Genomic DNA, 144179 nt, shown 5'->3' on the forward strand with positions numbered 1-144179 from the left:
GATTTGGTTTAGTTTGTTGGGGTTTTTGTTGTTGTTGTTGTTGTTTGGGGTTTTTTTTTGTAATTAATAATCTAACGACTTCATTAGTAACAGTTTCTCCCCTTTAGTATACACCCTATTCCTACCATTCCCTGGAACAAATAGTTGCTTGGAAATGACATAACTGATTTATTCTTCTGAAAGAAGCTATTTCTTTTTACATTTTGATTATTTTTAATTTTAGTAGATCTCTAATGTGTCTGGAAAGCAATGTAGAACTCATAAATTTTGCTGTTGTTTTTTTCTAAAATCTCTGAAACACGTGTTTCCACCAGTCTAGCGAACACACTGGATGGACAAGAAGGAGATCATGCAAACATAGCTATATTAATGTGTCCTTAAAAAAATATCACTGTAATATACATCTTAGCAGAGTCTTAAAATGTGTGGGAAACCTAAGTGTCACAGAGCTTTCTAACACATTCACAGGCAGAATCTGGCCCATGGATGTGGGGCTTAATTGTTTTCAAAGTACCCTATAGAGCAAATACATTGTGGAGACAACTTTATTTCATCCTTGTGAACAGTAATGTAGCTTCAACAGGTTGCACATTTTATCAACAGAAAAATGGAAAACTCCTCAATATCTGTTTGGACTTCAAATCCTTTAACTCCTCTACATCACCGTATCGTACTCATTTTGAAGTAGTCTTTGCTTATTTAAGTCCAGCTGCTTCCTAATTCCAAATGTCATTTAAACAAGTAATCCTAGCTCTCTGATAACTTCACTATTTGCCCTTTTAGTAAACGTTTTTTCTTATTCTGGCATGTGAACACTTGCACTCTCACCTGCAGTTCACATCAGCTCCTGGTGCTTCAGAAAGCTACTGCTCTGCTATGAGGAGCGTGATTGTAAAAATTTCTATCATTTATTAGTAGTAGTGGACCTATGTCCACCCCCAGTCAACCTCGAAATTGATATTCTTCATCTGATCTGCATAGGTCATCTGGCAGGTCACCGCCTGTGTTACATTAAACCACTGTTTTTCCACTAACCTGGCTACCAAGGTTAACTGGAAATGTGGCAGGCAAAAGACAGAAGCTGGACACATGCGCATATTATTTGCTTTAGAAAGTAGCAGAGATTTCTCTATGCCAAGCATAAAGAGCATCTGAATAAATGATTTCGACTCAGTCAAAATAATGTTAGATTTAAGAGTTTTTATTCTGAATGTCAAAACTCTTGAGAGCCCCGAAATGCAAACTCATCATGAAATAAATTGTTTCCTTGAAAGGAAAAGAAAAAAGAGATCTGTTTTTCTCACTGCAAAGACTTGAGAGAAGAGTTTTATATATTTAACTGCTAATATGCCATCTGCCTTAGCTGCTCCTTTGAGCCTAGTTCTTCTAATTGTATCTTTAACAGATGACAAAAAACCTACATTCCTCTTGGGCACTGTAAAATAATAACAATTAGAACATGAATAATAATAATTAATGAAGCACACATGGCACAGAAAGTCTGCAGTCTGAAAAGGCTGCTCATTCTGCAGTGCCTGCATGCATTTTGTCATAGGAGATAACTTTAACAGGCATTACCTTGGATGCCTGGAGCTGTGGCCAGCAGCCACCAGGTTGTGATGGGAATAAATGATACAATGCAGCAAACACTATGTTACGTACCACTTTCTGCTTTTCAGTTGCTGTCAGTAAGAAATATTAGTGGGTGGACTACCAAAGAGAGTACTGTGCAAGACGTTTTTTAAACATAAAACTTGTTCAAAGTTTGTTACTCTTTTTTTCAACATCAAAAGCCAAAGTGAAAAATCAGTTTATTGCAATTCTTAGCTGTGTTCCAGTTAATCTTTTTGCAGTTCTGCTAGTTTGAAGCAGCCTATTACTTCACATACTTGGCAATGAAAGTATCAGCCTTATGTAATAGATCTAAGAAAATTTCTGCTGGGAAAAATTTGATGTCACTTTCCCCAGCTGTAACATGTACTGAAAGAACTGGGGTTATGAACTCCAGTGATCTTTCAGTCTCTAGGTTACCATATAAATGGTACACCATATAAATTAGAATAAGCCTTAGGCTTCTTAGACATATACTGGTGGGCTGATCCAACTTGCTCATTACTATGGATCTACTCTTGTAATGATTCAGTATCATCTATATAAGCTGTGAGTGCAACCAAGGACCAGGATGAGTTCAGTGTTCTGAACAGAAACAACAACAACAAAAAGTGGTATTGACTCCTTACAGTGTAATGGAACCGAACATCTGCAGCAATACAGCATGATGGTTTAACTTTACTTCAGTCATATGCTAAGACACAGGAAATCGATATGCACCTTTTCTAAAGACTTTTCTGAGTCGTCAGAAAAGCTTTAAAAGATTTTGTTTCTTGATTTGTAGTTTTACTTTGATAATTTCAGAGTGTCCAGAAATAATTTTCTGGGGAAAAAGTTAAAACTAGCATGACAGCTGCTGGGATAGTGAGCAAGAATATGCATATCTTGTTATTAACTTTATGTAACAACTGATGTGTTCATAAATTCTGTCCCTTATTGATGTTTTCCATTTTAGCCACAGCTGCTCTGTGAAAATACTGTTTTTCTTTTCCATGACAGAACTGCAGCTGTGCCACAAAAGGCATTTTGACATTTTAGTGCTTTACCCTGCTTTTGGCATAACCACCCTTTTAGGATACAGAATTTTCTTCTGCGTGAAATTTGAAGCATGACTGTAAAAAAATTAGTTTACCGCAAGATTGAAGATATTAATTGTCCTAACTTTCCTGATACATGGCTTATGTTCAGTCTTGCAGAAAGATTCACAGATGGAAATAATTTAAAAATATTTGAGTATGAAGCTGCATGTCCGTTTAATCTCCTCTTAATTAAGAAGTTAATTAAAATGTAAGCAGACATGAGGTTAGAAACAACTATTCAAGAAAATACTATATTGATGAAGGAAATTTAAAATCATAGAATGATAGGATGGCTTTGGTTGGAAGAGACCTTAAAAATCATCTAGTTCCAAAACCCTATCATGGGCAGGGTTGTCAGTAACTAAATCAGGCACTAGATCAGCCCAGAACTCCATCCAACCTCATCTGAACACCTCCAGGGTGGGGACGTCCACAGCCTCTGGGCAACACGCTCCAGTGTCTTACCCCCCTCTCAGTAAAAAATGTTTCCCAGACATCTGATCTATATCTCCCATATTTTAGTTTAAAGCCATTCTTCCTCATTCTATCACTATTAGACAACACAAAAAGTTCATTTATCTCCTGTATATAAGCTCCCTTTGAATACTGGAAGGCCTCAGTGAGGTCTCTCCAGAACCTTCTCTTCTCCAGGATGAACAAGGTCAGCTCCCTCAGCCTGTCTTTATAGGAGTGCTCCAGCCCTCTGATTATCTTCATGGCCCTCCTCCGGACCAACTCCAACAGCTCCACATCTTTCCTGAGCTAGAGGAATCAGACCTGGACGCAGTACTGTAGATGGAGCCTCACAAGCGTGGAGTAGAGAGCCAAGCCCTCTCCATGCTGGCTATTCCTCTGTATGCATACCTCTATAACATCAATGCTATTACTCCATCGTAGAAGGTTACCAGACTGGTGAGATATGAAATGCCCTAAATCATTTTGTATCTGCCTTAACACATTTTCCAGGAGGATCTGTGCCATGATCTTTCCAGGCACAGAAATAAGTCTTACTTGCCTGTAGTTCCTGGGATCTTCCTTATGCATATCTTAAAAACGGGAGTTATGTTTCCCTTTTTCCAGTTATGGGGGATTTTGCTCAACAGCCAAGACTTTTCAAATATGATGGAGAGTAGCGTGGCAACCACCATAGTCAGCTCCTTCAAGACCCTAGGATGCATGTTTCTAGGCCCCATGTACTTGCACACATTCAGACTCATTGAGGCAGTTTCAGACTTACAGTGAGAGGGATTTTTCTCCCACAGAATTTCACCTAGAATTTCAGGAATGTGAGGTTCAGGGACATAAGAGACATGAGAATCCTGGCTGCCAGTCAAGACTGAGGCAAAGAACTAATTGAGTTACCTCAGTCTTCTCCATATCTGTTGCAGTCAGTTTTCCCTTCTTGTTTATCAGAGGGCATACATTCCCCTTGTCTCCTCTGTCTCCTCCAACTAATGTATCTGCACAAACCTTTGCTATTTTTTACATTCCTTGCTGAGTACAGTTTTACCTATGCCTTGTCTTTCCTGATTCCAGCCCTGCATGTCCAGACAGCATCCATATATTCTTCCAAGGACACAAATCCTTGTTTCCAATGCCTGTACGCATACTTCTTGTCCTTCAGTTTGAACAGCAAGTCCTTGCTCAGACATGTTGATTTCCTGCTTCCTCTGCTTGTTTTCCTGTACAGGGGGACAGAGAGCTCTTGTTCTACTAGGTCAGATCAAGTCAAATACAACTGCAAAAGTGCTTCCAGAATACTGATACCCACAATTTCCTCAGCTGGCATAAAATAAATAAATAAATAAATAAATAAATAAATAAAAGAACATTCAGGTCTTATGGTCAAATGCTTTTTCCTCGTGGCTTTCGTTTTTCTTGCTGAGTATAATCTAATATGAGAGTGAAGCCCAGAAAGATGATGATTATCTGCTCACTAAGCCTACTCAGCAACTTTTGTCTTTTGCCTGATGCAAATGACTTACTTACACATGACTTTGAAACACTGGAAAATGCATGTTGTGTATTCTCTTTTGTATTTAAAATAACCTTTAAAATATGTTGCAACAAAATGTAAATCACAGAATTCCTTTCATTTCTTATCAAAGACAGTGAAAGTGATCAATTAAGCCTCATGGTTTTTATTACAGATCCCTTGATTTGCTAATAAAGTGGAACTTGCAGTATGAATATAGATAAATTAGAGACATGAAATTTGTTTATAGACATCTTTATGATGCAAATTCTTGTTGTCACATTCATAAAGTCATGAGAGCTACATAGTAATATGATTTTCATTCAGACTCAGGATTTGCAATGAATTTCTATTCTTTTAAAGTTCTTACTGTTCTTGTCTAAGATTTTCCTACTTACATAAAAATCTAAGCAATCTGTATCTGCACTTTTTGTTATTAAGCAAAAAATCTTTGCATTTAGTAGAAACATTTAGCCCCCTTTTTTGTTAAGTGATCATAATTCAATACTATGATTACTAGTATTAAATCAATTGTTTCTGAAGTCTTACTTGTATGAAGATTGTGGCATGTGCTTTAGGCAAGTTGTTGCTGAATGCCATAATAGAACATTTGTTTTCAATATAACTTTCTATTTGCCATTCTCAATGTCCCCATTTTATACGGAGAAGAAAGTATGTCTGCTTGCGCCCAACTTAACAACTAAATTTCACATAAAACCTAGATAGAAGTTCTTTGGAGATCATGAAAACATTGTAAGCACGATACCTATGTTAAAATGTCTAGGAGCTCACTTCACTCTCTGTGGTTGAATCACAATAAAGTACAGTATATCTAAAGCATGAATATTTATCTTGCTCTCTTCAAGTAACAAAATGAGGGCCATTTCACTTGGCTTTATGGCAATATTGCTTTATATGGCAATATTCCCTTTTTCATCGGGGTCATTATAAAATGGCTCCCATGGGCAGCAATAATGAATAACTAGTTGGTGAAAAAATTAGAGTAAAGAACCCAAATATCTTCTTCCAGGAACATCCACACTAGTGGCTGGCCTGGGTAAATAAAGAGAATCTGTGAAAACAGGTGAGGAATCCAAGTGGCCAGTTAGGACAATCAATTTGATCATATATTTAATGCCTGCATGCTGACTGGAGGAAACAAATCTTACTGAAGAGAATCAACTTACAGAAACAAGAGGAAAAACAGGCATTTTTTACTGAGGGAAGCAAAGAAAGCATGATATGATAAGGACACGGGGCTCATTGGTTTCAAGACAAGCCGTATATACATTGTAACGGGAAAAAATGAGGCTTTCTCATCAGTTGGACAGACTAGAAGGAGATGGTGAGTATATTATACCAAAAAAAAAAAAAAAGAAAAAAAAGTGCAAAAGTGCCAGATGTCATCTTGGAACAGAACTGTGAAACCGTAGTCATACAAGCAGTGCCCTAATTTTAGTGACTACCTGTCTTGCCCTTTAAGGGCTTGTCAGAGCAGCCCTGTTGTCAGCTGTTGTCAAGTGGATCTTGCTATGCCCTGGCAATACAGAGGTGAGAGTGAGCTCCCTGAGGGCTAAACTGATTCTGAGTCCTTAAAGACTGGTTCAGCTACAGTTCTGCTGCTAAATAATGAACACAAAAAAAAATACAGAAATCTTTCATTTTTTTCTTTGTTTTTTTTGAGCGTTTTTTTGTTTTAATTTGTGACTATTTTTTTTCCTATGCATAGTAGTTAGAATAAATTTCTGTTTGACTGTGCTTTATATACCAGATCTATTACCTAACCTATTATTAGGTCCTGTATTAATGAAAATTCCATTTCAAATGGATGTACAGCATTGTAGCTTTGTTTAAGTCGTTAACTACAGGTGATATCTTTCATGAAATCGATCTGATGTGTACAGCTGGTAACAAACTGTCTGAACCTTTACTTGTATTCTTTTTCCAACTGTTTCATTAACTAAAGCAGAACAAATATACATATGTATTGCAGAAGTCCTCTAGGCTATTGCCCTATTGTTTTTTTAATCTTATTTTTAAAGGTCAAAACATTCTGCAATGCAGTATACATGAGAGAAATGAAACATTATTAATGCCCTTCAAAGGTTGGAAGCATTTTACCTCTGCCATCTGGGAAGAACAAATGTTGACAGCCAGCGTCACGAGCAGATTTTACTCTGAAGTTTTAATGCCAGCCAGGCAAGGTGTGACGACATCTGCCCTGTTTCCTATTCTTTTGCCCAGTGAGGCTGCAGAGGGACCGTTGTCCTCCCCAGTGAGGCTGAGGCATTTCCCCTCTGCTCTGTGTGGCCTGAGGCATCTCTAAACAGGCTGCAGCCTACCACCGGCCAGAGCTGGCCTCGTGTCTCCTCAGCTGACTTCATTAAGAAAAGGAAGGGTCTCGCCAGGACAAAGCAGACAAACAGAAGAATGAGAGGTCAAATATCTACAGTGGAGCACCTGAGGTCTGAAGTCCCCTGGCAAATGGTAACAGGGTGGCAGCGAAAACAAATTATGGGTTTAAGAATAAACATAAGCTAATTTGCTCTAGATTGCAGGACAAGGCAGGATCAAACAGTATAATTTACAATGCTAATTAGTCATGGTAGGACATGTTACTGTTTCTATCGCTTCAGATTTTTGCATCCAGGTACAGAAGAAGATTTTTAAACTTCCAGGAATGTTTCCTCATGCCTTTCTGCAGCAGAAAGAGGCCACATCCTGACAGTGAGGTAAAGGTGCTCTTCAGCGTAGGACAAGTTGAAAGCAAGTATTTATGGAGTAATATAAAGCAACTGAGAGGGATTACTGAGAAAATATGAGTACTTTCACGTTAGTCAGCACTAAGCTCAAAGACTACATATTTTGATAGCACCTCTGAAGGATGTTGCATATTGAAAATATGCACAGATGTGTATTAACACCTACCTACATTTATTCCTGTGTCAATTTATACAAGGATCTGTTTTGAAGGGCTAAAATCTGTTTTTTTTTCAGTGAAAGACAATCCTCTGAAAGTGCCCAAGCACCTCTCTTTATTGGCAATATACAGAAGAGACCTGGCATTACAGAACTGTTGTGGTTTAACCTTGTAGTCAGCTCAGCACCACACCGCCATTCATTCACTCACTCAGCTCCATTCCCAGCGGGATGTTGGAGAGCACTGGAAAAATAAAAAACAAAGTAAAACTTGTCAGTTGAGATAAAAACTATTAAGATAGAAAAGGAAAGGAAAAATAATACAATATGCATGTATATTTACAAAGTGAATGATGCACAATGTAATTTCTTATCAGCCACTGACCAGTGCCTAACCAGTTGCCAAACATGAGCTGCCTACTCCTCCCCACCCTCCCTCACCCAATTCTTCAGTTTTATAGCTTCTTCACATGACATATGTGCTATGGTATATCCCTTTGTCTACTTTTGGTCAGCTGTCCTGGTTCTGTCCTCTCCCAGCTCTTGTGCTCCCACAGTTCCCTCACTGGAATTATATGAGAAACTGAGAAATTGACATGTCCTTGGCGCTGTGCAACACTGCTCAACAACTACTAAAACACTGATTTAGCAGGAAGTTTTTCACTCAGATAGTGGTGAGACACTGGAACAGGTTGCCCAAGGAGGTTGTGGATGCCCCATCCCTGGAGGCATTCAAGGCCAGGCTGGATGTGGCTCTAGGCAGCCTGGTCTGGTGGTTGGTGACCCTGCACATAGCAGGGAGTTGAAACTAGATGATCTTTGAGGTCCTTTTTAACCCAGGCCATTCTATGATTCTATGATTTTTTATCATTGTTTTTCTCCTAAAGCCAAAACACAGCACTATACCAGATGCCATGAAGAAAATCAACTCTGTCCCAGATGAAACCAGGACAAGTGCTTACAACATTCTCAAAAAAAAAAGTCTATATTCCAGGTCACCATAAAGAGTCTTGCCAAGTACTTTGTACACAATTTCACGAGGAAAGGATCAGAGGTTTATTAATATGTACATGGAAATTGGATGGATTCTTGCTTTTGTTACCATTTTAATCACATTTCTTTAAAGACCTTAAAAAGAATAAAGATTTAAATTCTCCCTGCTAATAAAACAAACAAATAAACAAGTCTTGTAACTTCATTTTAGGAAGCATATTTGGAAAGCTAGCTTTCAATCTAAGGAAAAAAAAAAAAAAAAGGGTTTATATCCAACAAAGCAAATATTGGAGTCTGGAAAATAAAATAAAATAAACAACAACAACAGCAACAGCAAAATAAAAAAAAAAAGAATTAGAAGATTATGTCACTGAAGATCTCTGACAAATATCTATTAAGAAATTATAATTTTTACAACAATGATTTTGTCTTAAATATAGTTCTACATCTAGCAATCAAGCTTTATGATCATATTTCTTCAAAGTTTGCCACTAAGTGATCCTCAAGTGGATCAGAGTCCTACATAAATCCAGCAAATGGGCATGAAGTGATGAATTCTCTGTTACTGATGGAGTCTTACTTAATGTGTTTTAATGTCCATCAGCACAGGGAACAACTCTGGTTTCAATATCGAGTTTGTCCGGAATGACTGGAATTCTGGTCAAAGGCTTTACTGAAGAAAAATATATCTTTTTCCCTCTAAATTAACCAGGAGAAACAAAATTAGGAAAACATCTATTTTTTATCTGCAAGTAGTTGGAGTACTGCTCTGAAGCAGTTGGGCATTGTAGCAAGACAGAAGGATTTTGGACGTGAGTGGTATTCATGGGTAGTGTGGCCTTCTGTCAGGATAAGTGTGAATCTCCCCCACCAAATGCTGCCCATGAAATTCTCTCCTTTGCTCTCCACACACTGCAGCGATCAGAAGTGACAAAATAAGTTGTGTCACCTCTACACAAGTGAAGATAAAATGTCCTCATGCTGAATTGTGTCAAAGACAGCAAACAGATTTTGACTGATCTGTATTCTGTCTTCATTCTTAAAGATGAAAGAAAAGAAAAAGCCCAGATATTAGCAATTTTGATTAGCAACACTTAAAAAAAACCTCACCTGATCTCCTAGATACAAGATGCTTTTTGCTAAGAATAGAAAGATACCTTATTTTTAACAGATCATTCAGGGCTTGAATTGCACTCAAATGACTCTGATATCTGAGTATTAAAAGCAAAACAAAATAAAACAAAGAAAAAAAAAAACAAAAAACAAAAAACAAAAAACCCAACCCTTAGTCTCATAAGTGATTTCTTTGAGGAGTTGCCATTTCTCTGAAATTCATTCTTTTGGAACAAATCCGTATTTTGCAAGCAATTATATGGTTGATTTGCTTAGGTTAAAATCCACTCCACTTTTTTTTTGAGGGAAAAAAGAAAAGTAATACTTCTTTTTATATTATTATTCAGGCAGGTTCCTAAAGTGGAGAGAAGATTATAGAAGAACCAAGAAACTGCAAAGTGGGATCAGAATATAGATTGTTCAGAAATCCTCATGTTTGGCATTTGCACAGATTTTATAATCCTTGCTTAAAAACGTCTGCTACATACTAACATTCCATTGTTTCAGGTAAATGGGCCATTCAGTCTTCACACAGGAGGGCTTTATAGTCAGAGAGATGTTTTGAAACACACACGCAATTGCCCCCCCAACCCTCAAAGAAAAACAGCAGAACGGCTTGCTGTCTTCCAGTTCCATCATCAACCTCATTTTTTACTGACTGAAACTGTATTTTTGTAGAACTCTTTTTTCTTTTTTTTCTTTTTTTTCTTTTTTTTTTTTTTTTTTTAACATTAGTTTTAAAGGCAATATTAAGCCCTGTCTTTGTAATATTATAGCTGTGTCTGTACTAGCAAATTAACCAATGTAATAGCTCAGATTTGGGTATTTTGACTTGATCATCTGTTGATAGAGAAGTCTTGGCAGGCTCTTGAATTAAGAAAACAATGTTTTGGAGGTTCAGAAATGAATGCATGCAAGGATCCATTCCCAGTACTTATTTTGCCTGCCACCATTCTGTTTTGGAGACTAACAAAGCTTAATTGAATGGACACAGACCATTTCATGCCAGCTGGCCTTGCTGCCAGAGACTAGGTTTCAGCATGTTTAATTGATTGCTTAGACTAGCAAATTTGTTAGACTATATCAGTGAAAAGATTAAGACTATCATCTGAGTAAAATATTTCCTGGCTGAGGATACAAAAAAAAAAAAAAAAAAAAAAAAAAAAAAAGTACAACCCACATAAGAATGACTTTCTTAAGATTGGTTTTCTTTTCGGTGTGTCAATAACAGATTGAACCTCGTCAGACCTTTACAAAGAGTCTTGTTGAAGTAAAGATGTCCCTATTAAGAAGAAAAGTCTTTGAAAAAGCTAGGACATCTGAAAAGAGTAACAGACTCTGAATTCTTATCCTCAACATGTGAATTAATGGAAGACTTCTAAAAATAAAAATTCCTCCTTCACATCTCTATTTTACCATGACAGATCTTAAACATAAGTATAAGACAATGAAAAAATTCATAGTATATGTGATGCACAGAAACATAGAAAGCATGTCTGTCTCTGTCCCCATGTCCCACAAAAGGCGTCCTTCTGTGCAGAGGGACTCATCTGGAACAAGGCAGCCTGTGTGGATCCCTGGCAGAAACTCTCACAAGCCCAGAACTTCTGTGCTCTATGGGGTTGCCCAGCCAGAAGCACAGGCCTTAACTCTGTGTTGTGGAAGATGGACTAAGGAAAGCAGTACACATACATAGTTTTCTTCCAGTCAAACATACAAAAGGATCTTCTACACTTGGATAAAGGCCTTGTAGAGCCATTTCTTCCTGTTCAGTACTTGCTCTCACTTTGAGTAGAAATAAGCAGTTAGCAACAAAACGCTAACATATTGGCTTCTTCCGTACTGCTGAGAATTGTCACAATATTAGCTCCCATTCTAACACTTCACTTTGTTTATCTACACTGAGAGGAAACAGCTCATCCTTCAGGAAATAACCACACAAAGTTAACTGCTAAGGTTGAGACATGAATAAGATCGCTTTTCAGCAAGGGAATTATGCAGTCTGTTTTTGCAAAAAATAAATAAATAAATAAATAAATAATAATAATAATAAAAAAATATATATATATTATAAAGACAGTTAAGCACTCAACCAGTTCTTTTCTCTATATAAATACATCTATTAAAAATATACACAAAGCCTCTCTGTATTGTATATATACATGCAGTATAGATGGATATGTATAATACATACAAAATACACAATTAGTGTGTGATGTTAACATGCAATTATATGTTTTTATATATATGCATGCATATTGGTTCAAGAAAAGTTCAAGACTAGATATATTGGTTCAAGTTCAAGAAAACTAGATATTTTGGGAGGTACTCATATTTACAGGATATTTTCCAGAAAAAAAAGCCAAGAGCAACTGAGATAAAAAATTTTGCCACAGTCATACAAGTTCACTTTGAAATTATAAGATAACAAGTAAGATGTAGGAATTTTATATTGCTTCTCCACAATTTCTTTTCTTTCTTCTCTTACATGACATAGACTAGCTACACACCTTTAAAATTATTTCCATGTTTTTCACTGTACATATATTTGAGGGAAAAAAATCTAAATAAAAATATCCTGATATATTTTGTTTCCATGTATGTATTCCATAATGTTACAGTTGTATTTACATATATTACAATATATGTGTTACCCTTATGTTGCTAACAAATTGCTCACATGAATGTCAGCTGAATTTGGCTTCAGAAAATCATTTATTTCCACAAAAATGCACATTAAAACCTATAGTTTTCATTATGTATTTAGGTTATAACATGCTGCAGTTAATAATTTTAGTATTTTGTATTTTAATTTTAGTACTTGTATTTGGTTCCTGTTCCAGAACAGTAATTTCTCAAACAGATAGAGACACAGAAGTGAAAACCATTAGCTCTATAAACAAACCAAATGTATCACAATAAGGTTTAAATTCCTCTCACCCCCAAGGGATTATGAAACAACACATGAAACACCTAAATCAAATGTGTGAAAATAAATAATCTAATCATGCCTTGGTTAACTTGCTAACATTTACGATACAAAAGAATAATGTGTCGTACTTAAACTGGTGGATTAATGGTTGACACTGTAACCAGCTAAACTCAACTGATTGATTTACCAGTGTTTTACAACCTTTACTGCTTTACTCCTCTAGTGGATTGGTGAAAAAAGATAATTTAGCAAGTTTCTGAGAGCCAGAATGCAGCTTAGAAGACTTTATAAAGGAAGGATTAAATATTTCCCTTTATATATTTACATGTATATGACACGTATGTGCCAGAAACTGAAATCAGATTAAAAAAACCCACAGACATATAATTAATGAATATATATCATGTATTGATGTATTGTAATACTACTTCATATGTACCTGGGTGGTTTCAAAATATTTTAGGATTTATAATCCCTCCTTGTAATAAACATTTCTTCAGATGGAATGTGAAAATTACAGATTTAAGAGAAAAAAAAAACACATTTTACAAAACAACAAAATAAAAAACAAACAGAAAAAATACCCCAATAAAACATGAAAAATAAGCTTTAGAAAGTGAACAACAGCAATAACAAAATCTGGATTAAAAAAAAAACAAAAAAAAAACAACAAAAAAAAAACAACTATTTTTTTTTCCTGAAAAACTGGAAACCTTTCTGACACTCCTGAATCCCAGTATTCCAACTCTGAAAATGTCAATTAATGTGAAGAGTGAAGATGACAACTGTAGTCTGATGTTACTATATTTAACTATTTCTCAGAGAAGGATAATAAATGAAATATCATTTACTGCTGAGTTGCTGGAAGGTATTCAGTGATTGATGGCAATTTCCATTTGCCATGTTCCCAGCTGGACCCTAGCAGAAGCACTGAATCTGATAGGAAGAGAGGAAGGCAGTCCAGCCATTATACTGAAGAGAATTATAGTCTTCATTATTTTCTTCTCAAAGTTTAAGCCACTATGCACAAAGACAAACTGCTATGTGCACAGCACAGAATATTAAATATAGAAAAACTGCCTGGAAGAGTTTTGTGATGAAATGTATGACTGCAAAGTGTGGGGATACAGTCTTGGAAGGGGAAATATGAACAAATATTTGCCATCACATCAGAAGTATGCAAGCACACAGTCCATATTGTAGAAGGAGAAGGAGCTGTTGTAAGCCACACTGTTGCTTACAGTTGATTCTAGGAAATGCAACATCTGTAATCGTTTGCTGATCTGCAAAGACAAGCTAGATGATGAGGGAGAAACAATAGTTGGACTCTATGAGCGATTACTTATTTCAAATTAATATATAGACATATTCATAGAGAGCAAGAGGGCTTGTTGCACAAGATTTTCACCAGAGCATCAAACAGGAGTTAGTTGGATTACATGGGGTAAGTTAGAATAAAAAATAGTATACAATTCTCCTTGTTTTACCTTTTTTACTACCTAAATTCAACTACAGGCTCCTCCACAGTCTAGATGAAATTTACAGACATCACTGAGATTTGTGCTTGATGCTGCCAAATGGAAAATCTGTGTAAGTGATCAGACTTTGTGTCTTGCTAGCATGCTCTTCTATGTGTCATCAAGACTAGTACTGCTTATAGCCCTTCTATCCTTTGTCCCTTCTGGAACTTCCCTACACAGATAATTCTCTTTATTCTTCATTCAGACCAGTCTTAATTTTCCTTTGACAATTGTGTATGTTAACCTGTATTGTTTAAAGAATCCTTTACCATTTTTTAGATGTATCCTCAGACATAGAAGTGGTGTAAAAAAGTTTGCTCAGTTACTAGAAGACAAGCTGCAGTTGTGAACTGGTGTTGGCTGCTTCACTCTGTTCTTTCAATGGTTTGAATGGTTGAAACATCAGCTGATGATGAATTAAAACTGATGGTTTTTTTAGCTTGTTCTGAGTTCTTTGCTTCAATATTTATAGCTAAAATAAAGGAACCATAATCTAAAACAATTTCAGGTATGTGATCCCCACCCTTCTGGCACAGTAGTGACTATTCAGTAAATTACTCTTAAACCCAAATATTTGTGGAATGACATGCACAACAACTGAGAATGAATTTTAAAAACTACAGACATAATATTTCTTACTTGTCTAACTTTAAAACAGCCTCTAGATTCATTTCAGATATTGTCTACCATTCCTCTTCACCCAAAATCTTCTCTGAGAAGGAGCTAAAAGGAACTTTTATCTTAACAACTTTGACATGAAACTCACCTTTACTGTAATTTCATAATTTACCAAATTGGTCAAGAAAAAAATATAAAAGCTTAGCAAGCAGTATCTATAGAGTTGTTCAGGCTGGGTTTCACTGACAGAGCTGTTCATGATGTATAATTTATATACTTTGTTCAAAAATCTATATAAGAGCCAGAGGTTATCTGGCAAAGCATCTGATGAGCTTGTTTTATATTAAGAGCTGCCAGAGCAGCAACCACTGAATGCTGTAATTGATGTGCTACATTCTTAGAACTTACAAAATAATGCTCTACTTCTAAATGTCCCTGCAATTTTCTTGCCCCGTTTCTTTAGCACTGATCATCCATCTCTGTACTTAATCATATCAGGATTAATCTGTGGTCCACATTTATCTGATTAAACTACCTCTATTTTCATATCTTGCTTACCTGTAACTCTCTTACCTATCTTTTTTTTTAGACTTGGCTTCCACACACTCATTTTTTACAGAAAGTGCCTTTAAAAACGTAATATAGAGACCAACAAATCATGAGAACTGTGAGTATAGTTTTAAAGTCTAAACCCCTCATCACTTTGGTAATGCGGTTGGCCTTTGAAGCTTTATTAGGCCTGAGACACAAAGTCTGATCACTTACACAGATTTTCCATTTGGCAGCAATAGGCTGTTAACACATCATTGTAACAGTTACTTAAAAAACTTGTGTTTTATTGGCTTAAACACTTTTCAACATTTTAGAAGTGAGAGAGCAAGAGTATAATTACAAGTTTAAAGGAGCTCAGCTATTTTTTACTGAATATTTTTTTCTCTATCTGATGACTTGTTCTTGTATTAATAACTTAGACCAACATCACCTGATTCTTTTTTAAAGTATTTAAATGACAGACTTAAAGAAGCGTTTGAATTACAAAAGGTTGACTCGTGTTCTAGCAAAGAAAAGCAAGCAAGTATTTAAAATGGAATATATCCACTGTATAACAATCAAGGTTAGCACATATATTAGGATGAGTGAAAGGTTAAAACATATAAAATAGTCTTTTAAAATCTCTTGGATAAATCTATTCTCGACATTTAAAAAAGTATGCTTAAAAAAGAAGGAAAATAGGCTTAATATATAAGACAATCTGAGAAAAAGAAGTTAGCCACAAAAAGATCCAGTAGTTACTAATTATAATTAGTGGTGTCATTAATCATAATTGCACCAGAGCTGGTGGAGTTATGCTCACTATGCTCTGGATTCCTTTTGTAGAACCCTCTTTACTCTATTTCTCTCCATCTTAAGAGCTCACCTTTCCCAACTTCTTGTTACATAAACCTTCTCACTGTGTCCTGCACACGATGGACTGAATTCCTCGACATCAGCAACTGAAAGTTTCTGCTCTTCTAAGAAACAGAAAATAAGATCAAGACAAAAAAGGCTGCAACTCCTTCATACTTCACAAAAACATTTCCAAGCATTTGTGTTTTTCATCTCCTTCGTTTTCATGAATAGACAGAGTCTATTCTGCATGCATCGATAACATTAAAGGATATCTACTTCATGCCATTAACATAATAACCATTTAAGATCCAAAGTGAGATGAAAGATTCTATATGGAACTCCGCTGTGTTATGAAACCAAACAACACTAATGAAGGAGAAATTAAAGTGCAAGATGCTTTTTCTATCATGAGTATCTCACACAATACTTTGTGAAGGGTCAAAATTTCAGCATTCTTTTTGTGACAAGCAACAGATTACAAACCCATCAATATTCTCAAATATTACTCACCTTTCATTACTGGACTTTCTTTCTGAAAGAAGTATGTCTCACAAACACTCATCTGTGTTTACCATACTGATAAAACAGTTGCGACCGATACTCCAATACTGAAGGATAAAGGTCCAAAGAATCTTTAAATCCCTTGCTTAACCCAACAAGCAGAATTGTCTTTATGTCTTGCATACATAAATCAAACTCATGTGCCAAAATAAGATCATATGTGAAAATATACCTGTCAGTAATAGTGTTATACTGGGTGAGACTGCACACATGTGATAAGGGGCATTTTAAATGTATATGCTTCAAAATAAACAAAAAAATTTAGCAATTGTAAATCTCGAAAGTTTTTTCCTATAAGTGGCAGTGGGGAAACCAGTTAAGCCTCAGTTCTATATATCAGGGTCAATGACCCAATATAAAATCGTTTTTGCCTTACTGTAGTTTTGTTGAAAGGATATCATGGTCTATAATGAATGCTTCAGGAATGAAAATAAGCAATGACATGGATATGACTAACTGAACCTACAACAAATTATAGAGTGTGTAAATACTTTGTGAAAAGTACAGATCTTAAAATGTCGTCACTATAGACATGGAAATTGTATACTTCTACAGAATTTGTGTAAAAGTCTTGTTATTTCTTTAAAACTGCTGGATTTAAACATTCCCTAGACAGTAATATCTCTGTACAAAACTTTATTGAAAGTGCAGCGTGGCTCAATCCTCATGTCATAATATTCTATTAGTAACATGAATGAAAAATTTGAAAGCAAACAAATCATTTTCTTCCCTAGTATTTTACTCATGCTGCATTTTTTTTTTTCCAAATTGCAAGCTATCTAGATGGTCTTGCCATCTTGTTTAAGAAAGCACCAGACTTTTGGAAATATGGTTTCCCTTAAGTTCACCTTGCAGAATCAACATTAGAAGTGATATAATCAATCTTATCAGTATCACATAATTCTGCTTTGAAAGGCAAGTCAATACTTACTATTGAATACGTTGTACTGCTCAGTAGTACTCAGAGAAATCTTCTAGTCCAAATAGTGCATGAGGGTAATAGCCTATCAAGTTCCCATGGATACTCACAATGCATGAAGTCCCAGAGGTCAAAGGGTAACGAGAAATCAGAGTCATCAACCTGAAGACTAAGGTTTCTGCATCTGTGAGCAAGTTCCCAAGAAAAACTGTGGTGCATGAGTAGGAGGAGGTCACAAGGTCATGAGAATTTGGGGTTTACCTGCACAGTGAAGTATACCTCTAAGGTCCACCAACACATTCAAGTGCATGTAACTAGATTAGCCCTTGTTACAGGGGCTCATATGATTAGATTAACCCTTCAGCAACATTAGGATGTCAACAAAGACTACAGACCAATCTTGCTGAGAAATGCTATCTCTCTTGAGGAGTAGCAAATCTAATGTCATTCATACAGTCACACTTCTCTAAAACAGATAATTTTTACTACATACATAAAGCGCTTTTCAAAAAAATGCATACAATACAAATTTCAGCATCACACAATAATGCAAGCATGTTATACATTTGAAAGAAAAGGAAAACACATAAAAATAAAAATCTTTCATAAAGCAGCTGCCTTTTCTTCTCCCCATAAACAATTTACTTCATCAACTTTTCATATAGAAAGTGTAACTAAACTGCCTGGAAATATTCCCAAGCATTAAAAACTAATTTGAAAAAAACAAATGATTCAGGTTAGAGAGTTCAAGTTTCCCCCACTATGGCAAAGAGGATCTACACATTCATGTATTTATTCTTAGTTCCAGGAGCACTGCATCCAGCACTGAAGGCCTCAGCAGAAGCAATCCATAGATTTATTGGAACAGGTCGAGAGGAGGGCCACAAGTAGAGGACTGAAGCACCTCTCCTCTGAAGAAAAGCTGAAAAAAGTTGGAGCTATTCAGCTTACAGAGGGCTGGGCTTCAATGGAACCTACAGCTGTTTTCCAGTATTAAAAGGGAGCATACAGGAAAGATGTACATTTTATAAGGGTGTGCAGGACAAGGGGTAACTGTTTTAAACTGAAAAGGGTAGGTTTCATAGAATCATAGAATCCTCAGGGTTGGAAGAGACCTTTAGAGGTCATCTAGTCCAGCTCTCTGGATTCAATTCTGCAACAAGTTCTTTGTCTATCAAAGAGTTAATGTGTCAAATCCATATGTTTCCATTTTGGAAAGAAGGATGTTGTGAGGTACTGTGTCAAATGCCTTACTGAAGTCCACATAAATGACATCAGTGGCTCTTCCCTTGTCCATGGATGCAGTTATTTCATCACAGAAATCCACAAGGCTGATCAAGCAGGGTTTGCCCTTGGTGAAGCCATGCCTGTTCTACCGTATCACCTCCCTGCCTTCCATCTGCCTTAGCATAGCTTCCAGGAAGATATGCTCCATGATCTTTTCTGGCACAGAGGTGAGACTGACAAGTTGGTAGTTCGCGGAGTCATTCTTTTTATCCATCATAAAAATGGCTGTGTTGTTGCCTTTTTTCCAGTCATCAGGAACTTCACCTGATTGCTATGAGTTTTCAAATATTTGAGAGTGCCTTTGCGACTACAACAGTTAATTCCCTCAGGATTCTAGGATGCATCTCATCGGGACACATAGACATGTAGACATTCAGGTTCCTCAGGTGTTCATGAACCCGATTAGATTAGATTACTTATCAGTAAGAAATTATTTTTGACAAGGGTGATGAGGCACTAGAACAGCTTGTCCAGAAAAGCTGTGGATACCCCATCCTTGGAGGTTGAAAATTAGGAAAAGAACAGAGAAAACACATAACAGTGCAAGAGGTCTTTCACTATTTGACTTTGATTCTGAATTGCTGTTTTTTATTATAATAATCATTCTTATTAACACAGATAGTAAAATTATTTTTGTGAAAGAATTTGGAGAAAAAAAAAGCACATATAGATAGATTTAAGGTAAAAATATATATATATACATATATCTCAAGCATATAACAGGCAGACATTCCTAAGCTGTAAGAATATGCTTTTCCCTAAAATAAAATATTTTCTTTTTGGATCAATCAAAATATGCACTTATTTTTCTTGTCTCTCTCAGTTTCTGAATGTCTTTTACACCATATTAAAAAACAACGTACACTTCAGGTTTCAAGACTGTATTCCAAATTAGAAGTGAACTGTTTCTGCTACAGCTATTGAACACGAAGAAGAAATATCTTGTTTGATACAGTAATTAAACATGGGAGGAGAATAAGACTGTAAGATCATGATAGGCTTGGCAGACATCAATCACATTTATATCTCAAGTGATCTCTTGGTCAAATTAAGCTTTTATTTACCAACATAGTTAATTTTATATTGAACAAAAATTATGTTAAGGATACGTCCATTTGAATTTAAATTGACCAAAAGCCTTGTCACATGAAAGCCAACTCAAGGGAAAGTGTGCCCTGATTGCAGATATTTTTAACCTATTGTATTTTAGATCCTTTACAATTTCACTTGATTCACTAACAAAATCAGGGAAGGTCCAAATATTCTTTAAAAAACAAAATTCTAGAACTTCATAGCATTTCTTATTTTCGTAGAAATAGGCTCAAGGCATGCTAATGATAAATTTAAAAAAAAATCCTACAATTCATATATCTTCTAAAGTTAATAATGACCATTAACTTAGCTAGAAGTTAAATTCTCTGCTCTCATATATGCATGATGTGTTTTTGACACTAAGATTATTGATTAATTCACTCTTCTGAGAAATACGTCAGGAAGTTGAAAATGAATAAAATGAAAATTAAAACACTCTTGCAAATTCATTTCCTTGTGTGAAATATGTTCACAAGCTAGACAACTGTAAGATTCAAAAATAAGGATTCCTTTTCATTTCAAACTCAAGCATGACAAATACAACTATTTTTCTTATTTTCATATTTTTAGATCCAACAAATGCTGTCTATGAGTTAGGACTGCCAAAACGTCTGCCTGTAGTCATCACTAAGCTTTAACTCCTCCCTGAAGAGAAAGTCTTACAGAAAATTATATTTGAAATACGACACCATTCATGCAATGCGACTGTTGTACATCCTGTTTTTTGAATATCCTATGCCTAAACCATAACCACAAACTAACCACGTTCTTCTATGGCTGTCCCTCACTGTCTGAGGAAATAACTGCAGTTTAATATATAACATCAAATCATAGACATCGAAACACACTCACAATTTGCCTGTCATAAGCCAGCTCTTACCTTGTGAAAACTGTCACAAATTGATAGTACAACAAATCTTTCCTTACAAGAAAAATATTGTAATTTTTTTTTGCAGTTTAGTAAGTTTTAAGAAAGAGTTTTGGAACGTGATCATAGTTCAGTTTTGCTCCTAAAGTAGGCCCTTAAGGCCAAGAAAGGATCATATATACAAGGAAAGAGAGAAATGTCGTTTTTTTCCTATGAGGTAGTTAGAGATGCTTTAAAGAGGAAGGACTACATGTCATATCAAAGTACGAAATTCTTTTGCAATATACACGTTAACTTTACAAGGTAATTTTTCTTTTGTTGTGCATGAGGCTGAATAAAGCAATCACTGCTACCCTGAAATCTGGAGTTACCTTCTGTTGTGGTTCTTGGACCACTTATCAGGGGTTGGCTTGATATGAATATCTATAATTCCTTCTCTCATCGGGACTTAAGTATAAAATAGCATCTTTCTCTAAGATACCTGTAACAGTCATGTATCAGAGAGTTCCTTACATTATCTACTTCCTGACTAGGAAGAAGGAATTTCCATTTTTGTCAAGAGCACGTGTGATCCTGGGGCATGGAGCATCTCCTGTATGAGAAAAGGTTGAGAGATCTGGGACTGATCAGCCAGGAGAAGAGAAAACTGAATGGGGATCTCATCACTGTTTATAAATACCTTAAGTATGGGAGTCAAATGGATAGGCCCAGGCTCTTTTCAGTGGTGGGAAGCAACAGGATAATGTGCAGTGAGAAAAAACTGGAATACAGGAAGTTCCATACAAATATGAGAAGGAATTTCTTTATTGTGAGGGTGACAGATCACAGAAAATGACTGCCCAGAGAGATTGTGAGGTCTCTTTTTCTGGACATATTCAAAACCCACATCAATGCTTTCCTGTGCAACCGGCTGTAGGGAACCTGCTTTAACAGAGGGTGGGACCAGATGATCCCCAGAGGTTTCTTTAACTCCCTCCTATGTTCTGTGATTCTGTGATTCTTTGATCCTCCAAGTTTTATTACATACTGAAAACCTCTTCTGTTGTCAGCTTACAAAAGTAACATCAAGATTTTTGGTTAAAATGTTCTGTATATTTTAAATGTTCTTTATAAAAAATGTTCTTTGCTTTCAGCCAAGTTGCTAGACAGTTTTGTAATATGAAATGGAGACAGAGCGGTGTAGTTTGGCTTGTGCCATCACTTCATGCAGTCCAATGTAACAAGGGACTCAGTATTTTGATTTGTTGAAGGCAAACAGAGTCCCTTTGCCAACTTTGTCTGCTTTGAATTCTCAGAAAAAAAATGAAATAAAGAAATAGGAGTTATTAAATCCCCACCTCAGGAATGAAGGCTGCAAGTAGAAGAATGGCAGATCTAAGGATCTAAATAGTTTGTGGGACTAGTGTCAAGGTACAGTAGTTACTTGAACTGCCATATAACAAACACTACAGAAAATCAGTGTTCTGCTGTTCTAATGTTGGGTTCCATAGAAATTGATATAGTAAGAAATTACAAAATAATATGTTTGAAATAACAACAGTGAAATCCACAACTCAAGTTTGACTGAGAAAAGGTGTTTTTTCTAAAGGATAAGGTCTTTCTGTGGGGTGGGACTGAATACACTGATCTGAAAGCATGGCAGTATTAAGGATTTTTTATAGCTGACTAGTAAACACAAGGTTTAAAAATTGAACTGAGTTTTGTCTTCTAAAATCACTGTTCTAGGTACAGATCATGATAGATTAACATCTAGGGATAATAATATACTTTGTACTGGAAAATTACATTCATAACTGTATTTGAACTTGTAAGATGAGGGCAAGAAATGCACATATTTAGCTCTACATCAAGATAATAGACATTTTGTAGCTGACCCTGTCATTACAATATGATTTTCTAATGTGAGCTTTCAGATTCCTCTTACATTAAATAATAAAAGAATTACTCTGTAACTGGTTGATCCAATAATTTTTTCTGAACTGTATATCTTTTAAAGAAATGTCATTGTGCAGTAGTTTCAGAAATATATTAAGTGACTACAATTATAAGCAAAAGCTATTATTAATACGATTCGTATTTTCTATCTTCATTTCACTGCACTGTTCTTTAGTGTGCTTTTGTCAGCTGTTTGTTACAGAAGGGGAAGAGGTGAGCTGGAGGCCTTAAAAAGGATAAAAATGGAAATACTTAATGAAAATATTATTTTACTATTATTTTTAATCTTCTGTTCCATCCCATTGTCCACAAAATTCTGTGTTATCTTGTAACCTCTCTATGAACAAAGAAATGATTGTCATGTAACACTCATAAATAGCTTCAAATTGTGGTAAATGTGGAAAATGTATTTTAAGCCAAGACTTAAAGTACAAATTCTTGAGATTCAGCCTGAATGCCAAAGCCCTGACCTTTAACACCTCCTAGTCTGAAAGAGAAACTATAACAAATATGTGTCAAGAGGTGATGACTCTTCTCTCTGTCATCTTAGAAACTTACCAGTATCTGTGTCCTTCTAAGCATAAGCATTATTACAACAATGAGAAGTGATGTCCAGATGAAGTAAGCAAATCTTTAACTAATTAAGAATTAAGCTGTTTCATACCATTCTCTGTTTGGTTACCTTTCATTTCGTGAATGCTATCAAGATCTTATCCTTCCTCAGTTTTCTCATTTTGGAAATAGTACTTCAGAAAGAGTACTACTTTGATCATTGTAGCTTTTACAAATATGAAACATACCAGTTGCTCTGTTAAGCATAAAAGATAATTCTGCTTTCAAACTAAATGGCTATTACCAGATTATGAATGACTAAGTGAAGACGTACTTAACACATGTATGTACAACCTCTGTAAGAAAACTCCACAAGTGACTTAAAAATTGGAAACTTAAGAGCATTATGAAATTTTTTTAAATAAGTGCAAATCTGAAAAAGATAATGTCCATATATTAGTGTGGATAATCTATTTTCCTTGTTGTAGGGATATTATGAAACCAGAGTATTATGCCATTTCTAAAAGCAATATAGTGCCAATATTATTTTATTGTTGTTGTCGAAGGAGAAGAAAATAGTAAAAAAAATCTTGTTTTTTTCTCCACAATGCAAAGAAAGTGTTATTGAAACACTAATGCAGGAAAAATATAGTTAGTAAATTCTAATGGCATGTCATACACTTTTGAAAAAACTAGAGATAGGTACCTGATGCGAGTACAAAATGGTTATTGCAATGCAAAGAATTTATCATAAAGCACAGAATATCAGGAGCGTGATGTCAAATCCTTGCTTTAAGACTGCAAAGAAGCAGTCAGCAAACCAATAGCACTTATAAGCAGTTTACTGATAAATCCTGGAAATACAATGACCTCTCTTCAGCCAAGCCTCTAATCTGTGATTATTGTACTATCAAAGTAAGTCTTCCATTTTCCAAATGGCATAACTGGATGCAAACAAATTTGCAAAGAAGACTGAATCCATTTTGCAAGAATAACACCCTGTTATCAGAAATCACACCACAACTAGACTTTATAAGTCATTATAATTTGACTAGTAATGGGAGAAAAGTACAGAGAATGTATTTTTAGGAGTAAAAGGAAGTAAAATAACATGCAATTGCATGGAACTACTGTCAATCATGCAGATAGCACTATAGCTATACTACTATACTTGTGGAACCTGGATAGCCTTTTCCTTTTGAGTGGTTAGTGAATCCATTTAATCATCTTTTTCCTCCCAGTGACAGCTCTCAATTCTGATAATCTTACCTTATTTTTGCTGAAAGTTGCAGGTTTTTTTTGTCAGCTTCTAAGGTGAAAGATCTTCTATAAATGACAAGCAAAGAGAATCGTTGAGACATTGTTGATGAGTAAATAAAATTTCTAAAAGGTCATTTAATCATCATATTTTGTTTGTATGCCTAATCATATGTACATACTTTTGTTTTTTTATGAGCTCACTTCTACAGCTACTGATTGTTTTTTCCTACGGAAAGTCCATATTTTATCTGTGAAAAAGAAGTTACAACAATTGATCTGCACTCATATCTGCAAAATCTTACAGACTATTTTAAATTAAATTAATATAATTTAATGAATTATATCGAATGACAACTTATTCAACAGCACTGTCAGAAATGTGCATAACACTTTACATTTTATATTGAAATGATTGGTCAGTCTTCTGATTTTTTCTTGCTCTCTAGAAAATAATACAAATGTAATAATACCTATACAATTATAGTGATTCTGTCTGTAGACTAATTAGAATTACCCAGTTAATAAAGATGCTTGGAATGCTGATAGGATATAATTCAAAAATTCTTTTTCTATACTACAGAAATTATCATTTATATTTTAATTCTCATTTTAACGTTATTATCTCAGTCCTCCTCATCAGTATGAGTATGTATGAGAATACTGAAGAATGTCCTTCAGAACACAATTAAAATCTTCTTTCAATGTGCCTTCTAGAGAAAAAAAAGAATCATTAATGTTATTCAAAGTAAATACATCAGGAAAAAATTACTTCGAGGAAAAAAGAAGTTCAAACTTTACAATCATGTCATTATGTCATAAAATGTAGTCGGACAAACTGGCCGAAAACAATCTCACCAGCATTCGTTGCTCCTTTTCTTTGTATTGCAGTGCCCCCAGCAGGTGTAAAGCAGCCTCTGTTCCACCATAGCACTTTTTTTTTTTTAGTTCTTGGAGAGGAGCATTCCATCATGCGGAGAGCAAGACTTCAAAAAACTCTGCTAATTCTAAAACACTGTTTGAAGAACAGACCAAACATAAAAAAAACTAGAAAATGGAAATATGGAAAAACAAAATTTATCTCGCTGTATTTTAAAAGGAGAAGGTGATATTCATAAGACACAGGAAGAAGAAAAATAAAACAACAGAAAAACAACAACAAAGTAACACCTCACAGAGGCTAGTGAAAACTTGTGTCCTGACTTTTACTCTTTATGTCTCAAGAGTTTTAATCTGGCGAGGAATATAATGCTTCTCTAATGCAATTTAAATCAAAACACTGGCCTCAGTCTTAAATTATCTCTAAGGTGCTATTATTTTTTCTTGTATAACTAGAAGAGAAAAAGATAAATGAATTGCCTCAGGATAATGTGTGTTACACAGAATTTATACAACACCAATGTATGTTAAGCATGGAATTAGATGGCTGACTTTATGTTATTGCATTTCAATGCATATTTTGACAATATATCTATGATCATTCATTTTTGGTAGGATTGAGATAACAAGCTACAGAGCAGACAATTAAAAAGGCTGAGGAAAAGATGTAGACTTCTGAAACCTAGATGGGGTCTTGATGTCACTCAACGTAAGTTGTGCTGGCATGGTGAAAGTGATTATTACCTATCCTAATTACATAATAAACAGAAGGATTTTTGGAAATTTTTCACAGCCTAGTAGCTTCATTAAGCATATTGAAAAGAGACAAAGAAAGGAGATTTCATGATTGTTGGTAGGTAACGTTTTTTAGTTAAGTGGCATGTTTCCTAATTTGTTAAACTCTGGGAGAGTGCTAAGCAGAAACTCCACAAAATAATTACAGCATAATCGTGACAGAAATGACACAGCTCAGGCAGGAAAGAATGGATAGAGTGTTTTCTCCATTTCTGTAGAACATTCACTGTCTCAACACAGGCATATAAGATGCTTCCATCTCAGACTGTAAGCATGGTCTTTTGCTCACCTTTCATCCACTAGTTTGAAATACGATGGTTAAATCTATTAAATTAATGACTTTCTGCTGTTGACTACATCTGCTCAAAGATGTTTCTATGTAAATACTGACTAAACTAAATTAGGAGAAATTCTGCTGCAACTGAACTTATATATTCATTATAGATTACAAAAATAAATAAGCAACATTCCAAAATACTTCTATACAAGCATTCTCTGCTAATTTTAAATTGATCTCATCTTCAGTGGCATTGCAATATCATTTTGGAAGAGCTAAAGAGGGAATTCTAGTTCTAGAGCTTTGATTAAGAACTTCCATTATAGCTGTTGTAATTGGCTAATTAGTAGTGACTGATAAGTTGGCCAAATGCTACTTTTTTGCACAGTTGATATATTTCAGGTTTTGTTACTGAAATTAAAGTACATTCATAAAATTAGGCCACAAAAATTTCATTAAGAAAATGTATTTGTAGCTCAACTTCAGATTTAGAGATGTCAATTTATGAAATGAGGGGTTATAGTGCAGCTATGGTGGCTATACATATACACATATATAGAGAGACAGAAATACACAAATAAATACACATACACTCATATATATCTGGCCACGTCCTTCATTTTTGAACGATCTGATAACTATACTAGGTTTTAGCTCTATCTCAAGAATTAAAACGTTCATGTGGAGTTTGATTTTCCTTAACCCTTCTGACAATGTCGGATTCTCTCAGGATGTATGCTGCAGAAATAGAATAGTATAAGCTTTAGGAAAGGCAAGACAATTGTCATATGTCAGTACTTTCCTTAACTTATGCCTTGATCTAAAGTCACCTGCTTTATCTTCTTTTCTATTTTTCCTATTTCTACCAACCTTTTATGCCAGTTATCTTGCTGATTACTACCTCAAACAATATTTCTTCTTGTCATTAATGGACAAGTGTCTGTTAAAACTGAAAGAAGCTAGGTCTTAACTTAAGAACACAGATGGGAATAACAATAGATCAATATATTTTCAGTGTTCAACAGCTCTATACTCAGGTGGACCAATGAGGAGTGGTGCTCCCCAGGGGTTCGTTTTGGGCCCAGTGCTCTTCAACATCTTTATCACAGAATCACAGAATCACAGAATCATAGAATCACTCAGGTTGGAAAAGACCTTAAAGATCATCGAGTCCTAACCATACTACCCTAACCCTAACAGCCCTCCACTGAATCATGTCCCTGAGCACCACATCCAAACAGTTTTTAAACACATCCAGGGATGGTGACTCAATCACCTCCCTGGGGAACCTATTCCAGTGTTTAACAACCCTTTCTGTAAAGAAATGTTTCCTTTTATCCAACCTAAACTTACCCTGGCACAACTTCAGGCCATTTCTTCTTGTCTTGCCACTTGTCACCAGGGAGAAGAGACCAATCCCACTCTTGCTGTAAGCACTTTTCAGATATTCGAAGAGCAATAAAGTCTCCCCTCAGCCTCCTTTTCCCCAGACTAAACAGCTCCATTTCCTTCAGTCTCTCCTCATAGGGCATATTCTACAAGCCTTTCACAAGCCTTGTTGCCCTTCTTTGGATCTGCTGCAGCACCTCAGTGTCCCTTCTGCACTGAGGTACCCAAAACTGAGCACAGTACTCAAGCTGAGGCCTCACCACTACCTCACCAATGCTTCATCAGTGCCAAGTACAGGGGCTGGTTTACTTCCCTAGTTCTGCTCACCACATCATTCCTGATACAAGCCAGGATGCTGTTGGCCTTCTTGGCCACCTGGGCACACTGCTGGTTCATATTCAGCTGACTGTCCATCAGTACACCAGTGATGGTGTACCTACGACACAGATTGCGGGATCAAGTGCACTCTCAGAAATTTGCTGGTGACATTAAGCTGAGTGGTACAGTTGATGCAGTAGAAGGAAGTCATTGCCATCCAAAAGGAACTGGACAAGTTTGAAAAGTGAGCCCACTGAAACATAATGAGGCTCAAGAAGACCAAGCACAGTGTTGCACACGTGTCATAGCAATTCCAGATATATGTACAGACTGGAAGAAAAATACATTGAGAGCAGTCCTTTAGAAAAAGACTTGGGAGTCCTGGTGGACAAAAAGTTGGACATTAGCCACCAGTGTGCACTTACAGCCTAAAAGGCCAACTGTATCCAACATTAAGAGAGGAATAGCCAGTAAGGTCAGGAAGGTGATTATTCTCCTCCACCTGTACCTGTATCCATGTGGAGTACAGTATCCAGGTCTGGGGCACGGGGTACAAGATATGGAGCTGATGAAGTGGGCCCAAAGGAGGGCCATGAAGAAGATCAGAGGGCTGGCACATCTCTCTTATGAAGAAAGTTTGAAGGAGTTGAGTTTGTTCAGCCTCGAGAGGAGAAAGCTCTGGGGAGACCTCATTGTGGCCTTCCAGCACTTAAAAGGAGGGAGGGAAACCAACTTTTTACACAGTCTGATAGCAACAGAACAAGGAGAAATGGTTTTAAACTAAACAAGGTGAGATTTAGATTAAATGTTAGGAGGAAAATCTTTACTCAGACAATAGTGAGACACTGAATTAGGATGCTCAGAGTTGTGGATGCTTCATCCCTGGAAGTACTTATGTCCCAGTTAGATGAAGTCCTGGGCAGCCTGACTTAGTGGGTGGTGATGCTGATCATAGTAGGGGAGCTGGAAATAGATGATGCTTCTAATCCAAGCTCTTCTATGATTCAATAATCTTTCTTTAGGCTCTCTCAACTGGTCATTTCCTATACATACTCAGGACACAAAGTTTTGTTGTTATGGGATTAAATTACAAACAATAATAATGATTTGTAGCATGCATTCGCCTTTAGAGATCAAAGAAAGGCTGCATTAAAAGAGGAGTGGACAGCAGGGAGAGGGATGTGATTGTCCCTTTTGGCTCTTGTTAAGCCCCATCTGGATTTTTAAGTCTTGTTAAGCCCCATCTAGGCTTGAGGCCTCCAGCACAAGAAGGACGTGGAGCTCTTGGAAGAGGTTGGAGCACCTCCCCTATGAAGGAAGGTTGAGGAAACTGAGGCTTTTTTAGCTTGGAGAAAACCTCTTTGTGGCCTTCCACAACTGTTTACAAGCAGCTGTTTACAAGGATGGATTGTGATAGGACAAGGGGGAATGGTTTTAAACTGAGACAAGGGTTAGATATTAGGAGGAAGTTTTTCATTCAGAGGGTGGTGACGCACTGGAACAGGTTGCCAAAAGAGGTTGTGGATACCCCATCCCTGGTAGCATTCAAGGCTAGGCTGGACATGGCTCTGGGTAGCCTGGTCTAGTGGTTGGCAGCCCTGGGAATCGCAAGGGGGTTGAAACATTTTCAACCCAGGCCATTCTATGATTCTATGATTCTATGACATCAGCAATCACATTTGATGTTCAGAGATGAGAGGATAATATTGTGATATGCAACAGCAAAGGATTCTAATGTGCCATCAAGGCCAAGTTCTGTTAAGTTCTAATGCATTTTGTGAAAATGACTAGAAAACGTTTCATTTAAATGCGGTGTATGAAGAAGATCAGAGGTATGGAGCACATTCCTTACAAAGACAGGCTGAGGTAGCTGGGCTTGTTCAGTCTGTAGAAGAGAAGACTGCAAGATCTCATTGCAGCCTTCCAGCATTTAAAAGGGGATTACAAAACAAACTCTTTACTCGGGAAGATAGTAACAGGACAAGAGGAATGGTTTTAATCTCAAGGAGGGAAGGTTTAGGTTAGTTGTCAGGGGAAGTTCTTCATAGACAGAGTGGTGAGTGCTGGAACAGGCTGCCCTGACAGGTTACACTTGCTCCATCCCTGAGGGGCTCAAAACCAGGGTGGATGGGGCCCTGGGCAGCTTGGGCCAGATCTGGAAGTTGATGGCCCTTCCTGTAGCAGGGAGGTTGGAACTTGATCCTTTGGGTCCTTTCCAACCCAAGTCATTCTATGATTCTATATGTGCTGTTTTCTTGCATAAAAACAGCTCAAAGGCTGTGTTGTTTCACTAGAAGAAATATGCTCACGTGCATTTCTACATTCATGATAAACCTAAGAAAAAATGTAGCATAGCAAGTTGTTCTACTTCTCACATGTCTCCCTGGAGAAAACAACAATATTTGGATGAATTCAGCCTGAAGGCACCTATTTGTCTTTTCTGACTGATAGTGCTGAAAATTAACCAAGCATTCAAAAAGATATTTCATTCTAGCTTTACAAATATTGAACATTGAGATTTGTCAGCTCAAAGATAATAACTAGAGCAAGTAGGACTCTTGGTCCAGAACAATGAAGTAGACTGTATCACTTTCTTAAAAGTTAGAAATCTCGTTTCCATATTGTCATTTGCTTGGTTTAACTTGAAGTTTAATCTATTTTTAATCAAAATGCTTAGGAAGAGGAAACTGGAACTTCAACAGAGGTTATACAGAGACTTTAAGAGGACCTGTTGAGATATCTTTTGGGTTGCATTTTTTTAAATTAAATCATATTATACTTATATTACAGTATAAGATCCAAGCTACCTCAGTCTTAGAATTGTTATGTAATCAAGCCATTCACTGACATAAAAAACTGAAATAACTGATGTAATTTTTGCTCTTGGTTGGTGTTCTTTTTAAGAGGGGCTTTTTTGTGTACATATATATTAAATGTTAAGAAGTGAATCAAAATTCTGTTCTGCTTCAAATTTAAGTTTTCGTTTTTGTCTGAAACTTTTACAGAGTCATCAAAGTTCTTCAATTCTAAATCACAGAAATTAGGCAGGCAGAGATCAGTTGTACAGAAAAGGGAAATATAATAGGCTAAAACTGTAGAAAGATTTGAAGATATTCGCACTTCACAGTTCGAGCCAAGCATATGCAAATTTTTTCATCTTGTATAACTCATAATTACAAGATAAGAATTATTTCCTCTTGGATTCACCTTATTTGAGAGCATAAATACCCAGAACCTGTCAAAACATAATCTGTCAATCTTAATTTAAAATTCAACAAATCAGACTTTAAAGGATGATTAAATGCTTTTGTAGTAAATGCCTGAAGCAAAATGTACTAAAATTGCTTTTAGTAAAAAAGTAATATACAAGAAGAAGAATATATGAACTTGTACGCTGTGTAGCCCAGGGCCTATGTGGTCGCATGGTGGATTGATGACACTTTTTGGTCTGACAGTTTGCGCTTCACAAACTCCTAGTCATGTCTTAAGATGAATTGTCATAACTAAGGATTCTCTCATTTAAAAAGTTAGTCCAAACGAAAATATGAGTCAAGACAAGTATGGGTGTGTAAACAAACAGCATCTGAAAAAGTTAATTATTTTTAAAGATTCATCTGATTTCTATCAATATATTATATTTGTTGTTTTATAAAGGATGCCATGTCATGCCTTTTTCTGTGAACATCCCACCCAGTGCAAGTGCTGTCTTTCCTTTCTGAGAGATTGGAGAGCATCCCTGTGGAAGGGGATCTGGGGATTTTGGATGATGGCAAGTTGAACAGCCAGCAGTATGCCCTGGCAGTCAAAAGGCCAACCGTGCCTGGCATGCATGGAGCCCAGCGCTTCCAGAGGGAGAGGGGAGAGATTGTCTCACTCTACTTTGAGCTGTGCAGCCTCTCCTTGAGTACTATGTGCAAGTTTGGGCACCACAATATAAGAACATAAAGCTATTAGAGAGTGTCCAAAGTAGGGCTACAAAGATGGTGAAGGATCTAAAGGGCATGACATATCATGAGTGGCTGAGGTTCCTTGGTTCATTCAGCACAGAGGAGACTCAGGGGAGGTCTCATAGTGGTCTACAGCTTCTTGTGAGGAAAGCTGGAGTTCAAGGAATGTTTGGGCAATGCACTTGAAATAAGGTTTAATATTTAGGCAGTTCTGAAGAGCTAGGATTTGGACACAGTGATCTTTGTGGATCCCTTCCAACTTGGTATATTCTATGAGTCTATGATTCTAACCTCATGCTTCAGAGAGACTGCAAGGATAAGAAACTATTTTTCTGCTCAGATTCTTTAAGGTCAGTTACCACTCCTGAAAGCACTGAACTCAATTAAATGTAACCAAGGGTGTTTTTTTTGCAGCCTACCCACTGCAAAAGTGCAAAGACTGACCAATGTATAATTTCAAAGTTATAATTCTATTATTTATCAAATAAACTAAACCTTATATTGCTCAAAGAAACAGAATGCTTCAAAAAGACTTTAACATGAATTTGAAGGTTGCATATCCATTAAAATATCACAATTTGTACTTTTTCTCTGCCAGCCACGCTGACTAATCAAGAGAAAATAAAAATGCAACTCCCTTCTTTAGGTTTTATGAATTTCCATGTTGTCGGAGGGAAGCACAGGAAGCCCATCTTCCAAATTCAGGAAAAGTACATTCATTTATTCTCCTCATAAAATAAGCATATATCAAGATTTTCTCCGGGGTAGAATTAATTTTATTTTTAGAGGCTTTTATGATGCTGTGTTTCGGATTTTTGGTGAAAATAGTTGTGATAGCACACTAATGGTTTTAGTTGTTGAAGAAAAGTGCTTTCACAAAGGCAAAGACTTTTCTGCTCATTCTGCCCTGCCTGTGAGCAGGCTGGGGGTGCACAAGCAGATAGGATCAAGCCAGGGTAGTTGACCCAGACTGACCAAAGGGCTATGCTGTACCACACGGCATTATGCTCAGCAATAAAAGCTGGGGTAAAGAAGGGGGAAGGAGAGGGCATTCAAAGTTTCCCAAGAAACCATTATGCATGATGAGATTCTGCCCTGGAAATAGCTGAACACCTGCCTGCTGATGGGAAGTACTGAACAAATTCCTTATTTTGTTTTGCTTGTGCACAGAACTTCTGCTTTACTAGTAAACTGGTAAGCTGTTTTTATTTCAGCCCACAAGTTCCCAGACTTTTACTTTTCCAGTTCTCTCTATCTTACTGGGGGAGAGTGAGCAAGTGGCTGCATGTTAACTTAGCTACCAGCCAGGGTTACAATACAAAAGCATGTAAGCTGAAGTCTCTTTTAAAAATAAGCAAAAAATCATTCTTTTATCACATTCTCTAGACTCCATATTTAAGATGTTCACCAGGGTCTCTAACGTTGAGTTGTCGTTTATCTTCCAGTAATCATTTTAGTCTACAATTTGTATTTCTCACAAGGATCAGGATCACAGAGATTTCCAAGTATTTTAAAACTAAGAGGACTTGCACTTGAGACAAAGGAGACTTTGTTTGTTTCACCACAAACAATTCCAGCCAAAAGAAATGCTGTCCAGTAGGGACAAAGAAAAAGCTTAAAATCAAATATTTCTGCTGAAAGTTTTATACATTCAATTTAGTATTATTATTCCAGTTCAACAAGTGTTCAGAGATATCTATTCAAAGCTTCATTAATTACAAAATAATGAATTTAAAATTCGATTTTAACAAATTAATGAATTAACTGAATATTTAAGGATTATTTTTGTCATTAAAAGATGATAAGAAATAGCATAAAATACTGTTTTTGAAATTATATTCTGTTCTGGAAGGTTATTACTAAACCAGTTTGACTTTTTGTTTCCAAAGACGTAATATTTTCAAACAGAAACTTGATAAAAGTAATTGGTTGGAAAACACACTACTATCAAATATGAAAACATATAAGCAATGAGTGAGTGTCACAAGCTCAGAGCAAAATATCACAGTATTGAGATACATTCAGAGCACTGTCAACACCAATGCACTACGCATTGATGCCAAATGTCAGCATGGACCGATTACAGCATTTAAGTCTGGTCATAAAATAGCAAAGTAGATTGGAAGAATTGTGTTATTTTTAAGTGTGTTTGTAAGAAAAAGCTTTTTTTTTTTTTTTTTTTGGTTCAAATGTTCAAATTTCACCTGTAAGGCTGTATGAATGAATATAAGTCATTTTTGTTGTTCCAAAAGGGCTCTGTTCTTCCACAGACTTCCCAGTACTGATAAGCCCTGCCAGTTGAGAATGAGACAGGTAGACTCCTTGCTCTTGAGCAGAACTTCTTGCACAGGTTTTGGATTCCCGGGAAAGAAAGTTAGGAAATCACCATTTGATGGCTGCTTTGCTGTTTGCTGCCACATATTATCTGGGTTCAGCAAGATGTGACACTTTTCCTCCTCTGCAGTGGAAAACATTGTAAGGTTGCTTATGCAAGGGGTTTGTGCAAATACTCCTGAGGCTATACAGCAAGAGAATATAATCAGACAAGACTGCCATACAAGTACACGAGGATTTTTCAACAAATTGTTTCTAGCTATAGCAGCAGAAGTCATTCAGATGAAAAATTCTTTAAAAATTCTTACTTCTGGGATGGCTTTTCTACAATAAGAGAAAGGCCTTCCTCCAGAGTACTTAGACAATAATTTTCCTTCTAAGGCCAGTTCTGTACCATGTGGAACAGATTTTATCTCAGATGAGCTTTTCACGAGTTAGATAGTTCACAATAGGTATATTTCTACAGCTTCTTTTGGAGCTAAGCTATTTAAATGCCTACAGAATGTGATTCATGTATCACAAAAAAAAAAAAAAGAAATTACTGGATGTGGGAAACAAGATGGGAATCTTTATGTCTAGGATTCTCATCTTAAAAGCATTAGCACTAAAAACAGGTTAATTGATGTAAGCAAAGAGCTCTTTCACATTTTTCACTCAGGCCTCATTTAAGGCTTTACCTTCACTACATGCCACAGTTGTAAGTTTCCCCTTGTTTCAGGATATCTTTAGGTTAAAAAAAAAAGCAACATTAAATAGCATTTAATCAAAATCTCTGCTTTGTCAGGGCAAAATTCTGATCTCCTTGTAGATGATGTTATCAGAATAGCCTCAATATTTTCACATTTACCTCTCAAGAAAGATTCAGCAGATCTGCCAGAAGAGGTTACTTATAGATAAAGAATGTCTTTCTCAAAGTACATCAACAAATAACTTTCTCCCTGCAGTCTAGTACTGTCTCAGGCAGAAAAGGAGGCATCTAACTTACATGTTAGTGTTGGTACAGTTATATAGTATCTTTAGATCATGTGCTTTCCAAGTATGCCTAATTACATAGAGAACAAAACGCTTCAGCTGCTAAATGTCATTTGTGAGCACTTTAGGGCTGTGCTTACCCAACATATACTGTGTGCATGGAAAGACGATGCTGTGTTTTCACAGAGTAGGAAGACAGAAGACAATGGACAGTACAGAGATCAAACATGGCCCCAAACAAGCTTAAATGGTCACTTACATCCTTACTACTTTCAAATCCTTTTCAGATTTTTACAAAGATGAAATTCCTGCCGAAGTGTAGAAAACAAAATATTATCTGTTCTTTCTACCTTTTTATTAACAGTACCTGAAAACAAAGATGAGCGTGCTTTAATAGGTTTTAAGACCTCCGTTTTAACATCCAAACACTGTTTATGCCTATAAGCTTCACTATGACCATTTTAATTCTGAATCACTAGCTACAAAGAATTAATGATGTATAACTAATCCACATCATATTCACACCATTAGCTTATTTAGATAAAATTTCTTTGCCTTTCCTGCATGGAAGTCAGCGTAATAAAGACTAATAAACAGATACAAAGCATATTACAAAAAAATGGTTTACCAATTAGCTTAATCAGTCTCAGAAAGAAAAAAATGCTGTCAGAAACAACTCTATTTCTAGAAATGTTGTATACAGGATGATGTGGATTTATGTGAAAGCTTTTTATATAAAGAAATATAATGTAACTTACCTGCTTTGCATGCCTTCAATTCATACAACTTGTGAAACAAAAAGAAGATGAGAGAAAATAATGGGATGATGAAATAAAGGGTTAAAAGGATAGAGATGTCAAGATAATGTGAAAAGAAGATGAAAAATACAACTTCTGGAAACTGTACAAGCAATAGGTTATGTAATAGAGGGGACACATAAAAAGTACAAAGATTTCAAAATCATTTCCAATTACATAAATCTACTTTTTTTTTTTTTTTTTTTTTTTTTTTTTTTTCCCAAGAGTGGTACAGAACTGGGAAACAAATGAGATAACAAAGTAAAAATTAAATAATTTAGATATTAAAGAAGATGAAAGATGCAAACTACCTAACTAGTATTGCTGTCGGTACACAAACCTCATGATCCTCTACTGCATCTGAGTCAGTCATATTTAATAGAAAAAACGACAACAACAAAAATACTTACAGAAGGTTTTGCAAAGGAAGTGGTGGTGAGAAACTTGAGCATGTCAGCTGTGAAGCCAAGCACAGGCATCTTTAAATAGAGTCTAAGGAAGTTAAATGAGACAAATTATAAGCAGACAAAGTGATTTTACAACAATGTGCCATTCCCACCTATGGTGTCCAATTTTTGGAGTCTATTTTCTATTTAATGGATGACTTCAGATTTTACTCTCTGGTTTCCAGACAGTAATCCATCTCACCTCAGAATTACAAATGATGGTGGACACAGCATTTGGCACCTGAGTGTACACTGTTGTGAGGATAGAGGTTCATTTTGACAAACCAAAGGCATTTACTTCCGAAATGGTTTCTGAGATCTTCCCCAATGTCAATATAGAAAAAATAAGCAGTTATAGGGAATTATTATTCTAATATACTTAAAATTATACTGTGAGTTATAATGAATTTACTGTGAGTTATAATGAATTCCTTTCCAGTAATGTATATTTCTGCTTCCTGAACAGTGTGGCAGATCAGAATAACTAGCTCAAATATCCATGTCCAGAATTTAGCCTAAGCCTACTTTCCTGGATGAACCCCACCCAAGATGTCAAAGTAATGACTACTTATAAGAAAACACAAAAAAATCCATCTGGGCCTTCTATGAAATATACAGACTTATAACACAATATCAAACAACACATATATTTTTATGTTAAAAATAAAAAATCTTTATATCTTGAAGAGCAAAGACCAACAACAATTCTAGACCGCTGAATAAAAATCTTCATTGTTATATCAGTCTTCTGTTTCAGTTATAATCAAAATTGGGAAACAAGAAAAAAAAAGAAAAGAAAAGAAAAAAAAAAAAAAAAAAAAAAAAGCCCACTACCTCTGTTCTGACTACTAGTTTCAGAAAATATTGCTATATTTTATTCAACTTGTTATAAGATGTACAGGATTTTTTGAAACAAATGTCAAAGATCTGTTTTACATTATTTGATTGATAAAGATTTCTTGCTGGTTTTGTTTTTTTTATCTGTGCTTTCAAATTAACCACCTGGCAATGTTATGGAATGATAGAATCATTAAACACCTTGGGTTGGGAAATTAATGATTATCCAGTTCCAAATCCCTCGCTATGGGCAAGGACATTTTACTCTAGCCCAGGTTGCCCAGGGCCTCATCCAACTTGGCCTTGAATGCTTGCAAAGATTTGGCATCCACACCTTCTCTGGGCTACCTTTTCCTGTGCCTCCACTTTCAGTGAATATTTTATTCCTTATATCTAATCTAAACTTACTCTTTTTTCACTTTAAATCTATTATCCCTTGTCCTCTCACTACATTCCCTGAGTCAGGCCATGTTTAGGTACTGGAAGGTCACTGTAAGGTCTCCCCAGGGCCTTCTCTTCACTAGACTGAATAATCTCAGCTCCTTCAGCCTCTCTTTATAGGTGAGGTACTCCATCCTTCTGAATCTATCTTCTTTATTATTTAGAAAATATTTGCATTTCAGAATTCCGTTTAACTCCTTCATCAGATCAAAGAAACTAAGAAAATGGGAACTGGAAAAAGTAAATATAATTTAGGTTGATAATATTATCTATAAAGACAAGACAAACTGCAGTGCCACCTACTGTTTAGACTTCAAGAATAGAAATTCTTAACAGCTGATGGGGTAGGAGTAATTTTCTAGCTTATATCTAGCCATCTTCCTCTCGTATTGTCCAGACAATTAGTAACCTACAATGATCTTGCTTTGTGTGTGTGTTTATTTTTTCCTCTTAACCTTCATATGTTACAGATATACATGTATGTATGAGCCTGCTATAAAAATTTCTTGAGATTGCCACCATAAAACAGCCATTAAGCTTATGAAGACACCATCCTAAGAAGTTGTAAGTGCTACATACTTTGCATCACTTGTAAAATGATTAAAGTACTCCAGAAATATATAAGTCCTTAAGCATAGGATATGTACTAGTTGATTAAGCTATCTGACAGTTGGTGCTCTAAATCAAGCAGCTTACATGTCTGAAAGAAGAGGCTATTCAGAGGATTGCTTCATCTTAACAGATGATATGAACAGATATAGTTTACTGTAAAGGAACATCAATGTTATACATGCATTGAAGACATGAATGAAATTGGGGGCAGGGAGGAGGGACAGAATGAATACGGCTTAGACAGAAATAATTATCAATCCTTTTGAACAGCCTCCTCTGGAACATCTGCTGTGTGTGACAAAGGAAATCAAAGATGAGTTCTACAGGCTATCTGCCACTGAAGACAAATTTTCTAGTCTAAAAAGGTCAGTTGTATACTACAAAGGACAAGCAAACTGTTATCTTACTTTTTCTATCAGTGACATGATGATAACCAAATAACTGAAAATGTCTTTTTAATCTTGCAATTAGATAAGAATGTAAATATGTAACGACAAAAACTAAACTCTCAGAGACTGTTGGAAGATACAAAGCTGCTAAAACGCTGACCTAGTAAACCTTGTAGGAAGAATGCGTGATTTACATAACGTTAATCTAAACAGATGAGGCGTTTGGAAATAGAGGAAGAACTATCTTCTCTTTGATACTGAAAAGTAACTTGAACATGTTATCTTTGGACTAGATAGCATGAATCAACCCAGGGGAAATCTTACACTCAGTCTTTCTGCTAGCTGGTGTTGCTCAGTTTTAATTAAAAGAATCTTCCAGATAAAGCACAGACAGGAGAATAAAAATGAAGTGTACGTTGCCTATTTAGCTTCAATGAAGTCAATCAAAGTGACAATGAAGTGATAAACTGCAGGCAGAACTCTGCACAGAGAGAAATGAAGATAAAAATAAGACTGAGCAAATACGAACATGCAAAAACTAGTGTTATGTATTCCTTTTAAATGAGATCTTATCATTTTATTTAAGAAGCCTTAATAGAATATCAGTTACTTTTCACAATATTTATTGTTGGTTTAATTAATTATGCTGATCAGAGCACCACTTGCAACTCAAATCAACTATAAGCTGGTCAAAGTGCAAGCTATATTGTAGGAGGTTATTAGGCTATTTTGGATGTGACTAAACTCAATAAAAATCATTCAGGCTTGAACTGAACTTCTGCTAAGATTTGGCATAGTTAACTAACAATTTCATACTAGCTATATACTACATTACATACTACTTTTTTTTGTTCAGAAAGGCTGAAACCACAACTTCAGTATCTAATAATTTTCTTGGCTAAAATCAACTCAATAGGACAATTGTCTCATATCATGTATTTTTTTTGTTCTGTTGTATCTGTGGGGGGCAAGTTACAAGTGTATGTCTTGAAAAATCTGGCCTATGCAATGGAATCCTGGAATTTAATGTTCCAGCTTCTTAAAATAGACTTATATTAATAGAATATGACACAGAAAAAAAAGACTATAAACATCTGAAAGGAGGCACCACAGGGGCTTTCTCCCATTTACTCAGATTTCTACGGAAAAGATTTTTTAACCAGTCAAGGCTTTAGATTTAAAAGATGACAAATTTGAGCTTTCTAGGATTTGTACAAACTAATAGTGTCTGCACATCTGTCAATGATATTTTTTGTCTGCTTATATACTGTTGAGACACTTGGCTTCTAAAACTCAGAGACACTCAGCTTACAATCAGAAGAACAGTTAGGCAGTAATTAATATCACTAGGCTGTGATAGTTACTATTGTAACCAAAGTTGTTTTCTACATTTCCCGCTCTGAGAAATGATCTTCCCATGATGTTTGCTCCACTTTTTCAGCACACCTTGGAAGGATTCCAATCATTATTCAGTGTTCTTCCGGATCTGGTTTCACCTTGTCTTTTAACAAAGACAAATTTTAACAAAGACAACAAAAAACACTTTATTTTTTCAATTTCTAATAACTATTTAATAATTCTGTATAAAACATTGTCTTGACCAGATCTTTGGTAACTACAATTTCATAAAACTGGCTATAATTATCACAGATGGTTTCAATATCACGTGTTGAACTTTTGCCTTCTCAAAGTCTTCCACTACTGTTCTGTGATGAGCTTCAACATCTATCTTCAGCTTCTTTAACTCCCTCCTCCTCTCACAGTTCCCTTGCAGCCAGAAATTTCCATCGTAATTCTTCCTCCCTCCCTCATAAAGTTACCAGCCTCACTCCAAAACAGACTGTTTTTAACCCAAAAGCATCCCTGTTCTTTGGAGTTTTTTTTTTTTTTTTTTTAAATGTATTTGTACATTTGTTTTATATATGAACTTCTTTCTCCTGTCATCATTCTTCTCTGAGCCACTGTTTAGAAAGCTTAACTGTGTACAACTTGATTCTGCAAGCAGAATACACCCAGCTTAAATATACAAATAAACTATGTATTGGTTATAATAGAAAAAAAAAAAAAAAACCAGAAAAAAAATGCTATTACAGTAAATATTAATATACTTACCTCTTTCACCATAAAAATTAATTATCTCCTCTTTTTCAATGAAGAATCATTGCTAGCAAAGTAGACAGTTCTAAGGAGAAGGATCACTTCTTGCAGATCCCTGGAGCACAGTCTGTTTTTTGTCTGTCATTTCTGGCACTCTATGTCTTCTTTTTATCTTATACCTGTCCATATCAGTGCTTTTCCTTTTCTCATTTGTCTGCAATTTTAGCTCTTTTATCTCACAAGAATCTACAGACTTTCTAATGGCATTTTTTTTTTTTTTTCCTCCACACAAACACTACAAAATCTGAATGGTTCAGATTTTGAACCATGGTTGTGAATGAATATTATCCATGAGCCTTAGTACACAGTCCTAGGGAGAGAGTTACAGTCCTTTGAAACAGTTTCTGGATGTGAGGAAATCGTTAGTTACAATTGGCTACCATTAAAACTTATAGGTTATACATCAGTGACTAGTGTTTTTACTCTTAGCTCATAAGAAAATCTTACCCTTTTCCTTACTAGTTTTGCAGCCGATTTTCCTTTTTTTTCCTTTAGATGTTAAAATTGCATTTTCTTGAAGTTTTCAATCCATGTATCACCATTTGGATCTAGGCCAGTCTGAAGTAACATTGCAAAACACTGTGTTAAATTCTTCACTGACATCCACCCAAAATAAGAATCTCGCACCTTCTCCAGGAAAATGTACTATGCTGAGTTCATAAAAAAGAGCTATTCAACAGAATACATAATTTCAAAATCCATATAATTCTGAATAATGCATGGAACAACTTTGTCAGTAATAAGGCTTTCAAATTAAGTTTTACTCTCAACTGATTTTCTTTCTGTACCTTTTCATTTCTATGTAGGACTCAAACTGTGAAATAAGCATTCACATTCTTACTAGTAGAGACACATAACAGTAGTCCCACCACTAATCAACTTACTCATGCTAACCAAAAATGTAACAATATAAAACCATATTCTCAAGAGCTTCTTTTGCTGCTGTAGCTTGGCCTGCTAAGGGAACCTTCAAGTAAGCTGTAATTTAAACATACTGGTGCTTCAAAATACCTGTACTGTCAAACACCACATTGCAGAGCCAATGAAATTTTTATAGAACCCATGCCTTTATATAACTCAGGACTCACATAAGGTTTTTTGTTTTTTTTTTGTTTTTGTTTTTTTTTTTTTGGTGTACTTTAGTCTTAAGTAAATGGCAGAGTATTACAAAGAACAGCAACAGTCAAAGGAACAAATAACAAAAGGCATGTATAGTGCTATAAAATGTTGAATAAGGGTGAATTTAACTAAGCATCAACAAAGGGCAGTTAAGTGAGACTCTGACACTCTGAATGTAAGGGTCCAATCTACTCTAGTTACAGAAAACAGAAATAGAAAGGATGGAGTTTAAATGGGGAGCTGAAGAAGTCTTATTTTTACTCTCTCTTAAAAAGTCAAAAGAGACGCAACTGCTGCTACATTTGAGACAGACAGGTCTCCTTAACTCATGGAAATAATTATTACTTGTTCCTCCTATGCTTGGAACTGATTAAAGGTTTAATTCTCACCAATTCAGTAAACTTAATCTACATCACTAACTTTCCAGTTCATTAATAGATTAGACATGGAACAGAAATTTCAGTTCAATTATTTAGAATTAATCTGTACACATCTGGACAGTTGAGAATGAAAAGGGTCATCCTGCTTTTTAGTGACATTTGTACTTGTCAAAGCTGTCATCCAAAGTATCACTTCAGATGTAAACATGGTCTCTTAATGTCTGCTACAAATTAGAACTTTCTCTGTATTTAAAGCAAGATGTTTTTTTCAGTACCAGGCCTCATCTGGTTTCCTCATCTGTAGGCTCACCCTGTCAGCAGGAGGAAAGAGTGCAGAATGGTAAAAAGAGAAGAGAAACCATAAGATGGTTTGGTTGCTGAAATGCAAGACAATCCCAGGGTCCTGTTTTGCAATGATTTCTTTGTGTGTGCGTGTATGTGGAAATGTGCTGCAAGTCAATTGCTGTTGTTGCTGCTTCCTCTTCTTGTTCGTACAAAAATATCTGAGTAAATTTCAGTTTAACATAAATTCCCAAAACAATAAATCATAGCACAGTCTGTGAAGCTTTGAAGACCTATTCCTTAATAAAAGGCAAATAAAATAATGCTTTATGCACAAAGTCTTTAGCATAACTTCTGTCAATTCCATGGAATGTGGTCCTTTTTAAATATTCTTTTACAGATCAACATTCATGTGAAAACGCCATATATCCATCTTCTGGTGAAAATTGGACATTTTCACTTAGGAATGTCTGTGTTGTTCTAATGAGAAGGATAATTAGTGCCACTGATTATTTTAATTATCTTCCTCCTTCCACAGAAGCAGAATTTAAATTTATATCTTGAGAATGCACACTAGCTATCTCACAGAAAAAGGAATCCAAAGTGACTGATTAGATTCACAGCAAGCAGTTCCAAGGACTCTAATAAACAAGAAGATACACTTTCAGAGAGGTTTTCTAAATGTTGCTTTGCAAGCTTGTGTCATACTGAATACATCTTTTTCTCACACAGAAGAGCAGCACGCAAATTGATGTCTTCCAATGTCCACGCTCATGGCCGTGTGTCTGTCCTAATACCTAATGGTCTGATAATATCTGGTAGCTCCTGATAATTACATACATACATCACACAAGCTGCTATTTTCCTGTGATTTACTTCTCAAATGACACTTTTTCTCCCTGTCAAAATTCTGCTGATCTATCTTCATTATAAGTTGACAAGGGCGACAGCGGGTTATGTCATAACGGTGTCTGTAGCCTCCACACAAGAAAATATGCACTCTATATGATGATCCCATGGAGAAACCACCTTGTAAATTTTTATTTTCCTATCTGCTACTTAAGAAAAGGCAATTAAGCCACTGCAAATCTGAGTATCTGAGTCTGTTGGAAAGGAATGAGGGTGAAAACGGTCAGTTTAAAGAACGTATGCCTATTATGTGCATGTTCTGTTTCTGTTCTGGACGAAGCAGCGCCGACAGCGGTACCCCCGGAAAAGGCGCGCCACAGCGCGGCGCCTCTCCCGCCAGCACACGCAGCACAGGGGCGGTGGCGCGGGGCCGTTGCCATGGTTACCACCCGTTCGCCCGCCCGACCGCGCGGGGGGGCTCGGAAGTCTCGCGAGTTTTGGCGCGGGAGGAGGCCGCGGCGGGGGCGGGTACGGGGTGGTTTTCAGGTGCTGTTCGGGCTGCCTGGGAGCACCGGGGGGGGCGCGGGATTAGGGAGAAGTGGGGCTCCCTGGGAGCCGATCTGAGGGGTGGGGGGGGCGACGCTGCTGTGTGGCTGGCTGGCGGGCGGGAAACCAGGAAAAATGAGGAGTTTAGTTTACGATTGGGAACGAGGCGGTCTGTTGAAACACCGGCCTTCTGTCTCAAGTCTGCAAGCTTAAACGTCTTAGCGACTGTTCTCAGCGTTATGGTCGCGTGCGTTGCCGCCTGGCTTACTGTTTTTATTCCGTTTAAAAATTATATCTCACTGTTTCGGCGTTGCTTAGCTTGTTCATAGCGCGTTTTTACTGAGCGTGCGTGGAGAGTGCAGCAAACAAACTGCGTTGTGTGCCTCGTCTTACAGCACACGGGGTGACGTGAAAGGAAAACATGAAACTCACGGAGTGGGATTACGTTTGAAGCTGCTTGTTTAGCCCTGAGTTCCTGCCCCCTCAGGGCTGCGGTGTTCCATTTTGCCCAGGTAGACAAAGCAGTAGGCTGGTATATTTTTCGTGCCATGTCCATACAACAGTCAAAGTCTTAATGGATGTAAGCCAGACTTTGAGGTTGGGGTGTGTGTAACACTTCAGATACGCAGCCCTGAAAATTACAAGGCTAAACAGCATGCCTGAGCAATTCTTACTGGGCTCTGACATCACTGCCTGTCTTTTTTTTTTTTTTTTTTTTTTTTTTTTTGTGAACAACAGGTTTGAAGTCACTAGAACAGTCCTTACACTTTTTTTCAGCTGAAGCAGAATGAATGACATGTTCACGTTAATTATAAGGAAGGTTACGTTTGTTTGGTTCTCTGTGTTTGTAATTTTAGCTCTTCCTGTTTTTGAAATGAACTATTATTTTCATGGTGGTGGACAGCACAGTGCTAGATGGATGCAGAGAGAGAGAGAAGGAGCTACTGAGAAAAGGTTCTTACTGCAGCTATTTCAGTCTTACAAATGATCTTGTAAGACAGCTGTGTTTTAGATTGTGATCCCTGGAAAGCTAAAGCTGTGAGGGGAGCCTTATTACAGGATCAGAGTGTACAGCCACCTTTCAATTGCATGTGTGTGCATTGTTTATTTATTTAAATTTCTTCATATTTTTAAACAGGTTACCTTGAAGAAAATTCTACGGTGCAGTTTTATGGTGTCCAAGCAGCTCATCTATTGATACTTAGTAAATCTGTAGTAAAACATCATCTGAGCTTGCCATCATCTGGATCCAGAGGTTACTTTCAAGAAAATGTGGACTGCCAGAAGTCTCTGTACTGCACCAATACAATTACTTGAGTTGAAAGAAGGCAGATTGTGCAGTTCCATTCTTCTGAAAAACCAGCAGTTCTGGACTGGAATTCTAAACTGTTGTACCCTAAGAGCACCATATGGCAGAGCTAAATGCCAGGTAAGTATTTATTTCCATAGTGTTCTAGGTAGATGTGATAAGCATCAATATACGGTGTTGGTTTCTCTTTCTTAATAACCTATTTGCCTAAGTGTTTTTTCTAATCACAGGTATCTTTTGATGCCAGTAAGAGGCATCTCTATGATACGAAGATGCCTTTCATAAGTAAAGGTGAAGCTGCAGGCAGCAAGAAGTTTCAGGAGAATCAGTGTTTTAGTATGATTTTTCTGTGTGTGTGTGTGTCCTGTAGTTCTAAGCAGAGAAAGAGAAAATTTAACTTGTTTCAAGTTATTTTCTAGGCAGTACAAAATGATAACTGACAGAACTAATAAGTGGTGAAAGTCATTTAGTGAATAATAGGAGCAGAGTTCTCTGGAAAATTGTCTTTACTAATTCAGTATTCTGCAGAAGGCAAAAAACTGTGCTGTCTGTGCTTACCAGATTGGGAAGAGTAGATAAAAATGCATGAATTTGGTTATTAAAGAAATATGTGGATATAAACAGAGCAGTGGGAAGAGACACAAAATTAAGGCTTGTCTTAGAGTCTTGACCATTCCAAATTGTAATGTTTATCTTTTTCTAGATGTCTAATTAATTTAATCTTTAAAATATATATTACAACATATAGCTTATAAGTAGTCAAACTTTCAAATAGTTTAATAAAGGCTAAAGTATTATGGAAAATCCTTTCAGGTGGTTATGACTATTTTAATAGAATTTATAGGTCTATATAAGGATTGAAACTGGATCATCACTGTTGTCCCTTTTAACCCAGGCCATCCTATGATTCTATGATAAACAAGCTTTTTTTTTTTTTTTTTTTTTTTTTTTTTTTTTTTTTTTTTTCCCCTTATATGTATTCTTTATTTTGCTTTTAAATGGTTATGTTTGATTGTAATGTTTTAGGTTTCCAAGATGAATGAAAACCAGTCAGTAATAGATAATGCAGTTGCTATTAGTGCAGAAGGAAGTAAAAGAACTTCTGGAAATAGTCCCATTGGAGAATATGATGGAAAACAACACACATTAGAAGGTATTGAAACTTTTTTCATTATCTTAAGAAGCGAGCTTTTCCTGGCTTTTCTAGACATCTTGTGTTAATGATCAAAATGATCTAAATCATGAACTTGACAGTCTGAAATCATGTGTTTTGTTTAATTTCTTATTTTAAGGGAATTATATGCAACTTCTATAGCTTGTAGGCACTAGTACAGTTTTCCTAAGAATCTTAATGTCTACTTAGATTATGTATCAATTTTTAAAATTATTATGTTTCTTTTTTTCCATCTGTTCAAACTTATACAGTAACTTATTCATTGTTGCTGGATATATGCAAAACTTAGTTTTGCCATTCTCCTGGCAACACTGTAACTCTAATGAAGAGTACAGTTTGCTGAACTGGCTATCATTTTGTATGAGCCCATTTTTGGCTGAGAAAACAATCTATTGAGTATTTACTGAAGGCTAATGTCATGTGGTGCTAGCGAGCACTTTTTTTTCCTTTTTATATAAATGAAAAAGTATTGAACATGTGAGTGGTGATTTTTAATTTGGCTGAATTTAAGATTATCATGTCCCTTAGTAGTTACAAATATGACCTTTATTTTAACAGTGCTGCTTAGCTGAATAGTTCTTTCCATACCTTTGCTTGCTTTCTCATTCCTAATAACAAATTTTCAAATGTCCCGATATGCGTCATACATAATAACTCAAAGTACTTCTGTGCTTTAGGGTGCTTAGTCATTCTCATTCTATGTATATTTAATTTTTGTTTCAAAAGGCTTTCTAGTCAGTTGCTTAGGGCATTTGCAGCTTTTGTTTAGAAACAGGCTGACAAGGACGTAGTTATGACTGGTTAAGGCACTGAGATCATAAAATGTTTATATAATTAGATTGCTCAGGAAACAAAAGTATGAAAAATTATTTCATGTTTATACCAACTAGGAAAACAGTAATCACGAAAAGTTATGTTGTAACATAACACAATTCTTCAGTACAAGCTCCTTATGTGGCTTTCCTGAGATACAGGTGATTGAGGTGCAACTGGGTATAGAGATGATTCCCTTCCAAATATTTTTCTCGTCACCAATTTTTTTTTTGCAGATGTGAGAATCCTTTAAAAAACAAATCCATGTGGTTATACTTATTCCTGAATGCTTTTGCATTACCTGTGGAGCTGGGAGTTCAAGCAGCCCCAGTGTCCAAAATTCTTATATTTATCTGCACTTACATTATTTTTTTTTTTCTTGTAGGCAATAGAACTATGCCTCTCCCTTTAGCCAGTTAAAATGCTTTGAAATATGTCATTCATGTAAGATGAAAATGTTTTTGGACAGCAGTAGCAAGAATACTTGCTTTGTCCAGTGCAAGTAGTATTTCTACAGTGAATACACCATCCAGAGCTATGCTGAAAAGCATTTGCGCATCTTGTAAGTTGCACCGAATTATTCTTATTGGCTGTTATTCTTAACAGCTTAGCCATATGATAATTTTTTAGTTAATATCTTGCAAAGAGCAAGAACTTCCGTTAAACAATCAAAGAATATTCTGAAGTCTTGCATGTCATACCACTTTTAAGACAACAAGATTTCTGCTATTTACCCAGGTGAAGAAATGGTCTATGTTCAGATGTGACAGTGTTCTCATTTGTGGTGCTCTGTTAGAAACTGGCAGGGAATAGTCATATTATACACTTGATTACATTTCTCCATATGTCTCTTGAGAATTGTTATAACCCTGCTGTTCCTTTTGATCAAAGAGCAGTGATTCACCAGATCATAAAAGGAAAAGAATGTTTGAATCATACTGTCTTTCAAATGTGCCATTCTAACTTGCAAATCAAGTACTGCCATGAAAAATTTGTAAGAATCAAAACAAATGAGACAGTTTATATTCATACAAAGGTGGGTATGTTGGTTTCCCTTCTCTGATTTTACAGGACATTCATCTAGTGCTGTTTCATCTCTTTCTCTTACAGAATACTTTACAAGGTGAAACAACGTAGCTTAACTACATCTGTCAAGCAGATAGTCTCTTACAGAACGGTGACTTTTATTCATCTGAGTCATATTTGTAGGATAACTGTTTTCTTACAGGTTTCTTGTTGTGGTTTGATTTGTTTCTGTGTATGCATACACAACTGTTCTGTGGTGTTCATGCTTGTTAACGGATATGGAAATGTTCCATATGTGAATGGGGATAAGGCATGGTTAATAAGTTGATAAACTACCTTATCATAGTGTGGTTTAGCAGAATGAATTGTCTTATAAAACAGTAAATGATATGCCCTGATGCCATGAGATCTCTTTTGCAACAGAAATAGTTATCCTTCCGTTTAGGCAGAGGGACCCATTAATGGTCTGATTTTAAACATGGTATATGTAAAGCAGTAATGTAGCATGTCTTCTTCTCTTGTGGTTTAGAAAGCTGCTGTTTTCCCATTACTTTAATTTCTGAGCTGAAGAGGCAACTTAAATTAAAATCTGTTGCTATATGTATGTGAAGCTTCATCAGTACTGACACTGTATTGTCTCTAAGTGGTTTCTAAAAGGAAAATTTCATCATCTATGCCACCACAGACCAGAACAATCAGGTGTACTCCTGAGTGTACTGATGTATTCAGTCCCATTCTTACTGATTTGTATCGAGATACAACAATTTTGTATTTTAATTCAGCATGGACAGTGTCTGTGTATCTGTGCAATATAATGGAGAATATCTTGCTCTCATTTTTGTAGTCATTTTCAGAAGAGCTAATAGAATATATAGCTTTGTATATATGTGGTTTATTTAAAATAAACCACCTCTATCAATCTGAATTCTGTGCTTTTTTTTTTTCTGTACTTGACACCTTCAGATTGCATTCATGCTTTTATGAGCAAACTTTTGCTTTGTATTTATATTTTGCCTCAGTGTTTTTATATTTTTTAACAGTAATGTGTTTGCCTGTTTCCTTTCTAAATAAGGAATGACTTTATATAGGAATTTATCTTTTACTAAATACTAGTACTAGTAAGTAAATGAGTTCCAGAGATGAAAGACAAAAATTATTTCCCTAGAGAATTCTACTAGATTCAAGGTTGTATGCATAATGGAAGCATGATGATATTTAGTGTTTCAGCATCCGTTGACACCTGTATTTCTTTGATGAGATGGATGAAAACGTGCAGATATGTTATATATAGAAACATACTTTTATGTCTTGATTGAAGAAGGAATTTGTGCTAAGGAGCGTTTTAGAATGATTGCTCTCAGTTTTGGAGATGCTAAACTCAAGCAGCTAATTGATATATTGGTTAATCAAAAGTGCTTACTACTCTGAAGTAAACAGTTTTTTAACATAGATATTATATATACGTTATGTATTCTTTCCCAAAAACACAGTTGTAAGTTGTAAGACAAAAGTAACTGATCCTCTTCCTGACTGCATAACTTTATTTCCACAGGAAAAATGAAACATGTCAATCTGTCATTCGCATCGTGTGGGTTTCTGGGTATTTACCACTTGGGGGCAGCAGCTGCTCTTTACAGGCATGGTAAGAAGTTACTGAAAGTTGTGAAAGACTTTGCAGGAGCTTCTGCGGGATCCCTGGCTGCCACTGTCTTATTAGCAGTACCAGAAAATATAGAGGTAAATTTATGAACTCATAGGTGTAGGACATAATCATCTTCAAAGATTATTTTAAAATATTTAAGTTTAAAAATTTTTGATTTTTAGAGGTAATGATAGAGGTATCCTTAATTTTTGACCTTCACCTTGCTTTTTGTAAAGGAACAGGACTCATGTATATGTTTTCATCAGCAAAATCTGTGAAGCGTGGACAAAAAACCAAGTATTTGTGCAAATGATGGTGCTCAGTTTATGGTATAAAATTACGTGGACTGTGTATTTAAGCTGTGCAATTACAAACTTAGTGTCTGAATGTTGAGTTACATGCAACCCGGTGTGTCAAAATATATCTGTGTTTTACTTACTCATTGTACATTACGAAGTTGATCATTTTTTTTCTTGTCTGTAGGCAGACTGTTAAGCAGATGTGTAGCACTGTTCCTTTGTGGAAAGATATGTAAATGATGAATGACTCTGTCCTTATAGCCAGAGCACCACACACAGGCTCTAATTTTCACAGGCTCCTTACCGTTTGTTCTTGATTAAACAACTTCAGATAGGACATGCTTTAGACTCAGTACAATTTAGAACTTAATAGCAATAGCTGCACTGTATGCCAGGGGAGAATTAACCCTCACAAACTTTTATTCTAGCATGTCACGTAGTTGTTAGTCCTGCTGTAAGGCCTTTGATACAGTCTCCCACAACATTCTTGCCACTAAATTGAAGGGATATGTTTGATGGTTGGACAAAGAATTGATTAAATAGATGCATCCAGACAGTTACACAGTTAAGTGTCTAAATGGAAAACAGTAATGAGTGCTGTCCCTTATGGGTCTGTATTGGGACCACTTCTTCTTAACATCTTTATCAGTGTCATAGATGGTGGGATTAAGAGCCCAGCTAGCAAGTTTGACACTGAGATGAAGTGGTGTAGTTGTTACATAGAGACAAGGGGCTGATGGAATGCATCTTTTAGAGAAGGACATTGTGATACTGGTGGATGAAGTTGACATGAGCCAGTATGTGTGCATGCAGCCCTGAAAACCAGGTGTGTTTCAGGCACACATAAAAAGAAGTGTGGCCAGGAGGGAGATGATTTAGTCTCCTGCTCTCATGAGACCCCACCTGGAGTACTGTATCTAGATCTGGGATCCCCAGTACAAGAGAGATTGGGACCAGTTAGAACAGATTCAGAGGAGGGCCGCAGTAAATATCACTATATCTAGAACACCCGGCTGTGAAGAAAGGCTGAGAGAGTTGAAGTTGTTCAGTCTGGAAAAAAAAGAAGGTTCCAGAGAGACCTCATTACAGCCTTTCTGTGCTTAAGGATGGCTTATAAGGAAGACAAAGAAAACTTTTTATCAAGGCCAGAGCAAGAGGATGCAGTAGTAAGTTAAAAGGGAAGAGATTTAGACTGGATGAAAGAAAGAAAATCTTCGCTATGAGGTTGATGAGCCTTTCTGAGAAAACACTGTTTTCTTTTTCTAGTTTTGTTTTGCTTGTTTTAAGGCTTAGTTTTTGCTCAGTTTAAGGCTGCTTTTCCTGATGTGCCCTTAATGGCTTTCCTTTAATGTACTTAGAGGAGTAGGCCTTGCTGAAATGTTAGTAGTCCTTTTAATATTTTTAATTATCATAAACGACATTTTTGAGAATGAGGGAGAAGATTGTTAGATAACTTTTTTTTTTTTCCTAAGTCCCCTTATGGTTCAGTCTAATGAACAGTAGGTAAATTTCTCCAGCCCTCTGTAAATACTTCAACATCTTTTGATTTGAATAGTGTCAGCTCAGATCACATGTTGCTACTGAACTCTTTGTTTTGCTATGATACAAGCATAACTTGCAGTTGGCTGTACTTCTGTTTTTTCTGTCTCTTAATAGCCAGCTCTTCTCTGGCTTCTTTTTACCTCCACCCCTGCAAATGGTTTCTTTATATGACTCAATATTAGCATAGTTCCATTCTGTTGTCAAGATAACACTGTATGTTACTTGTTCAGGTGTAGTCTGTCGTTTCTAATTAATAGTTCAGTTTCAGTTTCGCTTGGTGTAATACTTACCTCTGCTCCTGATTTCTTGTATGGTAAGCACAGCAGCTAGTTTTTTCGTTTTTTTTTTTTTAAGCCCAAGAAAAATGTTTTTAATTTTTTTCTAGGCAAAACATTTGTTTCTAATCTGATTCAACGTAAAATATGTTTTTAAGTCAAAATACGAGAGGAGTTTTTGATTCTGGGAATTAAGCTTATATCATGTTGGATTTTGCCTTGACAGTATCATTTTGGCATAAACTGAAGAATGTGTGATGAACTTTTTACCCCTTCTCATTTTCTTAATAACTTTTAAGTCACTCTATTACATTGCTTAACTCTAAATTGAGAACTCTCTGGGAGTTAGTCAGAAATATTTCCTAATTCTTAGGGCATTTAAATAAGGACAGTGTTGTATAGTGAATAGAAAATACTTTATATTTTATTTTTATTGAAATTTCTACAAAATGTTCATATCTAGATAATTATTACATTAATGAACAGCATTTGTAATTGTTGAAATATCCACAAATATAACTCTGACATCAGGTAGATTTTCTTTTCTTTTTTTTGGAATGATGGCTGTGTTAGATAAGCTATAACTAGGACTTGCTCAATCTTCTGTTCTCAAACCTCTAATACAAACTTTTATGAACTAGAAGAAAATGTAATTTTGAAGATTTCTTGTCTTGACTACTGTTAAGATGTAACAGCTTGCAAATGCATTTCTGTAATATCTTGGGTTTTTGTCACTGTTGAAAAGGCATGGGAATTCAGAGTAGTAAGGACAGATTTTCATACATATGATGGCTTATAGAATTACATATGAGTACCTATTTCTTTCAGTAGTATGTGATCATGTTAGATGTCAAGTTTACTTAAATCAATAGAAGTAGTTACCATTTCTAAACATGTTCTCAGTCACTATTTGAAATTTAGATGCCCTGTTTAAAGCTTCTGACACTAAAAATTATAAATAATTCATAGTTTCAAGGACATGTGCCTTCTGACAGCAAGACTGAGAGTCTAGGAATATGATCTGTTCTTAGCATTTAGATGGAAAGTAGTTTTGTGTTATTCACTTAGAATGTTGTCCAACTCCTTTTTACTCTTATTTCCCTGTCACTTCAGTTACTTTATTAAGGCACTTCAGTTACTTTATTAATTAAATTTATTAATTAATAATCCTAATTATGAGATGCTTCTATAATCTGTAGCAGTTTGGGGATTTCTTCTGTCCCCTTAGAGAGAGGCCAAGGTGCTGAAGGTTTGAATCACTGTCTGAATATGCTTCTTTCTTGTGGATTTACTACAGAAGCCTTGGAGTAAACTGAAGGCCTGTGGCATGTAACTGGTTTTATATATTTGAATTGGATTCAATGGTGAATGAAATGCTGCCTAGAGTAGAAGTGAAAATTTAACCTATGTGTAATGAATTAGTGGCCATTGCTTTAAGAGATGTGGAAGTCTTAATTTTTGCTAGTATTTTTGATAGATTTACTAGTAGAGCATTTAGAAAGTGGGTGCAAGATCTTAATTTCTGCATTTTATGGGTTTATGAGTTATGGTGCACGCTTCAAGCTATTTGTTTCACAGTAACTAAAACTAAGCATTTAAGCTTATGTAAGAGAGCTTTTCTGGCTGTAGAATCTACAGCCCGGTTTTCTGGTCTTTTTTTGTTCATTTGTCTTCCATCAGTTGTAGTAAACATAGTATTTCATTCGTTAAATGTATGTCAATAATTTTTGTTTTTTATCAAGGAGAAATTATGATGTTTTTAATGCTTACAGCTCTCTTAAGATACTAATGTCTGGTTTTAATACAAAAGTAGTCTTTAACTCCTTTTACTTTCTTAGTGTTTACCTACTTTAAAAGGTGCTTGGAATACAAATCTTCATTTCTGGTAACGGTATGATCCAGAGAACTGTTTATTGAGCAATAGTAATACCTAGAAAAGTAGCCTTGAACTTTTCTTGTCTGACAGAATAGTATGTTTGGGAGGTTTGGCTTTTTTTTTTTTTTTTTTTTTTTTTTTTTTTTTTTTTTCCATTTAAATATGTTTGTTATTAATGAATTAGGGATCTTGTTACATATGTTCTCTTACAAATTAGTTTGTGTGACAGGATCAGCAGTTTATTAAATATATCTTGATGCAAACCACTCACACGTGGGAAAATATCTTAGTTTGGCCTTGTAGGTTGTTCTTGATTAATGTGTTAGCTGTTAGTATGGTCTGGATACCACAGTTGAACTTACTTTCTATAAAGAAAACTATGATGAAAGCATCTTTAATGGTGAATATTTTAATTTTCAGAAATGTCAGCAGTTTACCTATGAATTTGCAGAAGAAGTCAGAAAATTGGACTTTGGTGCAGTAACTCCTGGTTACGATTTTATGAAAAGACTTAGGTACCTGTCTCAAAGCATCTATTAAATCATTTCTGTGTGATGCTCTCTAAATAAAAATGGAGAGTAAAACATATGGTTTTTTTCGTACTGTGAAGAGCTTTATCCCTCAGTGTAGTTGTAAGATTTTTACATGTGAATAATACTCAGTGCTTTCTTTATTCTAGGGAAGGCATAGAATCTATTCTTCCTTCTAATGCTCATGAGATAGCTGAGAATCGGCTCTATGTGTCTGTTACTAATGTGAGAAATGGGAAAAATTACTTGTTTTCAAATTTTGCCTCCAGGGAGGATCTCATTAAGGTAATGATTTTGCATAGCTTTAAATAAAAGTATATTATTTTCTTCAGTGCGTAAGAGTGTTATTATTAGGTGTATAATAAATATTTTAATCAAATAGTCACTGATATTACAGTGCTGCTATTTAGGTAAACAACAAGCAGAATTTGATTCTGGAGATTTTGCTAAAATTTAATCTGTGTCTTTCATTTGTTTCAGAAGTATTACATTGTAGGCAAGGCCTTTTAAAAAATAACAGGATAACTGTCAATTACCATTTAATGGTTGGCTGTTTTGTAGAGGAGAATAATATAAATAATCCTCAAGTTCTCTAACAATTCTGTGAATCTTTTTGTATCTCTTGATTCACTGATAGTTCAATCACAAGAGGGAGTGAACAAAAGGAATTCCTGTCTTGAAAATAAATCCCAGTACTTTGTGGGCAATAGACATAATGCCATATTAAGTATCACACATAAACTATATTTTAACCATTATAGCATATCTTTTATGGCCCATCTCTTCTCTTTTGAATGCTGTTTTAAAAATCTAGATCAGGATTGTAAACATAAACGGGTTTATGAAATGGTAGGAGGAATTCATGTGCACGTAAAGGAAATGTTCCTTCTAATAATTGGTTGTATTGTAGTGCAGGATATAGCAGGGAAAAAAAAGAGGAGGAAATATAATAAGTAGGAAGTGTTAAGGAAGAATTCCTTTTTTTTAACATTTTTTCTGGATGCTTTGAGGGTTGGGGGACATTATTTTACTGTTTTATCAGGGAAAGGGCCTGTTTCTAAGGAAATGTTTCCATTTTTCAAAAGTAGAAGACAAAACCTTTATGTTTAAGCTCAGATAAACATGTGGTTCTTTAGATCACTAGGAATAGAAATAGGCAAGAAAAAGTGTGAGGTAAAGCCTTAATTCAAATTTGTATGGAATGAAGAAAGGTTTAACACTGAAAGTAGCTTAATTTGTTGTAAAAATGAATACAATTCTAGAGAGACAAAAAAAAACCACAAAACAAAACAACCACAAAATAACAAACTTGGATGTTTTTTCCATAATCTCTATGAATTATTTGCTTGTTTGGACCTGATGGCCTTTTGCCATTTTGCTGCTTGCGTTTCTCATTCACCCTCATGCATGTGGGCCAGATTTACCTGTACTGAAATATTTGACACATCTGACATATCTAGCTATATACAGATCCCATATCTAGGTAGCTCATTGGGTTCACAAACATATACATAGATGCACATGCACAGATTCATAGATATTGTTAGGAATGGATAGAAAGGTATATGAATGTGCATACCATATTTCTGTACATACGAGGTGTCCTTGTCTAAAATAAATCTCAGAACTGCTCTAGACAGCAGCTTGTAGAAGAACAAGTAGCAATTTGTTAATACATGAATATAATGTATTGAACTAATGAATGATGTGCATAAATGAATTTCCAGACTATTTATAATGTTCTGGATATGTGCAGGAAAATATTTATTGGTTCAGAGTTGCCTTTTCTTCACTCTTCTCCAGTTCTTCTTCTTTCTTTTATCTAGGTCCTGCTAGCAAGTAGTTTTATACCAGTATATGCTGGAATGAAGCCAGTCGAGTATAAAGGAGAGGTAAAGTTTCACTGTGTTTAACTATTTTTTTTTTTTCCAATAACATCCTTCATTTATGATATAATTGCCTGATCTCAGAGATGTCAAGTGGGAATTGCAGTTTAGTTCCAGTAACTTTTTTTTCCTATATGAATATAATAACATTTCAAGAATAATTTTGTTTTGGTTTGTAATTATTAGAACAACAAAAAAAATCTTTCTAAAAAGTGTTACTACTTCCTTTTCGTTCATCATACACATCCAAATTCTGCATTTAGCATATCTTTCATCCGCGCGCGCGCGCACACACACACACACACAAAACACAAAAACAACACTAGTCATTCTAACATTCATATCTAACAGTTGTATTTCTGTTTAGGGACTTTGAGTTCCTTTCTGATGTCAGAAGGCTTCTCAGTTTTAGAGCTTAAGGGGCACACATGGATGTTTGTCGTTCATTCTGACACTACTCAAAGGGAAGGGAGTGTATTTGTTAAACTTCCTACATTATTCTTTCAATTAACAAATTGAAAAGCTGGATCAGAGATCTGTCTAAATTGACTGAAAAAACATTTTACTGGGTGCACACTGCTATTAGCATTTGCCAAAGTTTTGTGGTATTTACTAAAATACCTGCAGCCTCTTAGTGAACAGTTCTCATTCCTGCCTGGTTTTAATGTTTTGCATTCAGAAGTTAAGTCAATGATTTATCAGGACAGCTAGTTCTGTTATTTAAAAGCTGCTTGTCCTTACCAAACCCTCTTCTACACTCACATCAGATGTATCAAAGATACTTGAGAAGGAGAAAGAGATTGCTTTTACTTTTATTTGTTGGAATGGATTAATTCGGGATGCCCGACTTTTCTCACAAAGTCTACTTGTGGCTTGGGATTTATTTATTTATCTATCTATTTATCTATCTATCTATTTATTTATTTGAAATGACTATTTCAAATGTAAGTGGAAGTGACTACTAGTCCAAAACTTGGCTTTTGTTAAAACAAACTTTTACTGAAAGTAGCGGGACACCTTTCTTGTGTATGATGGGCAAAACCTGCTCCAAGTAAAATTACCTTATTTTGAGTTGAGTTAATGTCCCCTGAATGCTGGGAAGATTGACCTTTGAACTGAATAGATGTCCCCTGGTGATTGAGTGACTATACGTGATGATGAAGCTGTAGTTTGAGTCACTGTAGTTCTTACAGGATGCCTTTGTAAAAGTTACCTACTGGTAATGAGTAGGTTCCATTACGTCCAGCCTCCATTCTTAACTTCTGTGTTTGTCTTGGTTTTCATTGCACATTATTTTAGAACATTTTCTGTCTTTGGACTGTAATTACGTAATAAAGGAACTTATTCAGAAGTTATGTGGAATTTGCTTCATCAGCTATGAAGCATTTTTGATGAATTGGTTAATAGAATTGCAGGAAGCTGGAGCATTGCATCTGTTTGTTTTCACGTGGAAATATTCTGGTTTTAACTGTAACACGAAAGACTTTGGAGCCAAAATATTTTTGATAGAGAAATAAAAGTATTTTGATAGAGATTTCTATCTCTAGATACTCTGATAAAGTTTCTCCCAAGTTGAAAGAAAAGGAAATGCTACAGAGAGCATCATTCAGGAAGTACGTAATTTACACAAGATAGTGCTTAACAAAAGGTATTGCCTTTGCCTCACTAATGTTTTCAAATTTTCAAAGAACTCTTTAACTTGTATTAAGGGGAGAGGGAGGAAAAAATAAATAATCAGAATTTTTAAGCTGAGAAGATCTTAAAGGGTGTAAAAAGACTAAGCTAGACTTGTGAAAGGGGTTAATAAAGTCTTGTATTATGATATCTTAGATTCGGCTTAGATAGGAATTTCACAGTTCTCGTTGTAGAAATCAGAATTAAAAAAACAAAAAACAAAAAAAAAAAACTTCAAAATTTTCAAAATTCAGGGATTATTGTATATAAATCAGCTATCTATGGCCAAAAATAAAAAGAAGCTCAAGAATAGATTAAAACTGATAGACGTTTCAAGGTGCATCTCAACTTTACTCACAGTAAAGTAGTACAGTAGTACTACTGTAATGGAGTTTGAGAAATCTGAAAGGTAGCTTTAGATGGCTTTTTTTTTACCTTGTCCTCTAAGGCAAAATAATCTCCATACTTGTGTAATTTTTTGTGGAAAATGAAGGAATTCAGTCGAGAGTCAAGCTCTTAAAGCTGATTATGAACTAATAGGATAAGAAGGGTCATATTTATATTGAATATATACATATATCTGTAGCTTACATTTTAAGCTAAGGAGCATAAAAGAAATTTGAAATGTCAGATTTAATCCAAGAAAGTGAAGAAGTGCACGGGTGTGTGAATAAAATAAACAACAACCTGATTCTTGCTGTATCTCCATATGATAAGGTCTTAAGTCCATCAGGTATCAGAAGACACGGAAGTTGACAATGGAATAAGGCGCTACTGACAATAAAATCATCTGATTGCATGAACTCTAACATGGCACTGGGGAAAAATCTGTACCTATGGAATTAAGAGGGGACTTGCTTTAAGTGAGAGTGAAGGGTACAGCTAAGAGCAGTCTATACAATTAAATCATGAACCTCATTGATTTGAAGGGCTTCCAAAGGCCAGACATTGTAACCTGAAATTACACTTTCTATATAGCAGTTGTTACACAGAATGCAAGTATCTTTCCAATAGTAGGAAGGCAGTTTAATTTGTATACCATAAACAACTTACCAGTAGCGTATTTTTTTTTTTTACTGGGGATGGCTTTTTTGCTGCTTTTGTGACTAAATTCCTGTAGCATTTTCATAAATTTTGTGAGAAAACTTTCATTATTTTAGCAATTTTATTGTGGTCATGATACCAGGTAGACTGAACTCCTGTAGAAGACTTGATTTGTCTGCTCCCTCTCAAGTACTGTGTGTCCAGCTCCTTTCCACCTTAATCAACTACTTTCCAGCTGTTGCTGTTTAGTGTTGCAGTTTTTTCAGTGTGCAAGAAAACAAGACATCGCAGTAGGAGAGATGAAGTTACATTTGTTTTAGTTGATGCAGGCATTTTCCCCTTCACATGGACATTTCCCAGCTCCTACTTTGCAACAGATTAAAGCTTATACATATATATGCTGTGTGGAGTGGTTCAGGTGTATCGGTAATGATCTTACATTTTCCTTTGTCCCAGAGAGTTTAAAAATATCCATTTTTTTCTCAACAGGCATTTTGTTAATAGATCAACTAAACAAGACTTACTCACGTGATTAAAAATATTTAAGTGTCTGGGAAGCTTATGAATATGTTTCAGCATTGTCAAATGCTCATAAACTGAATGCTATATGCATTGTCTGTTCATAGATTTTAATGCCTGTTATACTTCAAGTTGCTTATTCATTGAGAGGAAAACTTTTAGATTTCTCCAAGAGTGCTGTAGAAGAGGTAGGGACAGAAAAGATAAGCATTCAGTTATTATTATATTGTTCTTAAGCTATTTTGAAAATTTTATTTTGCAGTAGAAGTGGGTTGATGGTGGCATTACCAATGGCCTCCCTATCTTGCCTTTTGGACGTACGATTACAATTTCTCCTTTCAGTGGTCGATTAGATATCTGTCCACAAGATAAAGGACGTGTGGATCTGTATGTTAAATTTGCAAAACAAGATATAATGGTGAGTTGCTTGCTTATTTACTAATTTCAGAAGAGGAAAAGGTAGTTGAGCAGTTTGTACTTATTTTAAGTGTTTATTTTTTGTGTATAATTCTTTCTTATGTAATGTTTTTTGCATTTTCTGTTTTGCATACAAAAAGTAAGCTTTTCCTTAGACACAAAAGAAAGAAAAATCTAGTAAAAATTTTGCCAGAAATGTTGAAAGGCTTGTATCTAGTGCAGAATAGAGCAACTGAGTTGTAGGCTGTTCAATCTGCATAATCTAGACTTGCTATAATATCAGCTACTCCTCTAAAATACTGGAGAGAAACTATCTCATCTGTTCATATTTGTTAAGTCAGCTGCTCTGAGTTTAAAATATATATATATATATATATAAATTCTATATTTGAAATTATATCCAATGACTTGACACTTCATTGCTCAATTGAGCTCGTGTTAAGATTTTAAAACCTGTGACTGCAACATTTTTCCAGAAATTTTGTTAGATGTTATAGAAATGTTTATGTAGGCCAAGGCTGATTTTTATGACCTTTTCATTGTTAACATTTCTGTTCAGGCTTTTTCTCACAAACTTATAATATATTGCATCCTTTGTTATGATGGAAGAAAATACTGAACAGCAGCAGATCTACCACTGTTGCCCAAGAAACTTTATTAGAAAGGAAAATAAAACCAAACTGGTTAGCAACAGTTGCTATACTTTTTAAGTCTCACTTAAACTGTGCTTAATATGTTTTCTTAAATTGGGTGAAATTAATGATCTTTAATGTTCTAAATTGGGCCAATTTCTAAATCTTTGTAGTCTTTCACAGCATTGTAGTACTTGGTAAATAATCATAAAGAATGAGATTATTTATCTTACTGAAAATAAATGTGTAACTTTCTTTGTATTTTTTTATTATTGCTTATGTCCAATATTTAGTTCATCTACAGGAAGAAAATGAGTTGATGAGTGGAATAATTTTGAGAGTAAATTGCAGAATTGTCTTGCTTCTGTGGTCATCCAAATGCAGACTTACGTAAAATCTCAGGCAACATTTTAGACTATTATTTTTGAAATATCTTTGGCTTTTAGAGCTGCAAAAATGTGAAATAAATAGAGTACATGACTAAAATAGCATTATTTGCACTAGGAAGTGGTAAAAATATTTTCTTGCAGAAGTATACGTGTCAGCTGCTACTGTCTGAGGCAGTTACTAGTGTGTTTCTGCACTTAAACATTTCAGAAACTCTGGGCAGTTTCACAGTCAGCTTGTCTTAGAGGTTGTGAATTTATTGGTGCATACACAGACTATTTGTATAAGTTTGCCTTGATTTTCAGCAGTGTGCCTGAATATGTGATTTACTAGCATAGACAGTTTGAAAATATGCTAACCTAAACATATGACAGAACATATAACAATACTGTCAAGTCTGAGATAGGTTGCTTTCATAAATCAATTTCTAGCACTTCTCTCTTTTGCAGTTGTCTTTGGCCAACCTAGTAAGACTTAATCAAGCTATGTTCCCACCAAACCAGGAGAAAATGGAATCACTGTACCAAAATGGATTTGATGACGCTGTACATTTTTTACTAAAAGAAAACTGGTTTGAATAGGCAGAACATAAAAAATAAAACCTGATGGCTTTCAAAACACAGCTATAGACATTCTAACTCAAATCTAAGAGGTTGTTATCACAATTTCTGTTTATTGAAATAAAAAGTCCCATTTGGAATTGCATCATCCTCTGCCAGGAAAATATCAGCTCCATTCAGAAGACCTGTATAAACTTGTCTGATTGAGAACTGTACTTGGCTAGTATTTGGCTTGTTTGAGAACATTCAAGTTTTGATCTGTTTTGCTTCAGAACTGGACTTCAAAATGGCAATTGTAAAAGCTTCTGTTACCATAATTATACAAATTTGGAAGACTTTTCCAATGTTATTTGAGAGACTAATCAGTGTTGTATCTGTATTCCTCGCTTAATATAGCAGTTGTGCATGCTCATAGAGTGCAGTATTGCTAATCCAGTTTAGTACTTAAAGCATTTTGAAGGATCTGAACTCTTAGCTCTAGCAACAAGAAATAAAACATCTGCACTTTTACCTTTGATACATTTATTTTCTTGAACATTAAAGTTTTTTTGCTTCTCAGTGAATGCACTTTCTCAATTAGAAATACTATTTCAAACTTTTGTAACAGAATTGTGATGTTTTGTTTACTAAAAATATCTTGTACAGTGGAGTAGTTATTTTTACTGTGTTTTCTTCTGCTGCTAAAATTGAATGAACTTATTTTCTTGAAACTTCTGTGAAGAACTTATTTTTAAGTTTCTCAGAATGCTTTATTCATAAAATAAATGTTTTATTACAACCTGATAAAGTGCCTGGATATAAGTTCTTTTACCATTCACCTCGCAGCGATTTCCTTAAATGCAAGTTCAAAAATTTTAGTCTTAATGCCTAAATTCTAAAATCAACAACTACTTAAAAGCAAAGCATTTGTTTCTTAAGTGTACTTTTTAAGATAAATTCTTAATGTTTACAAAAATTTGAGATTGAATTATGCGTAGCACTCCTCCAAAATAATTGAAAATCTAGGGAAGTGAGTATTACAGTTACATTATACATATTTTGTAGCTGTTTGAAGGCCTCTTAGTGTAAACAACATATTCATATGTAGATGATATCAGGGTAGGATTCATGTGGTAGGACTGAATTCTGTTGCTGTTTATGCTAGAAAAAATAATAATGCTTTGCATCAATGTTTTTAGAGGCATGAGGTTCTGTATTGCAGTGAAAATAGAATATGATTTCCAGATACGTAGGACTCCAGATATGTAGGACAGCATTTCTACAGGTAGAGCTGAAATGCTTTGATGCTACAAAGACACTTGTGCCTTGCTTGCCTTCATTCTTACTTACACAGAGGAGAACTTTTAATATAGATAGAAATAGTGAATAATGCTATTAAAAGATTGTTGCAAACTGATTTGCTATAGCCTAAAATTGTAATTCAATTTCAATACTTATTTTGGTACTATGGCAGAATCTCCTTTTCCATGTAGCATTCTGACAGCTTGGAGCTACTCATGAGCATTTAGAAATAGCAGAACCAGCGCTGCAGCTTCCTGAGCAGTTGTGGAGCTACGTATATTCAGCAAATCTGTACAAAGCTTGTTTACCTGCATGCCATTCTGTAAGAGCTGTCTGTTAATATTATTAAACATAAAGCTTGTTTCTTGATAACTTGTGTTGCTTTTGAGCATTGTGTGTCACAGTTTGATATGCTCTTTAGTTTATTAAAACCTGGCTTCTTTCTGTATGTATTAATACAGGAATATAAGCCATATCCTATACACTGAGCTTTAAGTGCCCCAGGCAGTGTTCAGTTCTTCAGAAACTGACCTTCAGATGTTTATGATAACATAATGTTCTTCAGCAGGAATAAAATCATAGCAATGCAAAGGAAAGATCTAGAAGTGCTTATTATTATAGTACAAATATTTATTTATTAATTTATCTTGGGATGTAAAAGTTCAATGAGAAAAGCAAGAGTCAGAGACTTTCCAGGTAGTGGCATTTTATAAAAGATAGCAAAAAAGAAAAGTGGTACAATCTTGTTGTCTTAAGGCTGCTAAATTGAACATAGTGTAGCATAGTAGAGCACATTCAGAAATGTTTCATTCTCAGCCAACAATGTTTGAATCTTTGAAATAAAATGTTTATTGATCAGTTAACAGAAGCATTTGCTGTTTTAAATCAGAATAGTTGTAATCTCTTTGTTTCATAGAGGAAACCATCTACTGTGCAGACTTTGTGATGTCACCCATTTTATTTCCTCCTTACTCAAACTGTACCACCTTTAAAACTTCAGGTGGTGTGTTAAGAGAATCTTCTTTTCCAAATAACGTAGTACTTTTACAATAGTGACATACCTTATAAAAGCCAAATTAATTTTCTTCTGTATTTTCTCCAACATTGTGTGAATTGATCATAATTGTCTTCTATTTATTTTCATGAAACTCAAATCTTTTAATATCTCTAACAAAATAATAATTTCTGTTGCAAAAATAATCAGAATTACACAAATGTGAATATTGCTTCCATTTTTGTGGAATGTGCACAGAGTTTGCCACTACACAAAGGAGAGGTAACCTGGATTTGTTTGCAAAAGCTACTTCTATGTTAGAAAGACTAAGGTACCTTCAGATCCATTTGATCTGAAAATCTTAAATTATAATTTATAAATTAAAATCTTAAATTATAATATTATTTATATAATAAATAATTAAATCTTAAATAATCTCAAATTTAACAGCAAACAGTCTGATCCCTTTCAAATAATTTCTTACCTATCTCTTCATCTGCAGTAGTGCCATGTTTTCCCACTTCCCTGCCCTAGCTCTCTTAGTTGTGCATAAATATTGCTGATTGTGTTCCTAACCTAATCCTTTTTTTGTTTTTTTTTTTGTCTCTCCTGTGTATGGTCTTACCGGACAATGACTTGTATGCATCTTTATTCATTAAATATGTTCTGTTTCAAAGGGAAACATCTAATAAAATGAGAACCTCTTAAGCTTTGTTTTCTGTTATCAGCAGTTATGTTTTCAAGAAGTGAATATTAGCTTTTCTATGTGAAGCCAATTTACTTTAGTTTGTTTGTATGTGTGTGTGTGTGAGTGTGTGGCTTTTGCTTTGTTTTAAACCACATTGCAAGTTCTGCAGTTTCTGGCTAATTTTGCAGACTAATAGCTAGATTTTTCTGTTAGTGCATCATAAATCTGTTGTAGTAAGAAAGGGTTCTGACCACTTTATTAACATTTTTCACAAAGACCTAAGGTAATAAGAAGTTATCTTTCTCCTCTTTAAAATAATGCTCTAAAGAAGCATAAATCCTAAGTTCTTAAACAGATTATGTTCATTTTCTGTTAGAGGTGTTTCAACTGAAGTCCTTGTATGGCTGAAAGCATAATTTGTGCTTGCTAGAATTTCACTTTCTGTTAGACTTACTATGTAAGTAGGCTGTTTAACTTTTTAAGTTTTTAGTGTCTTAAGCAGTTGAAGGAAATCAAACTTGCCAAAACTTGTATCTATTTTCTGCCTTCATGCTGCTGATACGTGGTTGCTGTCAAGATACAGACTTACTGCAGAGAGTCCACTGCAGACACACAAAGATCATTAAAGGACTGGGACATCCTTCTTGTGTGGTGAGGCAGAGATTTATGGATTTGTTTAGCTCAGCAAGAAAAATGCTTATGAGGATCTTAGATGAGTATAAATAGGTGATGGGAAGGAATGATAAAGATGAATCCAAGCTCTGCTCAGTGTTGATCAGTGTCGTGACATGGCAATGGGCACAAGCTGGAATACGGCAGGTTCTTTCTGACCATCAGAAAGCACGTCTGTGCTGTGTGGATGCTGGAACACTGACAGAGGCTAGAGTTCCCCAGAGAGATTGTGGAGTCTCCTATGGAGATCTTCAGAAGTCGCTTGGGTATGGACCTGGGCAACCTGCTCTTAGGAGGCTCTAATTGAGCAGAGGTTGGACTAACTGAGCTATTGAGATTTCCTCTAAGCAATAGTTCTCTGATTCTGTAATTTACTGTACGATCAGAATTGCATATAAATGTTAACGTTACTTACACTACTATATGTGTGTTAAAAAAGTATAAATTAGAAAATGTAATTTTTCATATACCTGCTACTAAAAATTTCTTGTGTTCTAAACTGGATTCAGCCCTGCTGACAAAAAATTTGCTGACTGCTACATAGAAAATAATGATTTGGGTTTTTTACTGTCCTTATGCTGTTGGTGTTAGATAGTAGCACATATGCCCTATTATTTGTTTTCAGACAAAACTTTGGAATGTTTAACCTTTCTGACTTGAACATTAACTCCAACTTATTAGGAAACATTACATAGAAAATACCTCTGGTGTTTCTAAGAAGCATGTGAAAAAGTGTAAAAACCGTGTTGACAATTTTGAAGGACCATTGATCTGAAATGGAAGCAGTGCTGTAAAGTGGAAAGAAAACAGTCCTATTCTAGTATACCTGTTATCTGAATGAGATGTCTTGAAAGGCATTTGCCCTGTGGTTATGTCTGCTAGATTAAGAATGAACCAAAATGCAAGATATGGAAAGTTCCATTGAATGCATTAACGTTTTTGTGCTTCTTGAAGGTAACTCTGGTTCACTGACTTCTGCCTTCATATGACTGCATCTTCCTTTAAGGTCGATTTCACACCTCATAAAGGATCTTCTGTAAAGCTACATCTTAAGATATATAAAAGATCCCTTAATATTTAAGGTAATTAAAAACATAAAAATAAAATTAAAAAAAACTTTAAATAGAAGAGGCTGGTCATGTTTTATAATCAACAATTATTTTTTTTTTTTTAAAGATTTTTAAAATAGGAAGTCTGAGGTGCATCTGAGAAGCTAGTTTCTCTGGAAATTTACATATTTTCATCCCAAATTAGAGTTTAAATTTCCGAATCTGGAAACCTGAATATCTATGACTGAAAATGCACTCAGAACCCAGTTTGAGTAGAGGAGAGTGAGGGAGACCATTATTTAGTTCCTGCTATCAAATTTAAGAAATTTTTTTGATTTTTTCATGACTTCATGACTGCTCTACGCCTCTCCAAATGCACAAGCATTGTTTGTCTGTCCTGGAAGTAATACTTAACTGTCTCTAAGTGAATCAGAAGTACTTTCAAGAAAACGAGTCAAATATCAGTTTTTAAAACTGTTTTAATTAGTATTTTTACTTGCAGAACAGGCAAATGTTTTAGAAGAATGCAGTACTGATAAAGCTTTACTGATAAAGCTCTACTGATAAAGCTGAACTTCACTAGCAATGTGCATCCACATCATAATGTACAGTCTTGAATATTAACTATGACTTATTGCCCCCTTGAGTAAAAAAGAGCTTACTCTTTGTTTTATATTCATAGTGTATAAGGCTGTAATCTCTGGCATTTTAGCCTATGAACATTTTCCTTTCATAATTATATTTTCAGTGTTAAAAAAAAAAAAAACAAATCTTGATACACAGTACTTAGCTTGTAATATTTAATCATTTGTGGAAAAAAGAAAAATTCAGTTACTCAAATAGAGTTTGTTAAAGTATTAACTTCTCTCAAGTCACATGTACATAACTATTCCAAGGCACAACTTTCTCTGAGCACTTAATTATCATGCAAATTATGGTAAGCTCTTTCTATGAAGTTTAATTCTATTGTTGCTGTTTACATGGACTCTAAAAGCATCCTAAGTACTTTAAAACAACTTTTAAAGATATTTTTAATCCAAATAGCTTACACTGTGTTAGATATGCCAGAAGGAGAACAACAAAGTCAAGCTCTTCATCAGTAATTATTATGTTTTCTTCAGAAATTGTAACTATTAAAAACATATTCAGTATTTTCATTCTTTTGAGAGAGGCATGTACAAATGTGCATTATACCAGTAGCATAGCTGGCTACACAGCCAAAAGTAGAAGTAGTTGCAGGGATGTATAAATATGAGGGCAGGATAAGGAGCTGGAAATAAGGTCAGGCAGTACATCAGGAGAAACTCCTCTATGACAAAATCTTTTTTTAAAATTTATCTCAGCAACAGACAGGTACTGTAGTACAGAATTTGCTGTTGCTTTGATGAAGCAAAGAAGCTGTCTTAACTCAGATAAAAACAAAATTCTACATGTCCTTGAGTTTGAAATGGAAAAAGAAATATATCAGCATACATGATCAGCTTTCTTGGCATTGAAATATTAATATATTAACAGCTCTATCACTGTTTTTGTGGTAGCTGTGCACTCTAAATATCATTGCATTTGTAGCTGCATAGAGAATTGATTTCATTAGTTTTGAAGTAAATACATGAATAGATGAAAACATCTTGAACAAAGAAGATTCCAAGTTCACAGAATGACTTGTGTGTATGTTTCTTCTGTATCCTGAAGGAGTACACATCATTCACGTGCTCATAGCATTACAGTTACAACTGTGAGGCTTGTTTTTCATATCACTTTCCTCTCAATGTGACTGAAAGTTCTTATTAGTGACATATCTTCATATTCTTGGTTAGACCCATTATTAACAGGTTTGGGTGGCTTCTCATAAATCCATTCACTTGGCAGGGTAGTGCTGCTATCTGTATTTCTTGTATCGTTCTTCCACTTTTTACAGCAGTGATGAATCTGTTGCAATATTCCAAAAAATATATTGTTAAGCTATTAATTTTTTTTTTTTCCACTAGATACCTCATTTTTCAGAGAATATATTCCTTACGTCACTAAGATAGTGATGAGTATTTATTCTGAATTGTTCGTAAGGTTGCATATCACAGTCTCAATAAAACACTGAAGAACCTGCTGGAGGGGAGCTCTGCAGAGAGGGACCTGGGTGTCCTGGTGGATGACAGGTTGGCCATGAGCCAGCAGTGTGCCCTTGTGGCCAAAAAGGCCAATGGCTTACTCGGGTGCATTAAAAAGAGTGTGTCCAGCAGGTCGAGGGAGGTAATCCTCCCCCTCTACTCTGCCCTGGTAAGACCTCATCTGGAGTACTGCGTCCAGTTCTGGGCTCCCCAGTACAAAAAAGACAGGGATCTCTTGGAAAGAGTCCAGCGGAGGGCCACAAAGATGGTGAAGGGCCTGGAGCATCTCCCCTATGAGGAAAGGCTGAGTGAACTGGGTCTGTTCAGCCTTGAGAAAAGGAGACTGAGAGGGGACCTGATCCAGGTCTATAAATATCTAAGGTGTGGGGGGCAGAATGGCGAGGCCAGACTGTTTTCAGTGGTGAGTGGAGACAGGACAAGGGGAAACGGCCAGAAACTGCAGCATAGGAAGTTCCGCACAAATGTGCGCAAGAACTTCTTTACAGTGAGGTGACGGAGCACTGGAACAGGCTGCCCAGGGAGGTGGTGGAGTCTCCTTCTCTGGAGATGTTCAAGACCTGCCTGGATGCCTACCTGTGCGACCTGCTGTAGGGAACCTGCTTTGGCAGGGGGGTTGGACTTGATGATCTCTGGAGGTCCCTTCCAACCCCTACAGTTCTGTGATTTTTACAGGTAGTGGCATAAGGGTAATTCTCACTGTATTCAAGAAGTAGAATGTGAGTCTGACTTTATATCAGTGATTTCATTTAATATTTCTTCAATGCATGGTACTATCTTTTAAGGTGCGTAAAAGCTTTTATTTTATTTAAACAAACAACTTGGTTAGGGTGAAAGAGGTTTGTGTTTTTTTTTTAAATTCGTCCTGTATTCCTATGTGGCTTAAGTGATCATTCTGGAGAGTTGATGGGATAGATATCTTCTTTTGGGGAGAATCCATAACTGACAGCTCTAATGGCTTCCACATAAAATATGTACAATTTTCATGCATGTTACATGGGAATAGCACATTGTTATGCCCTAGTCTTGATTTTGAAGCACAGAAAGAGAGTTTGACAAAAGTGAGGAGAAATACAAGAGAAATTTAAGCTAAGAAAAGACAAGTGTGACTTCTTCCTGAGATAGCAGCTCCTTCCAGAAGGTACCTGAAGTGCTCAGCCAACCCTGACACACCAAATTTAAGTAGTGGCCTAGAAGTGTCAAAAAGCCAAGGGACTTTTGAGTGATCTAGTACCTCTTTCATTATTTCACACTCTGATTTTGACACTATACACATTTTCATGGTATGGCACATTTGTCATTTAGTGAAGAAATGACCTGTAAGAAGTTATAGACTCCCTGACTTCAAAAATGTCAGTGTCTTTCTCTTTAGCTGCTGTGCTGCCTTGACCCTGGCCAGCAGCCAAACACTCATGAAGCTGCTCACTCCCCTCCCCCTCCCCAGCAGGATGGGAAAGGACAAGAAGAACAAAAATGAGAAATCTCCCGGGTCAATGCAAGGGCATTGTTAGGTGAAGGAATGAGGAAGAAAATAAACAACCAAAAAGTCCTAAATGAAGCAAGGGAAATCACTCACCACCTCCCTCCAGCTGACCAATGCAAAGCCAGTCAGAGAGCAATGGTCATCTTTTTAGCCAACAAAAACCCTTTGTTCTTCCTCTACCCCTGATTCTCTTGATGAACACAATGTTATGTGGTGTAACATCCCCTTTGGTCAGCTGTGGCCAGTCATCCTGGTTGTATTCACTCCCAGCCACTTGATCATCCTCAGCCACCAATTTAAGGAAGCAGACTGAGAAATGGAAAATAACTTGATGATGCCATGCAAATGCTGTTCAGTATATTGGTATGCTATCAATACCTTTAACCACAAATCCAAAACATAGCACTGTATAAACTCAATTCTTCATTGAGTTTTTTCAGTGAAAGTCATCCCTGCCAGACCTGGTATATTTTGCTACTACTGATTGTACTCACAGTGACTCATTTTAGGAAAGATTTATTTGGCTGTTTTTGCATATTCAGATGCAGAAGTGCATTTTGACAGACTTTACTGCTATTGTATCTTAGCAAATTTTGTTTGTTTACTGCCTGAATTGTGTGAACATTTCTGATTTTGATGTGGCTTTGAAGTAACAACACTTAACAACTTGTTTCTAAGGAAAACAAATCCCGTACTTTACTTGACCCAGAAGGGCAATCAGATACCATAAGTGTCTGTAGGTCTTGTAACTTGTCAATGGTGCTGAATCTTTTAATAACGAAATCAGCAGAGAGGGAGCTGTTGCTATAACTCTAGTTTCAGTAACACTTAAATGGCCCTTTTAACTGTACAAGCTGAGAACCTGTTAAATTAGTTACCTATTGCCTCTTGGTCCAATTTAGCCTGCATCTCTTAACTTCTAAGGAACTCTAAAATATTGGTTTTTGATGGGAGAGGTTACTGGTGATGAACAAGGAACTTTTTAGGTCTCTTAAGTTACTATCTTATATGTTTGCAATTAAGGACCTTGTAATAATAAGTAGAGCCCATTTTAGTACTGTCCATGCCTTCAGAGACTGAGATTCTAATTTGCATCATGTTTTGGCACAGCTCAGCTTCATTTCCTTCCAAATGGTTTCCTTCACATAAAGTGTATTCCTAAATATGACCAAAATGGAACTATTATTTGAAACCTATCTTTTTAGTTTTTGGATCCATAAGAAGAGGTTGATTAAAATGATATGAGATAGGGAAGAGATCCACAACTAGGAAAGAGAAAAGATTTCTGAAGTATCGTGGGAAGTATAAGAAATCACTCTGGGCTTAGACAATTTTGTATCAAAAAATATTTTCTTCTCTTGGAAAGTATTTTCTAGTTGTCAAAGCTGGCTAAGGAAACGTCAGGTGGGACCCATCCCAACTGGTGGGTGGGAGAAGGCATAAAGCCCTGGCATAACTGTTTGGTGGCTGAAACACGTGTAAAATAACCAGACATTAATGTATGCCTGGTGGAGCACATGAAATTAGGAGCTGGAGCCCAAAAGTATGGAGGAAGCAGGATGTGTTTTGAACTGCAAATCATTTAAGAAATTATTTTTTTCTAAATTATCTTTCATTTCCAGGTGAAAATAAAAACTTGGTAACATTCAGCAGCATCAAGAATAGCTTCTTCAGCAAGCTTTGAAAATGGTAGCTTTTACTTTTCTAAGTATCTCCACTGCCAGAGCTTTCTTTTATGGTCATATCCTCAAATATCCAAATACAGGAGATTCTACCTCTAAATCTTTGGTTAACAGAAAAGAGACAGACTTTTTACTTTGCCATAGCTGCATGACCATCTTTCTTTCATTTACTCATAGTGTCTTTCCATTAAAAGATGCCACCCATCTTTAGGTCTGTAGTATTTATTTCTGAAGTTGTTACTTACACCAAAAGCTATGATAACTGTGGTGACAAAGAGAGTGTATCCGAGAAGAAGGAACCAACACCACCAGGTGGGTTCTGATCTTACACAGTTTTTGCACGTGAAATCTGAAATGAAGAGGAAGAAAATTAAGTATTTGAAAAATTAGGAAGTAGTTGCTTTTCTGATATGATTTAATCTGAAGGATTAGTGAAGATTGACTAGTCAGCACAGTTGTCTTTATCACATTTTATTTCTCTTTTTTTCTGGACTGAAAGGTTATACTTCTCATGAAGGAACTATTGTCTTCTTTCTACTTCAGTGATGAATTTTTTAAACTGCTCTGAGCTAATTGTAAAATGAATAGTAAACAAATTTCACAGGTGATAGATCCAAAAACATCTTTATTATATTGCACATACTTAAGTTATGATAAAAAATATGTTTTGGGTTTTTTTAATAAATAAATTAAACATATGGTATGGTATATAAAATCAGAAGGAATCATTGACAGCTGTTTTTCTTTAGGGATTCAGAAGAACTGCATTGGGAAATTATTATATATAAAGTGAAATCTAGTAACAGAGAGATGCTTTGTAGCCTTTAGCAAGCACTAATCAGATAAGCCTGCAAGTCTACAAGCAAAAAACTTGCCTCCTCCAGAATTATTTACCTCAGTCACTGAGGTAATTGTCCCCTTCAGGATTACAAAAATTGTTTATATAAATTGAGGCTAGGAGAAGAGTTATGAAGTGCTGAAAATAATTTTACAATTATGTGGAGAGAATCTCGTGCTCCTGCATATCCCTACTCTCACACACACTTCATAAAATCACCCACATTTCTTAATTTACTATTAATTTTTCAGAACCTGGAGGTTAAAGAACAGATTGCATACTTCAAAACAATAATGCTGGCACACAAGGACTGAGGAAAACGATGAAAAGTGAATGTCACGGATTTTTATTTTTGTATGGAGCAAAGTCTCAGTAAATGTTTGTGGATAATACTGAGAAAAAAAATATTTCGTGTTCTAAATATATAATGTATATACTAATACAGAAGATTAACCCAAATACTATAATACACAAAATGTTTTATGTATATAATATGTATTGATTATTGAATCAATGTTTTATTGCTCACAGTCAGATTCTCAGATCATGACTGTAGATTGCTTTTTCCCCATCCTTCTTCTCACAGCACTGAGTGGTAGAATAGAAATCAGTAAAACTGATGGAATATTTAACTCACTTTGCATCCATTAATACAATTGCTTTGACTATCAGATACCTCTTACCGTGCACTGTCAGCTTGGTTCCGTTTCCACATTTGCCATGGGTTTTCTGGGTTAGTATCACATCACAGAAATATGAGTTGCTGTCATTCTTGTCAACATTGCTCAGTTTTAAGATAGAGAATCCCCTGAATATGTCCTTGGTAATGTGTACGCGTGGCCTTCCTGCTCCTGAACTTGACCGAAGACTCTGCTGGTTGTCACAGCTGGGGCCCTTCCTCCAGTACACAACTGGCTCCTCATTCTCCTCCTTGGGGTATTCAAAGACACAGAACATCCACACAGTGGAGTTAAGAAGCACACTGGCATCTTCGGGGTATTGCAAAACCAAGAGTTCTGGCCCACTGCTAGCTGTAATTAATAATTAATTATCACATTTATTAAGGAAGGTTAATGTTCTAGTAATATTCTTCTTAGTCCAATACATTGTTATTTAAATATTTGATTGCAACTTGTTTTGTGCAGGAATAATTGCAAACAAGGAAATGAAATTATAGCTAAATGAAGTACAAATAAAAAATGAAATGAATACAGCAGTAAAAAGTTTTGCAGCAATATACTGTATTCTTGTATTAAAAAAAATAGAAGAATATTCAAGTTTACCCACATGCACCACTTCTCATATTTTCTGTACAATGCCAAAAGTTTTGTTTCTATGCCATGTCAATACAAGTCTTGAATTTCCATAATTTTTCAGCTTCATTAATTCTTAACATCATATCTAGGTCCTTTGCTGGTTTTCAATTTTATTTTTTTAAATTCTTTATAAAATTTTATATGAGTACTGTGTGCAAATAAAATAACCATATAGAACTAAAGCAGAAGGATGAGGAAGATTCTGGAAGATCTTCTTTATGGAAGATTCTATCCATAGAATAATGGATATTTTGAGAATGATTTCTTGTATATATCTGTTGTGCAGACAACAATGAGGTAAAGGACTGGAAGTATGCCTGAGCACATCTATTACTGTGCCATGAGCAGGTAAAGTACAAAAAAAAAAAAAAAAAGAACAATCCAACAACAACAAAAAAACACTTATTAGTTAAAGTTAGATTGCAATGAACAGGTATTAAATGGAAAGAATTCTGAAGGTTAAGCTGATAATACATTTAATTACTCCCTCTGCCAGAGGGTTGGAAGATATCTAGTTCCATCCATGTGCTGTGGGCAGGGCTGCCACCCTCCAGATCAGGCTGCCCAGGACCCCATCCAGCCTGACTTTGCATGCTTCCAGGTATAGGACATGCACAGTTTCTCTGAGCATCCAGTGCTTGTTCATCACCCTTATCACAAAATGTTTCTTCAATTAGGACTACCTTCTTTCAGAGTAAAATTGTTTCCCCTTGACCTGTCACAAGAGGCCCCTGGTAAAAAATCATCTTTGTTATAAGCTCTCTTCATGTCTTGAAAGGCCACAATGAGGTTTTCCTGGAGACTTCTCCAGACTAAACAAGCCCACCTCACTCAGCCTTTCTGCAAGAGAAAGGTGCTCCAGCCATCTGATAATCCTCTGGATCCATAAGGATGAACACTGGGAAATTTTTGTAAGTAACAGAATACCCATATCAGATACCCACTTGATACCCATATCAGATCAGCTAGCAGTGACACCTCACAATTTCTAGCAACTTACGTGACTAAACCTTTTCTCCATTTGAATCTCAGCCTAAATTATTCAAAATTTTAACTAGTAGATAACAAGTCTGCTTCAAAGTCAGTTATTTAAACGTTAAATAATCACGTTGAAACTCCAACACTTAACCCTATTCTCCCTTTGTAGTCAGTTAACAGAAATAAGTTAAAGAAAAGCTTGATTTTAATGCCATAATAAAGATTTAAACAGATAAAACAATTTATTTTCTCATCTAATGTAAAAATATCATCTAATGTAAAAATATTTCGCATGTTCAGAGAAATATGTTAAAATTCTGTGAACTGAGTCATTTTCATTCTGAGAAGGTGAAATCAGATTTCCATTATAAATTATGTTATATTTATGGAACTGCTTTGAAATGAAACAATTTGTCATATGCAAATATATATATATATATATATGAATTTTTATACTGAGTATAAAAAAATGGAAAGTAATTACAAAACACAACAAATGTTTTTAAATCAGAAAAAAATAATGTTTTAAAATAGTTGAATACATTTGTTTTATATATTATATTTACTAGAATTTTTATCATTATAAGACATGTAAGAAATATATGTTCAAAAAGAACATGTGTTGTACTTTAAAGGGATTTGATTTTCTGAGATCTGACATGAAACCCATTTTAAAATGTAATTAACCCATAGGAGTACAGGACCTTTCTGAGTACTTTCTTCATTTAAGTATAAAGCAAATATCTTAAAAAATTTCCTGCATCACACTCATAGCAATATTCGAAAACCCAGTGAAAACCATTCTTAGCTTAATCATTAACATCTCATGCATTTTCATCATATCATACAAAAATTTGATACAAATTTTATTTTTGGCACTTTCATCCCTGATTAAATATTAGTATTACCTTTCTTGATTACTTTAGTTTTGAAGAATTCTGGAATAAAAGCTTTTGGTAGGGTTTGTTTTTCTTTTCTTTTTTCTTTTTAGAAAGTTAACAAAACAACAGCAAAAGATCTACTTACCTGCAGTGTTAACAAGATAAGATATCATAAACAATATGCCAATCCTCATCTCTTTTTTTGGGATTGCTAATTGACTGGTTTTAAAATCTCAGATGAGACTCCTAATAGCACAGCTGCAAACACCTAGCTGAAAATTAAAGTTCTCCAAAAAACATGTTTTTAACCTTGTTTCTAGGGGGAGGTTCTTGTGGTTTTACTCACTTATTTCCCTTTCTGCCATTGCACATCCTGGACATTGCAACAGATCAACTTCTAATATTGTAGTTTCAAACTTAACTCTATTGTGACTGTTTTTCCATTCTGAGATTTTACTTCAGACAGCTCAGAGGAGGAGAATTGGTTACGTGTGGTGAGTTTACTCAAAGCTGCCCACCTTAACAAAACATATATATATTGTTAATGGCAGTGATGATGTAATACAGCAAAGTTTTCAATAGACACCTCCCTGTGATGCTCTTAAAGCCCTGTTTATGCCACCAGCACCAGATACATGAATATGACCTTGATCTATCTTTGTAGCTAGAAAAATAACGTACTGCAAAAATATTTCATAATAAAATTTCTCTTTGCTGAAGTGATGCTATGAATGTCTACTAATCACCATGCAGTCCAGCATACATGAACATTAGCTGCCAAAACCCTTACAGTGTAAAAGGCGGCGATGTGGTTTCTGTCCTAACATATACCTTTGCAATTCACTTAAGACCATGAGATCAGCTAACTTCCTTGCAGCTCACATTAAATTTTATCCTGCACCATTACCCCTGGGTTTTATTAAATCTTGGTTTCATCCCTCTCTCCTGCCTACTGATCTGAATGCCTGGATTTGATTAAGGATAACTTCCATGGAAATATCCAGTTTTGACTTTACAGCTTCGAGAAGAAGAGCATCTGCAAATTCAGTGGTTAACTGCTGCAATGACTAATCATTCTCACTCACTATGAAAGACTGTGTCTTCATTTCTATTCTGAACTTCGCATTCAGCATAAAGCTACCTCCTTTTTTTTTTTTCAATTTTCTTTTTTTTTTTTTCTCAAGATGATACTTAAGATTTCTTAAAACCATTTTATGAAGCATTAAAATCAAGTTCCTTCCCTTCTGCTCTTCTGACTTATTTACAGATATAGGACGACTCCTCCACAGTGCTGATACTTAATGATAAGCATATGCTTAAGTCTATTGCTATTTGGTAAAGATGTTCAAAAAGAGAGGGTAGGAGTGATGTGTATGTGGCATAAGCACTTTCATGAAGACAAATGAGAAGACTTTTGTACTTACTGCATAGTATTTATGTGAGTGAAACATCAAGAAAACATGGTGAAAGATTTGAAATAATGAAGAACTTAAATAAGATCAAATCTAAAAATTTTACTTCATGACATACAATAGGAACTATTAAAATGTCTTTGTAAAAAAAATTTACAAGAATTTACTCTCTAGCACTGCAAAGAGATGAATCTTTAAATATTTTATATATTTCCTGAACAGTAAGTAGCTGTCTGGGAAGAATTTTAAGATCTGAAACTTAAAACAAGTTAATAAATGGACAATGACCTTCTATAACCTCCTCCTCTAGAAAGTAGTGTACAACTTTAATATAAACTGGAGGATTGAAGTGTAGACCTTCTCCAAGACCACCTCATGGAGATAAAAATAAGAATCAGCTCTATTAAAATATCGGAGATATAACAACAAATAAGAACAATCACAGTTAGACTGCTGTCAGTCCTGTGTTTTTTCTTATTGCCAGTTTGAGCTATAATGTCAGGGAACATATAAATTTATCTAAAAATATCTTTTTAATTATCTGCAGAAATGATGATTAGTTTTAGGACTATAATAGAGACAATACATTTTTAAAAGGCCTAGATTCCAGCTGATTGATTATTGTCCTACAGGACTAGAAAAATATGAATGGATTTATCTAGTAGGCTGTAGCTTCTCTGTCAGCAGTGTCATTTTCACTATGTTAAATGGGAGAATTAAGAGTGTAACTGCATGTCTGTGTCATGGCTCTATGGTTGTAGTATGGAGGAGTGGCATATTCTAAATGGAAAACAAATACGCAATCTGTTTTAAAAATTTATAATGGCATCACAAAGAGATGAGAAAATAAATTTTGTGCCAATTTCTACTGAAGCAATGAAAATAGATAACAACATGTGGGCAGAAGTAAACAATTTCAAAGAGTAATGGCTTTTCACCAATCCCTATTTGGAAGTATTTATCTTTGAAAAGCAATCAAGCATTTTATGAATGTCTATAAAAATGCAGATGAATATAGCTGTTTGGAAAGAAAAACTTATGCCTTGTAATTCAACTATTACTCCAAAGTAGCTACTGTACAATATACAGCTGCTTAAAGCAAGCATCTCCTTAGCATGCCTTAAACAAATAGGGTAACTTGCATTTAGTTTACAGTTTATCATTTAGTCTTATTCAGCATAAACTTCATCTACAAACATTATAGAAAACTTCCTAATGGTAAGTGTAGCAGAGCAGATCCTCTGGGGAGATGGCGGACCTCCAGATAAGATGGGACAGACCTGTATCCAGATCAACATGAGAATAGTGCATATGACTTCAGGATTTCTCTGTGTTTTCTGATCAGTTGTACAAGATAGGAGAGGACAAGCACAAAGAAACAGGCAGAGGCTACTTTAAGTCCAATGACTCCTGAAAGCCTGAGAGAAAATCTGCAGTTTGCCCAAATAGTGGAAGATACGTAAACTCCTGCTGGGTTTCTGCATAGAAAAGCATTGTTTAGCCTATTAGAAAGTTAAAGACAATGCAGGATCCCTTCTAGTAGTTACCAGAATAAAACAGGAGCAAAAATGAAATTCACACTAAAAGCAAATACTTTAATGGCACTCCACAGTCACAATTAGGAGAGAAATATGGAAAGAGTATTTAGGCTCATTTGACCAAAACTACTAGCTTAGGTTAATTATTTAACTGTTCCTAATTCTTATAGCCAAAAAAGAAAAATGCAACTATATTTTCCTTTCAGAATATTTTCACATATCTCTTTATTAACCACTATGTGTTGAAAAAGTTATTAATCTTTTTGGTTGGACTTGGCGACAAAATTTTCTGCACAGTTCCTCTTAATAAGAATGTATGGATGAAATTGACAACAGTGTATATCAGTAGTGGATCTGCAGCTTGCAAGTTGAATTTAGAGCCAGTTGTGTATGAAGTCAGCTAATCTCAGACTATAATATAATATGTTTCTAATAAATAAAAAGCTAAAGACTTTTATAACACAGGTCATCAGGGGAAGATAGCTATATTAAACTTTTGGATTAATCTGAATAGTTGGAGATCAGGAATTTGAGACTTTCCATGTATAGGAATGTGGAACCTGCTAGTACTTTCCTGTTCTCCTGGGTGTGTCCATATACAGAGATGGTTTTAACTTCGCAATGAAATGTTCTTTCAAATTCTGGAGGGTTCTATATTCTTAATGTATGAGTGGAAAAATCTTGAGACTGTTTGACCTGACAGTATAAGCAAAGGAGGCATGGCTAGATTATCCATTCAAGTCTATAGGATATTTCTTTTGATCTGCTGAGGGGAGTCTACAGTATATAAGACTTATTCTTCCTGGGATTTCTTTTCTTGAATTTTGCATGGAGAGATCCAAATATGAGTTAAACGCTTAACAAACAACCCAAGCAGGATAGTAACATTGCATTCTGGCAGGCTTCATGCAACTTTACCTAATATATCAAAATACTTTTGCCAAAGTCAATACAGAAGCTCAGTGTTCTGGTCCTGGATATACCCAAATGTGAAAAATCCATAGTTTCTCTAATCACGTATGTACTTTTGAGATTTAGCTATAACTTCATACCACTCCTTCACACATGTTCAGAGTCTTAATGCGCATGACCAGGTCTCAACCAATTAAAAAAAAATGCTATAATAAAATATTTTTTTTCCTGATACTGTACAGAGCTTGCATAAGAAATGGAAAGCTGCAAATCTTCCTCATCGTAGCAAGGTAGAATTCTGCATTTCAGAAAGCAACACAGTGTGCAGTATAAATCAAGCTATTATAGAGTTAAAACATCTCTTGGCTCTTCATGTTCACCTCTCTCTCCACATTTCCTTTTCTCGCTTCTCCATTGAACACTGAACAATTTTATCCTGTATAGATCAATATTGCAACTTTAAAATCACAGCTATCTAAAGGCAGCTACTGCAAAGAAAAAACCTTTGTGATTTTCCTATTCCCACTGAGAAATCAGTTCAGTGATGAAGCCACAGATTTTTACACAGATCTTGGTTTATAAGCTGTAAACTTCACAAACCTGTGGGGGAGGATGTAAGTCTGAAATATAATTGTACCTTGAAGAACAACTAGTTGCTCTGGTACTTATATCAGTGATGCTGGACTAGTGTTGAACAAGACGATCTCTTCAACCTGGAGAGCATGATGCTGATGCCTTTAAAATCCCATTTACTTTCTTTACTGTAATATATATTTTACTGACACATCAAGCAATGAACTTCTATCTCTACAGAAACTATATTTCACGCATAGGAATAGAAAACTCGAGGAAAGGAAGAGTAAGGAAATATTAAACAGGGAATAAACAGAGAAGAAAGAAGAAAACTTCCTAAAGATAAGTGTAAAACCACTGACTCACATATATTCAACGTCTTTAGATAAGTGGTACAGAGCCTACCGCTCCCAGACAGGATGCTTCTTGTGAGCATGTTTGGTTGGTTTTTTTGTTTGTTTGTTTTGTTTTTGACACTTGCACAAATGAAACTATCTGATGAGGCTTGTTTACTGTAAGAGACTGAAGGCTTCAATTCCTTACAACAGTACTGTAATCAGCAACAAAAAATTGTAAAATTAATAACATTTGGATACTTTATTTTGACTTATCTGTAAACTAGTAAGCTGTATTGTCGTTAATTATACACTATTTTATGAAGATCCAAAAATGTAATTTCAACAGTTGAATATATATCCACTTTTTTTTTTCCCTTTTCCTCCCCCTTGGGGCTTCTTGACTCCTTGTAATTCACATAATTGTTTTCTTTTTTTTTTTTTGTCTGCTTGTTTCCCTCTTTCCAGATATCATGAGGAAATGAAGAAGAAAACTGACTAGTTTTTTGACAAGCTAGAGTTCCAGATTCCACTCTTAAAAGTGAAAAGTGAGTATTTAAAATAATTACATAAATGAGTGTCCTGGGGGCACAGTAAAACTTCAGCGTAAAACTTCAGATATCTGTACGTATATCCAGAAGCTGGAGCTTATAACAATAACTTTCTGTTAATTCCTTTGAGGAAGATTAAAAATCGAGGAGAAAAAAAAAAGCTTTAATGTTGGAGAATAAAGTTAACTCATAATTGGATTATATTAGCAGTGTGATTCATGAAAGTTTGTGCTACCACAGTCAGACTTTATCTTTTTCCCTTAATAAATACTATGAAGATTTTCCAGTGCCGGCAATCTTCCACCGTCATCTAACATACAGTACCCTCTTGAAAGTAAGGACCTGAAAATTAATATGGCTTTCTTATGAACACAGCATATGCTCAGGAAAAACCACAGGTGTTAATAATAAAGCAACTAAATTACTGTCTTCTATCCCTGTGGAGAAGCCAGTAGCAATCTGGGAAACAAACAATCAAACAGAAGGTAATTCAGATTCTTACACGTGAGATAAAACTTTAAAATAGTTGGGTCTTATATTAAACAGAAAACATTTTATGTGTTATACTGTGAAATAAACAGTGAAAATGCTTTACCAGCAGTGATTGGAGAGATAAAACTCACTCTTTTTACTTTGCTTCCTTATTTTTTTAAGGTTAGAAGAAAAGACGTGAAAAATATCTAAACATAATGCTTTTTAGTGTTTGTCTACTGAGGTGGTTTTTTTTTTTTTTTTCTTTTAACATTAAAAGGGAAGTGAGAAAACGTAAAACGTAAATACTAAGAACAGATGATTTGTTGGAAGTGATACCCTGAGATCTGCGAGGAAACATTTTTGCTGGCCAGTATAAACATTTAACATTACATTTAAACCACTTCTGAAAACACAAGACTTCTTGCATTGCATAAAATATTACCTTTTATAAAATCGTTTTAATCTGTTTTGATTGTGGTGAAAGTTTACCTTTCTTTAGCACAATTCCTTTTCACTCTCTTAAATTTCCTGTTTGAAATAAACAGTTTTCATGCGAGTTAATCCTCAGTGAGTTAAAAAGTATTTAGGCTTAATTTTCCCAGTCTACCACAGTGCAATAGGGACAAAACTTAAAAACAAGACCCAAAAGGAGAGTTTTTCAAAACCCTTCTGAGTTTATTCAGGTAATAAACGGCAGTAGAAATGCAAAAGTCCTGGCTTGGCTAATTCTTTTCAAACACTTCACTAGCTTTCTAATCTAAGACTCTTTCTGCGTAAAATAATCCCTTTAAGGGCCCAGGCAATCTGGGAGCAATCTAGTCCAATGTGGCTGAGTTCAGCAGAAGCACCCACTGCAACTTTCATTCACAAACACAATCAGCAAAATGGAAGTTACTGCGACCCATGCATCTAGCAACAGCCAGTTGCTAGAGCATCTTCAGATGGAAAGAGGGACTGGAGTTTCGTTATGAATGTGTAATGGAAGAAGCCTCATGCACAACTGCCCACTCTGGCAAGCCTAAAACTATTTGAATCAATAAAAATACAAATGTTTCTTCTCTCCATAAAATTCACAGCATTACTAACCATTCTGAAGAGCATTTATTGGTTATCTACTAGTTTTAAGCACAATACTAAGCAAAAAGGAAACCTTTCCACTTTTCTCCATCATGTAATGTTTCAGAGCACCAGAATGCAGAAAGCTCAATTCTCTATCACATGATCTTTTTTTGGTATATAGAAGGGAAACTGTTTCAGAGTCATATTTGATACAGCCTTTGAGGCAGGCACACCAGAGTCTTGAAGGGTAACGATGAATGGAAAATGTGATGTGCTGATTGTATTTATCTCTCTTGCAGGATCTCTCTTCTGTCTGTGATGAGCACACATATGTTTTCCATCAACAGATAATTGCTGGTAGCATCAACATCTTTGTGCTTCAGAAACTGAGGCAAAGATACTTCTGATGATTATAAATCCTGATATTGAAAAGGAAAATTGGGAATTATTCAAATTTTCTGTAACAATATTTAGTAATGAAAGGTGGCTGATAAATTCATCGTCAATAATTTATCATGCAAGGGGTGAGTGGTTAAACTAAGAAAGATGAAAGTAGATAATGCTTTCATTTATTTTTCCCTCCCCTCTTCCCTTTTTCAGGTTTCAATTTCATTTTGTGCTTTGCATGGGATGCTTGTTTCCTGTTTGAAACATTTGTAAAATTGTAAGAGAAAAATCTTTTCTCATCTTTTGAAGTTTTCATTTTAATGGTGTCCAAAGCTCATGGGTAGCCTCTGCTGGAACAAAGTTGTATATGTAGTTGAGGGAAACCAAGCTAAGTCTGTATTCTAGCAGACCTGTTACTATCATCTAGTCTACCTTCCATGTGAATTGGAAATTATAGATTTTATTTATTTATTTTGTGGGATGGGAGGAAACTGTTAAGTTAGCAAATATAAGACCAGGAAGTTTAAAACTGTTAACACTACACTTAAATTGTAATGCGTATGGTCCCAAAAGTGTTTGAAGAGAAAAGAAGAGAAAAAGAAGGAAAGAGAGAGAGGGAGAAATGAGGCAAGTGTAAAATGTATTATGGATGATGGAGAACTGACAGATCATTTTGAAATTGCTAGAATCAACTACTGAAGAATGTAACAAGTTCAATTTCACCTCTGTGTCAAAAGTCTGTACAGTGTATTAAGGGAAAACAATGTTTTAAGCTTTTTAATCTTTCCATTTTCTCTTCTGTGATGAAACTGGAAAAGTGTTTAACTTTTCAAATATTGTTAAGTATGCAGTTATGTTTTTCATTATAGATATGTGAAATTTAACTCTGAGAGCTAGAAAGATGAGGTTAAATGGTTAAGATTTGATTCATGTTAAGAGAATCTTCTTCTCAGTGCAAGGTATTGATGTCAGGCTGACCAAGGAAAATTTTCTGAGGATGATTTTCTAAAGCAGGTCAGCAGGTGGTAAATATTTCCAAAATGCTATCTTTTGACAAAATTTTCACTAGCCATGATTTCAGTTCAACCCAATATCCACTGTCCATTACTTATCTTAGAGTAATGCTATTGTCATTAATTATAAACAATTACGTTTTACTACTTTTTCATTGCAGTATTTCTTTGGATCATGTACAATCAGTGAGCGTACAATCAATAGGTATACACAGGTTAGGCTTAGTAAGATTATCTCAGTGGAAAAATAATCAAAATAAATGGAAATACTCACAGATGTTGTAAGCTCACAGTAAAACTCCACAAGGAGCAATCTCCAGAAAGAGATCCTTCCTTGGTGGCAATCAGCACTTAATTGGGTCTAGGAGAGGTGGAGCCAGGCTCCACTCCTTCTGGTAGCACAGATGAATTGCCTTCACCTGTGCTCCTGTGGCTGACTCATTGCTTGCCTCGGGTGGTCAATCAGAGATTCAGGCCGTGAACAATAGTTCCCATACAGATCATCACTGCAACAACCCCAATGTTTTCTAGTACTGTCTGTTATAACCTTATTCAGTTAACAGTCCGCCCCCAGCTATTGTTTTATTACTAGTAGCAGTTGAGATATGAGAGGTACATAGATCCCCATGGTAACAACTTTAAACAGAAAGTAAACAGACATGTCCCTGAAATCCTCAAAAGAAACACCTTTCTAACCAAGGAAACCACATGGCCTCCATGTGGCCCTAAATGAGTAAGTATTCCTTTGAACCTCTAAATAGACTATCTGTTTTTAGAGTTGGCAGGATAGGTTTACTTAAAAAGACACCAAAGATTTATCTTTCCTTAAGATGAAGTATTGGTTTTGTGGCTACTTCATCATAACAGGCTCTGTCACAAAATCTTGCATTGTCTTGTGTGGCAGAATATTGTTACAAAGGGAACTGTGTTATATTTCCTAACATCAATATATTGTCTGAACTTTATCTAAAAGACTTTTTATCAGTGAAGACATTCTGGTAATAAACTGTAACATTTTGTGGCAACAGCCATAGCAAATTCTTGCACAAGTTTACCCTTGGCAGAAAGAAGTGTTTCAGGCACAGGTTCCCTCTAAGCTCTCCACATCCTTGTACTTACACTGCATCATTTATAACAGTTGCTGTGAGAATACTGTATGCTCTGCCAATTGTCTCTAAGTGAGATTCTGATTCTGGAGAAGCTACAATAAGATGTTATCACGTTGGCTTAATGTAGAGGTTAAGCCAAGTTTGTGAGTCTTTATAGAGAAGACTGAATCAAGTTTTCTTGCTCACTGCTGAAACTTTCGCTGTGTTCAGGCCTACTGCTCTTTCTGACTTTTTTCAGATGCGTGATCAAAACCAAATGTGCCACTCTCACAAAGAGCCAAAAAACCCTGGTAGAAATACTGCTGCCTGCTGCTGGCTATTGAAGATCCCTTACTGCAATATCATTTTTGATGGAAGAAGTTGCTCCTCTGTCACTTCTCAAGAGCAGCTACCAGCAGTCTTTCTCCTTAGTGCTTCTGACATCTCTAGACCTAGTTGTGATGCTGTAGATAATCTCAGCTCAGGGTAGAGATCAGAGAAGCTTAATGCCAGGAAAGGAAATGCTCCTTGGGAGCTGCTCACTGAGAAGCTCTGAATGCTCACACTCAGTTCATGTGTGTCACAGAAAATACCAGAGTGTGCAGACACCCAGAGCAACACCAAAAAAGTGCCAAGGAAAAAAGAGTTATGAGTACTTGGAGTTGAAACATAAGTCTTGCTCGAATACTACCAGTATTTTTAAGTAGAAGAAGTACAGCAACCATTATGAGTTGCCTTGTAATTTGTGACACCTCTGATGTTGAGATCCAGGACTAATTTTCTGTTTAGATTTCCTTCCCTGTACTATGAAATTACCCATTGGAAGTATTTGGGAAATAGCATAATATGCCCATAAATACCTTTGGATAAAAGTCTGTCATTTAATTGTGTTCTCTGCTATTGTTTAAGGAGAGATTTCTGGAAGAATCTCTCATGGCTGGTAATATGAGAATTTACAAGAAAAGGCATGTGATAAGCAGGCTATTGTGCTGAACATCTTCTCTATTCATAGAATCATAGAAAGACTTAGCTTGGAAGGGACCTTAAAGTTTACCTATTTCCAATCCCCTGCCATGAATACGGCCGCCCCCCACCAGCTCAGCTGCCCAGAGCCCCATCAAACATGGCCTTGATCACCTCCAGGGATGGGGCACCACAGCTTCCCTAGGCAGCTGTGCCAGCATCTCACCACCCTCTGATTAAAAATTTCTTCCAAACATCTCACCTAAATATCCCTTTTTTTAAGTTTAAAACCATTCCCCCATTGTTCCTGTCTGTTTCTCTCCTTCTTATAAGCTCCCCTCAAATACCAGATGGCTGCTAATTCCCCAGAATCTTCTCTTCCCCAAGCTAAATAGACCCAATTCCCTCAACCTTTGCATAGGAGAGGTGCTCCAGCCCTCTGAGTTTCTTTGTGGCCCTAATGTTGTGAGAACGTTCAGTGAGTATTTTTTCCCCTTACTGGTCTATTATTCATCTATTTTCTTTCTCTATTTTCATGCTTTCATCTCAGAATTCATATTTGCCATTTATTCATTAGACACATTACAGAACAAACCTAATCTATCACTTATTAGATGTGCATTGTATAAAAAATAGATACTTGCCACCTTTCTAGACTCCTACAATGTTTACAAAGCAGAAGCTTTTGCTTAAACTTTCTGCATGCTATAGATCTAACTAAATTAACACACATGCATTTCTTGATCTAGTTAATCCTTCTGGACACAAGATAGTCACTGCAGAATTAATGAAAAACGAGTTTACTTTTTGAGCAGTGAGAATGGAATTATACACTTTTCCTTTCTCTAGTTTACAATGTGCTATCTTAAAGTTTTGTGAGGTTTGTCTTTTGAATGATGACCTTTAAAGCCCGAATGTTTCTCTAATGCATTTATTTACTTTCAATTTAATTTCATAGAAATATTGAAGAACACTGATAACAAAATTGATATTAAAGTATGTGTATCAACTGGAACCTTAAGATCAAAGTTCAGAGCCTATTCATTACATACTTCAGTATTTTAATATAACTTGGTATTTTAAATTATCTCACAGAACTAACAAGTGAATCTCCATACAAAAGCAATTAAAGTGATTCTCAAGAATCATGAGGCTTTTTATCTTTTGTATCTTGTTTTTGGCTGCAATTTGAATTTACTTTTCTGTCTTAAGGAAAATCTGTTCTTGCATCTACAGACTCTCAAGGAACTTCCTATAATATTGGCTGGTGTTTAAAAAAAAAAATCAAAACAACAGTAACAATTTAAAAAAAGGAATATTTAAATAAGTTTCAGAAATAAGATATTAAAAAACCATATTGCACCCTTTTTGAACTGGGAACACATTTTCTTTTTGACTCATTTTATTCTTCATATCTATACGGATACAGGCTTGGATTTAAATTTACGTATTTATATTTATGTTGTAAAAGTTCCATGCTATTGAAAAAAAAAAAATCTATTCTACCTGTATTCTATCTTTATTTTTTCTTGAATTGCATGTTTTTTCTCCTTGGTTGGTTCCTCAAGCAATGTTCAATTATTCTACAGAGATTGTTCCATAGGAAGTCTTGAACGAGTGGTGTTAGCAAGCATGAATACAGAATACGTGCAGAATTTAAGAGATAGACTATGATTCCTAGTTAATTTTCACCTGATAATTTTTAGTGTCTTTTTTCACATCCTGTTTTATGAAATATAAAGAAATGTATCTACTAGTATAAAATATTGTATGTATAAGATACATATGTGCGACCGAGAAAAGGAGCAAGTATTTTTGTTAAAAAAAACAAACAAACAAAAAAAACATTTGTTTATTGTACCTTTAGTAACAATTTCCATGGCTTTGGAAAATATCATATTTGCACATATGGTAACTGTTTTTTTGTTGTTTGTTGTTGTTCACTACAATTAAGTGAATCCAAAACTATTACACGAGCATCAGTTTTGTTCACCAATTAAATGCCTTTCACAATATTTTCCCCACAGCTTCATTCTATTTATCAAGTGCTGATGTACTTTCTATGCATCTAAAAGGTGAACATCTGTTTGTATGAAGGAGTTCCATTAGACCATAATAATCTCCGGTTAATTGCACAGCAAATATTTATTTCTCACACATCAAATTAATGAAACAGTGAGAGAATAATCACATCAGCTTGGCAAACAGCATCTACAAAGCTATCTAAGACGCCCAAGACAGTCTTGGCAGAAATCCTACATTTAGAAGAATTGTGTACCTTTGAGAATACTACCATCATTTAATTACCAGATGATGGTGTTTTTTGGGTTTGTTTTCTGTTGTTTTCTGGGGTTTTTGATTTATTTATTTATTTTTTAACATGGGAGGAATACTGTTAAAACTTTTAAAATAATAATAATAATAATCTGAGTATTCTAACATTGAACAGTCATTATTTTCAAGCTACAGCAAAACTCATTTAAAATAAGATTTGTCCACTTCAGTCACTCTACAGCAATGTCTGTAACATTCTTAACAGCAGTGTGGATACTTTTCATGTGACTACAGCAACTCCTAACATATTTTGGTATTCTACTCTCAGCAGGCTGTGCTGGTATTCTCTATGCTATATAGTTAGTAAAACCAATGACACTATATGCAACTGACAAAGGTCAATGATGCATAGCAGAATAAAGGTTTTTTTGAGGGAGTGGTAATCCAAACTATCTCTGACTATTCTGTTTTATGTCTTTGCTATAAAATTCATACCATTTTTCTTAATATAAATTCTGAGAGACTCATAAATATTTATTTTGTTTGTGCAAGGTTTTCTTTTTATACCACATTCTTTTTCTGAAGCTTATTCAAAAGTAGATGCATGGTATTTCTATCAAATATAAGGGCTCTTAGACTGTGCATAGAAACTCAATTTTAATAACTAGAAAGAGTGTTCATTTTTCTTGAAGTTAATTGAATTTGATACCAACTACCTGGATTTACAAACCCTACTTTTTATGAAACTGAGATGAAAAGACTGACACGTGCTTTGTTTCCATTTTTTTTCTCCCCCCCTCTTTTTTTTTTTTTTTTTTTCTCTACCTTGAAAGTATTCAAGTCTCAATAAGAAAGTTGCTCTGAAAGTAATGCTTTCTATGTTATTATGTTGGCCCACAACATCAGAGGCAGATGTTGACAATATGGTAGTAGAGATTGAACCTCTGCCTAATATCCCATTACATTTTGTTGCTGTGTGACAGATAGCAACAGAGGGACAGTCTGACAGAAAGGTGTCTGACATGGAAGTGTGAATGAAGCAAAGGTATTGAATTTAATTACTCCAGGTAGAAAAAAATGCACCCGTTGAAATTCATCAATGCATGCTGAACGCTTATGGAGACCAAACAGTGGATATGAGCAGGTTGTGCATTTCAGCAGTGGTGACTGCAATGTTCCAGATGGCCATGCAGTTTTCAAGCACAACATTCAGGCTTGTGTTTATCACTGGTAAGAAAAATAGTGTTATTATGATCTTAATATCTGTTGTAGCTTCCATTGAAATAAACAGAAGGTTCGGAATGACCTACATGAATGCCAAGAAGTATTCACTTTTTATGTAAATTGTGTTCATGAAAGTGGACAATTTGTCTTAATTTCTCCCTGGCTCTATAGAAAAAATGTCATAGGTTAAACTTAAAGAATTGCTTATAATAAATAAATAAATAAACCCTAAGAAGAAAAAGGTTTGTAAGATCCATGGGTGCAAACTGTACTTCTGAAATTTTGATGATTTTGATGTCTATTGAAAATTGATCAGTTACCACCTTAAAGTCTTGTGATTTGGAAGGACTTGGATTAGTTAATACTTCAGCTTTCATTTTCATGTGTGACCTAGATTAGAAAAGAGGACTAGCCACAATATATTATTTTAGTCAAATTTAAATATAACAATCTGATTTCTTACTCTTGCGCCAAGTCTTTTTTGATTTGCCCTCAGGAACAAATGTTCCTTATTTAAACCCAAAACATTTTTGTATTCTAACAAATTAGTGCACAGATTTGATTAAACAAACGATGCAAAAAGAAGCTTTAAAAATAAATCTTCCTATATTCTTAAATATGTACATATATACAGAAAGACATACAGTACATAATTATCTTACTGCTGACATGCTGTTAAATTCCAGAGACATAGTGTGAAACTCTACATCTGAAAACTCTTGTTTCTTGAATTCTTCTTGACTGTGCTGTTAGTCGTCAAATATCCTTATGTTTTGGAAACAATGAATATTATCAGGAAAAAGAGAAAAACACCTCAGCAACTGTATACCAGTATATTTTTGGTATATGCATTACTGCAGAACAGGACAGAGAATTATGGCATGAAATTTTCATTTAATTTATCTAGGAGATGCTATACTTTGTTTTTACCAAGGATTAAAGAGACCATCCCAAACTCTTACAGCATAAAACCTTGTTATTATTGCACCATCAAATACTGTAGAGTTAAAGAACATTGCAGTAGCATTAAAAGCTTGGTAACATTCAGAAAATGCCTGGCTAAACAAAAAGTTCTTGCTTCCCTCTCCATTTCTCTCTCTTCCTCTTTCCTGCTCCCATGTATTATCTATGTTGTCTGTTGTTATGTATGCATATTTTTTAGAGCTGATGACCTGATCTAAATCACATACACAGAGAAAAAGCAAGCAGAGAACAATAATAACAGCATTAAATAAAAACAGTGACTTGCCATATCAATTTAAAGTGAATTTTAATATTCTTATTGTAAGAAATTGTTCATAGGGATAACAAAAAACAATAGACTAATATAGAAACACTGTTAGTTTGCTTCATATATGTTAGAAGTCTCAACGCTGTGAAATTGAAAGCAGAAAATTCTGAACTGGTTGTCATTTCAACCATATTGCAGTATTAGTGTGTTTGTTAAGTCATGAATATGGAAGATCAGAGAAACAGAGTGAGGGAGAGGGAGAGGGAAATGGACATGTTTCCAATGTGAAGGAGATGGAGAGCTTCTGCCCAGAAAATGATTTCTGTCTCCAGTTCTGATTACAACAGACTCATCTTCCTGCCTAAATCTTTGAAGCTGGCTGGAGAGACTGGGATTCCCTGTTGCCACTGAAAGCCTTAACTAGGTATCTGAGCCACAGGAAAAATGTGTACAAAAAGAAACATTGGACAGGAGGCAGCAGACTTGTGAATGGCTTCAATCAGAGGAGAATTTCCACCAGGTAGATTCTGTTGTCCTGTTGCGTTTCAAAAGAAGACATTTGAGTGGTATTTTTCAAACCACTTGACTGGCATAGAACTTTCCTTACTTTTTTTGTGGATGGAAGAGCAGCCAAGTTACCTGAATGCATCAGTCTTACCACCTAAATATATCGATAGAAATCTCATAAATTGTTTTGCAAAATCCTGCCTTCTTCAGAGCTTTTAGTTTGAAGTGCTCCTTAGCAACTGCCATTCAGCAGAGCTAAATCTTTCATTGTATAAATAATACACTATCACAGAACGACAGGAAGATAAATCTCCCAAGTTTTTGTCTCAAAACTTGAACAAGCTTCACATCATTATTTAACTAAATCTATACCCCTACAATTCCATCTTAGTCACTGAAAGGTTTTTATCACTTTGTTTAACTAAAGATGTCACTAGGATTTTAACTTGTCAGTGCAAAAGGTAATGGCATAATGAAAATCTATCAGTTATTGTTGTGTTTCAGCCACTCTTGGTCACACAGTGTCTTAAATTCAAATGCAGGTCTTTTACAGTCAGAGTTGCCTTATCACACTCTAATCCCTAAAGTCCAGTCAAGTCTTAAGCAGCATGCTTGCACAGATTTCATTTTTAAGTGGCACAGAGAAAAACACAACTATTATTCTAATCTCCTACAGATATTCCAAATCTAAAATGAAACTTCTACCTATTCTGAGGCACAGGATATCTTATTTTCTGTTACTAGGTTGATACTGAATGCAAACTTATCTGTTCACCTATAAAGTTTACACTGTATAGAATGATACTTTTTTTTTCTTTTCTTTTTTGTCTGTTTTGTCTGTTGATAAAACTGTAGAGCGAGTCTATGAAAATGTTTCTTCTGCTTTCAGCCAGACTGAAATCTCATTATATAAAATGGAATCATAGAATGGCCTAGGTTGCAAAGGACCTCTAAAATCATCTAGTCTCCACCCCTCTGCCATGGGCAGGGTTGCCAACCACTAGACCAGGCTGCCCAGAGTTACATCCAGCCTGGATATTTTCAGTCAGTTTTCATAAATTTTTAGCCGTAGTTCTTTAGGAAATTGTAAAGATCTTTTGTAAATTAACATAACAAAATCCTTAACCTAATGAAAGTTTTGTTAAGTCCCCTGAAGCTTGATATTCTCATTCTCTCTCTGTCTCTCCCTCTCCCTCTCCTGCTGTTTAAGGATCATCTTTTTTTTTTTTTTTTTGTCTTGTGTGATGTGCTGGATCATGATGGATCAGTGGTTGTTGAGAATGAGCTGCTACAAGAGTACTATGAGTGACTATAACCTATAGACCTCCTTAGTTTATGAACTGAAGTAATATTAGCAAACTGGAGATGCTTAATAGTTTTTCAGTCATTGAGTTTTTAATGTTTTTTTTTTTTTTTTTTTTTTTCCTGTGGTTAGGGGGACCAGTACTAAAAGCCATCTTGTGAATTTTAGAGCTAAATATACATAACCAGCTAGATACATATATCTCTATCATTAGATATAGTTGAATCTATATGTACATGTAGCTTAGATATACCCAGGATTAAAAAAGAGCCACACAGCCAAAAAAAGAAAAAAGAAAAAAGAAAAAAGAAAAAAAAAAAGAAAACAAGTTGAATCTCCAGAAATGTTTTACTAAATACAGCATTTGCTCCTAATTCAGACAAAATTCTGAGATCTACCAGAAGACAACTCTGTGTTTCATGAAAGTCATTGTGGGATATCATTAATCTTTATATTAATCTTTACCTATGAAAAGTTATGTTCTGTAGTTAGAGTTCTTCTTGAAATTGAAAACACAGTGCACGAGAGGTCATGATGATGAAAAACAGGAGAAACCCAGGGTTTCCTTGAAAGGAGATCTATCTTTCAAAGAAAGCAGTGTAAACTAACCTGTGTTACACTTAGAATTGAACTTAACCGCTTAATTACTTAATTCTAACTAAATGAAAACAGTTAAAAATTATCAACTTTTAAATATAAATGTGTTAATACTGACAAAAAACATGCACTCACAAAAAATAAACCCACAGAAAAATCCACAACAACCAAAAAGCCTCCTTGAGGCCATAGAAGATGAAGTGTATATGTGTTGCAAGAAGTACTTTACAGCATGAAAAACAACTCATAAAATGATGCATCATCAGATAGGCATCACATCAAATATTTTATCTTTTCCTGTTACACCCAAAGCTCTTCCTGCTAACTTCTATTCTCACACTTGCATCCGCATACGTAACAATTATTTTTTGTATAGTCAAACTTTCAGCTCATGGCATGAATTCTGTTGATTTAACAGTATACAGCTCTGACTGATCCAAATATGTCAATGTGAAAGGGAGAAAAGAAGAAACTCCTAGTGTTTAAAGGATAGAGGATGCTGTAATACACAGCTGTAAGAAATTAAATAGATTGTAATATAACTTAAAAGTATGTTACTTGTCAAATAACTTGTTTCAAATAGAATTTTGCTGGAAGACCTTAATCAGTGTTTAATGCTGCTTATGAAACTTGGTGCCAAAATTCTTCTAAATTCAAAAACTGTTTATCACACAGAGTTCTTGCTGCTAAGCTAATAGCCTGTGTTGTTTGACAAATAACGCGTTTGTAAGCTATTTAACAATCTATTAAACACAGTTTTACAGATGATTCCAGAGTAGCTGTCGTTTCTCTAGGTAACTATAAGTAAATCTGATAGGACTTGCCTTACTAATTATTTACTATATGTAGAAAATATTTCTTGTCCTCTTCAATTCATTTTGGTATTTTCTGCAATGATATTTTTACGAGGATTTTTTCATCGCAATTGCTAAGATGATCATTAGGGATATCATGATAGGTTTAACATTCCCTTCTTGTTAGATTCCAGAAAAAAATGCTTATCTGTTCTCCTTAATATTAATTGAATATCATGCTCAAAGTCAAGATTTCTTTTTTGTATAAGGTGGAAGATGCAGCCTGTTGAAATAGAAAGCCTCTAAGAAGGATGGTAATTTGCATAAGAAAGTAATATACTAAATATATGCTGTTGCTCATGTGGTATTATACTTAAATACTTGTTTAGTATTTCACTAAGGAAGAATACTGCATTAAATATCTAATTTCTCACTACTGTGGAAGACGGGAGCTAAGTGATCTAGAAATCAGCATGCTAAGAATGATATTCCTGGAACCGGCCAGTACAGTGCCTTATGATCCAGCCTGTGACAGAAATCATAGGTCTTTCCAATCTAGTATTCCCTTCCTGTAGCTGCTCCTCCATCACAGAAAGAATTGTTTCCTTTCAAGATGTACTTAGAATTGTTTCTAGAAAATGAGGTAGAACTGAACTGAACACAATATATTCTTTCTAAGATTAACTTCATTATTTTTTTATAACAATTTTTAGTGAGTGGAGTACTTATACAATGGAAGAATGACCTGGCTATTAAGTACTACTCTCTTCCCAAATCTGCATCACAGTTTTAGATGAGTCCAGTTCATAGAACTTGAAGTCATTCTTCCATTAAAAATTATGTGCTATATTATCTGTCTTAAAAATTGCTGTTCTCTGTTCAAAACAGATCTATAAATGGTTGTTGCACAATCTCACATTGATTATAGCACACACAACTTGCTTAGATGAGCATTTATTTATTTATTTACGTATTTGTGGGATTGCTTCATTATGAACTTAGAACAAAAGTACAAATATGTATGATATAAAATGTAAAATAATTTGTTGGAGCTGTTTATATGCCAACCATATCTGTCATACAGAAACAATTGATTCATTTCTGACATTAAAAGTCATAGATATCTGAGAGGACTTACTCAGCTCACAGCGGGCTTTCTTTCTTGTTTCTAAGGATTTGGACTATGCTGGAAACTCAGACGCTGACACTGACTCCCCCTTTTCAGTCTTGATGTCCTTAGAGAGGTTATGTGACATGCAAGGAAACTGTGTCAATACAAACTCTTTCACTGAGAAAACAGTGCAAGAAGCAAGAAGGTTGAGACCTGTATGCCTATTTTAAATTGAGAGATCACAAAAATACCGACAGGTCCTCTGTTTATCCAGCTGACCATCCACATCCATAATTTCTTTTTATTCTGTTCAGTTTCCCCTATATTCTGAAAGCTTGTTTCAACTTAATAACTTGTTAAGGAGGCTGATCTGAAAAGCAACATGGCTTTTCAGACCAGCCATGTTCCTGCTGGACACGAAGAGCAAGGATTAGTCTTTGTGAAGACATATAAAAAATACTATTATCTTGGAAAGAAACACTACATTCTTGGCATCATTTGCCCTTTCTACGGGTTAAAGGCATTGTTTCAATCATAAATTCTTCATAAGAAAACTCTGAACAGACATAGTTTAGTCTCCAGAGAAGGAAAGTCTGGTATATTTCCTTTTTAATACTAATTATGACCAACTTAAAATAGTAATATAGCAGTGACCATTTAGGGCAGAAAGATCTCTAAAAGCAGCTCAAGTTGTGTATTATGATTTGTTTCCTAGGTACCTTTATTTATCAATTATCTATTTATATATATATATATATATGTAATGCGTCTTTAAGCATCTATGTGTTTGTCTGATGCTATTTTTTTACATTAAAAATATTAAAATTCAAGAAGCAGCACACACAGTTCATGGGCAGTGATCCTGGGACAAGAATTTACACTGACTTTTGTTGTACTGATGCATTCCAGGAATCAGTGACTGACAGCCGAGGGAAATAAAAAGGAAATAGCACTTTTCTTTACCTCACCCATTTAGGACTATTTACATGTTAAGCACAAATAAGCATTTGTACATAAAGTATTAGAATGGCGCACAGTTTCTTTCCTTTGTGTATTGATTCAGTGCTCCATGCCCATGCATGAAGGCAGTTCCTTTAAGTCAAAACTAAAGCAATATCAGGTTATGAAGATTTGAATTTACAAAATTGTGCTACTGATGAAATTGAAACGATGAGGTCCTAACTACTTCTACTTAGTTGCTTTAACTCTGTAGCACATACAAAGGTAAAAGGCTATTTATTTACTTCTCTTTGAAACTAGTACACTGAGATATAAAATTACATTCACAAAATAAGATATTAGACATAAGAAAGAAGATGTTAAGAAGGAAGAAGTGGGTTTGGTTCCTATTTTCCTGTTTTTTTTTTTAATTCAGGTCTTAGACTTGCTTCAGCTTTGCCCCAGCTCCAACGAGGTGCCCAGTGTTGGGGCTAACCCATACACTCTGCTGCCTACTCCTGATGTGGTGGTGGGATGGCACATGCTGTGAAGGCTCCTGAGCTGCTAAGGGCAGCCCTAACAGTCTGGATGTGCCCTGACAAAAGCTGAATGTGGCTAGGACACTGAAAATATGTCTGGGAAAAAATGCTATCACTTCACCCTTTCATATTCTTTTGGTCTTCAAAGAGTCGTTGTGTAAGGTGAAGTCTAAGGACATTTACTTAGTTGCTTTTATACCACGCAGGCATCTCCAAGAAATGGCAAGTACCATCCATGCATGCCACACATCAACAGGTATTTTTATAAAGCTTGAAAAGGAATTAAAATGTTTATCTGTATTTTACAGAATTGCTTAATGTCTCCAGATCAAGGCAGTAAGGCCAAGTTAGACTCTGATGCACTAATTATTCTGCTATTGAGACTGTTTACTGTTGGATAATGGTGTTCCAGGAAGAAAAAAAAAAGACTATGAAATAATCTATTCTGCTTCTATAATAGATTGAGTATATCATAACTGTTACTTCTACTGCCAGTTTTTGAAATCTTATTCTTGAGGAGCAATCAGATGGTTAAAAATCATTCTGGAGGAGAAGTATGTAGGTCCTAGTGTGCCAAATGACTGTCTCAGGAACTTTGTTTTGTCACTTGATTTGTGCTAGCAAAGAATTTTAAAATACTCATGCTTGTGGCACTGAGGAGACATTGAAAGTGAAAGAAAAAGGAGGTGTTGAGGTATTGGCAGTGGAGGTTGAGGTTGTTTTCTGTTGTTTTTATTCTTGTTTTCACTGAATCTGTAGAATACAAAAAGAGTAAGTTGACGGTAACTCAAGTGAGACATAAATCTGATAAACAGAAGTGGTCTTTTTCCACTGGATCCATCTCTTTCAATTTCAGCTTCCTTTCAGTCAGAGCTATAATAGCTAGAATGTATCACTGTGGTATGTGAATTCAAGAGAAAAGAGAGCTGAGAAGGAAAGCGCTCTTTGCTTCTTTGCTTTGTTCTTTTTTTTTTTATCACTATCCTGAAGAACTTACACTGTGGAATCACTTGCTGTTGTTTTTAAATGTAAGGTTTCCTTCTGTTCTGGAGAGGAAGCATGATCACAAAACTACGGGAATCATAAGTGCTGATAATGCAATAGTCTTGCACCAGAAATTAATCTGAATTCGTAAAGTTGTATTTAATAATTAACAATTGTAAACTCAGTTGACAGTGAAAATTACTGAAGCACTATCTTTCTAATTTTATTCTTTACTAAGAACTGGCAATGCCTAAACTTTGGAAACATGCATTTTGTACCATGTATCAGTTACAACAATAAGGATTAAGGAAAAAAATATTTTATTGAATAAACAGGAAGAGTTAATTGGAACCAAAATTAAAACCAAAATAAATTAAAAACAAGATATCTCAATCTTACTATGTAAGAAAGTTTTATTTTCTTTTTTTAATAAGAATTTTAAATCATCATGCAATAGTTGATCACCAAAACGAGAGAATTTTTCTCCTTTTCTTCTGTGCTTGGTCAGAATGTGCTCTCCTTGAGTGCTTACATTAATATACTAGAGAGTATGTAAATGTAAACTGGTGGTATGAAAAGACAGTAAGAACAGAGGCTTTGAAGACAGAACTCTTAGTATGGTGCTTCTCTGAACCCCTCCATACTCTGCCTCTCCAAAGGATCTAAATTGGATGTTAGTCATATTGAAAGTATGTAACCCTTGCATACTTGCATAACTGTGGCTATGGGATACCTTGTGTGGGCACCTCATGTAATTGTCTTGGATTTTTTTGCCTTTACCAATTCCATTTACTTGTTTCTAAACTGGTTTGCTATGTGAAATTCTTGGTTGCTTTATTTTATTTTATTTTATTTTATTTTATTTTATTTTATTTTATTTTATTTTATTTTATTTTATTCCCCAAGTATTTTTAACCAGGTTTTATCTTAGATGGTGGGAAATCCAGTATGGCCACATGTTCTTTCATGGTTGAATTAGTTATACTATTTGTAGTTGCAGTTTTATGGCTCATTTGTTCTCATTTTTATTTTCCTGTACAGTTTTGTTTCTTAGCCTGTTTCAAAGCTGCTTTGCTTTGTCCTAATCAATAACTGTTATGTGGTCTATTTCCTTGGTGGGAAATAGACTTTTCAATACTTGTTTCTCACACATGGTATGGATGCGAAGGCTTACAGGCTTCCTCTGCAAAGAAAAACTGAACAAGAAACACAAGAATCATTAAGAGTTCAAGTCTGAAGGGGAGGACGGGCATGCAGAAAGTATGAAGAAAAAACTACTTATGGAAATTTCTCTGTTAGATTTAATAGGAGTTTCTTTTGGCATGTGACTTCTCCTTGGTCTGTGCAGATAGTTTTCTTGGAGCTGAAGAAAATTTACTGAGTCAATAGAGAGACCCTCTGAAAACAATGAATATGAGAAGTTTGACAATGTCTTGATAGAAATAAGGAGACCAAAGAAAACAATTTAAAAAAAAGAAAAAAAAAGGTTTTGAGATTGGAGGAAAGGAAAAGTAGCATTTTTTTCCACCATCCTTGGTTAGGGAAAAGGTTCCCTAGGTTGATTCAAAAAATAAAAAGTTTCATGCTTTCTTTTTTTCTTAATTTTCTGCCTTTTCTCCTGTGTGACTTATAAGGAAATAGCATTTCATTGCACATGGCAGAATGAAGGTAATATCTTTTTCTTTTCTGCGTCTAAGAAGATTACTTTCTACTGACTATGAAATCTGTTCAGGATAGCTAAGGGTTAGAATAGCTATTTTTCTAACCATACAGGAAAATTTTTTGTTTTTGTAGCTGAACTGACAGTACAAGCTGGAGTTCTGTGTGAGACTTGAAACAGGATATGCTGTTGCCATTGCCCTGCATATTAAAACAATATAGGAAGTCACAATCTTGACTTCAAGCCTGATGAAATGGATCGTTATTTACCTTAACACAGACTATTCAAAATGCTGGTATCAGACTCCCCTTTAGAATCTCCCATTACTCAACCAACCAGGAGAGTGATATATTTTGATGCATGATCTCAGGGCCCAATCAAAGGTGCATGTGATCTTGAATTGTGCAGGAACTGTGGCTTAGTAAGAGAGACAGTGTTTATACTGTGCTATCCATTCTGAAAATTTCACACAAGACTCACAGAGGATGATGTCTCCTGCGGAAAGAAGGTCTCGGCCTATCCATGTCTTTCCTGATTTTTGAGCTGTGGAAAGCAGTCTTTGCAAGCTTAACTGCATCGAGGTTTTATGATATTCGTAAATGTAGAGAAGAAGCCATTTGCATGAAAGCATACTACTTCTTGTATTGCATCTGCAGTTTTGTGAGAAGTAGATGAATTGTGAGCATAACTTGTGCTAGAAAGTGCTGTAGACACAGAGAGTTATCAGGAGATGCTAAGTGTGCTTACAAATTTATTGTCCCCAGAGCCTGAACTCATGATGGGCCAGTCTACTGCTACAAATTGCTCATTAATTGGTTGTTGTTTTCCTCGTGTCTTCAAGCTTTTCACTACAAGAAAAACTTTGCTTCTTTGCAGTTGGAAAGTCAATTTCTACTGGGGATGTTCTCTGTTCCTATTTGCTTGTTCACTTAAGAAAATCTTTTGTCAAATCTGCTACAAACAGTGGATTTTATTGCATGCTGGTTTGCAATGTGGGATATTAGAAGAAAGAAAATAAGAAAACAAAATAACAAACAAATACTCTAACCATTAGTGGGCTTTTGCCACTGGTTACAATATGAAAAGATTTGTTTCTGGTGTCGAACTCTGAAATCTGACTTACATATTAACATAGCTGGAAGACAGAATAGGCAGTTGCTTTTGGAGCAGACTTTGGTAATTCTCTTACTGTACAGCATTTTTGTCTGCAGGAAACAGAGAAGTGAATGAACTCATCAATGATCAGTCACATTGTCTTATTGGCATTCATTACTATCCATCTTGCTTTTGATAAAATGATTTCCTTCCTTCTTCACTTCATTATGTTTTGATTATACCTGTCTATGCAGCTGGTGATCGCTACAGTCATTGAATACAAAATGAGTATGGTGATGGATAGTATTTATGATATTTTCCTTCCATTTGTCATCAGTATTATGTGGTGCAAAGGTGAAAAAATTCTCAGGTGTTTTGTGGACTGTGTTGACAGAAACTACTTCTGACTGATCAACTCCTTATATATATATTGTTCAAGGTTACAATAAGCATTAAGCCAAATAACACCTAAAAAGTATCAAAGTAAAGGAACTTAGTATTAAAACTAAAGGAACTCAGCATGAAGAAATTGATTTTTAAGCTATTTTTGAAACTGAGTTATTCAGAAGAAGATTTATCAAAAGTCAAGTTCTAGCTGCATAGCAATTAAGCAATTAAGGAGTGTATTTACAGATTCCTTAGATGTACCATACACAAATTTTCGTGTTTTTTTCTTTTTTTTTCAGAAATACTTTTACATGTTCATTGTAATGTTGTGTCTATTAAAATATATTTCACAATGTATTGATAATATATTGAAAATGCTCGAGGATTTTAATGCAAAGAACAAAAATGTAACAGACTCAGTTCTGCTTGTTCAGAATGTATTTACAGTCATTTTTCTTTCATATGAACAGTTATCTTTCCTATCTTTCTTTTTAAGTGTAAAATTGATGCTAATCAGCAGAAAGTGATAAGATCGTGATATCTGAGTATCCGATAAGCAGGGGTAATCATCTTTTTTAAGTATGTGTGATATTTACTGATTGTCTTTCTACTTGTGTCTTCCATTTTCAGTCCTTTTTAAAATTTGTATTTATTTATTTATTTATTACGTTCTGTGTGGGATTTCAAAGTAGCCTCATAAAAGTTTCTGAAAGGTACCACAGTTGCAGGTTATCTTTGCTGGGCTCATACAGAGAACGTAGACATCCAAGGAAACTAAGTTGATGCTAGTTATAAATGTTTTCAGAACTAAACAGGCCTCAATCTCCTATTTACTTGTCAGCCATAGCTTTCACTTACTTTCTCTTAAAAAAGAAATTATAGTTCTCCATCTGAGCTTTGCATTTTTTTAAGTGCATTTTTTCTGAGAATTAGTTACCACCCTACTAGCAGACTTGCTTCACAACCTAGTGCTAAAAGACCTCATATCCTTTCACTACATTGCCTTCTTTCTTGTAGTCTCTAGCCTGTTCAGAGCTATTCTTTTTAAGGAATGTGATCAGCTCTCATAACCTAAACCAGCTTTGAGATTGCTTCCAACTCACTGAAGTGAAAAGAGAGTGAAAAATCTTCATAGTTCATGCACTTTGGGTTTGTAGAGCATTACTCTGACACTGAAAGATACATATTTGGCTACAGAGACACACCAAAGAACAAAGAAAAAAAAATCATATCTGGGCTTTATGGCTCCTATATTGAAAAACAGTGTTTTTAATAGAAACCGAGGAATAGCATGAGTGCCTGAGCCAGTAGGCACAAGAGTGTATGTGAAGAAAATCCATTTTTCAAAGCGATATGCTAGTTAATGGAATATTTGCATTCAAATGAAGAACTTCAACTCTTGAAGTTGTAAGGGAGCAATTTAAGTGTCTACAAATAAAATATTTTTTGCCTGTGCATCAGAAGGTTAGTTTTGTCTTAGTGAAGAATTTATACTTCTGTATCTCTGTATAATAAAAATTTGGAAGATGGATAAAGTCTGCTGTATAAATACTTTTTTTTTTTTTTTCCTAGAGGCAAGCAATACCTGATCTCATACACTGTGCAAAGGAAATTACTTTTTTTTTTTTTTTTTTTTTTTTTTACAGTACATGATACTTAAAACCATCTGGGCTTTTTTCCAGAAGTACTAGCAGCATTGGAATTACACTAGACACAGCTTGAAGTTGAACTTAGGACTGAACTCCATCATACAGAAATTGCTTTGAAAACAGAAAACTATAGGTTACAACAAGAAAGAGTAAAATAAAATCTTGTGTTAGTTTATTTTCCTTGTGCTATTGCTTTGCAGCTGTAAAAAAAAGGACGTCTAACTTTCTATTCTTTTTGAACTGTGACTTCAGACTTCAGTAAAGTTACAGCTATTTTGCAGTAGTACAAGGAGTAGAACAAATATCAAGCTTGATTTAAAGTCAGTAGAAGATGATTAGGTGCAAAATAGCGTGCATCTCACATGACCCTTATGCAGTTTTTGTAGTTAAAAGCTAAGACACACTGCGGCTTAGAATAATCTCTGCTACTAAGGAATCAATACCCAATTGAAATATTATGAATGAAATATCTGATTCTAAGTATATATTCAGATTACTTTAGTGTTTTCTTTGGTGTTCAACTCCTTTCAGGGGCCATTATGCTCCAAGATCAATAATTATTTTTCAGATATAATTAATGGCTAACTTTTACTGTATGGACTTATTTCTGTAAGCCCTTGGCCAAGATTTAAAATAAAAACCTCCCTGAGGTGGAAAAGAAAAGAGGATTTATTTAGCTTCTGCTGTGTTTTGTATTTTTTCCTTTTATTACAGTGTTAAAAAGGTTCTGAGATTGTTTTAACAGTATATTCAGAATAAGGATATCGACATATGGTCTTCAGTGGTATATACAATAATTTTAAAAAGTATTCCATAAAATATATTTCTATTTTCATTTTTACTTATTTGCTTGGATTTACACAAGTATAAATGAGAACAGAATTAAACTCTGAAGTAAGCTGTGTCCTCTCCGTCAGTGAAGTAAAAGGAATAATTTCAGAGCTGCACTCCTGTGCTGCATAATCCCACTTCCCCAGCTCCAAGAGTTCCTTCAAAAATCCTCTTCACAGAACAGATGCCTCATGGGTTTTGTGGCAGATAAAGAGGAAATAAATAATTAGTTATTCCCTTACACTTAAATGAGACCAGGAATAAGCCTCTATATGGATGCAGAGTAGCAGCAAAGAATCAACTTGGTCTATGTATGATCTAATTCACTATCTTGGAAAGTACACTTTCTTGTAAATTGTCAAAACATGATGGCCTAAGAAATCTGCCCAAGTGTTACAGATTACCGATGCAACTTGATCAGGGCAGTATTTTACTCTCTTTCTCTAGCACAGAAAAAATGAAAATATTGCTCTTCCAGTTGAGTATGTTAACAAAGAAAAAACATCAGCATTCAAGTTCCTTTGTTTTGTTTCCTACAGAACCTTTGTGCTATGTTCCTGCCCAAGGCTTGCTAAAGGGCATAGGTATTTAAAGTTAAGCACTTCTTTTTAAAAAGGTACTGTAGGGAAACTAGTGGATCACGTCTGAGTTCTGAATTATATGATGTTCTTTCAACAAAAGCTTGTAGCATTGGTCATTGGTCTCCATACAAACAATCAAACTGAATGATATGGGACTGAAAATTTGGTTTTCTATTCCTTGTCTGGTGAATGCCAGTGGCATTTTGACTGAATGAAAAATATAAGTTATTTTGTAACAAGCAAATCATATACACACAGCTGTTGTGGTAGAAATTAATGTCCAAATGACAAAGAAATACTTGCTTACAGAACCGAAATTGATTTGGAAATGTGCACAGTTCACTATTCAAAGCAGACATTGTTCACTTACTTATTTAACAGGAACATATATGAGGGCTGCTCTGAAAATAATGCCTTCTGTTTTGTTATGTCCACCATGTCAGAGGAGGATGTTGGTGGTAAGGTAGTAGCAGAGGCTGAACCTTTCTTCCCACCAGTATTTCATTGCACTTCATTGCTGTGTGGCAGATGGCAGCAGAGGAGCAGTCTGACAAAAGTGGCATCTGACATGGAACTGTGGATGAAGACAAGGTATGTAAATGAATGCCTCCATGCAGAAAAAACATTCATTGACACTTGCTGAACATTTCTGGAGACTAAACAGTGGATAGGAGCACAGTGAGGCAGTGGATGTTGCGTTTCAGCAATGGTGATGGTGACAGTGGTTCACCTCCACTGGTGTGGATTTTTATGAGCAGGCTTTTGTTCCCTCTTAGCAAAAAGATGTAGTTAATGATGTTGATAATATTGAAAGCTAGTGTTTTGTAGCTGAGAAATTAATCTGTGAAATAGTGCTATTGTGCTCTGTTGTATCTGCTGTAATTTCCATGGGAATAAATAGGAGACACTACTTTTGTGGTGACCTACGTATTTTCTAAAATTAAAAAGAAACTGTGTATGTCTTCTGTTGTGCCTTTCTGCACCATTAAATGTTTGGTATCTTTTCACACGAGTCTTAAATGCGTATGTCTAGAATTTTTAATGCTGATTTCAAGATAGCTACAGAATTCTAGTATTATTTAGTCTTTCAAAATTATTTTAAAATCCTCAGTATGTTTCTATTCTAGATTAGTATTCATAGGAAAAACAAAGAACTTCATACAAAGCTGTGGAATCTGGTCACATCCAAATTCTGCGCTGAGTCAAACAGACCTGTATCTAAGCACATTCTCCTCTGAGATTTTGTCAAAGTTTTGTCGAATACAAAGCTACAAACTTGGAAGTACTGGTAGCATTTGAAGATTTTGACTCCAGTCTTACCTGATTCCAAAGGATTCCAACATTATGTCCAAGTTCACTGATACTATGCAGGTTAATAAATAAATTGAGGACATACTGAGAAATTTTATTTCATGATTCATTCTTTGCAAGGTACAATATTCAGGGTCCAATCAGGCACCATAAACTGAAAAGATACCATTTGCAAGCCATGAATATAGGAAATGAAATGAGGAAAGGTTAAGACAAGGATAAATCTGCATAAAATCTTAGCTATATATATATGTATATATGCAGTTTGAGATAGGAAATATTGGGGGGGAAAAAAAAGTGTGACTTACACAAAACTTCATAAAACAGTAGTATTCTAGAGATCAGGGTCCACAGCTGCCCTGGATGAAGCATGTGAGCTACATAATTTCTTTCTTGAAATTCTTCTATTCTGCTTCAAATGTTTTCATTCTCTTCAAAGCTAATGAGGAATGTTATTTTGGCTTAGCAGAAGGAGCTTGCACTAACAAGATTTCATCTGGAAAGCCTCACTGTAGCCTCCACAAAAATAGAGAAAATATATTTTAATTGTGAAACGGGAATGTAAGAATTTGCTTTCATTTTTATCTAGAGTTCCTTTGAAACTTACTCTGAAAAAGCTGAGAGGAATTGTGGGAGACAGGATCAAATTGTACAGAAAGAGATAAAAGTAACAGTAAAAAATAAGTGAAAGAGCTGGAAAACAAACAGGTAAACTATTATAGAATGTGTAGCAAAATTTTAGTTTTAATAATCACTGGGTATATTGCAATGCACACCAGACTCTATTGCATATATTTCTTTTACCAATAAATTGGTAAACATCATCTTTATTTTGAATATACATTTCTGTTTCTCCAAATGGACTTTTACCAATGCTTTGTTTTACTGATAAGCACAATAGCACTCACAGTATTAGTTGCAAAATTTTATTTACTGTATAATTCTCTGTGAAATACTGTTCTCTTTTTTCTGAAACTTGTTGTTTCCAATTGATTCCAGCTCCTTAATAACAGAACTGTTATTAATGTTTCTTGTTTACCATAGAAAGTGATCATGAGTACAGAAAGAATCAGCTAAGGTTTCTACACCTTCTGAGAAGGTGGTTGGAGGGTAAGTCCTGTTAGTGCTTGTGCACATATTGGTGAGGCAGGTTGTCTCATTCGTCTTAGTCTGAGAGTTTCACTACTGTAAACCATTAAACATTAGAAATACATACTTTGAGAGATTAAGTTGCAGTCTCAGCTTAGTGGCAGATGCAGCACAAAACCATGAAATAGATGAAAAGACTGCAATGTTTGCAAAATGATTACATAAGTATCTACAATACTTTTCCTCCACAACGAATTTAAAAGCATAAAATAAACTTAACCCCATGACATTGGCTGCTGCAGGTGTGCAGAATACCAGGATCCAAATTTAGTTAGATGGAGAAGATGAGAAAATGTGGTGTGTATTTAAGAACAATTTATTGCAAATTCCTGGAAAAAGAAGAAATAGCTTGACGCTTGTTTGTTTGTTTGCTTCAAAATAAGGGATTATATTATAGCTGAATTGATGTGAAATTTAATGATAATGTCTTGATATGTAATAGTTCTAAAGCTCTATTTGCCGATGCTTCAGTTAATGTCTATGGACCCATCTGGCTCTAACATCTAATGCAATGGCTTTCCTACTGACCTTCAGTGCAGTCATTTGCGAAATGATTTTTGTCTTTTTTTTTTTTTTTATGTGCTTGAAATCTGCAATCTCCACCAGCAAGACATGATTTAGGATTGATTTTTGTGCTGCTTAGAAAGGCAGTGTGATGATAGATGAGGGCAAACTGGAATGTACCCCTACCTGACCCATCCAGCTTGTGAAACTCTCTTAAATGCTCAAATGCCTGTTTCCAGCAAACCATGCCTATTTATCTTTTTTTTTTCTCTCTCTCTAAATTGATTTCTTCTAACTTTCCAAAGAAAATAAAAAGGTATATATATGTAACATTTTGCAGATTAAACTGCCACCTAAATGAAGAAATATGTAAAGCCAGAATGCAATCACCTGGAAGGCAGTTCTTTATGAGGATCCAAAACAAGATTTAAGATAATGAAAATTCCTTGAGCCCTGAATATTTTCCAGACTTGCAAATTGTACCAGGAATGACTTCTTCCACCTTTTTTTTTTTTTTCTCCTTTTTTTAAATCATTATTAATAAGAAAAATGCTGATTTTGGAAGAGGTAATTAGAGTTCCTTAAATTCTGAGAACTAAATTCATAAATAAAGGATGTTAATGTAATCTGTTAATAAGTTTTAACAGTATGAAGATGAAAAGGAACCTACTTCTTATCCTATATAGTCCTTGCTTGTTTTAGTTATATTGAACTTATTCATTGCTTAATTGAATTGTAGGAGATAGTCTCATTCATTAATGATGTACTATTAGTTGACAAATGTATTTTCAAGTGTCTGATGTATACCAGTTTATCTTGAATACATATTCAAATAACAGGCAAAAAAAAAAAAATTGTGTAAGTTTAAAAACATCTGTAAAAAAATTATTATAAACGAATCATCATAAAACAAATGTCCTTTGTATTTTAGCAGTGTGAGGTAATCCTGAAATATGATTTTTTTAAAAAAATTATTCTTCTTGGAGGGAAGAAGTAAAGATGTTAGAAAGAGAGAGAGAGAAATGAATGTGTAGAAATTATTTGTGTTCCATATTAATCACCCAAACTTTCTCTTCATAAAGATTATGTCTCATTTGTTAGGTGTAGAGATATAATCAAAATAGACAGGATTAAGTAATAAACTGAATTTGAATGAAACTTTATCAATGCATATACTCTGAGGATGTATCACTGTGTTATTCACTATGCCAGTTTCTGCAATGTTTTCAAAAGGTGGGTAAGAGAATGTGGAGATTCCCACGTGTATATGGAAAGGCTTCACAAACACCTTTTCCTTGAAGATTATCAATGGTTTTATATGCTTGGAAGAATGACTTTGCACTTGTCACAGATCATAAAGAGAGTACTTCATTTTCCTATTCACCCCTTTCTTGGGTAATTCTTTTCCATGTTATGTTTAGCAGAAGATTATAGAACACTGATTAAAAATTGTTTTTCTGTATGAGGAGTGGACTGTTGGTAGATTTTAGTATAAAAGGAGGGCTATTTTTTATGAGAAGTTCCTTTCATAGAATCATAGAATGGCCTGGGTTGAAAAGGACCATGATGATCATTCAGTTTCAACCCCCCTGCTGTGTGCAGGGTCGCCAACCACCAGACCAGGCTGCCCAGAGCCACATCCAGCCTGGCCTTGGATGCCTTCAGGGATGGGGCATTCACAGCTTCCTTGGTCAACCTGTTCCAGTGAGTCACCACCCTCTGAGTGAAAAACTTCCTCCTCATATTTAATCTAAACCTCCCCTGTCTCAGTTTAAGACCATTCCCTCTTGTCCTATTACAATCCACCCTCACAAACAGCCATTCCCCTTCCTATTTATATGCTTCTATTTATATGGTCTAGCCTGAATTTACTCACCAAGGCGCTACTTAATGCCCCACTTGCAATGAGGATGCAGAATCCCCCAGTTTTTAGCTATTCATGAAGCAGTGATGTACATCCAACAATCAGTATGATTAGTAATAAAGATACAGTGTAGATATGTAAGGCCTACAGCTCTAAGGGACTGTAACAAATCAGACATCTTTTTTGTAGTATACCAGTTGCTCCTTAAGAGAAATAACCTGAACTGCAGCATTCACAGCAGAGAAGAAAGAAACTTGGAGGAAATAGATTTAACAGGCTATGACAAACTTATCTGATCACTGAAGGCTTTCTGAGTACTGGAAAAAGAAGCAGCTTTGTACCAATCATGAGAAAACCCAAATTTGCTTTTTTGATGGCTGTTCAGTAAAAAAGAAGCAAACTACTCTTACTAAAACTCTGATTGGATTTCTTCCTTTCAATTCCTTGCTTAAATTCTCAGGTGTCTGTACATTGTAAATCTACCTTGGCATTTCTTAGATGCCTGCAAATCATATAGACACAAACTCAGAACTACTTCCAGCTGGGAGGACAATGGTGTCCTTCACTCTCCCCACTCCTCTCGATAACCATGCTTAATAACTCTTCGTGGAAGCTACAATTCTTTCTGACTGGCCTCCCAGCTGGATGATAGAAGAGGTGAGAGATTTTGCCCTCAGAAGTAGGCAGTTTCAGCAGCTGGGTCAGACTAGGTCAGTCATCATAATCAGCAGGCTTTCTGTAGTTTTTTTTTATCTTCTTACAATTTTCATCTCTTCTGTATAACCAGATCTTTTTTTCCCTCTGTATTCTATATGAAATAGTCAGAATAAAATGCACGAAACGTACCAGGAACAGAATGTAGGATTCAGTGTAATCGTTGACCTTGAACTAACTCTTCCTTTTATTCCTTGTAAAACAAGAGGAGGCATATGTAGCAATAGCCTGTTGAGTACAGCTTCTTCTAGGAGATGGAAGGTTTCAGTTAAAAATGTACAAAGTTGATAACTGAACTGATTCCCAATCTTACACTTCTACAGAGATTTCTCTGAGTTGTTATATACAGCATGGCATCAGAGTAGCACCAAACAGGAAAGAAAAAGTGGCCTGCTTTTCATTTCTAAAAGGAATAACCTAAATCCCTAAGAAAATATTTTGGGCTAGGAATCACCTTGGTTCCCAATGCTAAATTCTCAGTTTCTCACTTTATTTTTTGCACCTGAATGAAAGACTCTATTCATTTTTAGCAATCTAAAACTCTGGTAGTATTAATAATATACTATATTAACATGTCACTGAAAATTAACTGCAGTTGTCAGTGAGTGTGAAAAGCAAAAAGTAATTTGAATAGGTGTCAGTAACAAGAATCTAAGTCCAGATTTCAACCCAATCTTACTTTTCATCCTGGACACTTGAAAGGAACCATGACAGGAACTAAAAATAAATAATATGCCCTAGTATAGCAACTGTAAATAATTTGATTTAAATAGTTAATATCATTAAGCATTACAATTACATAAAGTGTATAGATAGGAAAAATCAGGGAACTGTAAAAGACAGCTCTGAAGTATACTTAGAAAACAAACAAAAACTCATGCATGCCATTCCTCTGCTTCAAGGCATGTGAGTATTGGAGAGGATGGGAGGAAGACTTTAGGCTAAATACTTGTTATTTATTTTGGAAAGAAAACAACCCGTGATGGCACATTTCACTATTAGTGAAAGCTGAAACCATATTATCTATGAATATGTGAATCACTGTGAAGTTGAAAAGATTAGACTGATGTTGAAATAATGAAAAGAAAAAGAAAAAATTATGGAAAGTAAAAAAAAAAAAAAAAAAGCATGTAGTGAAACTAATTGGCCTGGGATGTGCTTTTTTACCTATGCTATTTATGGGAGATGACTCCTAATGACTTTGATCGTGCAAGACTGAATTCAATTAGAGATACGTAAGAATCACGATAACTTGAAGTTCAGAAATTATTTCTTCAGTTACAGGAATCAGGATATATATAATTATTTTCTTGTTTCTCTTTTCATTATTTCATAGATTTCACAAAATGACTCCTACCATTAGCACGACAACTGAATTTATGGAAAAAACAAAAAGAAGCATAATGCTTCTGAATACATTAAATTCTGTCAATACCTAATGCAATTCTCTATTTTCTATCACACTTCATGTTACAATGTCCTTTGCTTTCATTTGAGTTAAAAGTCTTTAAAGAGAATGTATAACCCTGTTCGAGAAAATGAATTCCCAATTTAACTGTTCAGACTGATGGCACTGTAGCTGCTATTGAAAACTTGCACCATCTCACAGTTTAGTGTGTAGGAGCTATTTACTAAATGTGAAATTATAGCTATTAGTGTTATATCAGGATTGTTATGAAATATACAAAGAGATGAAATGTTAACAAGTTATATATTCCTGATTTTCTGGAAGAGAATAATGTTGTGAGATTCAGTATACATATTATCCATAGAGGATCTGGAAAAGGCTGGAGTAAGTAGACTTGCACTCCTTTGGCATCTGGAAGTGCAAGGGAGATGACAATTCTTGCAGAAGAGTTCCTCTGGCCTGCAGACTGACTGATGGGCATTGCCATGACAGGAAAAGATGGAAGAAGATATCAGAGAGAAAAAGGAAGGGTGAAAAGCTGAAAGAACGGCTAAGATTAGAATCTATGCATTTTCTACACCTACAGTTTTGTAATTTTCTTCTTGCTGCTGACTTGAGCGGTAATCTGCTTTAGACAGTTCCAGTTGCATTCGATACATTATACCATATAGAACTAAAAGATCAGAAAAGGTCAGTGAGCTAATCCTCAAAGCTTAAGCTAGACACTCAGATGCTGAGGTGTTATATTAGCCATCATTACATTGGCTAAACATTCTTTCTTTTCCAAGGAAAAGTTAAATGAATTAAAACAAAAAGGAGAAAAGCAAGAGTTCCTGTCCAGTGATGTAATACTTGTTTTCAGAAATTATTTGCACCACTTCCGAATGTCACTTCTCTATGATGATTTAAGGTAGTGCGTTCATACGCTTTTTCTCAAGTAGTTTTACAAATCTTTAGTGGCAACATTTCAACAGTTCCTTTTCATGGCCGCTCTACAGTAGATGCCACAGTCAGAGAGCTTTTCATGATAAAAGTATTTATGAGCCATGAAAAAATAAGCCATAATAAAGTGACTGCATATCTAATTATATGCCACTTAAATGATTCATAAATGACACACTTGGAATAAAGTTTTCATATTTTGAGATTTCTAATTTACAAGCTTGTCGCTTTCAGTTTAATCATTTTGCTCAGATAGAGTGAAAAATTGCTTAAGGTTCCTCTAATTGCCAATTCTTATTTATCAGTTCTAATTACGCATAGTACTTGTATTAAATATCCTTTCCCCGCTTCCCCCCTGCCCACCCCCTCCCCAGATATACACAAAGAGCAACTTGTGGTACAGAATTTAAGAAAGCAGGCACTGAGTGTAAAGAACTATGATAGATTGTGCTTGCTGAATATTAATGTGCAATACATAAAATTGTTTTCTTTTGCAAACATTCCTTACTGCACTGCTCAAATGCATATATGCTCACAGAGTCTCAGTAAAATAAGTGGTACTGGGACAATGGTGCATTCTTTCCAGTTGTACAGGATTAGTGGAACGCTGATAATTAGAGAACCGATGAATTATTTTATATCTGGAGAGCTCACTACTTACACTTCTTGCTGAATGGAAAAAGGTCAGGCTATTGGAAAACAACAGGTGGTAAAATCTTGAGTAAGGTTATCTGTACAAAACCCCTCTGCTGATGATTCTACATGAAAGAGCTAATCGGTTACTCTAGTTGGGATAGATTTACAAGTGGTTTTGTTTTTGTTTTTTGTTTGTTACATTTAAGGTTACTTTTTTGCATATTCTGTTCTGCTCTTGGAAGTAAAACAGTTCTCCTACTCACACTTCTTATGCTCTGCTGGTAAGTTCTATCAGTACATTTGGCCAGGTTGCCCTGGAAGTAATGGAAGAAAGGAGTATTGCAGAAAGCAAATGAGGATAAAGAAAACTTGTCAGCAGCAGCTTCCTCTTATTACAAAAATTTAGGTCAGAGATCTTATTTACTACTGGTTCTTCCCTGGTAAGCTGTAGGAGGTGATCAGAGAAGGTGAGCAGAGCTCTATCTTTTGAATGACAGGGATGGGAACGGAGACATTATGGCAATCATAGTGAAATAATGGGAGAAAAGTTGAAGAGTTAATAGCACTAAGTTTTACCACAGACAGGTATCTTGGGGAGGGTTATGATTCTGTGGTTCTTTAATACAGGCACTTGCTAATTTAGTTCTTTCTGAGTTGCTTTATATTTTCTGTGACTTTCCATAAAGTTCTGCTTGCTTAAATCCCCTTACTCACAACTGAAAAAATGCAGTTTATCATGGGTACCCACAGGTCATTTCCTTATTCAGCTCATTGGGTGGGAAATTGAGCTCACGCACAACCTTCCTGCCTAACTTTAGCTCTCATTTGGATGTTCTCTGAGCCATTCTTTCTACTTTACTTTCTTCTGCTGAAAATGACAAAAATAGAGTAAGTTTTTTTTTCTAGTATGGATGTCGTTACTTTTGCCTGGAAAAGATCTCTGGCTTATTCCAGAAAGAAGAATACAGGCTTATTCCAGAAAGAAGAATACAAATGGTTATATGATGATACCACTCCATGTTTGTTAATATTCTGAAGTGGACCAGGGTCAGAAGGAAAATATGATACTCTGTTGCTGGCCATGAGAATACAAGTTTTCTGTTTATCTGTTCCACCTTCACTTAACAAGCCTTATTCTTCCACAACATTTTCACTTGAAAGCTTTCTGTTTAAATTGTCTGTACTTGAATGATCAGATCTTGGAACATAATACCACTGTCAAGACTTACTAGTAAAGAAGTGCAATTTTGCTTGGTTAGAAGGGGCTGCTCTGAGTAGCACAATTCAATGCAGAAACTCATCTCCTTCAGGGCTATTTTAGAAAGCCCTTCATGTGCGGAAATCTGACTGTGTGCTTCATAATTTCAGTTCATAGCAATTGCACTCAGTAATTCCTAGGAAGAATTTCCATAGAATTTATTTGTTGTGACTGATAATTGGAGAGATTCATAATGTTAAATGGGAAGGTTACATTTCAAGATTACAGTCCCTGACATTTTAAAATATGTTAAAATAAAAAGGAACCCCTATTATGGTGTCATAGAACCATAACAAGTATTGTGAAGCGCTCATAAATCAGAGTTCAGGATTTCCTCTCAGAAATAGAGAAAGAATTAAAATTAAAGCTGATAATTATTCAATATGCATATTACTGTAGAGGATGACTGATTTTTTTTTTTAATATTATTATTATTATTTTTCCTCTAAAACACTTTTTTTCTTAACAAGAAAGAGATTTTTTTTTTTTTTTGAAAGACTCATTTTTAAAAACTCTTAAATCATGTGGTATATTGAATATTACTGAAAGCCAAAGAAGCAACGTTGAAAAATAATCTGTTATCATTTTATAACGCCGACAAATAAAACAATGAAGCATATTTCTTATGATATCTTATCTCAGGTAGTTTCACAGTTTGGTGTTTGTAACTATTGAATCTGTACTCTATTCAAGTCTTCATTTACTTTTGTTAAGACTGTTACAGAAAAGAAACCAGTTTCTGAACATAGTTGTAGTAAATGGAGTGCTGCAAAGATTTAATCTGTACTTGAAAATAGCCTATAACCTAGACATATAGATTATCTAGTTCGAGAAACTTTAATAATAGATGGCTTTCAGGAATTCACCAGATCTACATTGGCTATGAATAGATCTTATATACGCACAAATACAATAATATGTGGATGTGTGTGAAGTAAGCTACCTATAGCTTCTTGGCATTGACAAAAAGGAAATCTTCATTTAGGGGTATTTTTGTTCTGAGATTGCATTTACTAACAGCTGTTTGAGCTGCCAAAACATGCAAAAATGCAGTATTTTTCTCCAGAAGCTAGACCTAGATTTAATGTCTGAGCTTTCGTTCTGCTTTTTCTTATTAGAGTAACAATTCCTGTGGTCCCTGAAGATAATATTACTGTCATGCATGGCTTTTCAAACACAGTGAGACTACTGATTCATTTTTATAAAGTCACAGCCATAAACTCTCTTACATTTGCCTGAGACCATGTTTCTTAGTAGCAGCATTCTTAGCGCATTTAACCAAGATATTTCAATAGAAATGTCAAAGAAAATGCACTCTACTACTAGCTGGCATATCTGAGTGCCACCACCAGTGGGCAATAATGGGCTTTTTATTCTCTTTTAAGGCTAAAGTGTGTCTGCAAAAGAAGTAGAAATAGGAATCTTTATCATGTCTGGAAGCTATTAATTCCTAGCTAAATTTAGCCTGTTTCTTTTCTTTGTACTGCCTTCATGGAGCATGACTATCTTTCTATCCAGCATTAGATGCCTGTATAATGTTAAATATAATCAGTTCTTTACAAAATCATCTTTTCTCTATTCCTCTTCTTCTCATCAAACCTGGCAATCAAGCACTTTCTGTGCTATTGCAGGAGCCTTTTGAAGTGCTGAAAATGTGACAAAACCTGCAGCCAATACAATGAGCTAAGCCCTTTAAACAAAGATATTGGCAGAGAGGGAGGGGGAGATGGAGAAGGCAAAGAGACACAGAGAAATGATGTCAGAGAGATGAAAATCTTGATCAAATCAAAGCGTGCTCTGTGACCTACCTATACACCAGTGCCTATATCTGTAGGTATGATTCAATATTTCAGCCATGCTTCTTAATGAACAGTCTTTCCAAATTTTGTTTTACTCCCCTGAATCCCAGCTACATGTTTATTTTGTTGCTTGCTATTGAATCATACTCTCTTATATTTGTTCTCAGTGTCTGCAAAAAGGGAAATATCGCTCCAATTTTTAAGACAGGGAGAGAAGATCCAGGGCATTACAGGTCAGTGAGCATCACCTCTGTGCATGGAAAGATCATGGAGCATATGCTCCTGTCTTCTATGTGCTTCTATGTCAAAGCACATAGAAGACAAGGAGGTGATCCACATGGCTTTACCAAGGGAAAATCTTGTGTCACCAATTGGATGGCCTTCTATGATGGAGTGGCAGTACTGACGGACAAAGGAAGGGCAACTTATATCACCTTCCTGGACTTCAGTCTGCAGGGATTTTGACATGGTCCCGTGCCACATCCTTATCTCTAAATTGGAGAGATGCGGATTTGAAGGGTGGACTATTCAGTGGATAAATAATTGGTTGGTTACAGCCAGAGGGTTGTGGTCAATGGCTCTAAGTCCAGGTGAAGGCAGGTAATGAGTGGTGTCCAATGTGGATCCACCTTTGAATCAGTGGTCTTTGGTACCTTTATCAATGATCTGGATAGTGGGATTGAGTGCACCCTCAGCAAGTTTTCAGATGACATCAAGCTGAATGGTGCAGCTGATAAAGTAGAAGAAAGGGACACCATCCAAAGAGACATGGAAAAGCTCAAAAAGCGAGCCCATGTGAACCTAATGAGGTTCAGCAAAGCCAGTGCAAAAAGTTGTACTTGACTGGTGGCAAACTCAGGTGTGTGTACAGACTGGGAGGAGAACTCCTTGATAGCAACATACCAAGGCATGTTCGGGACTCTAGTGGACAAAAAGCTGAACATGAACCTCAAATCTGTGGGGATTCAAAGGCCAGCTTTGATGGGGCCCAGGGAAGCAAGATCTAGTGCTTGATTTAGTCAGTAGAAATTCTTCTCATGGCAGGGGATATTAAATATTAAACTAAATGATATTTAAGTTCCTTTATAACCAAAGACATTCTATGATTCTATGATTCTGTTATACCTCTTTATTTAGGATCAGCTTAAACAAGACCTCTTTGTATACAGCAGTTAATGCACAGACAAGAACAAAAACTAATTGGCTCTGTGGAAACAGAGTAAGAAATGTTTTTGATTTTCTGCAATAGGCAGCAATAATGGCAAAATTGTTTTATCAGTAGAAAAGTGAACCTTACAGCATTATTGGCAGAGTAACTAGCAGAAATATTATGGAGGAGTAGAAACACTGCAATTCCTGTAGCATAAGTATGCTATTGAGGGAAGCATAGACATATAGTCAAGGTACAGCATTCACACTGGGTAACCTTAGGACATCTGTCAATCCACAGTAACTGACAAGTTCATTGTCAGGCATTGGTTATTAAGTTATTTTAGTGATGCTTCCATAGGCATAGGTTTTAAATGTTTTCATCATATGTAGTTGCTTTTCTAGGTGTCGTAGGGTGGTAATATCCTGCATGGAATGGAAGTCTTTGAGAAAAGAAAGGATCACATTGTAATGGGAGATAACACTGAAAGGTTTCTTTATAGTCCATGCTTAATAAGGCAAGAGACAGACAGAGTCTATACTCCATCCTAGATCCAAGAATAGTTACTTTGGCTCTCTAAAGTTGTTGGATTCTGAGTTAGTTAAGCACCTTCCTATTTAATGTGGAAGTTTTCTGGCTACCTCACTTGGACATGAATATTTAGTGTTTATGCTGGAAGACTAGAGGCAATGTCCAGGGTGACCATGACCATTTAAAGCTTTTAGTTTTATATTCTGGTTGTAAATTATAGCTGTCTTCTGCGCTGTGATAGGATTCAGTTGTTGCCTGTGTAAAACTCAGAGCACAGTCAAAAACAAAACAAAACAAAAAATTGTTCTTAAAATTGTTGCTAAAATAAGACTAAATTACAAGGAAGGACTGAAACCCTTCTCTACTGGTCTTAAAATGTGTCAACTTCACAGAATATTGGAGTGGAAAATTTTCATTTTAGCTTCTCTTATTTTCTTGTCCAAAACTTTTGAAATTGGGAAGTGAGGAAAAGGAACCAGGGATGTCTAACACAAAAATGAGCAGAGGTCCAGTTATTACTAATGTATATCCTATGTCTATAGGTTCAAATAAACAAAAGGAGAGAGGAACAGAATTTAAAATATTGGAAGGAACTTTGTGCTGAATGAGGGAAGCATAAAAAAAGAAAGAAAAATTTCTTGATATTGTCTTTTATTTGTTTATTTATTTATTTATTTATTTAATGGCTTTAGAAGCCAGTAAACTTCACTAATTCACTGAATCAGCTAAGACAGCCTGCTTTAGAGGTTCTCACGGGTACGGTCAAATGCATAACACTTTGTTGATTTATCAATAGAAATTCTCATTTTACAGCAATATATTTATAGTTTATTGTTTACTTCTAAACTCCTCATTGAATCCATATTAAAATAGCCCTAATGAAAAACAGATATAGTATGGAAGGTTTCTAATAGGAACTGGATGTCGAGGAAGATTTTGTAATAAATCACTTACTGTAGTTGCATGTATATTTATATATGTATTTGTGAAGATGTTTAAAGAAGAAAAATACAGAAACATTTATTTTGTATTAGTCATTTAATTGACTCCTGTGTCCATCTGAATAGAAGGTGGGAAAACGTGGAAAAAATATATTCAGAAATATTTACCCAAAATCTATGAGAATTTTTTGCTTTTATTTTTTTTTTAATAAAAAGAACTTGTTATGTGAATAAGCTGCAAAAAAATAACTTACTCAGGTGCCTTCAAACAGAAAAATTTTGCAAATATATTTTGAAAGCTTGTATATGTTTAATAATTGTTTGATAGGGAAAAGAAACGTGGTTTTGGAAATTAATTATACAGCATGCATATCAGTCATAAGCTCTTACTATTGAAACAATCACTCAGCCCATCCACAGGCAATTATTTGTTTTCACTCTGCATTTGTCAAATAACAAGCAAATTGTTGCCATTGAATTAAAATAACAAGGAAAACAGTTTGTAATACTCTGCCTTACAGAAACCAGAATATCCTTAGAGACAGTGTGAGTCAGTGAAATATGCTGAGAATGTGCAGGTTGCAGGCCACGAGTGGTACTTGGTGTCTTGCCGTGGCAGACCAGCAGCCTGCTTTCTAATGGGTGAAGTTTGCATGATGTGCTGAGATAAAGCCTGATCTTTCTCTGAGCACAGCTGCAGCTTCAATAAGAAGGGCAAGTTTCCAGAGATTGGTTGCAAAGAGGAATATAGCTAAGATAGTTCAAGATTCACTCTGGACAGGCCCTCATTTTAACTCCTCTTTTCTATCTGTGGTGAAATATGGGGACTTGTTAACTTGTGTCTAGACCATCTCTGTTTACTTCCTTACTATTCAAACTGTCAGGCTCACAAGCTATATTCTACACCTGCAAAAAAGAACATTTTGATTATATTTGATGCAAATTTATTAGCTTGCTTGAGAATACTTACTTTTGGTCTGACCAAATAAGATCTTCTGCAAGATATAGCAAAGCATAGGAAGAGCAAACGAGCTGCAGTTAAGAAGGTCAGCTCTTAGCAGTCCAAAACAGTAAAACTCTGAGTGAGAACTGGGGAGAGCAGGGATAATAATATGGATCTGTACATTTGATACATGCTGGAAAAAGTGAAAAACTGCTTGACTGAAGACAGAGGTATGTGTATCCAAAAGAGGATTCTAACTCATATAATTATTCCTCAACAAATCTATGTGTCAGGACCATAAATCTCCTTACCAGACCTCTAATCCTCACAATGAAATATGTAGAAAGACATGCGACATAGTTCCAACTTGAGTTTAAGCAGAACAAAAATCTAGATATAGATCATTGCCCTTCATAAGATAATCAGAAGCTTTAAATTAAGAAGTTGAGGGTGTAATGTGCTGAAAAGATGTCATCACACTTACATTACCCAGAGAGCACAGAGATTGATGAAATTTTACTGAGGGTCTGGTCATTGTTATAAATTAAATTGCCTTGACAAGGGCATACACTATGTGATTTTTTTCTCCAGGATGCTAGACTTCTCTGTTAAATTTCCCAGGAAAATAATCAAACCACAACAAAGCTTAGTGATGAGTTTGGCAGGAAAAAAATAGAAAATTCCAAAATTAAATGTAAAATAAGAAAGACAACATAAAGTAAAACAAGAAATTGTAGGCACTTTGAGGATTAGAAATAAGGCATGACACAGATTCTTACAGTTAGCTGATGCACAATTTACCTTTCAAGCATGAAGTAAAATGTCCTGGCTGAGAATTCAGCATACAGCCTCTAACAGCTGCACCCGTATATATCCTGTAATGAAAGTTAGAGTTCTGCAAATAATTTGCCTAGCTGTACAAAAGTAAGGAACTGCTTCAGTTATCTCATAGGAACTAGTTAACATGAGACAGAACTGATATCTCCCTTTCTCCAGAGTTGGACTCAGGGTTGCAGGGCAGCTGTCTTCATGAAAGCGGGAATTATAACTCAGAAAATTTCTTGAAGACTATGATCTGAAAAACTATTTTGAATTTCATGAACAGTAAGAGTATAAGTGTGATACTATCCTTCAGCCCACCGATCAGAGATGCGCTGTCATCCTGTTCTGTGTGGTATGTGAGAGACTTCAAGCGTGTTTTTTCCTGCCTCACTGGAGTACCCTTGCTGTCATGTTTACATGTTCACAAGGAGAGGTAAATGCTCTCTGGGGCTTCTGTTACAACTGAGCTCTTATGCAGCTGGGTGAAAAATATTCAGCTCATGGGTGGGTGAGCATGGCTCTGTAGCCTATTTGTCATTATTATCTGTTTTGAAGTTGCAGGAACTGGTTGTAAAGAAAAACAAATATTGTATTAGAGCAGTGTATTTTGAACAGCAACTAGATGAAAATCAGAAGTAATCCTTAAGGGCCCTTTCTTATTTAGAAATAGAAACAAACTTCCTAGCAGTGACAGCTCTCTCCTCTGCATTGCAGTCAAAAGATGCAGTTTGCAAGTATACCCTGCTGACCAGTGTACAGCAGCATCTCAGTCACTGTGTGCCTGATGAACTCAACTACTCCCCTTGCTGAAAATCCCAGCACTCCAGAGTTCAGAAGTCATGCAGTTCACATTTGCTCTTTTAGGTGAAAGCATCAGATCGTTCTGGTGATGCCAGAGATCAAGTGGGATAGGACACTTTCTTAAACTGACAAACCTTGCACATACTGCTGTTTTTTGTGGACAGATAATGACATACCAGAAATTTTTAGATAGACAGCTAAGACAGAAGAAAAATGATGCTCATAATCTTTCTCTTATTATATACAATATAAACCATCTTGGAAGCATCTGAAGATGATAAAAATCCCCAAAGTCTATTCTGATCTATTTTGTACAGTCTTGCATTAAAGTAAGGAAGCGTCATACCTACTCACTTAGATTGAGGCATATTTTATCCTAAAATTCCAAAAGCACTTTATAACTTCAGTTCCAGTTTTGCTTAACATTTTATATGGAAATATAAGCTTTCTGTTCTGAAGCGCTAAAAGATCTCTTCTCAGCTCAGATGCAGTATCCACAACATGTTATACTACTCCAGGATGTCACAACTAAACCAATTTTACCTCACATCTAAGTAATAGCAGGGAGCTATTGTGTGGTTCTTCCTTGGCACTGTGTAGCTTAAGATATGGGACTAACATGGACACAGAGTGATTATACAAAGAGCATTTTCAATTTAACCAATTTTGTATGTTGCCCTATATGACTTCAATTCCATTTCTGAAATACTATTGCCACAAAACTATTTTCTGTTTTATTCATTTAGTGCAAATGAAAAAAAAATACTTATTTGCTGTACTTTTATTATTTTTTTAACCCTGCTGTTCTAATACTTCAGTGCACAGGATTTTTAACTCAGAAGTCCTGAGAGCATATGATGCCTTATTTGTTATCAGTGATTTGGTTGCTGGTAGCAGCCTTTCTCTCAGGATTACACAGGAGTTCATCTCTGAATGCAAAGGAGCTCCAATCTGCAAGAAGTGTTGCTGATTTAATAGATCAGTGTCACTGCCTAGGGGCCAAGGCTGAAATAACCATTTGTCATGACTGGTAAACTCCACACTCTACCTGAACTCTATCTTCTATGGGTTCTTTAAAGCAGGAGAAATTATTTTTCCTATGTGTATGCAAGATTTAACCTCTCTTGAACTGACGTATTTTTGCATGTTAATCATTTAATATTTTGTGTTTCATCTTTGTTTGAGAAGATAAAAGTAACAGAATTTATCCTCTATAGATTTTGTGTTTGAATAGATACTGCAAATTCCTACAAGAGACTGTTGAGTACTGAATACAGAAAATATGCAGGAAGATAAAACAGATTGTGAGGATGCACAGGAAATCTAAGTAAGACAGAAGTGAAACCACATGCAAGGAAATGATATCTAGAGCATTACCTCTGCTTAAATTTACAAATATAAAAGCGGTGATATCAGTGCTGGGGGGGGGGGGGGGGGGGAGGAGGGTTGTTTCAGTTCTTACTAGCTACAGTTTCAGAAACATTATAGAAACTATGTGGTATGGCTGTAAGCAGGTTTTGTGGAATATAAACAACAGGAGTAAAATAAAAACAGCAGGATAAAATAAGTGAATGCAGGGCGCCTTCTAATATGTAACTCAGGTAACTAGAGCTTCTCTGCTTCATCTCTGAGTCTGTAAGAAACCCATGTATGCAAATATGATCTAGTTCCTGTTAAATTACCCTGAAAATATAATAAATAACCAGCAATTAAATAAGCAACAAGCAAACAACAATTTTCATGTTTATGATAAACGGGAGTATGAAGTAAAAACATGCAGCAATCTGCACAAATCATTTATTTGTTCTTGGGACTTGTATAATATTTTTTGCAGCTAAGACAGAAACAAAACTAGTACCACAGTAGTGGCAGATATTAAACCAAAAGTGCCTCTTGTTTTCTTAAGGGGGTCTTGTATGTTAGGATTTCTTCCTGCTTCTGTGGTTACCATTTTGATGGGGGGGGGAAAAAAAAGCGGAACACAAAATTTAGTCTTTTTGAAGACTTTAATGCTATACCTTATTATTTTATTCTTTTCTCCATCAGTGTGAGAAAAGCAGTGTGTGCTTGTAGCGTATACTTCTGCAATACATGCTGAAAAAATTGTCTAGCAATTCTGAAGGGAGCTCCATACTTGCATGACATTATAGAAATCAGCGCAGTAATGAATTAAGCAGCAGTAGTAAACTACAATAACACAATGTTGGTTTTGGCTCTGGACTGAAAAAGGTGTCTTGCAAGTTGTGAGACTAGATATGTGCTCTGCTAACAGAAACTTTACCATGGACTCAGGAGCTAAGATTTATTTCCTTTTTGAAAAGGAAGAATTCTATGCAAAGAAGTGTAGGCAAGCCCCCTCTGCACAGAATCCAGAATTTGAAAGCATGATTTGATATAAAGCTGGAATCAAATAGCAAGGTCACAGTATGTTTGTTAATGAGGAATTAAATCCGACTATTTGTATGATGCTGAATGTTGGTACAAGGGAGGCATGCAGTTAACCTAATGTACGGAGGTAGCCACAAAAATAATGCCTCCTATTTACTTCTGTGTAAACTACAACAGATATGAAGAGCATAATAACACTGTTTGATAGAGCAAATCTCAGCTATAAAACACTCTTTTCATTGTCATCACCACCTTTTGCTAGTTTATGTGTTTGAACTGATTGAGATGCTCTTCATTTCCAGATATGACACTTGGGCATGACTGTCCAGACAACTTGTCTGTCACATTGCTGTCATCACTGCTGAAAAGCACCACCCACCACCTCACTGTGCTCACATGCAATGTTTGGCCTCCATAAACATTCAGCAAGCAACAATGAATATTAATTGCTGCAATTTTTTTTCATGGAGGAATTCAGTTTCACACCTTTGCTTTATTTGCACTTCCATGTCAGATGTCATTTTGTCAGACTGCCTCTTGCTGTCATCTGTTGTACAGCACAAACACCCTCTACTTTCATACCACCAACATCTACCTCTGATGTTGTGGGCTGATATAATAGAATAAAATGTATTACTTCTGGAGCAGCCCTCATATAAAGTATATCAGCTTATTTTAATTTAATGGGGGACAGTAGTCTCACAAATAAATAAAAGAAAAAAGCACATATATATTTTTCCATCAGATATGGTACTAAAATTTGGTTTGAAAAGACAAGAAAAGATCCATGACTGCATATTTTCTGCACTAATTTGGAAGCAAGAGGTGTGACAGAGGAACATTGCAATTAGACTGTAATGTTGCCAATAATCTGCCTTGTGAGTTTGCACCTAGGGCATCTTCTTCATTAATAGAAAAGAATCTTTCTGCCAGACCGCCTTACAGTCACTTTATCACCCCAAACACCTGTTTTCTAATACTATTTGATTTCATCTCTGTGAATTCAAACTCTGGATGTTGTTGCCACACTGAGCTTTGTAAATCTTTTTTGATGGCAAGAAATTTCTGCAGCATGAACCTATTTATAGTAAAAAGGGTTTTTAGCTCTTGTAACTTGTGAAAAGGTTTTTGATCACTTATATTTAGCACAAATATATCCCTCATCCTAATACTCACAATTTCTCATGTCAAAATATCTACCAAAACCTTTTCAGTTGAAGAAGCAGAGGACTGCAAATTTCTTATAGCAGTGCTTTCATAGAAGAAATTTACCATTTTGGAAGTCCATCCTCATTCTTTTTCATTCTGAGAAGTGGAAAAAATTTAAAATATACCTTGTTTACTTTTTTTTTTTTTTCTCCTCCATGTAATAACATGCTGCTGTCCAGAAATTCCTGTTGTTTTTTTTTTTATTGTTTTTTATTCTTACCAAAATGTTTTCATGACAAAACAATTAAAAAAAAAAAAAAAAAAAAAAAAAAAAAGCCTTAACTAACTGTGAAATAAAGTCTATCAAGGACCAAGAAAGATTTCATATTATTCACAGTTAAAGAAAATGGTCAAAAATAGACTTCCCAGATAAAGAGGTATAGACTACTTGGCATGTTTTCTTCTCTTTCTCTTTCTACTAAATAGAAAATTATATAAGAAAATAAATAGAAGAAGGGCAAATCTGTGTCAGTGAAATCTGTAATATTTTTTCCTTGTCTCTAAAAAAAATTAATATATGTCACCAGATAATGCTGTTTGGGGAAATAATCAGAAAGGCTGTGCATCTGTTATTAATGCAAAGATGTGAATCTACCCAGTAAACATTTGAAAGAAATACTGGGGATTTGGATTCATAGGTATTTTTTTCTTGAGAAGAAAACCCTTTATAGAGGGGCACACATATTCTTCAGTGAGTTTGGGATGCAGAAATGTTGAGTTAGGAGAACAATCATTGCAGTCAAGTTTTTTCTTGGAGTGAAAAAAAATATGGTATTTACATGCACTGAGCTAATTTTTTTGGATTTGCTAAAGTCAAGAGTGAGTTATGCCATTGACTTCAACAAGTTCAGTATTTGGCTTCGTGTTTATAGACCAGAAATCCTTTAAACAAACACTGCATCATATTTACACAGATCACTAATCCACTTCTCTGAACCAAAACACAATTCCACTTTCCTTTTATGTTTGCTCTTTTCTCAAGCAACAGCAGTATTACAGAAGTCAGCAAACAATGTCATTCTGTTCACAGTAAACATGCTCTATTTTCAGTGTGAATGACTGCAAAAACATCACCCTGGTTTTTCATCTCCGAACATGCCAAAACAAAGTTTGAGAGCATCTGAATAAACAGCAATTTCCATTTCATTTTTTTCATATTCAATAAATTGTACCAGATACAAATGTTCCAGTTTTTTTTTTTTTTTTTTTTTTTTTTTTTAATAATATTCTTTCCTGATCATTTCAGGTTACACAAGATGACTTTTATTTTGTCTTTTACATTCAGTAGGCTACATAATACTATTAAAATTAACTTTTTACTTTTTTGCTACTTTTTTGAAACACTCTGAATCTCTCTCTCTCTTATTCATTCATTTATTTATTTTTAGATAGCACATTACTGAGTTTTAGTAAGTCTCTTAACTATTATTGAAAACTATTTAGATTTTGGAATTAAATGTTAATAATAACAATAATAAACCACAGAATTTTCTCTTGGAAAATTCTTCATCAGAATGAAGATTATTTGAAGCTATTTTTTCAAATCACCAAAAAATATTATTAATTATTATTATTAAAATAATTGTGACATTGCCAGTTTATTTTACATTTTAGCCATTTCCTGTGAAGCCATGCAATTTCCCCAAACAGCTGTATCTGCAGATTCCCATCAGAGTCCTTTGGAAGTCACCTTCATCTCTGCATTCTCTCAAATGCTTTTCCCTGCCTTTTCTATGACATTTATTTAGTGCAATACACTAAGAATGTTTTTCTTGCTTACCTTATTTTTATTCTAGTGGAACTTTACTAATTTAATTACATTAAATATCTCACCAGTTCAATGACATTGAATCTCTCACATGCATAAAATCAAGTTTGAGCTTATGTGATTTAAAGATTCCAATCACAGTAAACCTACTATATAGATTTTATTGGATTGGGCAGAGAAAGTATATGTATATTATTCAGAGGTCCCTTTCTCCAAAAGCACTTTTGCAACTTAGCTAATCACATGTAGGAATCACTTCTTTAATTCCCTGGGCAAAATTCTGGCAATTTTTTTTTTTAATGTCGTTAGTCTCTACTTTTTTATTTCTTTATAGAATCACTCATGGCTTGTCTGGCAAAGATAATTCTGCAACAGCAAGCAATATGAAATAGAATTTCAGTCATTAAAACTCTCAACTCTTTAATTGAGATCAAATATCAGGAAAAAAAATATACTGTATATAAGCTTAAGAAGGCTTTTTTTTTTTTTTCTCTACAAAATAGAAATCTGAAATAATAAGTTTCATTTCATTTTATTACCTTTTTCATAAGATAGATTAGACTTAGATAATGAATTTATCTATGTGTTTACAACGTAGTACTGGTTTCTGTTAATATTTCTCACAGAATAGGCACAACATTTAAACACCAATCTATTATTTTCCTCATTCTCACATTTGGCATCATTAACAGGCTAGTCCCGGTAACTACAAGGGCTGCTCCTATTCTATGGTGGCCATCGATGTCAGAGATTAAGCCTTTCTGCCAATATTCCATTACAGTTTGTTGCTGTGAAACAGAGGGCAGCACAGGGGCAGTCTAAAAAAGTGATGTCTGTTAAGGAAGTGTGGATGAAGCAAAAGTGAGTAATTTAATTCCTTCATGAAGAAAAAATGGCACCAATTGACATTAGTCAATACTTGCTGAATATTTCTGGAGATCAAACAGTGGACGTGAGCACACTGAAGTGGTTGGTGGTGTGTTTCCACAGTGGAGACAGTGACAGTGGTTAATATCCACTGGTGCAGATTTTTACAAGTTGTTCATTGCTAATTGTGGTGACTATGCCTAAAAATAGTGTTCTGTCAATGACAATTTGCTCTATTAAATAGTGTCATTATGTTTTTTTTCTATCTGTTGTAGTTTCTATGAAAATAAATGAGCATCATTTTTGGAGCAAAGTACATAGTAAAGAAATGCGGGAAATATTGGTGTAAATTACCAATAAAAATTAGCAAGATTCAACCACGTGGAGGGCTGGAATTTTACCATTAAACTTTCACAGATGTTATTATTTGTTCTATACTTGAATGTATGAGCTTATTTATTTTTCATGTGTACATGTGCTAAGGAGATTTTAATGGGAAATTTCCAACCCACAGGTGTATATTTGTAAGAACTAATCTGTCAAATGAATTAATATATTAGAAATGAATGCAGTTCAAGGAACAGGGAGGGTTGTGCTTAACAAATATTTGTGTTTTAGCTTCACTTAACAAAAAAGTGTATTAAGAAACAACAGTGACAGCAATGATACAAACAAAAATCCCTGCTGCGAAGGATTTAGGCTAAGGCAAGGATTAGGTTATTGTCTTTCTCTTCTCTATCCTTGAGAGGCTTCTTTTAGAGTACTGAATCCAGATCTCGATTGCCAAGAAAAAAGATATCGAGTTGTTGGAGCAGGTCCAGAGGATGGCTACAGAGATACTCAAAGGGTTGGAGCACCTCTCCTATGAAGAAAGATTGAGGGAGCAGGGGTTGGTTAGCTTGGAGAAGTCTCCATGGTGACCACATTGCGTCCCTCCAGTAATTAAAAGGAGCTTATAATCAGGAGGGAGACCTACCTTTTACACAGCCTGATGTGACAGGACAAGGACACCAGTTAAGAGACCTTATATTACTCCTTAATTCTTAACCTCTCACTGGGTAAAATCAAATCCACTCTGTCTTCATTTGGGACTAAAGATTATGAGGGAAGAATTTGGGACAAAGCTGCAACCTTGTTTCCAACCTCATGTTTCCTTGCACTGTATGTTTTATTGGTGGAATTTGCATAAACACAGCTCAAGAGGATCACCCTACAGTCACTTTGCATGGCATCTCACAAGATCTGACTTTTGGTACTAGGGTGGTGAGATGACAAAGACAGCTCAATATGTTCTCTTGAACAGAAACCAGACAAGTCAGCTTTAATTTGGAAGCAAAATAGTACAAATAGCTTGAATCTCCTAAGAAAATTGTGCTCAGATATATGTTGGTCATATATGTTGCTCTGATAGGGAATTTTTGCTCCATATTTCTTCATTTTACATCAGTACACAAATATAAACCTCTTTTACAGCCTTCACAATGTGTCCTACCACAGTCCTCTGGCTTCTGAGATTAGCAGCAGTGCATCCCACAGTGCAGTGCAAGTTAGAAAGTAGGACTAAAGTGTTGTCAGTAGCAGGATTCAGAGTGTGCATTCATGTATTGGGATTGAAGGGTGAGTAAAATTTTAGGATAATGTATTCTCAAAATGCTTGACCTGAGGGGAAATAAGTCACTGTGATTGTTTCTAAAGCTTGCACAGATGAGCCTTCTCCTAGTGGACTACTGAGGTTTACTACATCTACTCTAAAGATATTCTTTCAACCAGACTTACCCATCTCTTAGTAACCTGCAAACTTAACAACTCTCATTTTATATAAACCATCCTCTATTCCAAAGGAAAAGTGCCATGTTTATGATACAAGGGCTGCCAAATCTTCAAAAAGCTAACTGCTATGTATGTCAAGCTCTATATTTAAGAACAAAAAGAGACTATGTAAACTGAGGTACAACTGATGAATTTCTCATTGGAATACACTGGCAAGTTCTTACTAGTAAAAAATAAACTGAATTTTATAAAAAGATCTGTGATCATTTAAAGACAGTCTCACTCAAGAGCCCTAGCATAATAAATTCAGCACATCAGCAATTTCAAAGTGATCAAACACATAAAGCATTTTTTGTAACACATGATATGCAGCATGTAATAACTCTCATATGGGAAACAGGCTGGTTCTAATGACAATTATTTAATATTTCAGGGAGCCCAATCAATGATGTAGAAACTGCATTGCATCTGCCAAAGAACTCAATTCTTTGTACATCACAAAACATGAATATGGTTATAACTTGGACCTCGGGGAGACTTGTTCAGTACATAGGGTTGGTCTTTCAAGGGATTTGAATGTAGTCATGGCGACCTGAGATGTAGTTAAGCATGCTAATGGATTTGTAAAAATCCTGAAAACCTGTTTCATGGGAGGCATCTGTCTGTATGTCTTTTGTGACTAATTATCCTTCAAAATCTGACCTACTTGGTATAAAATGTTAAATTATTTATAGTTGTTTCTGGAAATAGGTGATTTGTCTGTACAGAGCTGCAAGAACAGATTCACGGGAATAATGGTTTAATTACCTTCTTGATTATGGTATATATTTATAGATGAGTAGATAGAGACTTTAAGAAGGATCTAGTGATAGGGAAGTCATTTACTCTATTTCAGTTATACATCAGAAGGATTTGAAGTATATAATCTGCTTAAAAATAAGCTTGGATGTTTCATTAATCCCATTCTCAAGAAATAAATCATCTCAATACGGGAAGTTGGGGAAAGAAAACATATTTATCTTGATTTAAAAAAAAAAAAAAAAAAAAAAAAAAAAGGATCAAAGTGACATCCACCCTTAATTTTTACTGTTTTATCAGTTTTTTGTTATATGCCTTAATGTCCCTTCAGATATACTGTTTTAAACTGAAAGTGTTTTCAGAGTTGCCTCAAGGCAACCAACATTTTTGTAGGTTGGATCCTCCTAATTTGAGTATACTTATTGGATTAAAAAAAAACGAAAAACCGAAAAACAAAAAACCTTTTAAACACAGAAAATCTTAGGTTTTATTTGGATATAGAGGAGAGTATTATCTTTTTATACCGAGAATATGCATAGTGACTAGATCAGTGTAAATTTAAGCTATTTATAACTAATTCCTCACCAACTTCTTTGTAAGTTTTTGTTTCCATTTAGGTCATCAGATCACTGCACAGTCTGCTAGTCCCTAGGAAGTTTCTCTTTTTGTCAGACTCAGTGAGCAGAAAAACACTCTGCTGATGGCAATGAGTAACTGAATAGATGTCTCCTCTACGAAGCCAAGAATGAAGCTATGAAAGAGGACATGCTGGACCTTTCCACCCTCAGGAGCAGCTGCACCCCAGGAAGCTTGGAATTTCCCCCAGTCCAGCCCCCTTTCTCTAGAGGGATCCATCTAAACCTGTCAAAATTCTCAAAGGAAGGCAAGAAACAAAATGAGAATAAACACATAAATCTTGCATCAGCCACCACATGGAGCCAACAAATCCTATTATTTTTTTCCCAAAACAAATGAAGTGGGGAAAAAAATCTACAATATTTAACAATATAAAATTAAATTATAAGGAGGAAATAGAATGTTTCATATATCTTATTGGTGAAAACTCTTAGAAATGTATTAATAGGAGGGAAGTTCAGTAGGGCAAACTCCTAGCATAAAATTAGTGAATTACATTTAGAATATTTTGTGGAAATACTGATTTCAAATAATGCATTATAAAAATATTTCATATAACTTGTTACTATTTCAAATGTTTATATTTATCAAATTAAAAATTTAAAACTTACTAACATGTAACAGTCTTTTTTTCTAAATTGAGTTGAAATGTTATTTCTTCACCATGAGGACAGCCAAGAAGTGAAGCAATTTGCTCCAGTAGTTTGTGAAGCCTTCTCTAGAGGATTTCAGAACTGTACTGACTGTACTGACACCAAGCTATTCATGAACTACTGATGTGTTCTTGTGGCAAAGATCCTGGGTTGCTCTAGGAGATGTGAAGTAAGCAGGTCAAAGATGATATTTTCCCTTTCTTCAGGCCTAATGAGACAGGCTTGGGCTTCTGTGTTCAGTTCTGGGATTCTCAGTATAGGACAGACTGAAACTACTGAACAGAGTCCAGTGAAGAGACATGAGAGTAGTGAAGGGATTGGAGCATTTCTCCTATATTGAAAGAATGGGAGAACCATGACTGTCCATCCTGGAGAAAAGACTGAACCAAAGCAACTACGTAATTTTTGGGAGAGTGTACAGAACATAGAGCCTATTGACAGGGCAAGAGACAGGAGGTTCTGTTCAAACATCAGGAAACATTTTTTCATTAGGCAGGGAACTGATTACTGGAACATGCTGACCAAAGAAGTTATAGAGTCTCTATACTTGGATATATTCGAAACCTACTATGTATAGCCAAGAGCAGTATGCTTAAGCTGACCATGTTGTGAGCAGGGAGATTGGACTACACAACTCCAGAGTCATATTTCATCTTCAGTCATCCTGTAATTCTATGATTCTGAAATTTGATTGTTACTGGGAAAGTCAACATTTCAAGTTTTCCATGAGACTGTAATGATATCAAATTAAAAATGGTGTAATTGCCCACTGGATAGAAAATTTGTCTCCTCAGTTATGTTTTAGTTGTGAAGTATTTATCTGAAACACTGTAAATGTAAATTAACTTGCTATTAAAATAGCAGATTTGCCAAGAGGAGGGCAAGAGGGCATTTGTTCTTTACTCTTTTCCAAAATTCATCAAGAAGCATAATTTCCATAATTCTGCCACTTGGCAGAGAAGTAGATAAGCAAACAAACCATCTACCAACTATATCAACTACCATCACAGCTGCATCCTAAACAGAACCAGTGAAAATACATAGATGACTGATCAAGACAAAGCACTAAGCAGTAAGACTTCCTTACAAGGAAGAAGGAAGACTTTTCCTAGAAAACCCAAGCCTATGCTACATTGAATTCAATTAGCTTGACAAGTCAGGACCCCGACTTCTAGCTCAATTTTTGGTTCCATAACAGCTGCATGATAAGCACATATATTAATGGATTTCTGAAAAAAAAGAAGTCTAACTAAAGAAGACAATGATTTCCTGAGGAAACTTTGAGAATTTAAAAATCATTTTGAAAACACTATAAAATTCCATATTCTCTATTGCTTCTGCTTTTAACTGACTTACAATGCAACAAACAATATGTGCCATAAAAAGCGCAGTCTCACATGGCTATATGGAAAAAAATTTCAATGTATAAATATCTAATACTATTCTAAGAAAAAAATATATATATTTTGAAAATGTCCAAAGAAATAAAAATTATTGTTTTATATTGTCAAATAATTACATGAAGTTCATAAAACTATTAAAACTTTTGCCTTCTGCATATTTTAAATGTGGTTTAATAGTTTAATAGTTTAAATGTCATGAATCATATTACTGGAGGTAAATAACTCAGGTTCATTAACCAGAAAGCTTGTAATATGTCATTAGCAGTTTCATTTCAGCCCTCCAGAAGGTAATTGCATATTTCAGAAGAAAAAATCAGAAGAAAAAAAGGCCAAAAAACCAATATATTGAGGTCTTTCTTTATGTAGATAAAATCAATATTCTGTTGTGAACAATATTAACTGAACTTTCACATAACATTTTAAATTTATAAGTGAATCAACAGTATTTTTACCTTTAATTAAAGCAGAAGTTGAAAAAGATTTGGCCCTTTTCTCTTATTCCATGTCTTTTCTGCTGAAGTATGGTAATTAATACAGTGACAGAAGTTTTACCAGCATGATTTCTTAGATCTTCTAATAACCCTCTAAGCCTGAATATGCTTGCCTTTTATTAGCTATCAAATCCTGAAGTTTTAACAAATGTCTTCCCTTATTCAAAGATTTTTCCATTTCTTCAAATGCTTTATACCAATTTTCTATCAGAGCTCTAGAGGGTTGTTTTTTCCTTGTCATGTTACAGGAAAAATAGTTGATGTATATACCACAGAATCCCTTTACAATTAGTAGCATGAAACAAAATATCCCCAAAAGGAAGAGCAGAGAAAAATAGGGAAAAAAAATCTCTTGTGAGTTCTTTATTTGTTTTATTTATTTATTTATATGCATGTTCATTTATTTACTTATTTTTATCAGAGGAAAGAATTCAAGAAATGGAGGAGGATTTCAAGAAGTGAAGAATTTTTTATCTCATATATTTTTGATTCTTTTACATTTACAAAAATTTGAACTTAACCAGACCCCTCACAGCTTCATTGCCCATCTCTGAAGACACTCCAGGGCCTCAGTATCTTTCTTGTGGATAAGGGCCCAAAACTGAAAACAGTACTTGAGTTGCAGCTTCTCCAGGGCTGAGTAGAGAGGGGTGATCACTTCTCTCCTCATACTGGTAACACTATTTCTGATACAATCCAAGGTGCCATTGGCCACCTGGGCACACTGCTGGCCCATGTTCAACCAAGTGTCAACCAGTCTGTCTTCTTCCAGTACAAAGATAATTAAAAACTTCTAAAAGGCATTTTAAAACGTTTATATTATGCATTTATTATTTTTACCAAGTTGCTAATAAATTGTTTAACATCTGATATTTAACTTGTAGTTATACTATTATGCACTGAGAAAAATGTTGTATCAATATTGTATCTTATTCTAGACATCTTAAGTAGATCAGAAAAATGAAAGTGCCAGTTCATTTCCACTAACTCTTCATGTAGGGATTCAAATTTGATTAACTTGGGTGTAAAACCATAGATACAGTTCCTGAAAATTGCTGCAGGAATGATATGCTTTCTTTCCTCCTGAAAACTGATTTCTTGTTTTCTTTTTTCAGAAACTTCTTCCTTTCTTACTGTCATTCGCCTAGTTTTCCCTGCATTATGATAACTTTTTTTTCAACATGGAGCATATTTTGTATTTTGCTGTCTGAAGATTCTTTCATCATATTTAGTTTCTATTCTTTGTATATCATAGAATGAGTTTCCTATAAAGTTTATACTATGTCCTTATCGATGCTCTTTTGTTCTTTTTCTTAAATAATTTGATATTTCTCTGATGTTTCTCTTTAAAATTGCTTTCTATCTGTTTGAGAGAATCTTTTTAAGAATATTTCAACTCAGAAAATTGGTGGTGTCTTTAACTTCCCCCAAAGCCAGATTATTGTCTTTATTCAAGGTCTTCCTTAAAAAAAATTCTTTACTGAAATCTCTGACACTGACTTAATAGAAGAGATAGGATTTAATTACAGTCAACTATAGATTATTACATCTGAACTTGTTAACTTAAACTCTGTCTATAATCAGTGGAGAAGAAAAACCACAGTAGTATTTCTTCATCTAGAATAATGACATCTTACTATGGCTTTTCACTGATAAATCTCCTTGTGGTGAATGTGGTTAGCTATTGCCTTAGCCTATAAACTCTTCAGAACAAAGTAAAGATGGTGATAGTGAGTTGCACGTTATGATAGGTATCTACAGTAAAGATTGTATTGTAAAGATTAATCTTAACAAAAATATAATAAAATATGATAAAAGTATTATTATGAGAGAAATGAGGAATTTTGAGCATTTTTGGGGAGACTTATATGTCATGAATTCTTTGTTGGAAAAGTATAGATAAAGAAAAAACTACTGCAAGATTGGCAAGTGGGATAAGTATTTGTTCAAGTGACAGAAAACCAACAGTGCAGAATTCTGGGGTTTATAATGGAATAAACTAATTTTGGTTACTACTTCCTTTTTAGAGCAGATAAGCAGAGATGTGGAATACATATATATTTTTTCAGTATATTGCCTCCATCAGTATTTAAAGATAATTTTAAGTTCCTTCATTTCTGATTAGAGCCAAAGATTTAAGTTCTTTTCTTATCCCAGGTCTTCAAATCCTGCTTCAAGCTGTCTACACCCTCTTCTCTCCAGAGTGGTATTGAAATAACTTTATGCCTTTTCATGCTGTGAAAAAGGAAAAGTTTTACAGGAATCAGTCGTATAGGTATGCTATTTATTTATTACAGTAAATAAAATTTAAATATAGAAGGGATAGTGGATATGAATAAGAAACTACTACTAATAGATTTCTTAGATTTCAGACATTTATTCAAATGTGAAATCAACTTACAACAAAAATAAGGAATTGCAGCCTAAAGCAATCAAATCATACATTAGTGTCATCACATTTGTTTAAGTTACAATTCTTCCTACTCTGATTAGTATTTTTCCTAAATACTAATAAATGACAACTAAAAAGATCAGTCTAACAGCATGGAGCTCTACAGTTTCTGGAGGGTGAAATTTAATTTGCTATAATCAAAGGATTATATTTGTAATTCTTTCTCAGATAGATTTTAAAGAAATTAACTTTTCCTACAGTTCCAGAATTAGCAATTAAATTTCTGACAAAAAAAAAAAAAAAAAGGATGTATCAAAAAGCCTGATTTATCCAAATATTAATAACAAATGTGTGTACTTTTGTTCACATATGATGTAGTCATTTGGTTACTACTTCCTTTTTAGAGCAGATAAGCAGAGATGTGGAATACATATATTTCCACACATAGGAAAAGAAGGAGTGAATTTTTCAGGGAGGTCTTAATCTCTTAGTAATTCATACTTCACATAAAAACGGAGAACTTGAGAAGGTGAAGATTAAAATAAATAAATAAATAAAGTTCTAATTGTTGCTTCAGAGGCCCAGCCTAAAGTTTTTAAAGAAGAGCAAACAATCCAACACCTTTGTTTCAATCTATTCACATACAGACTGACAAAGAGAAAAGCAATTTGCAGGACAGAATTCTAGATTTTGAAAATGAAATGAAAAAACTTTTCCAGAACTGAAATGTAAGATAGCAGCTAGTGACTTGAGGAAGAAAATTATCAGGTAGATAAACTGATTGAAATGAATCTCATTATTATCTTTATGGTCTCAGCAATAATGACTTCCTGTTGAGTAAATCCAACAAGAACATCATAAACTAAAAAATTCCAAATTAATGAGGAAGGAAGATACTGGTACATTTGATACTGATTTGATACTGAAGACTGTCAAAAGGCTGAAAATGTCACTGAAAGGAAACACCACTCAAAAAAAAAAAAAAAAAGAAAATCCAAAAACCGAATTGCTTAGCTGATAGATCCCAAAAATTATCAGAGAAGTATTTAATGTGTATTTAAATATATAAATACGTTTAATATGTCATGTATGTTCTTCTTAATAAATGATATTCTTCTTAGTAAACTTTTATTACATTAAAAAAGCTAAAAGCACATTTTCTTTATTTTGGTAAAATACTTTGTATTTCTTATATGGTTGACTATATTATTTGGTTCGATCTATAATGCTCTCTCAGGTAATTTCCTGTGATTTAATTTTAGTATTTAACATTTTTTTGTTGTTGCTATAGGCACACAGACAAACAGAAATAATGCCTATATAAAGTTTGTGAGATTTTGCCTGACAATTTATCTTTGTCAATAGCTATAACTTTAATGCTGAAAAAACCCTAAACCTGATAACCTGATCTGAGCTTGATAATAGACAATTCTGGATAAAGATTGGTATTAAAAGACAAATTGTATAGTATTTATTTTTTACTTGATGCATATACAAAAAAAAAAAAAAAAAAAAAAAAAAAGTTAAGCATATTTGAGCTTTCTGCTTGAGTAGATAGATACAGAAAGATCTAGTGAACTTTCACTGATCCTCTTTTACACTGGACCGTCAAGTTAAAGTCTAACATCACAGCAAGTCACATTAATTCACTCTAACAGCATGAAGGAAATTATCAGACATTCTGTGTCAAAATACAAAGTGACTGGAAATTGGCAGAGAATTAATGAGCATTGCTTGAGGAAAGACAGAAGTTGAGTAACTTGCCCGTCTGAACAAACCGCAGGACAGATGTGGTAAGTGCAGTTTAACACTCTATTGGTTTGCACTGTAGGTCTGACTTATTTTCTTTTCATTCTTTGCAGTAATGTCTTTATCAGTAAGATATTGTTCCTCTATTATTTTTTCAGATGATACCTGGGTGAATTCTTAATATGGCTTAATTAATCACTAGCTAGCCATAAGATATATGGTGATAATACTGCTAGTATATATCTTAACGTATTTATTCTAAATCTGTCACGTCTGCTATCTCAATGAACCATCTATCTTCAACTTAGCAAAACTGCTTCAGTAAAAACCTTGAGAGAGCTCTGACACATAAACACTGACTGATAAGACACTAATTCTTTAGACACGAACCACTGATCAAATATGGAACTAACAATGGACCTAACCACACTCAGATTCCTCTCTAAGGAGTTTAGAAAGAGTCCTTTCTGAAACCCGTGACTCCAGAGAATGATTTGCTCCCCACCCTCCCCCAGCCACATGTCAGACTCATACCCAGAATGTAACATAATGCATATTATAAAATAATAATATGTTTATCTTCTAAACTGCATCTTAGTTTTCAATGTACTTCTCAGACAAAAACTCCAGAACAAAAGAGGCCATAGTACTCAGATTTTGATCTCCATAATGCCATTAAAAGAAGTTACTCACTCTATTTTTTCCTCCAAGAAATTCCATGGTGGTGCACACTAAACTAAAATATCTCTCTTTCAGAGAACTTCATACATATCTGTACAGTGTCAGTCATCAGCTAAGAATTTTAAACATGTTATTGTTCAGCACTGCTTTTTGAAATATGAAATACAGTCCATAGTTCAGAAGTGCTACTTGAATCATACTAGATGTCATAAGCAGCTAAATCACATAATTGGTATGTCTAATTAATATAATTAATCTGATTACACTTTCCATTGCTTATAAACTGCGTTTAGGCATCTAAATGCATGGGCAGTTACCGACATGGAGGATGTCTAAATTTGGTCAGAATCATCTTCCTTTGATGTCTGGCTTTCAATCAGCATTCATTAGCATTACAAAAAGCTGTCTTTCATTGGAGTTTGCAATTTGATCAGTACTGAAACCTGCAAGTCTATGATGTTGATGAAATACTTGATATATTTCAGAAAATCTTACCACCTCTGCCTGGTTCTTCATTTTGGCGGACCGCTAAGGAGTTAGAGTTTCCAGTATATCTCTTTCATAGTTCTCAGATGGGGAGAGTGGTATTCTTAATAGCCTTGAAATTTCCAGTTCTTGGCTTCACCTTACAGCACAGCTACAGTTGGTATTTAGATTCATGCTTCTGAGAGTGTCAATATTTTCTTGGAAGTGGAAAGGCAGTAGCAATTAACTTTCGCTTGAAGCTTTGAAAAATCTTGACTTTTTTCTAAACCAGAATGAAATTACATTACAAAGATTGAATTTTTAGTCCTCTTAAACATGGAAATGCTAATCATGTCAAAGCTCCATTTAAAATGCAATTTACTCAGATGAGCTTACTTTAGAACATGATCAAATACATTTGTTTAATTAATCTTCTCTCTTCCTTATGTACTTTTCCTTCAGCATTTATATAAAATTTACTAGAGTATTTTTTACTATTTATTTTGGAATTATTGATGAAAATATTGAACCTATTGTTTTTTGCTATAAACATGAGCCCCAAATAAGTTTGTGCATAATTTTACTACATACTCTGAAAACACAGTGACTGCTTAATGAAAGATTTTGATCTAGAATTAAATGAGATTTATTTTCTTTTAATGCATTTATTCTGGACTACATTGATATTGTGTAGCAATGTTCTTGCTACCAGAACTATTTTGCTAGTCAGGCTGATGATTTACAGTGTTATTTAGATAGGATATGGCACTACCATTATCCACATTGTGACAAGAGCTACAGAAATTCAAATTTGTTCTTTAATCATAACTGTGATGCAGTAGGATTTCAAGGTTATGTCTATGTGTCTGCCCTTAGATCATTATTTCCCTTGGTGCTCCAGAAGTCCTCTGTTGGTTACCTTACTAGATGAGAGAGTGTACTGCCTTGAATGTAAGTTGTGGACCTGGCTGAATCCCTACCCATGGTCACTATGAAGGAATCTGACTTGGTGCAGGAGTTCTCCTGGTAGGAGTTTTAGACTGACCTGATGATTCTCACCAGATAGATTCTGCTGTGCCTAAACAAATTAGTATGGTTAACGTTTTCATTGGCATGCTGTGCTGAGAAACTGTCTCCTATGAGTCTCTCCTTCAGCACGTGCTTCCTGCCACAAATTGACCCACTTGTGTACAGATAAGATATTTGTAAATGCAGCAGGTATTGAAATTATCATAGAATTGCATCATAGAATGGAGTGAGATAAAAGGGATCCTAAAGATCATCTAGATCAAACTCCCTCTCCATAGACAGGGTTTAAATCAAGTTGTCCAGGGCATCAATCCAACCTGGTCTTGAACACTTCAAGGATGAGGCAATTTCTCTGGGCAACACGTTCCAATCCTCTTTAGCTACTCTTTAGTTGTTTTGGGCTGCAAGCGTACACTGTTGGCTTGTGTTGAGCAAAGCAGAACTCTTAAGTCCTTCTCTACAAGTGTCAAGATCACAAATTCTCTTCTTCCTCGTCAAGATAATTAAGACATGTCTTGTATGTGGATTAAGATGATCATCACTGGTGAGTCATGCATATTTTGAAACAGCAGAGCTATAGTTCAATTGGATTTTAAGATAAGTACTAAGCAAGTACATTTTACAAGTACTTTTGCAGTAGAAATTCCTGTAACCATCCGAATTGTGACCAAGCATCCTGTTAAGAGGTTTGATTTCCCATTCGAGCCATACTCTCCTAATATTTTTTTTGTTTTATTTTGTTTAACCAATTCTCAGTATATCAGTAACAGTATATCAGAATTACTTATCCAGACTTATTTAAGCTTAAAAATTATATATATATATATGTATATATACATTTTCATTAACATAGATGAGTATAATCAATAACATTCCAGTAACACTCGTTAACTGCTTGCACATTCTTGTCCTTAAACTTTCCTGGCTTTTGTCCAGGATTGTTATTAATAGTATATGGCTCAATTATCCCAATCACTCTGTTTGCCTTTTTAAAAAAAATAATTACATGCTGCATGTTTTTTAAACAGGAAATTTCCCAAAATTTCATAGTCATTCCAAAATTTTGCATCAAACTACTTCTGTAACACCTCTAGATTCTGTTGAGTGTAGAATCAAGAGAGAGATTTGTTTGGGAAGTTTGCAATTCAGGAATAAAACTGTTTTTGCCATATTTTGAAAAGTAAGTCTCTTGTTTCATGCACTGTCTCCTTGGATAAGAATAAATTGTGAGTAATAATGAAAATATTTTTAGAGAAGATTAAAATGAAACCCAGAACCTCAATATGTCAGATGACTACCAGTTCAAGCTCAGTTCTCAAAACAAAACAATCTTGTTAAGAAAACCTTAATCAACACATCTTAAATAATTTTTTGTGAATAAAAAATAACAAATGCTCCTATTGCTGTTAAAATCAAAGTGAAATTTATTCAAAGGAATTGTTAATGAAAGAAATAGGGTAACCCAAAAACAATAAGAATCTATCAAAATAAATTATTTTGTGACATTCAGATATTACTAAAAAGTATTCAGCCTTCTAATTTGAATCTCATAATCCTGGAATGAGATAAGATTCTCCCTCCATTGAGCCTGCAGGAACAGAAATCTGAATGAGTATCATGGAAATTCATAAGCTTAGACCAGATAAGCAATCAATGTTTTCTTGACTGAAATTGGAAAACTCAATAGAAACCAGAAAAGATTTGCTCAGGTTTGGTTTCTGTACTTAATCCCCTAAAAATATTCTTATTACAAATAAGGCAGTTGCTATTAAAGAAATAATACTTACTGCATTCTCTTTACTTCCACTGTTACTAAAACCACCTTGTGGGCATCTGTATTACCAAATGTGGCTTAAACAAAAAATATTCTCAAAACCATCAGAGAAAATAACTGGAATTTGCTATAAAGATTAACAGTCTTGGGTCACACTGACTAGAGAGGAAATATTAAGAACTTGTAAGTGTTTTTCTTACAATCAATCAAATCAATTACTACAATTAAATGCTGATTATTTTTCAACACCAAAGGAAATTGACACATCAATCTATAGTCTTAGCAGTTTATACTGAAAATGTGATTGATGTGACACTAAATTAATTATGCAGGAACTGATTTCTACTTTTCCCACTTCTACTGTAGTGTAGAAGATACTAATTGACCTCAAATCGTTATAGAACCATTCCCATGATCAGTAACGACTACTTAGCAATGACTAACTCTGTCACTGGCTATGACGTGGGATCCCATTATACAGAGAACATATCCTGAGGCCATCACTGATCTTCCTATCAATAAAAAATGCATAATTCTATTGTTGCTTTTCTCCTGAAATACTTTCTTCTTATATAAAATATGTAAACGTTAAGTATGAAACCATGATAAATGATGCAAACACTAAAACCTGATATAAGATTTATGTGTTCATTCTTTTGATTCATTTTGTGTATGCACAAGTTTGTGTAGCATATCATCATAGTTATTGAATTATTACCTGGGTTACAAATTTAAGCTTCAATAAAATAATATTTTTACATGGAGGAAACCTGTGGTGTCCTTGAATTTTTTTTTTCTTCATAGTCATTTACAGTGGTATATACGATGCAGTAAGGTAAAAGTAAAGCTGACAAGTAAGTTTAGACAAATCTATAAAACGAAACAATAAACAAAGAGAAATTTTTTCCCATGAATTGGTAATATATTAGAGGTACTTTCCACAAGCACAGCTTTTTGTAAAAAAACATCTCATGGAGTAAGAACAAGAAAGAGGAGCTGGAGGAAGCTGTGTACTTATTTCATTATAAAATTAGTGTATATATATAGGATGTTCGTCAGAAGTCTATGATCCGCATTATGGAAATCTAAGAAAGAATGTTAATCAGAATTAAATAATTAGGTCTGGGCAATTGGCATTATGATATGTAATATTATTTTGTTATTCTTGAATACAAAATGTAAACTCTACTGACTTTCAGTTAAGCCACTGCATTTATGGCTCCAAGGAGAACCCAGATAGTTTGAGTTTCACACCTCAAGCGATCCTTAGCTGTTCTCAGGATCAAGGAAGATTCAGTGGTATCATATAATTCAGGCCTGCAGAATGCTCTGTCCAAATACCTTGTTAAAACTGATTAATCTCATTATTTTACCTAAATTAGCTGTCAAATTTCTGCAACGCTGTTTGAAGAATCAACCTGAAATTAAAGTTTGGGTATTTAATGAAAGTGAGTAAGACATTTACCATTGGAAAAGTAGTGATATTTCCTTAAATATTACAAACACACTAGAAATAACATTTCCATGAAAACCATGAACAAGAAAGATAACAGTATAAAATGATAGCAGTACTGAGCATGTAATTAATATATGAGTTTTCTTTGCTTTGTTTATTAGCTCTGTTTTTTCTGTTTGAACAACAAGTTTACTAGACATAAAGTATCAGTAACTTTGAGAACAAGAGATTAAATTTGAATGCTTGCTCCTTGTACTGGAAAAAGGAAAGCTTCTTTAATTTATTCTTTTAGGAGCTATCAGATGTTTTTGTAATGCAGTTCTTTAATATAAAGATCACAGTGATCAGAATATCAAACAAGAATCTTATTGAAGATAATAATATCCCAATTATCAAAAAATAAGTTAGAGTCAGAACATGTAATAGTCTCTCTATATAAATAACGAAGCAAATGTTATTTAATGTTGTCACAGTGTAAAACCACAAGTTTTTTTGTAGTCTGAGAAAGTCGGAGGATATAAACTGTGTGACATGCATAAAACTACTAACATGAGGGCAATCCTGACACTATCATCCCAAGGCTTCTGTTTCCTCATTAGAAACAGAAAGCCATTTTCCCAGACATTGAGAAAACGTATCAATTAAATTTACTCACTGGCAGTTTCTTGAAAATTTCCCTTTGCCACATATATCTGCTACACATTTTCTGACTGGATCTTGTAGAAAATAACATAGATAACAACCAAGGCAAAAAAAGTGGGTCAATTTTAATAATTAAATGGATTAGACCTCACTCACCTCCTGACAGAATGGAAAAAGGTTTTTCATGAAGGGGGAACAATAGTCTATTTATTCATTGTGAACTATGTGATGTGATTGTCAGAAGGTGATCAAACTACACAGATACTGTTCTCTTCCTGCCAGGAACAAGTTTTTCTTTGTAGGTACCTGTGACAGAGTTTGGTTCAAAAAAAATTAATATTAAAAAAAATAATCTTCAATAAAGCAAATTTATTTTTGCACATGCAGCAACTCTGAACCTCTTCCATATAGCAGCTCATGTAAGTATCAGATAGCTAAATTTTAAAAAGAGCACTTGCAACACAGTGCACCATCTGGTAAATCCTGAAAAACACTGGCATGCATTTTCAAGAGCAATTCATATGAATTTAATATAAATATGAAATGCAATTTCATATTGCATTTCCTGAGTGTTTTTCCATAGCAGCTCAGGCCTTGATGTGATAATGGGAGTGGATGGGTCTCAATGTTTTTGTCAATTCAGATCCTACTGACAGCAAAATTAAGCATGTTTTTAATTTTTTTCTCCTGCTGATGCTGGTTAGATGAAAAGGAAATAAATCTTCACACAAGAGACATTGCTTTTTTATTCATTGTTCTTGCTTAAAGAAGCACAGACAAGTTTTTTAAGTTTGGTGTAAAATAGATATATACTTTTTAATATCATAACAAAAGTCACTCAGGAAAAGAATTCATGGGTAATTAAACTGTCAATAAAGCAGATGTTTTTTATTAACTAACACTGTGGACAGAAACATGATCCAGGATTGAATGCAAACAGGAAACTTTAAGTGGATGTGTAAAACTCTTCATCCTCTCAACATAAATGATGTAATGATGCTTGGGTTTAATGGCAACATTTGAATGAATAACTAATTTCCTGTAGTCTGTTTTGATCGTACAACTCTCAGGTTGAATTCTGGACTTAAAGAACTACAGCAAAAATAATTGCATTGTTACAGCTACAATATTCTAAAGTCAAGAAAGCTGAAAGCAGGCCTCCAAGAATGTGTAACAATTATTTCACTTTTCTAAATGTCAAGGAGAAAGTAAGTCAACCCAGTAATTTTCACATGCACTCTTTAAAAA

The 144179-nt window shown here is 35.0% G+C and overlaps 2 protein-coding genes and 1 long non-coding RNA gene across 13 annotated transcripts; 1 reads left to right on the plus strand and 2 right to left on the minus strand.

Annotated features, from left to right (window-relative positions):
- Positions 1–6373: 6373 nt before the first annotated feature.
- On the minus strand, positions 6374–29173 carry LOC125685552 (uncharacterized). Of its 2 annotated transcripts, XR_007373468.1 has the most exons (4): positions 25479–29173; positions 24633–24689; positions 16178–16271; positions 6374–7828 (listed from the first exon to the last, which is right to left on the minus strand). It is a non-coding gene; the product is annotated as an uncharacterized LOC125685552 (long non-coding RNA). The 2 variants fall into 2 exon arrangements; XR_007373467.1 differs by having other exon boundaries at positions 16178–24689.
- Positions 29174–44331: 15158 nt separating this feature from the next.
- PNPLA4 (patatin like phospholipase domain containing 4) lies at positions 44332–81295 on the plus strand. Of its 9 annotated transcripts, none has more exons than XM_048928567.1 (9): positions 44332–44368; positions 45525–45815; positions 46722–46848; positions 50261–50445; positions 54763–54857; positions 55022–55157; positions 56699–56764; positions 60261–60413; positions 61881–67449. In XM_048928567.1, the coding sequence occupies exons 2-9, from the start codon at positions 45657–45659 to the stop codon at positions 62010–62012; spliced, it is 1053 nt and encodes a 350-aa protein (XP_048784524.1). In that variant the 5' UTR covers positions 44332–44368; positions 45525–45656; the 3' UTR covers positions 62013–67449. The 9 variants fall into 9 exon arrangements, with proteins under 9 accessions (XP_048784524.1, XP_048784533.1, XP_048784500.1 ...); XM_048928576.1 differs by lacking the exons at positions 44332–44368; positions 61881–67449 and adding exons at positions 44472–44898; positions 81215–81295; XM_048928543.1 differs by lacking the exon at positions 44332–44368 and adding an exon at positions 44475–44898.
- Positions 67462–89363, minus strand: LOC125685528 (uncharacterized). Of its 2 annotated transcripts, XM_048928620.1 has the most exons (5): positions 84505–89363; positions 83064–83249; positions 73485–73832; positions 72209–72312; positions 67462–68604 (listed from the first exon to the last, which is right to left on the minus strand). In XM_048928620.1, the coding sequence occupies exons 2-5, from the start codon at positions 83158–83160 to the stop codon at positions 68425–68427; spliced, it is 729 nt and encodes a 242-aa protein (XP_048784577.1). In that variant the 5' UTR covers positions 83161–83249; positions 84505–89363; the 3' UTR covers positions 67462–68424. The 2 variants fall into 2 exon arrangements, with proteins under 2 accessions (XP_048784577.1, XP_048784585.1); XM_048928628.1 differs by lacking the exons at positions 83064–83249; positions 84505–89363 and adding an exon at positions 76122–76272.
- Positions 89364–144179: the final 54816 nt, after the last annotated feature.

The sequence above is a fragment of the Lagopus muta genome, chromosome 1 (genome assembly GCF_023343835.1).
Source record: "Lagopus muta isolate bLagMut1 chromosome 1, bLagMut1 primary, whole genome shotgun sequence".
NCBI classification, from domain to species: Eukaryota; Metazoa; Chordata; class Aves; order Galliformes; family Phasianidae; genus Lagopus; species Lagopus muta.

Coding starts and splice junctions, on each gene's coding strand:
- PNPLA4 (XM_048928567.1), top strand. CDS start 45,657: ATGTGGACTGCCAGAAGTCTCTGTACTGCACCAATACAATTACTTGAG. Junction 54,858..55,021: donor GATTTTATGAAAAGACTTAG/GTACCTGTCTCA, acceptor TCTTTATTCTAG/GGAAGGCATAGAATCTATTC. Junction 55,158..56,698: donor CCAGGGAGGATCTCATTAAG/GTAATGATTTTG, acceptor TCTTTTATCTAG/GTCCTGCTAGCAAGTAGTTT.
- LOC125685528 (XM_048928620.1), bottom strand. CDS start 83,160: ATGTGTGCTCATCACAGACAGAAGAGAGATCCTGCAAGAGAGATAAAT. Junction 73,833..83,063: donor CGTTACCCTTCAAGACTCTG/GTGTGCCTGCCT, acceptor TATTAATTACAG/CTAGCAGTGGGCCAGAACTC. Junction 72,313..73,484: donor AACCAAGCTGACAGTGCACG/GTAAGAGGTATC, acceptor TCTTCATTTCAG/ATTTCACGTGCAAAAACTGT.